This window comes from Capricornis sumatraensis, chromosome 3, assembly GCF_032405125.1.
Source record: "Capricornis sumatraensis isolate serow.1 chromosome 3, serow.2, whole genome shotgun sequence".
NCBI lineage: Eukaryota > Metazoa > Chordata > Mammalia > Artiodactyla > Bovidae > Capricornis > Capricornis sumatraensis.
In genome coordinates, this window is record NC_091071.1 from 23,824,554 (window position 1) to 23,954,250 (window position 129,697).

The 129,697-nt window shown below is 41.1% G+C and overlaps 1 protein-coding gene across 3 annotated transcripts; it reads right to left on the minus strand.

Annotated features, from left to right (window-relative positions):
- Positions 1-54,409: 54,409 nt before the first annotated feature.
- On the minus strand, positions 54,410-112,057 carry ACSM1 (acyl-CoA synthetase medium chain family member 1). Of its 3 annotated transcripts, none has more exons than XM_068968340.1 (14): positions 111,955-112,057; positions 107,497-107,700; positions 75,918-76,128; positions 72,908-73,115; positions 70,733-70,873; positions 69,831-69,990; positions 67,853-67,932; positions 65,470-65,593; positions 63,008-63,088; positions 62,360-62,461; positions 58,373-58,500; positions 57,360-57,459; positions 56,250-56,369; positions 54,410-54,699 (listed from the first exon to the last, which is right to left on the minus strand). In XM_068968340.1, the coding sequence occupies exons 2-14, from the start codon at positions 107,686-107,688 to the stop codon at positions 54,613-54,615; spliced, it is 1,734 nt and encodes a 577-aa protein (XP_068824441.1). In that variant the 5' UTR covers positions 107,689-107,700; positions 111,955-112,057; the 3' UTR covers positions 54,410-54,612. The 3 variants fall into 3 exon arrangements, with proteins under 3 accessions (XP_068824441.1, XP_068824440.1, XP_068824442.1); XM_068968339.1 differs by having other exon boundaries at positions 107,497-107,739; XM_068968341.1 differs by having other exon boundaries at positions 107,497-107,735; positions 111,955-112,050.
- Positions 112,058-129,697: the final 17,640 nt, after the last annotated feature.

The following is a 129,697-nucleotide window of genomic DNA, read 5'->3' on the forward strand; positions in this document are numbered from 1 at the left end:
GCCATGATGGAGGGCAGGGCAGAGGTTCCTTAAGCAATGACACTGAGAACGAGATGGGAGGATTTCCTCACACCCTATACCAAAAGCAACGACAAATAATTAAAAGTGTCAAGTGTAGGCACGGATCCTAGGAAACCTCGGAGGAATATATCACAAAGGATGAGAGTTTCTCTGGTTCCGTTCAATGTAAAGCATATGCCTGCTGATTCGGGAGACATAAGAGACATGGGTTTTATTCCTGGGTGGGGAAAATGCACTGGAGGAGGGCATGGCAACCCACTTCAGTATTCTTCCCTGGAATACTATGGACAGAGAAGCCTGGCAGGCTACAGCACATAGGGTCCCATAGGATTGAACAGGACTGAAGTGACTAGCACGCATGCATGCATATTGGAAGAACAGGCTTTGCCTTAAGTTGCATTAAGCAACTTTTTCATGCACCTGCAAGAATAATGAAACTAAATCAGAAATAAGAAAACGTGACCTAATTACCCTTAAAGGCATTTGCACAGAGAAGGACACCCTAAAAGTAAGACAAAGACAACCCTCAGAATGGGAAAAGTATTAACAGACAAAGACACCCACAAGGGGTTTGTCTCCAATACACACAAACAGCACATGCAGCTACATTTTGGATGTACAAACAACCTCCCCTGGATCAAAACAAAACAGAACAAAACAAAACCAATGGGCCAGAATAGGAAAGGAGATTTCTTTGAGGAGCAAATATAGATTGCATTAGACACAGGAAAAATATTCAGCATCCTTATGAACGGATACAAATGAACTCTTTAGCAAAGAGAAACAGCCTCAGAGAATGAGAAGAAAAAGTTATGTTTACCAAAAAAACAAAGGTGGATGGCAGGGTGAAATGAATTGGTTCAGACTAACATGTGCTCACTAGTATAAAAACAAAACAAAAGAGCAAAGAAACCCAGTATGTCACACAAGAAACCCTACTCAACACTCCCTAGCAACCCATCTGGAAAAAGAAGCCAAGAAGAATGTATGTTTCTATCTACATGTAAATCTTGTTGCTGTAGATGAAAAACAAGAAAAGAGGCAAAAATCAACCAACCAACCAAACAAACAAAAAAGCCCCAGCCATCAAGATTGTGACTAATGTGGCAACCAGTTCCAATCATAGGACAAACAAGGAAAACATTTCAGAATTTCTTTCCCTTGGGCCAGTCTGATGTGAGCGGTGTCACATCCCTGGAGCCTGAGAGGCGAGGGCCCCAAGGCTGGAGTGTGGAATGCTGAGGGAGCCTGCAGCATGCGGATGGCCGTGTGACCCCAGATGGACCTGGAGTGGCTCGTGCTGTCTCCTTGAGCCCACCAAAGTCTGGAGATTGGCTGACCTTCCTCAAGGAAATCCAAGCAAACTGCACCCAAATGCAATGGAACCTCTGATCTGCAAGAGATTTCCAAACACCCTGGGCTCCATGTGTCCCTTGGACTGAGGACTGCAGCACTGGCATCTTTCTTAGTATGACCTCAGCTATGGATTATCGCACCTTTGGCAGTGTGGTTTTGCAGGAGTTAGGATGAGTCTTGGGACTCAAAGCTAAGGGGGAGGAAGTAATAAGATCCAAGCTTTGGTTGTTTCTCCTGGTTCATGGACTCTAATTGGCAGTCCTCACAAAAGGGTCTGCTTGCCCAAGGACCCAGAGTCAGTCACGAAGACATGCCTCCACCTTGCGGTCACTTCCTGTAACAACAACTTGAAGATTCCTGCTCAAGGGGCAAAAGGCTTCAGTTCAGTTCAGTTGCTCAGTCTGTTCAACCCCATGTACTGCAACACACCAGGTTTCCCTGAGTTGGTCCATCACTAACTCCCAGAAGTTGCTCAGACTCATGTCCATGGAGTCAGTGATGCCATCCAACCATCTCAATCTCAGTCATCTTCTTCCTTCTTCCTTCCATCTTTCCCAGCATCAAGTTCTTTTACAATGAGTCAGTTCTCTGCATCAGGTGACAAGAGTATTGGAGCTCAGCTTCAGCATCAGTCCTTCCAATAAATGTTCAGGATTGATTTAATTTACGATTGACTGGTTGGATCTCTTTACTGTCCAAGGGACTCTCAAGAGGGAGGAGGGAGGGGGGTGCAGAATGGGGAACACGTGTATACCTGTGGTGGATTAATGATGATGTATGGCAAAACCAATACAATATTGTAAAGTAATTAACCTCCAATTAAAATAAATAAATTTATATTAAAAAACAAAAGAGTCTTCTCCAACACTACAGTTCAAAAGCATCAGTTCTTTCATGCTCAATTTTCTTTATGGTCCAAATCTCACATCCATATAAGACTAATGGAAATACAATAGCTTTGACTAGATGGACCTTTGTTGGCTGGATAACATCTCTGCTTTTTAATATTCTGTCTAGGTTGGTCATAGCTTTCTTCCAAGGAGCAATCTTTTTTAATTTCATGGCTGCAATCACCATCTGCAGTGATTTTGGAGCCCAGGAAAATAAAGTCAGCCATTGTTTCCACTGTTTCCCCTCTATGTGCCATGAAGTGATGGGACTGGATGCAATGATCTTCATTTTTTGAATGTTGAGCTTTTAGCCAGCTTTTTCAGTCCCCTCTTTCACTTTCAATAAGAGGCTCTTTAGTTTTTCTTCTCTTTCTGCAGTAAGGGAGGTGTCATCTGCCTATTTGAGATTATTGATATTTCTCCCAGAAATCTTGACTCCAACTTGTGCTTCATCCACCCTGGCATTTTGGATGATGTATTCTGCACGTAAGTTAAATAAGCAAGGTGAGAATACACAAGCCTTGACATACTCCTTTCCCAGTTTGCAACCAGTCCATTGTTCCATGTCCAGTTCTAACTGTTGCTCTTTATCGGCATACATTTTACTCAGGAGGCAGGTAAGATGGTCTGGTCTTCCCATCTCTTTAACAATTTTCCACAGATTATTGTGAGTCACACAGTCGAAGGCTTTTGTGTAGCCAATGAAGCAGTAGATGTTACCTAAAATGCTGGCAATTTGATCTGTGGTTCCTCTGCGTTTTCTAAATACAACTTGAACATCTGAAAGTTCTTGATTCATATATTATTGAAGCCCATCTTGGAGAATATTGAGCATTACTTTGCTAGCATGTGAAATGAGAGCAATTTTGTGGCAGTGTGAGCATTCTTTGGGATTGAAATGAAACCTGACCTTTTCTAGTGCTGTGGCCACTCCTGGGTTTTCTAAATTTTCTGGCATATTGAGTACAGCACTTTTGCAGCCTCATATTTTAGGATTTGAAATAGCTTAGCTGGAATTCCATTACCTCCCCTAGCTTTCTTCATGGTGATGCTTCCTAAGGTCCACTTGACTTTGCATTCCAGAATATCTAGCTCTAGGTGATTGATGACACTATCATGGTTTTCTGAGTCATTAAGATCTTTTTTGTATAATTCTTCTGAGTGGACATCATTAGATGATCAATACTGAAATCAGGTTGAAGATGAAGAAACTCTATATAGTCAGTAAAACAAGACTGGGAGCTGACTATGGCTCAGATCATGAACTCTTTATCACAAAATTCATACTTAAATTGAAGAAAGTAGGGAAAACCACTAGGCCATTCAGATATGACCTAAGTCAAATCCCTTATGATTTTACAGTGGAATTGACAAATAGATTTAAGGGATTAGATCTGATAGAGCACCTGAAGTACTATGTTGGAGGTTCTCAACATTGTCCAGAAGGTGGTGACCAAAACTACCCCCAAGAAACTTAAATGCTAGAAGGCAAAATGGTTGTCTTAGGAGGTCTTACAAATAGTTGAGAAAGAAGAGATGTGAAAGGAAAAGGAGAAAGGGAAAATTATACCCAACTGAATGCAGAGTTCCAAAGTATAGCAAAGAGAGACAAGAAAGCTTTCTTAAGTGAAACCTTAATTTCCTCAAAGAAATAGAGGAAAAAAATAGAATGGGAAAGACTAGAGATCTCTTCAAGAAAATTAGAGATACCAAGGGAACATTTCATGAAAAGATGGGCACATTAAATGACAGAAACAGTATGGACCTAACAAGTAGGAGAGATTAAGAAGTTCAGTTCAGCTCAGTTCAGTCACTCAGTCATGTCTGACTCTTTGTGACCCCATGAATTGCAGCACACCAGGCCTCCCTGTCCATCATCAACTCCCAGAGTTCACCCAAACTCATGTCCATCGAGTCGGTGATGCCATCCAACCATCTCATTCTCTGTCATCCCCTTCTCCTCCTGCCCCCAATCCCTCCCAGCATCAGAGTCTTTTCCAATGAGTCAACTCTTCACATGAGTTGGCCAAAGTATTGGAGTTTCAATTTCAGCATTAGTCTTTCCAAAGAACACCCAGGACTGATCTCCTTTAGAATGGACTGGTTGGATCTCCTTGCAGTCCAAGGGACTCTCAAGACTCTTCTCCAACATCACAGTTCAAAAGCATCAATTCTTTGGCGCTCAGCTTTCTTCACAGTCCAACTTTCACATCCATACACGACCACTGACTGGAAAAACCATAGCCTTGACTAGACAGAACTTTGTTGGCAAAGTAATGTTTCTGCTTTCGAATATGCTATCTAGGTTGGTCATAACTTTCCTTCCAAGGTGTAAGCATTTTTTAATTTCATGGCTGCAATCACCATCTGCAGTGATTTTGGAGCCCCCCAAAATAAAGTCTGACACTGTTTCCACTGTTTCTCCATCTATTTCCCATGAAGTGATGGGACCAGATGCCATGATCTTCGTTTTCTGAATGTTGAGCTTTAAGCCAACTTTTTCACTCTCTTCTTTCACTTTCATCAAGAGGCTTTTGAGTTCTTCATTTTCTGCCATAAGGGTGGTGTTATTGATATTTCTGAGGTTATTAATATTTCTCCCGGCCATCCTGATTCCAGCTTGTACTTCTTCCAGCCCGGCGTTTCTCATGATGTACTCTGCGTATAAGTTAAATAAGCAGGGTGACAATATACAGCCTTGACATCCTCCTTTTCCTATTTGGGACCAGTCTGTTATTCCATGTCCAGTTCTAACTGCTGCTTCTTGACCTGCATGTAGGTTTCTCAAAAGGCATGTCAGGTGGTCTGGTATTCCCATCTCTCAGAATTTTCCACAGCTTACTGTGATCCACACAGTCAAAGGCTTTGGCATAGTCAAAAAAGCAGAAGTAGATGTTTTTCTGGAACTCTCTTCCTTTTTCAGTGATCCAGCAGATGTTGGCAATTTGATGTCTGGTTCCTCTGCCTTTTCTAAAACCAGCTTGAACATCAGGAAGTTCACGGACCACGTATTGCTGAAGCCTGGCTTGGAGAATTTGGGGCATTACTTTACTAGCGTGTGAGATGAGTGCAATTGTATGGTAGTTTGAGCATTCTTTGGCATTGCTTTTGAGGTGCCAACAATACACAGAAAAACTAAAAAAAAATTTGTAATTACCCAGATAACCTTGATAGTGTGGTAGCTCACCTAGATCTAGACAGTCTGGAAGTCAAGTGTGCCTTAGGAAGGATTAGAAGGAACAAAGCTAGTGGAGGTGATGGGATTCCACCTGGGATACTTAAAATCCTGAAAGATGATGCTGTGAAACTGCTGCCCTCACTCTCTCAGCAAATTTGAAAAACTCACCAGTGGCCACAGGACTGGAAAAGGTCAGTTTTCATTCCAATCCCAAAGAAGGGCAATCTTAAAGAACATTCAAACTACCACGCAAGTGCTCTCATTTCACATGCTAGCAAGGTAATGCTCAAAATCCTTCATGCTAGGCTTCAAGAGTATATGAACTGAGAACTTCCAGATGTACAAGCTGGAATTAGTTGTACCACTTCCAGATGTACAAGGTAGAAGAACCAGAGATCTAATTGCCAAAATCTGTTGGATCATAGCAAAAGCAAGAGAATTCCAGAAAAACATCTACTTCTGCTTCATTGACTATGCTAAAAACTTTGTGTGGATCACAACAAACTTTGGAAAATTCTTACAGAGATGTGAATACCTGCCTCCTGGGAAACCTATATGCAGGTCAAGAAGCAAAAGTTAGAAACAGACATGGAAAAGTGGACTGGTTCAAAATTGGGAAAGGAGTATGACAAGGCTGTATATTGTCACCTTGCTTATTTAATTTATATGTAGTGTACATGATGTGAAATGCCAGGCTGGTTGAATCACAAGCTGGAATCAAGATTCCTGGGAGAAATATCAATAACCTCTACATGCAAATGATACCACCCTAATGGCAGAAAATGAAGGGAAACTAAAGATCCTCTTGATGAAGCTGAAAGAAGAGAGGGTAAAAGCTGGCTTAAAATGCAACATTCAAAAAACTGATCATAGCATCTGGTCCCAGCACTTTACGGGAAATAGATGGGGAAAAAAAATAGACTGTGACAGACTTTATTTCTTGGGCTTCAAAATCCCTGCAGATGGTGAGTGCAGCCATGAAATGAATAAACATTTTCTCTTTGACATTTGCTCTTTGAAAGCTATGACAAACCTAGACAGCAAATTAAAAAGCAGAGACATAACTTTGCCAGCAAAGATCCAAATAGTCAAAGCTGCGGTTTTTCCAGGAGTCATGTGTGGATGTGACATTTGGACCATAAAGACGGCTGAGTGCCAAAGAACAGTTGCTTTCAAACCGTGGAGCTAGAGAAGACTCTTGAGAGTCCCTAGGACTGGAAGGAGATCAAACCAGTCAATCCTAAAGGAAATCAACCCTGAATATTCATTGGAAGGAATAATGCTGAAGTTGAAGCTCTAATACTTTGGTCACCTGATGTGAAGAGCCATCATAGAAAAGACCCTCATGCTGGGAAAGACTGAGGGCTGGAGGAGAAGAAGGCAGCAGAGGATAAGACGGTTGGATGGCAATACTAAGTAAATGGACATGAGTTGGAGTAAACCCTGGGAGATAGGTAAGGACAAAGAAGCCTGGTGTGCTGCAGTCCATGGGATTGCAGACAGTCAGATATAACTATCGACTGAACAACAACAACACACCTAAGAATACAGCTAATTATGGATGAGTTGTGGCCCTTATTGTGTAATAAAACTCAAAAGGAATATAAAATGCTCCTAGGTAATTATGTTAGACCTGTAACTACTGAGAATGTAACAAGAAAAATACTTCCTCACTTTTAAATTCAATGAACTGACGGAATAGTCTCATGTCTAATATACATATAGCCAATAAATACATAGACACAAAATATCAAATGAAGAAATACACAGTGAGGAAACAAAATCATTGTGCTGCAGTGAGATGTGATTATATATGCACCTTGTCATTACTGGATGATATTTTCAATATAGTGGTGTCAATAAAGATACACAAAAAACAATTCTGATATTATATAAAGCCACATGCTCAGTACAAGGCCTATCTCCTTTCTTACAACAAATGAAATGAGCCTTGAAAGTATAGATAATGAATGTAAGACACAGGAAAACATTTGAATATATCTGAATTAGAAAGTACACAAAAAAGAAAAATACATTGTAAATGTATGAAGGCAGACATCGTTCTGTCATTTTTGAGATTGCATCCAAGTACTGCATTTCGAACTCTTTTGTTGACCATGATGGCTACTCCATTTCTTCTGAGGGATTCCTGCCTGCAGTAGTAGATGTAATGGTCATCTGAGTTAAATTCACCCATTCCAGTCCATTTTAGTTCGCTGATTCCAAGAATGTCGACGTTCACCCTTGCCATCTCTTGTTTGACCACTTCCAATTTGTCTTGATTCATGGACCTGACATTCCAGGTTCCTATGCAATATTGCTCTTTACAGCATTGGATCTTGCTTCTAGCACCAGTCACATCCACAACTGGGTATTGTTTTTGCTTTGGCTCCATCCCTTCATTCTTTCTGGAGTTATTTCTCCACTGATCTCCAGTAGCATATTGGGCACCTAATGACCTGGGGAGTTCCTCTTTTGGTATCCTATCATATTGCCTTTTCATACTGTTCATGGGGTTCTCAAGGCAAGAATACTGAAGTGGCTTGCCATTCCCTTCTCCAGTGGACCATGTTCTGTCAGACCTCTCCACCATGACCCGCCCGACTTGGGTTGCCCCGTAGGCATGGCTTGGTTTCATTGAGTTACACAAGGCTGTGGTCCTAGTGTGATAAGATTGACTAGTTTTCTGTGCGTATGGTTTCAGTGTGTCTGCCCTCTGATGCCCTCTTGCAACACTTACCATCTTACTTGGGTTTCTCTTGTCTTTGGCATGGGGTATCTCTTCATGGCTGCTCCAGCAAAGCACAGCCGCTACTCCTTACCTTGGACAAGGGGTATCTCCTTACCGCCCCTTGATGAAAGTGAAAGAGGAGAGTGAAAAAGTTGGCTTGAAACTCAACATTCAGAAAACGAAGATCATGGCATCTGGTCCCATCACTTCATGGCAAATAGATGGGGAAACAGTAGAAACAGTGTCAGACTTTATTTTTTGGGCTCCAAAATCACTGAAGATGGTGACTGCAGCCATGAAATTAAAAGACGCTTACTCCTTGGAAGAAAAGTTATGACCAACCTAGATAGCATATTCAAAAGCAGAGACATTACTTTGCCACCAAAGGTCTGTCTAGTCAAGGCTATGGTTTTTCCAGTCATCATGTATGGAAGTGAGAGTTGGACTGTGAAGAAGGCTGAGTGCCAAAGAATTGATATGTTTGAACTGTGGTGTTGGAGAAGACTCTTGAGAGTCCGTTGGACTGCAAGGAGATCCAACCAATCCATTCTGAAGGAGATCAACCCTGGGATTTCTTTGAAAGGAATGATGCTAAAGCTGAAGCTCCAGTACTTTGGCCACCTCATGTGAAGAGCTGACTCATTGGAAAAGACTCTGATGCTGCGAGGGATTGGGGGCAGGAGGAGAAGGGCACCACAGAGGATGAGATGGCTGGATGGCATCACGGACTCGATGGACGTGAGTCTGAGTGAACTCCGGGAGTTGGTGATGGACAGGGAGGCCTGGCGTGCTGCGATTCATGGGGTCACAAAGAGTCGGACACTACTGAGCGACTGAACTGAACTGATGAAGGCAAGCGTCAATGTTCATATATGAAAAAAATACCATTGTAAAAAAATTTTTTTTAATTAAAAGATAACACTATTGTGCTGTTGCTTCTAAATCTGATGCATGGGTTCCTGGTGGTCAGTTGTCCTGGTTGGTGAGCAGTAACTGAGCCAAGGTGCTACAGAATTTTCTTGCTCTCCATCAGATTACTAAGAGGACCATAAGTACTGCTTCAGGCAGGCAGTTTGTAAATACGGTTCCAAAGAAACAAAAGCGGTTTCAGGAAGATAATGGAATTCCAGTGCATCTGAAGAGTGGGATAGCTGATGCCCTCCTGTATAGAGCCACCATGATTCTTATAGTTGGTAGAATGGCATATGCCATATATGAGCTGGCTGTGGCTTCATTTCCCAAGAAGCAGGATTGACTTCAGTTTATCCTCCCAGCAATCAGTTGGTTCAATTCCATTCAGCTCTCTGTGGACCAGTAGTCTGATACATAACTGAATTCTTTGGAGATCAGTATTTATTGACTTGTGCTAACTGCCACCAATAAAGCAGTCTTTACCATGGGAAAAAAACCACACACACACACACACACAACAAAAGACAACTCATGCATGAACTTCGCTTACTGCAATCCTAACCAACTCTAATGTGGTCTTAATTTTTATTTAATGATAATAACTACAGTGAGGTCCTTTGAATGAGTTTTTAGTAAGCTGAAACACTCAAAGTTATTTAAAATCATCATAGATCATGACAAATTGTAAACACAGCAAGTCTTTCAGCTGAAAAGGAGATAAGCTAACAAGTAAATTCTTAAAACATTATTAATGACTTTACTTTTATTAAAGGCAGTGAAGTAAAATTATAATAAACTCTGCCTTGGGTATAAATACTGGAGAAGGGAATGGCTACCCACTCCAGTATTCTGGCCTGGAGAATTCCAGGGACTGTATAGTCCATGGGGTTGCCAAGAGTCAGACACGACTGAGCGACTTTCACTTGGGTATAAATGAAATATTTAAGCTTAAAATAATGTAAGTTTTATCATACTTACTTGTCATGTTCTCCATAATTTTCAGCTACTTCAATGCTGTTGGAAAACAGTCATTAAACATTAGTGAAAGAATATTATGCACTAGCATGCATTTTCACTTGTTACCTGGGGTTCTTTTCCCAACATTATTTGGAAAGTGGATCCCCAGTTTATTTTCTTGAAAGATCTCTATATTGATTATTCAGTGTATTTGTTACTGAGTCCAAGCTCACTCTGCTCACTGCACGACAGGCCAATGAATCTGAGAGATGAGGGGTTGAGGCAAGGAAGAGATTATAATTGGGGAGACAGCTGACCGAGAAGATGGCAGGCTAGCACCCCAAAATAACCATCTTATCTGGTCTGGATGCCGGGTTTTTTATAGATCAGAGATATGGCGGGAGGTGAGAAATCAAAGTAAAAAGGCCATTCATCTTGCAAACATCTATAATGGCAAGCCTCAGGCAGAGATGAATTAATTTCTTCCTTCCTGCCATCTACAGGTGAACAGGGTTCTGAACAAGGGCACTTTAGTTTAACAGTCAGACAGAGGGGCAGGATTCTCTGAGGCAGGCCATTCTGTATGATTATAGTAGCAAAAGCAATGAAAAGCAAGTCAAAGAAACCGTTTCCAAAATATAAGAAGAACTGGCATCTTCTGTGCAACAATTCCTCACTGTCAAAGTCCCTTCCACAATCTTGTGGGAAAAGGGGGTGACGATATTTCTGCTTAGTCAGATGGATCTTTCAGGGAGTGTCTGCCCTCATTACCAGTGTTTCAAATGTTGAGATTTGTCTTTTATTACTTTTTTAGAAAGTGTTTATTTTACACTGGTAGACTTAGAAAAACTGAACTTCGAATACATGAGACAGCACCTCAAATTAAGAAATTTAGACCTTTTCTATGTATGAAGTGAAAGTGCAAGTCGCTCAGTTGTGTCCGACTCTTTGCGACCCCATGGACTATACAGTCCATGGAATTTTCCAGCCCAGAATACTGGAGTGGATAGCTGATCCCTTCTCCAGGGGATCTTCCCAATCCAGGGATCGAACCCAGGTCTCCTGCATTGCAGCCGGATTCTTAACCAGCTGAGCCACCAGGGAATACATACATTCTATGTATGGGAGATGCAAAAGTCAGGGCTCATTAAAATTATTTCCTTGGTATGTACCTCACCCATCTGGGGCCTGCAATCCTGCACTCTCAGAGTTTCCTGAGGGTTCACCTTAGGGAGTGGCTGGAATGGTTGCAGTCTAATGACTGATAAGTGGCATGTATTCACCTTCCTTGGGGTTCACTGGCTCACATTGAAGGGCTGCAATTGCTGATTCCATTCTTCAAGTCTTCCCCTCTTGGTCATGAATGAGCATTATCTGGGAAATATTTCATGATCAACTTTTGTCCCACATTACTGGGTGGCTCATCCCAGTTCAGTCACAATTTCTTGATATGCCATTCCAGGTGTTAAGTTTTAGATCAGGCCCCATCAATAATTAAAAATTCTCTGGATTCTAGCTATAATCCAGGAGACATTTTCCCTTGTTGCTTCTTCCCATACCTAGAATCATATTATTTTACACTATAAAATACAAATATTTTATATAACAAGTGTGATTTTCTCAAAATGTTTAGCCATAGAAGTTTTGTTGGAGGCCTGATTACACATTGGTTACTGCAAGAGACAACAATCTTATAAATTAAACTGGATATAAATAATGTAGACAGAGACACAGAGCAGTAGGGGGACACAAAGCACAATATGAAAACAAAGAACAAAATTAAACAATGATTAGATGATTAGTATAACTCGTTGTAACCCAGTTGCAATAATCGAGTGACCAAAGGAGCCATAGCTGATTTAATGAGCTATCTGCAGTTTCATTGCACTGGCCATGCATACTTATGCATAGCCTAATCTTTGAGATGAACATGTGTTACTGGCAGAATTGACCAGGTAGAGAGAACAAGATATATGTTCCAAAAGGTATAATCTACCAAACTACTGGCAGTCATAATCAACTGGAGAAGGTTTTCTATTACCTGGAAAACATAAATTTAAACCAGTAATCCTTTAAATCCATAAAAATTATAACCACATTTACCAGTTTACTTAGGTTTTATATAAATAATCCTTTCTGTTAGCAGCTTTATGAAGTCATCAGGTTTCCCATTAGAATTCCTCAAGTTTTTATTTAGTTCAGTATTATATTTTGAAAGTCAGAAACTTGTAAAGTCTTTTTATAAATCTTGAAGATGAGACATGTTACAAAGGCATTAGAGTAAAACCATAACTGTCTATATTAACAAAAGGCTTAAAAAAGGCATATTTTAATCTGATTACTGCTGTGACACGTAACATTTTCAGACAACTAAAATTATGACTGATAATATTTTACAAAGACATATCAGATTTTTAGGAACTCCCTATAATCTTGAGAATATCTGTACCATTTACCATATTATATAACAAAGTTTATGATTCATTTGACCACACTTCCCTTAAACCAAACATACCAAATAAACATGATTAGTTTAATATCTTCCTTTGGAGTTCTTCAGGGGGAACTTTGAAGCACCCCAAAGTTAGCTAGAGGTCAAAGGAACTTTATTATAGTTTGATTTGGGAAGACTTGTCAAAGGAACACCAAGTAACATTTTAAAATACAACCGACCATGGGTCACTGTGAAATTTAGCCAAAGTGACAATAAAATATTTAAAGGCAAATACAGATTATTTAAAAGGTATCTGTTATCAAAAATGTATTCCAGGAATACTTTTTTTCTAAACAGAAAGTGAAAAAGCCAAATCCAAGTCTTCGGTCAGTCCCATAAGTCATTTACCCAGCAAAATTTAATCCGGTCTTAGGAAATCCTGATCATGTATCACTGTTTTCAGTATATATATATATATTATTTTCTCATATTATCTACTGTAAAATGTGGTGACTAAAGGATGAAAGAGCAGATAAAACCAAGGAGGGTCTTGGAATGCAGGAATGGAAAAACCATTATATCCTTCCCTCCCCTATGTTGTAACTATTAATGGATTTCAGGTCCTCCTGAGCATTTAACTGGCCCCACAGGGAGAAGGTATTTGCCTTACTCTTTCCCCATCCAGTATACGTGCCTCATCCAATCAGCAAATGACCCACAAGACCCCTATCCCACTCCTTGCACCCTGGGTATTCAGTTCAGTTCAGTTCAGTGCTCAGTCGTGTCTGACTCTTTGCGACCCCAAGGACTGCAGCATGCCAGGCCTCCCTGTCCATCACCAGCTCCTGGAGTTTACTCGAACTCATGTTCATTGAGTCGGTGATGCCACCCCACCACCTCATCCTCTGCTGTCCCCTTCTCCTCCCACATTCAATCTTTCCCAGCATCAGGGTATTTTCAAATGAGTCAGTTCTTCACATCAGGTGGCCAAAGTATTGGAGTTCCAGCTTCAGCCTCAGTCCTTCCAATGAACAGTCATGACAGATTTCCTTTAGGATGCACTGGCTCAATCTCCTTGCAGTCCAAGGGACTCTTAAGAGTTTTCTCCAACACCACAGTTACAAAAACATCAATTCTGTGGCACTCAGCTTTCTTTATAGTCCACCTCTCACATCCATACATGACTACTGGAGAAACCACAACCTTGACTAGATGGACCTTTGTTGGCAAAGTAATGTCTCTGCTTTTTAATATGCTGTCTATGTTGGTCATAACTTTTCTTCCAAGTAGTAAGCATCTTTTAATTTCATGGCTGTAGTCACCATCTGCAGTGACCCTGGGTATAAATGTGGACTAGGGACCCCTTGTTCAATGTCAGTTCTCCCGTGAGCTGGCACACTGTTCTAACAAATAATAAACTTTATTTCCTTCTCATTCTGTCTCATGTCTGGAAATTCTTTTCCAACCCGTGTACAGACCATGACAAAAAAAACATATCTTGGTTTTCTTAAAGTTTTAAAAAGTTTTTTCCACATTGAGGTACTTTTTGGGGGGCTGAAAAATTTGTAGCAGACACAATACCTTATTTATGTTAAATTTAGGTGCAATGAAAGTATTATATTTAATATTGTTAGGAGAAGCACACTGACTGAAACTGCCCACTCTGTCCAGGCACTATAGTAACCATTTGCATGAGTTGTGTTATGACAGGAGGTCCTGGTAAGGAACAAGGAACTAATAAGCCACCCCCAACCAGGAGAGTTCAGGAAAGGTCAAAAAGTGACACCACGTGTCTAGCCACCTCCCAGAATCCTTCTCTCTGGCATCCATCTTGGCTGAACAAGGCATACACCCCAGGAAGGACTCTGAGTCAGAATGATTGGCTAAAGACAACCCAGAAACTAAGCCCATCACCATAAAACCAGAGACTGTGAGCCACATGGCAAAGCAATTCTCCTGGGTTCCCTTACCTTACTTCTCTCTGCCCTGGTACCCTTTCCCAATAAAATCTCTTGCTTTGTCAGCACGTGTATCTCCTTGGATGATTCATTTCTGAATATTAGACAAGAGCCCACTTTTGGGCCCTGGAAGGGGTTCCCCTTCCTGCAGCAATATTATTTTTAATATGTTGATGACTCAAGGTATTTATATTATTACGTCAACAATCTTAAATGTTAATGAGTGAGTGAGTGAAGTTGCTCTTTACCAACTGAGTTATCAGGGAAAAGGGGAAATCCCTATCGTATGCGGTTGCATTGTCAAAGGCCACAACACCACATTTCTTCCTCAGGTCTCTTCTTGGGATTGGCAGAGCACTAGGCAGGCAAAGCTCAGGGAGGGAGGACAGAGTCATGAGGATACAGATTCTCCAAAATACCCGAGACATTTGCATTATTCAAAATCCTCAACCAACCAACCAATCAAGAGGGTCCCAGTTCAGACTGGGTGCTCATGAAGAGCAGATCCAGGGTAGCCTCTCCTCCCCAGGGAAAACCACAGAAGCAGCAATGCATGTATGTGTTGTACAGATAAGGAAATGGAGATTTGTAGCGGCATATAAATAAATAAGTTCATGATTTCCTAATTATTTAGATAGCTTTTCTTTTTTTTTCCCCCAATATTTTTCTAGGTTTTTTGTTTGTTTGGGATGTTTTCTACTAACTGTATTAAAGCTTACAAATTAAACCTTCTAGGAGTCCAACCTACCAAAGTTCTCTTTTGAGTTCTTTAGCTCAAATATAATTTAGGATATCTGCTCTCAAATGTTCAATTGATTTTTAATAAATTGACATTCTATACAAAAATTATTTTTTATTTCTAATAATTTTGATTTAAAAAATCTTTATACAGTGTTTGTTTCAAATTCCTTTTAATCTAACTCCAACATGTTAATCTATGTGAGTCTTCTTTTTTAAAAAATTTTTCTTTTATTGATCATAGTTCCTGCACTTTGCACAGGATTGTATTTTTGATTGTGCGTCAAACATTCTGTTATGCTAGTTACTAAGGAAAAAAGATCACAGATACACGGGGTGGTTTGTGGCTGGGCAATTGATATGCCTGTATATGACTGACTGTACCTCGTCTCCATTTTATCCCTCTACCCCATGCCTCCCTCTCTCAACCTGATGTTCTGTGTAGATGCTGAAGTGTCTGATCACAATCGACACCCACACCTGTAGTGTCAGGTGTCTCTTCAGGCTACTATATTGACAGTGTCTGTGTATATCTTGTGATTTGTGTATTTGATATGTTGCTTGGTAATGTGTGCACAGGTTTTTAGCTTTTTTATGATCAGAAGTAGATGATCATTTTAGCATGGGTGTATGTGCTGAGGGACTGGTAATGGAGAAAAGCATTGTAAACTTACTCAGCTTGTTCTAGAGAGTTGCAGTACCTGCATCCCTGCAAACATGACACAGCTGTTTTCACCACTTTTCCATTCAAAACAGCAAGTCATTGTAAGTGTTATGTCTTGCTTGTCATGGAATAAAGCAATGCAGTGCTTTATATTTCATAAAGTTACTTATATATTAAATATTAGTCATATGCATATTGGATTGAGTGGTTTTCCTATTATTTATGATGATATATGACTTAACACTAGTAGGGAGCCAATTTCCTGAGACAATGGTGCCTTACCAAGTCTTCCTTGAAACTTCACAGGAACGTTTATGTTCCAAAGGGACATTAAACTACTAACCTAAATTTCACCAAGATGATGATGTGGAACAGAAACACAGTTGACCTGTGAATATGCAGTTTGTGAGAGAACTAAACCTTCCTGCGGGAAGCCACTGAGAATCTGAATCACAAGTGAACACACTATAACCATATCTGTCCTGAGTGATGCATGACTTAATGTCTTTGGAAGAGAAATTTCCCAATATAGAGTCAACCGTCTTCCTCAGAAGCTCAAGGAGAGGTCACAGGGAGGGGATCGTAAAAGGTAGAATCCTTCTCCAAGGTAGACCTTGGCTCTAGGCAAAGTTATAGTATCCACCTCCCACGAGACCTTGGAAAATTCACATCCCCTCTGTGTTGCCTCATCCACAAAATGGGTTATTGAGAGTGTTATGTAAATGCAACACTGCACTTAATTTGGTCACTTTGCACAGTACACTGCTCAGTGTGAATCCACAATACATTTTATCTGATACTACTCAGTAATTTATTGGTGGTCCCAGCTCCTTAGGGTTGGAAGGAATTGAGGTTGACAGTAAAGTGGAAGTGAAGTCACTCAGTCATGTCTGACCCTTTGCAACCCCATGAACTGTGTAGCCCACCGGGCTCCTCCGTCCATGGAATTTTCCAGGCAAGAATACTGGAGTGGGTTGCCATTTCCTTCTTCAGGGGATATTCCTGACCCAGGGGTTGAACCCGGGTCTGCCGCACTGCAGGCAGACGCTTTCTCTGAGCCACCAGGGAAGCCTGGTTGACAGTAAGAGACCCAGTATCTTTGAAGCCTGATAACTTCAGAAGGGATTCAATTCCGTCTTTGCTAGTTCCAGGCTATGGATAGTGGGGCCAGCACATTGCCTGAAGTCAGGGTTTGAACAATGAAGGCCCAGCTGGTGAGGTGGGAAATGCAGCATGACTGGGTATATGAGGGTCAGGGTCAACTCCCCACAAGCGAGACTCTAGGATTTATTGCCAAAGGGAAGCTCTACTCCTGAAAGCTAATCCTTTGGAAACAGCAATCCCAAACAAAACGGGGGGTACAAATCTTTCCAAGTGCGATGATGCCTGGGAAGCTCAGCTTCAGGAAGGACGCAGCATCAGAACTCCAGGAACTGTGATGCCTAGGAATCTTGCCTTTTCTGCCTCCTCCACTCTGGGTCTTTTCACAGAGTGGCTCCAACTCTGGCCCATCATTCCCCACCACATACACTGGACTGGCCCACTCCTTCCTTTTTGCTTCCTCTCGTCTCTGCTTCTCCCTACAGTTGTTCCCCTCTGTCACTTTCTGTCTCTCTCTGGGACTTGACTCTTACTCCTCTCTCTCAATCACTGTTTCTCTCCCTGCTTCTCCCTTCCTCTGTCTCTCTCTGCAGGCCCTCAGGCACGCTGCTCCAGTGCATCTCTATCGAGGCCCACAGGGCACCAATTCTCCCAGTCCTCCTACCCTCACTGGCAAGATATGGCCCAGGCTCTGCTCATAGTGGGCGAGAATCTGTTTTAGAGACCGCTCACATTGATATTATCTGCTGCCCTAGGGCTTACAGCTATTCCTGGGCAGCCCAGTCACACTTTGGACCTGTTGGTGGCCCAGCCTTGACCCCAGAGCTGCTGGAGGACTGGGTGCCTCTGCCACCTAGAAGGAGGGGGGGACCCTGCAGGCTCCAAGGGCTACTGGGGCAGGATGGGTTGGATTGGGGGACTTGAAGGGAGATAGATATTTCTACCCAACACCTTCTTCTTGACACTGATGGGGGTCTCAACCATCACTGCACATTTCTCAATAAAGAGATTGTGGGAGGATTAAGCGAACTCATGGGACTTAGTAAGGAAACTTTTGCCATTACCCACCCCACTCAGAGCCACCTGGACTTGGGGACAGCTGGCAGGGTGGGGGAAGAAGAGTACAAAGCCTGGATTAAGGCAGGACCCCCACACTGGACTCTCTCAACCACTCCTAGCACTTCCTCCATTCCTCACAATAAGAAATGGCTACTTCGTGGCTACCTGTCTCTCTCATGACCAGACACCCCTGTGACGGACAGGATCCATGTACTCAGTGAGTATTTATAGACTGAATAAACACAACCATCCCTAGGTCTAGACATAGGATGTGTCCAGCACCCTGGAAGGATCTGTTGGGCCCCCTTGCACTCAACAGTACCTCACCGGATGACCCTGCTTCTGCCCCATCACTGTAGGTCCTGTCTGTTTGTGACCTGGGTGTAAATGAATCATACCCTGTGTACACAATGGGTGTGACTCTTGGTCCTCCAGGAAGCAGACACTGACACAGAGATAGAACTGTGGAAGGTTTATTAGGGCTGACAATGGGAGAGACAGTAGCAGAAGGGGCAGGGAAACATTCGGGCCAGAATGTAGATCTGACACCTTCTTTAAATATAATATTATCATAGTCTGCTTGTCATGGCTCAAGATCCTCTTCAAATTTAAACTGGTACTCCTCTAAGGGAAAGACATTCTGATTTATTTCAATGTAATCTGATTTTTCCCTACACGCATTTTGCCTTCTCTAATACATCTGTGATCTCTGATGAACACTTTATTGTGTGGCTACATCTATGACTCTATACGTAATGAAAACCATTCTTGTCAGATCTCTGAATGTATACACTCTCTTATTTTCTTTTTTAACTAGGAGGACATGAATTTTTACAGGGGAAAGAGTGTCTTTGCCTTGTCTTTCAAAGCATAGGTTGCTAAGCTCTAGGCTTCAAGACTTATATCCTTAGGTTAATTTAATGTATTTTCCAGAGTGTCTTTGATGATTCCGTGTGTCGAGATTTTCTTTTAAACTACAAGAGCAGTGAGTGACAAACATGTCTCAGCCAGTCTGCAAAATTCTATATGTATTTGATCTCATCTTTCTCATGATGACATCAGAAATCAATATTATATCTGTTTTAATGAGAAAAAGCTCACACTCTGTCTAGGTCCCACTGAATATTAGGGACTGAACAACAGGTATACAAGCAAAGAATCATGTATAATATACTGTGAGGAAAAGCGGGAGATGCAACGCTGACAGTCAGGAGTGGGGACTAGAGGATGCAAGGATGTGGTGACAAGGGTCCTGCAGGAGTAGCCCTGGCTCAACCTTGAATTCCCTGGGAAGAGCTTGCCTTATGCTGAAGGCCAAGGCAAGTATTCAGCTCATCTAGATCCTGACTGCATTTTCAAATCATTGGACCAAACAAAACAAAACAAAACAAAACAAAAAACCAGCTTCAGCCACACAAAATATTTTGAAAGAACCAAGTTAAACATCCCTGTTTCCCTGATATCCAGAACCTCCTTTCACCCATAATCAGAACTTCAGAAATTCACTGAAAACAATAATCCTTACGAGGCATTATTATCTAAGCGCTTTATGGCAACAATGGCATCTAAAGCGGATAATGCATTGCCAGCACTGTGTCATTTCAACGCACAGCAGCCCTGTGTGCACATCTTACTGCCTTCAGAGTTCCTGCCCAAACTGCTTGCCTTGCTGGGAATGGCCTTCCAGTTCCATCTAAGTGACACCACCTCACTTTTTACTTTTTCTTCTAAAACATCCTATGTATTCCTGTGTGACTCACGATTCCTCTTTTGTACTCTAGGGCCTTGAACTGGTGCTTCTGTTAAGATGATCACTAGTTCTGGGTCACATAATCATTTATCTCTCTCTCTGTTTCTCTTGGGGAATATTTTAATTCTTGCAATTAGGGATATGTCTTATGTTTCACAAAACCCAACAAGTGGTTTCTGTATGAGGTGAATCTGCAAAACTGGTATTTCTCTCATTCTCTACAAAGCCTCTTTTCTTCTCTGCAAGGAACACCTGATGCCCAGCTCAGTTTGGGTGACCAGCCCATCAGTACACGTGAAGACCAGCCCATCAAATGTATGTCCCGAGAAACTTGAGGAATAAATGTTACAATGACCTCAAGTCAGGTTTGTCTTTGTATTACAAAGTCATCGGTATACACATCTGCATTGCCTCTAAAAACTCAAAAGAAAAATAGATGAACATGCTTCACAAGTTAGCATACTCTTCAGATCATCTTACCACCTGAAAGATGTGGAGGCATTGGCTGGGGTCCCAGAGGAAGCCAGGGTGGAGGAGGTGGAAGAGGCCCACAGCCGTTGAGTGGTGATAAAGGGCAGCCCATGGGGTAGGGCATGCAGGGTGGTCCCTGGAAAGGAAAGAGTCCTCTTGCATCCGTAATGACCTGTAGAACAGAAGTTCAAAATATGTTGATATGACAGACAAAAGCCCCAATATTAACAAAAGCCAAGACCCAATGAAGCAGGTGCCAGCACCTGGTACCCTCCCCTCTTCCAGGTTCCAAGAGAGCAGCCTAATGCCAGAGAACTCCACACATCTTTCTGGGTCCTGCTCACAGCATGGGTTAAAAGGGTATAAAACACTGTCAACTCATGTTAATGCCTGCATCTGTTAATGTATAAAGTCAAGGGTGCTGTCTCAGAGGATGAACAGAGGAAATACCAAAGTGATAAAGTAGCATATTCCTGACAGGAAGGCCTCCATGTGCAGAAGAACCTTCCACTGCTCCTTCACTACCACCAAAGAAACTTGATGTTTGTACACTAAGAACAGAGAGAGTGAAAGGAAATGAAAAGCCCATTCTCTGCACATGGAATCATAGCTACTCCTGGGAAAAGCTCTGCCTGCAAGATCATGCCCACATCCTCTGTGCTTCCTTAATGACAAAGGAGACCCAATCTCCTTGGAGGCGCTGTCCATGGGCACAAAGATGTCTAGGGAGATGGGGATTCCTGGAGTCCTGCAGGGGAGCCGTGCACCTGCTTTAAGATTTCAGGGAATCCTAAAGCTATAAACAGACAGGCCCAGTTTCATTTATCTTAATACACAGGAAATTCCGCACTTTACCCTATGGGATGCAGATTAAATGCGTACTATGGAAAAAAAAAGAGTTGAGCACTCTAAATAACAGAACTAAGTCAAATGTGTTTTGATTTCAGGTATATAAACCCTGTGATGTAAGATGAGAGAGGTATCAGCGATAACAGCTTAAATGACACAACACAACCTGCTTACATGAACACAATCTAAGGACTTGTTGGAAATCACCCAAGCAGGTTATTATTGACCTTCTACTCTTCACTACTCTGTTTAGTGTACATGTTCCACTAAAAATATAATATTTCTGAAAATTGAGATTTTTAAAGCTAGGTGTCACTAGAAGGATTTTGTTTAGCATATTTTCCAACAGAGATGGGATAGCAATGAATTACGAAATTTATATTACCCAAGCAAGTTATGACCAACCTGGATAGCATATTAAAAAGCAGAGACATTACTTTGCCAACAAAGTTCCGTCTAGTCAAGGCTATGGTTTTTCCAGTAGTCATGTATGGATGTGAGAGCAAGACGGTGAAGAAAGCTGAGCACCGAAGAATTGATGCTTTTGAACTGTGGTGTTGGAGAAGACTCTTGAGAGTCCCTTGGACTGCAAGAAGATCCAACCAGTCCATCCTAAAGGAGATCAGTCCTGTGTGTTCATTGGAAGGTCTGATGTTGAAGCTGAAACTCCAGTACTTTGGCCACCACATGTGAAGAGTTAACTCATTGGAAAAGACCCTAATGCTGAGAAGGTTGGGGGCAAGAGGAGAAGGGGATGACAGAGGATGAGATGGCTGTATGGCATCATCGACTCGATGGACATGGGTTTGGGTAAACTCCGGGAGTTGGTGATGGACAGGGAGGCCTGGTGTGCTGCGATTCATGTGGTCACAAAGAGTTGGACACGACTGAGTGACTGAACTGAACTGAACTGACGTACATTCAATTTTCACAAAACACACAAAGGTACAAAATAACAATAGTAATACTCACATTTCAGTAATCTAGTAACATTCCCAAATAAAGGAGATCAGGAGGGAGTCAACTGTGCCAGGAGACTTAAGTATGGAGCTATCTGTCATCCTCCTTACATTATTTCCAGGAACACACAGTGGGGAGGCCTCAGGAACACACAGTAGAAAGTTGGGCAGGCCTCAGCCTCTAAGCACTTATGGTTCTGGTTGTTGTTGTTGAGTCCCTCAGTTGTGACTGACACCTTGGGACACCATGGACTGCAGCACACCATGCTTCCCTGTCCTACACTACCCCCCAGAGTTTGCTCAAACTCATGTCTATTGAGTCAATATTGCCATCCAACCATCTCATCCTCTGTCACCCCCTTCTCCTCCCACTGTCAATCTTTCCCACCATCAGGGTCTTTTCCAATGAGTTGACTCTTCTCATCAGGTGGCCAAAGTACTGGAGCTTCATCTTCAGCCTCAGTCCTTCCAATGAATATTCAGAGTTGAGTTCCTTTAAGATTGACTGGTTTGATCTCTTTGCTGTCCAAGGGACTCTCAAAGTCTTCTCTAGCACCACAGTTCAAAAGCATCAATTCTTTGGCAATCAGCTTCCTTTATGTCCAACTTTCACATCCAGTACGTGACTACTGGAAAAACAATACTTTGACTATACGGACCTTTCTTGGCAAAGTAATGTCTCTGCTTTTTAATACACTGTCTAGATTTGTCTTAACTTTTCTTCCAAGGAGCAGGCAGTTTAATTTCACGGCTGCAGCCACCATCTGCAGTGATTCTAGAGCCCACTGGGCCATGCTCAGTAAATCTTTAATCCAATTTTCTGCTGATGGGTGAGGTTGTGCTCCCTCTCTCTAGTTTGGCCTTTAACCACCAGACTGGGTGAGTTTCATCCAGTTTTCACATCTACAACTGGGTGTTGTTTCTGCTTTGGCTCAGCCACTTCATTCCTTCTGGAGCTATTTCTCCACTCTTCTCCAGTAGCATATTGGGCAAATACGCACCTGGGAGGTTCATCTTTCAGTGTCATATATTTTTGCCTTTTTTATACCGTTTATGGGTTTCTCAAGGCAAGAGTGCTGAAGTGGTTTGCCATTCCCTTCTCCAGCGGACCATGTTTTGTCAGAACTCTCCACCATGACCCATCCGTCTTGGATGGCCCTCCACAGCATGATTCATAGTTTCACTGAGTTACACAAGGCTATGATCCATTTGATCATTTTGGTTAGTTTTCTGTGATTGTGGTTTTCATTCTGTCTGCCCTCTGATGGATGTGGATAAGAGACTTGTGCAAGCTTCCTGGTGGGAAGGACTGTCTGTGGGGAAAACTGAGTCTTGTTCTGGTTGGCAGGGCCATGCTCAGTAAACCTTTAACTAATTTTCTGCTCATGGGTGGGGTTGTGCTCTCTCTCTCTATAGTTTGGCCTGAGGAGGCCCAGTCCTATGGTCTGTAGTCTCTAAAGAAGGGCTATAGTCTCTGTGGTAAGCCTAATGGCAACCTCCTCTAGGAGGACTTATGCCAACATGCCATGCTTCTTAGGAATGCTGCTGCCAGTGCCCCTGACCTCATGACAGACCACTGTCAACCCATGCTTATGCTGGTTCTGGGGGTGATACCGAATGTGACTAGCTGAAAACAGAAGCCTGTAGATTCTTGGGAAGGAGTTTGCTTTCCCAAGTAAAAATGACATGGTAGATACAGCACAATCAACCATATAATCTAGAGATGAAGTCAAGAAAGGGTGTTGTATAAAAAGAAGTTTCCAGAAATAGTCACAACTATAAATGACCACAGCATTTACCTGGCCTTTTTGTACATCCATAGTAGGGAAAGAATTGTTGTTTCTCATGGGCGCCATGCCAGGTCCTGTATCTGATAAAGGAGAAGTGATTGGAGGTTTATTCCAATTCGGAAAAATATCCTTCATGCCTTCTTCCACCACCTTATACTCTTTCCCACTCTCAGGTCCATTACCAGAGGCCAAGTGTTTCTCCCATGCTGCAAGTGATCCCCAGGAGCGGAGCAAGACCCTGACTTTTGAGGAAGACCACAGGGCCAGAATTCATGTATTTTCATAAGTCATCAACCAACTGTGGCCAGGTCTCAACTAGCTCGAAATCAACACTGAAGCAACCATTTCCCAATATACGGCAGAGGATATCCCAATTTAATCTTAGTTTAGAAACTGAAATGAGAATATCCTTGGATAGGTAGAATATCAACAAACCCTCAACATGAAGAACAGGAGTTCTTTTTTTGGGCCACAGGGGGAATTTTCAAATTTCCTGTCTCTGTATAAGTTGTCTTCTATTTGTGACCAGGTATTATATAAATATTCATAAAGGCAAATAGACTAATTTTATAGTAATGAGAAAAGGAAAGCTATGGAGATTCATCAGTGAAAGTGTCATGTCATGGCGATGATGTTAGAGGAGCAAAATTACACAGAACTTTAGTTTTTGAGTGGAATACCTAACCCATTGTAAAATAATAAAACAAATAAAGGAATCTCCAAAAACAGTAAATAAATGCCCATTTTGCTAATAAAAATAATAAATTCTCTCCCATATTTTCAAGGTGGAGAAGCAAGCTTGGACCCACTTGCCCTCCAAGGTCTCTCTTTAGTTAGAGGAACCAAGGTTGGGGGCTAAGGGGATGGGGAGGGTCCTCAGTAAGTGGTGGGTCCTGAGCTCTACCAATCACAGGGCACAGGCTCAGAAAGTCATTCTGACTGAGGAATCTGAGGAAAACATCTTCTATCACTCCTTGAGACAACTTCTTGTCTTCAGTAAGCACTGGTTATTGTTCCCAGGCAACACGATCATCATTCACAGGAGAAAGAATGCCATGCTGTGGTTTTGCAGGAGAAGTTAAGTTGTTGCACTTCGCAATGTGCTCCCTACCTCTCCCTGGGGGTTTCTGTGTCTCAGGTCTTCCCAGCACCGGTTTCGGCATCCCGTATTTCTGTTGCAGCCCTTGTTTTTCAATTATTGCCAATCTTGAATATAGAAAAAGAATGGACTTCACTGAGAATTCCAACACTAGTCCTTGACTAGACACTAATGGCTTAGCCCTAATACCTCAAAGACACCCTTAGAAACTGTACAGGAAATCCCATACTTGTGTCTCAAGTAGGCGGCTTCCCTGCTCTGCTCTGCCATCTCTCTCTCCAAAATCCGACCCTTGATCTGTGGGAGGAAAAGCACACCCAAGCTCAGTTGTGGCAATGACAACATGAAGGAGAGAAAGAAAGAAAAACACTTACCCAGTTGTCCTGAGCCTTCTTCTCAAGAAGAGAAATCTGGAAAAGGCAACACATCAATAAACCCCCCAGGACTAGGAATTCTAAGGACCCCTCTTCCGCAGCCTGAGGTGCTCAGTAACTCGGGTGGAGGCAGGTCACCTGGTGTCTGAAGCTGAACTCCTTCTGCTGCAGTTCTTCTCGCATTTGTTCCGTTTGTTGCCTGTGAGTTTTAAGACAATTGCTTTCATCACATAAAGCTTAACACTGAGCATGATTTTAATACTTGCCCAAGTTCCTGTTATCCTCATCTCTATCTCCAAATACGACTGATGAATACATAGAAAGCACTTTTCACATGATTATGAAGTGACAGTAAGAGCAAACCTACTGTTAACATCCTTCTCTTATTTATTAGTTTAAAAAATGCCCACAGGGTTCTGAGTTGATATAATTCCCATACACTGCCAAAATTTCTCTAATTTATTGTGTGATGAGTGACTGATCATAAAGCTTTTATTCTCTTTTTACTTATATTCTTACCATACTTTCCAGGGTTGCAAAAACTAGGTCTATTAGTGACTCTACTATATTAGTGGATGCAGTTCTTAAAACAAGGTTCATTCTCAAGTAACTTCAACTAAGTTTCCATACAGTCTGGCCAGCTTTGGGGATCAGTATATTTTTAGTGACTTAAATTGTTTGTTCTTTGTAATACTTATCTTTTTCCCATACATTCTCTATGTATATTTCTTCTGAACTTTTGGGCTAATTGGTGCCAAACATTGTACACAAGTGAAAATCAAAAACTCAAAAGCAATTTCATGAACCACTGGTATTTAGTATTTAACCTTACTTGTAATTGTGTGTTTCTGCTGAAACTAATTTCAAATTTTACTCTGCAGCTGACAGCTGATTCTCCCTTTCCGTCCACTCACATTGTTTCTTTCTCAGTTTCTTAAGATGGAAAAAGATATATACATTGTCCAGTAGCCAGTGTGAAATTCGGACTTCCTTATCTCCCAGAATTCTGAAGGTCTAGCTTCAAATGTTCCTCCCCACCTCCCCATCTGTGTGTAGACTGACAACATAATCCAACAAATGAACTGAAGTCCCCCATTGAGGATTAAAGAAAAACCAAATTTTGACCTGCTAGCAAGTCTCTCTGCAATCTAAGTTTCTCTTTACTGTTCTTTACTCCTATTCATTCATCATAAAGTCTCATAAAAACCTACTTGGTGCCCTCTCAGGGTCAGTCTTGCATTTGAGATGGTAAAGACTCAATTTGCTTCAATGTGGAAAATGATGCCTGACCCAAGTAAACACATTATCAGGAAGCAGGGGATCATAATTAGTTTTACGCCTCCATGGGGAGCCCTGATTCTTCATCCAGGCTGTATATTGATGCAGACAATCAGCCAAAGAGAGTCTTCCATGATATGGCTTCATTAACACTCTCCAATAACTATCCAAAATTTCTATGGTTCACAAGTGGAACCCCTACCTCTTTTTCTAAGGAAAAAAAAAAATCCAAAAAAAAGATCCAAGAAAAAAAAGCAAATCTTAGTGCTGTGTTAAAATGATGTGGACTGTCACACGGTCAGGGTGTCACCTCCAGGAGACAGATTTTAGATGGAAAACTAACAGCTCCAGGGTATTAACCTACTTTCACAAGACTAAGTCATTGATATTGAGAACAGTAAAGGTCAATGGCTTAACAAAACATGATGTGCTGTGTTTTATCAGATTTTGTTCATGGTTCCAGTTCAAATGGTTTCAATCTGATACTTTTCTATGGGATCATATGCAAAATTCAAAAATTCTAGAAACAAGGATAAAAACACTAAGGAGAAAATGGTACCTGCATTTCTGTCTGGCCTCCCAGGTAATCTTTAAGCAAATGCTTTAGACTGGCTGTACTATAGTGGTTGTATGGTAAGCTATTGAGTGCAGAATAAAGTGTGACTTGACAGAGGGTTGGGAGAACCAGACAATGTGCTGGGACTGAAACTTAAAGGACAGTGTAAATAGAACCAGAACGAATCCAGGTATTAATTTAATTGATACTGGGACAATGCCTCTACTACCCAAGGAAACTATAAGAAGGAATGTGTGATGATCACTTAGAACAGAAAGAAAAATGTGGATTATGGAAATCAAGGTAGGATGAATGTGTTGGATGAATTTGACAAAAATACCCTGGAACCTATTCTAAAAGAAATATGATTATCTACATCGGTTGACACATTCATTTATACAACAGTATTTGGAACATATGAACATCTTACTCTTCGGCAGCCATTTTTCTTTGTTCATAGAATTCAACAAAGAAGGCTTCCTTCCTCTTCAGCAGTTTTAATTCCACTTCCTTCTGTGCTTTCACAGACCTCAGTGCATCACAGATGTCTTTCAGGTTCTTTTCACCTTCTGTAAGGAAGGCATTTTCTTTGGGTGAGAAGTTGTTTGGGGTGGGGAGAAAAGTGAGGAAGAACCCTGAATGCAAGAAGAATTCTCTGCCTTCCCCCAGCAAACTTATTTCCATTATGTGGGGCCTTCCTCCCAAAAAGCAACATATCTACACGTTGACAGTTTTTGTTCCTCAAGGCTTTCAGCTCTGAATCCTCAAATTCAGCATTGGCATGTTGTAACTTTAAACAGACATGAAAAAAGAAAAAAAAAAAACTCAAGAAGTAATGATCCACAACAATGTGAGTATACTTAACACAGGAGGGTTGTGCACTTAAAAGGGTTAACATGGTTCATTTGATTTATGTGCATTATAACACAATCAAAAACTGGTAAGGAAGGTATGGAAGTAAGATGGCAGAAGAGAAGGGCCTTGATGTCACCTCCTCTCACAAAAACATCAGAATCAAAACTAATTGCTGAATAACCATAGACAAAAATGACTGGAACCTAGCAAAAAAAAAAAAGAAAAACAAAAAAACCTATATCCAAAGACAAAGAAGAAGCCACAAGAAGACAGCATCAAGGCTGTAACTGCAAAATAATCAAGTCCCATACCCGCCAGATGCCTGCCCGCCTGCATGCATGCTCAGTCATGTCCGACTCTTTGCAACTCCATGTGTGGTAGCCCACCAAGCCCCTCTGTCCATGGAATTTTCCAGACAAGAAGACAGGAGTGGATTGCTGTTTCCTTCTCTAGGGGATCTTCCTGACCCAGGAATTGAACCTGCATCTCTTGTGTCTCCTGCATTGGCAGGCAGATTCTTTACCAGCTGAGCCACTGGGGTGGGTGACCCTCAATCTGGAAAATAATTATATCACAGATGTTCTCCCACAGCAGTGACAGTTCTGAGACCCACGTCAGTCTCCCCAGCCTGGGGATCTGTCACTGGGATGAGGAACCCCTGGAGCATTTGACTTAGAATGTCAGTGAGGCTTGATCACAGAAATGCCACAGGACTAGGGGAAAGAGACACTCCACACTTGGAAGGTGCAATCAAGGTCTCATGAGTAATAGGACCCAGGGAAGAAGCAATGACTTCATAGGAGCCTGGGCCAGACCTACCTGCTGGTCTTAGAGGGGGCTCCAGAAGGCAGAGGCAGCTGTGGTTCACTATAGGGACAAGGATACTGGTGATGCAAGTACTGTGAAATATTCACTGACATCAGCTCTCCTGGAGGCTGCCCTTTTGTCACCCAGACCTGGCCCCACTCAAGAGACTGTAGGTTCCAGTGTTGGGATGCCTCAGGCCAAACAATCAGCAGGGTAGGAACACAGCCCCAGTCATCAACAGGCAGGCTGCCTAAAACCTTTATGAGCCCACAGCTATCTCTAAACATACTCCTTACCTTGGCACTGCATGCCAAAGGAACAGGACCCAGCTCCACCTACCAGTGGATAGGCACAAGGCACTCCTACCATGAGGCCTGCATAAGCCTCTAGACCAGCCTCACCCAAGAGAAGGCAGATTCCTACAGGAAGAAGCAAGAGGAAGTACAACCCTGCAGCCTGTGGAAAAAAGACCACAAACACAAAATGTCAGATGACAAAACGAGAAGCAGAAGAATATGTTCCAGACAAAGGAATAAGGTAAAACCACAGATGAACAGCTAAGTGAAGTGGAGGTGAGCAGTCTATCCAAAAAAGAATTCAGAGTAATGATAGTAAACATGATCTAAGATCTCAGAAAAATAATGGAAGCACAGACCTAGAAGATACAAGAAATGTTTAACAAAGAGCTAAAAGAAACAAAGAACAGACAAGAGTGTGGGAGGATACAATAACTGAAATGAAAAATACAGTAGACAGAATCAATAGCAGAATAAATAATGCAGTAGGGTGGACAAGTAAGCAGCTAGAAGACAGAATGTTGGAAATTACTACCATGAAACACAGTAAAAGGGCAAAAAAGAAAAGAAATGAATGCAGTCTAAGAGACATCTGGGGCAACATTAAAAGCACCAACATTTGCATTATGGGGAAGAGAGAGAACAGAGAGGGAAAGAGCCTGAGAAAATACTTGAACAGATAATAGCTGAAAACTTTCCTAACATGGGAAAGCAAACAGTCACCCACATTCAGGAAGTTCACAGAGTACCACAGAGGGTAAACTCAAGGAAGAATAAACAGAGGCACATATTAATTAAACTAACTAACCCTAACCCTAGCCCTAACCACCAAACCAGCTTTAACACAGCAATGCCAAAGAATGTTCAAACTACTGCACAATTGCACTCATCTCACATGCTAGTAAAGTAACACTCAAAATCCTCCAAGCCAGGCTTCAGCAATACGTGAACCGTGAACTTCCAGAGGTTCAAACTGGTTTTAAGAAAGGCAGAGGAACCAGAGGTCAAATTGCCAACATCCGCTGGATCATGGAAAAGCAAGAGAGTTCCAGAAAAACATCTGCTGCTGCTGCTGCTGTTGCTAAGTCGCTTCAGTCATGTCCGACTCTATGCGACCCCATAGACGGCAGCCCACCTGCCTCCTCCGTCCATGGGATTTTCCAGGTAAGAGTACTGGAGTGGGGTGCCATTGCCTTCTCCAAGAAAAACATCTATTTCTCCTTTATTCACTATGCCAAAGCCTTTGACTGTGTGGATCACAATAAACTGTGGAAAATTCTGAGAGAGATGGGAATACCAGACCACCTGACATGCCTCTTGAGAAATCTATATGCAGGTCAGGAAGCAAAAGTTAGAACTGGACATGGAACAACAGACTGGTTCCAAATAGGAAAAGGAGTACATCAAGGCTGTATATTGTCACCCTGCTTTTTTAACTTCTACGCAGAGTACATCATGAGAAATGCTGGGCTGGAAGAAGCACAAGCTGGAATCAAGGTTGTTGGGAGAAATATCAATAACCTTTGATATGCAGAGGACACCACCCTTATGGCAGAAAGTGACGAGGAACTCAAAAGCCTCTTGATGAAAGTGAAAGGGCAGAGTGAAAAAGTTGGCTTAAAGCTCAACATTCAGAAAACTAAGATCATGGCACTTGGTCCCATCACTTCATGGGAAATAGATGGGGAAACAGTAGAAACAGTGTCAGATTTTATTTTTCTGGGCTCCACAATCACTGCAGATGGTGAGTGCAGCCATGAAATTAAAAAAAGTTTACTCCTTGGAAGGAAAGTTATGACCAACCTAGATAGCATATTCAAAAGCAGAGACATTACTTTGCCAACAAAGGTCCATCTAACAAGGCTATGGTTTTTCCATTGGTCATGTATGGATGTGAGAATTGGACTGTGAAGAAAGCTGAGAGCTGAAGAATTTATGCTTTTGAACTGTGGTGTTGGAGAAGACTTTGAGAGTCCCTTGGACTGCAAGGAGATCCAACCAGTCCATTCTAAAGGATATCAGTCCTGGTGTTCTTTGGAAGGACTGATGCTAAAGCTGAAACTCCAATACTTTGGCAACCTCATGTGAAGAGTTGACTCATTGGAAAAGACTCTGATGCTGGGAGGGATTAGGGGCAGGAGGAGAAGGGGACGACAGAGGATGAGAAGGCTGGATGGCATCACTGACTCGATGGACATGAGTTTGGGTGAACCCTGGAGTTGGTGATGGACAGGGAGGCCTGGCGTGCTGCAGTTCATGAGGTCACAAAAGTTGGACATGACTGAGTGACTGAACTGACTGAACTAAAGGAGACAAAACAATCGCATTCCAAAAACTGTAAAATGCTGATGAAAGCAATCAAAGATGACAGAAACAAATGGAAAGATATACCACGTTTTCAGATTGGAAGAATCAATATTGTCAAAATGACCATACCACCCAAGAATCAATGCAATCCTTGTCAAATTATCCATGGTATTTTTTTTGAAGACCAGAGGAGAAAGCAAAGAGGAACTAAACCGCCTTTTGATGAAAGTGAAAGAAGCAAGTGAAAAAGCTGGCTTAAAACTCAGCATTCAAAAATCAAAGATCATGCATCCAATCCCATCACTTTCTGGCAACTAGTGGGGAAATAAAGGAAACAGTGACAGAATTTATTTTCTTGGTCTCTAGAATCACTGCAGATGGTGACTGCAGTCATGAAATTAAAAGACGCTTGCTCCTTGGAAGAAAAGCTACAATAAACCTAGACAGCATATTAAAAAGCAGAGACATTATTTTGCCAACAAAGGTTCATCTAGTCAAAGCTGTGGTTTTTCCCATAGTTGTGTATGGATATGAGAGTTGGATGATAAAGAAAGCTCAGTGCCGAAGCATTGATGCTTTTGAACTGTGGTGTTGGAGAAGACTCTTGAGAGTTCCCTGGACTGCAAGGAAATCAAACCAGTCAATCCTAAAGGAAATCAGTCCTGAATATTCATTGGAAGGACTGATGTTGAAGCTGATGCTCCAATGCTCTGGCTACCTGTTGTGAAGAACTGCCTCATTAGAAGAGATGCTGATGCTGGGAAAGATTGAAGGAAGGAGACGGGGACAACAGAGGATGGGATGGTTGGATGGCATCACCGACTCAATGGATATGAGTTTGAGCAAACTCCAGGAGTTGGTGATGGACAGGGAGGCCTGGCATGCTGCAGTCCGTGGGGTTGCAAAGATTCTGACACGACTGAGCGACTGAACTGAATGGAACTGACAGGGTCTAGTGAAATCCTACAGCTCACAAGGAGAAAGAAACAGCATTGTAAAAGTTAAACCAGAGCTGTCTTTTTGCATACAAAGAGATGATGTTATTGTTTTGCTGCCTGGGATTATAAGCTGGAGCCCCAGACTGCAATTTGAAGTCTCAGTCTTGGGGTGGAGCACCTCCTAGGATCATTTCCCAGTGGGGACTTCAGATTGTGGGGCTTCCCAGATGGCATTAGTGGTAAAGAACCCACCTGCCAATAGTAAGTGAGTGAAAGTCGCTCAGTCATGTCTGACTGTTTGTGACCCCATGGACTATACAGTCCATGGAATTCTCCAGGCCAGAATGCTGGAGTGGGTAGCCTTTCCTTTCTCCAGGGGATCTTCCCAATCCAAGGATCAAACCTTTACAGCCAGGTCTCCCACACTGTAGGCAGATTCTTTACCAGCTGAGTCACAAGGAAGATGAAAACATGTGGGTTATATCCCCAGGTTGAGAATCCCTTGGACAGAGGAGCCTGGTAGGCTACAGTCCATGGAATCTCAAAGAGTCGGACATGACTGAAGCAGCTTAGCATGCACACTCACACTTCAAATTGATATTAATGAAGGACTTTCCAGTGCCGTTCAAGTCTGGATGTAGATCAGTCCAATTTGGTGATGTATGTGCTATTACTTTTCTCTGTTGTTTCTATTTATTATCTTTTAATGACTATATTGAAATTAGGTAAACTAATCTTCTACACAAAATTGAAACTTTATTTGTGTATAATGAGTGGTTTATTTTGTTTGAATCCATTGAACTTAAAATGAAAGTAAAAACTTATGGCAAAACATGCCATTTGCAGCAACATGGATGGACCTAGAGATTATCAAACTAAATGAGGTAAGTCAGACAGAGAAAGACAAATCTATGGTATCACTTATATGTAGAATCTCAAAGAATGATACATATAAACTTATTTATAAGCCAGAAACAGATTCACAGACATAGAAAACAAACTTATGGTTACCAAAGAAGAATGGTAGGGGGATTAATTAGGAATTTAAGATTAAATATATACACACTGCTTCATTTCAAATAGATAATGAGCAAGGATCTACTGTATAGCATGGGGAAATATACTCAATATTCTGTAATAACCTATACGGGAAAAAATCTGAAAAAAAGGATACATGTACATGTATAACCAAATCATTCTGCTGTACATCTGGAACTAACACAACATTTTAAGTCAACTAAATTCCAATATAGAATTTTAAAAAAATTGAAAAGACTTTTCAGTTTTCTGAATTAAACAGTCTATGGGAGTAAAATTTGTTACCTGATTCTTCTGTGTTGAGCTGAACATTCTGTTCATGCAGTTGTTCAGGTTTCACTTCCACTTCATTGACACAAGCTTCATTAAAGGCACTTTCAAACTGAAGCAAAACATTCTCATCAGTGACTTAATTCCCAAGAAAAACAATTCCAAGCAGATATCATTTTAATCTTCTAAGACGTGAAAATTTGTTCGTTGTAAAAGCTAACATATACAATGGAAATCCTGCAGCAAATATAGGTAGTTTACCTCTGAAATTCCTGAGGTGTTTGCTAAATTAGCATCTTTCATGTTCTCTGCAAAATTTTCTTTTTCCAGTATCTGCACATAAGATAGAAACAAAAAAGGTACTGAGATTCCAATGGACACACTCAGTGATATGCTGAAAAGTGGTAATGTCAAACAAGCATATCCCAGGGTGATCCCTAAGTTTCATGTGATAGTAGATCCAGAGTGGGCCCAGGAAAAATGTCAAGCCCATAAAGGAATGCAGAACACAAAGAAAGCCATTAAGGCACAAGTATTTCATAGCTTTCTAAAATATCTTGCTCACTGAATAACAATAGAGATGAGTGGATGACAAGGGTGGAAAATTGTCCATTTCAAACAGCTCATCAGTGGGTGTTCTTGATGGAAAATAAAGAAAACTTACCCAAATTCACATTGAAAATTCTTTGTTCAGCATAAAGAAGGGTAGGGCCCATACAACTTGGCTAGATATCTTCCTTCACCTCTCATATATTTCCTGGGACTGTCCATGTGAAGGCAGTGCCAAATAGTGAGAAAACTCAGAAAATAAAAAAAAATTTCCTAGTCGCTGAAACTGGAAAAGTCATGGAGATATGAGTATGTGATATTCCAGATCACTGTTCAGAAGGAGGTTCAGCTCTCAAACACCCACAATCTATGGTGGTGAACAGTAAGAGGAGATGGAGCCCTCAATTCACCCAATGCACAGAAAGCCTCAAAAGTCTAACTGTGATGAAATTAGCATCCAAATTCTTACCAAGTTCTGTGTCTTGACATTCTGACCCCTCACAGATTGCAACCTAGCACAAGAACTTTGAAGGAGGTCATTCAGAAATTCATTAGCCCTCTCAATTGTTTTGATGTTATCCTTTAACAAACCAAATTGAATCAATAATAATAACTCATTACTTTTACTTCTGTTTTCAGAATATAATACCAGGTAGAGACAGGATTTTTACCTTAAATTTCAGTGCTTCTTGAGAACACATCTTATTTTGTCTCCTAGTTTCTTGAAGACGTTTCTTTGAGTCATTGATCTATGCAAATATGTGCAAAAGGAAATCAGCATTACAGATATTGATTACTGTGCCAGCCAAACCTATCTTTGGATTGTGAGTCCTTCTACAAATACAGAAAACAGTGCTTTACATCTATGGAGCTTGCTATGAACCTGGACTGTTTATGGAATATAAGAAATAGGACAGTAGGATGAAAGAAAACACAGAAAAATAACTGAACTCTCAGAGGTGGAAGAAGTTGAAGGTAAAATCATGAAAAATAACAAAATAACAAAAATTAAAAAATAACAAAATGATACCTTCTGTTCCATACTGGCTATATTTTCTGCAAATTGTCTGTTTTCCTTCACAAAATGATTGATTTTCTCTGATATTTGCTCCAAATTAACTAAAGAGAGATAAAACAATTTCTAAGATTTAGTTGAAAAACTCAGTTAAAATTGAATTACCTCAGTGTAAGCAGCAGACTTTTTCTTTTCTCTTTATTTAACTTTTCTCTTTACTATCATGTCTAAAACAAGCAAATTTTAGCTAGCAGAATTTAAAACACAAGAAACATTATTTCAATAAGATTGCTATGTAAAACGCTTTCAAAGATGAATAAAAACATTAAATCGACTTCTAAATTCTCCCCCATCTATAAGTATCATTCTCAGAAAATTCAGTCACTTCAGCTAGCTCTGTCGTCACCAAAGATGAAGTCGGAAAAGCAAACATCCTGTCAACTTAAAATTCTTGCCTCCAATTACTAAGGTGAATATATATGTTGCTATAAGAAAAGGAAACTCCTTACTCCATCCAGATTCAAACCACATCCAGGTCCTATTTTCAGTTCCACAGAAGGCAAGTTCAAAATGTTGACTGACAGGCTCTTGAAAGGCTTCCAGTGTCTTCCTGATGCCCTGTAGATTGCCTTTCCCTTTGGAATTGAACACACTTGCATACAATGTGGGCTTCACTGTCGGGAGCCGCGTTAGGCATTACTGACTAAATGGAGGCTTGGCCCCAACCCCTTCTCATTGTCCCACAGGCACAGATCTGGGATGAAGGAGTTAGGCTTTGTGATTCTGACTTGTTTTTTCCTCTCCTTGGCTGAGTTGACTAAAAAGGAATATTAAGGTTCTTATTGTTCTTGAGAGGAGCATGAGAAGGCACAAAGCCTTCTGCAGCTGTGCTCAGAGAATAATTCATAAAGTTCATCATTGACATTTGTTCAAGGACTTTTACAAGAGAGTGTTCCAGGATGAGCAAATAGGTTGCAGCTTGAGGCCATGGGAGGGATTGCTATCTGAAGCTTATTTGTGAGGAAAATGTTTATGGCAAAGGAGTTTACTGAATTTAGGGCTTAGAAATAATTAAAAGTTAGAAGTTAAAGATTTAAGGAATGTTGTAATGTTAGCATATTTTACTATAGCTTATAGAGGTTAGGAATTTTAGAGATACTAGTAGCTAGAAGCCTTTTTAAGAGATAGTGAGCTCAGGATGTTAGGGGCAAACAAAATTTAGAAAGATAAGACATACACTGAGGAATGTAGCATGAGTTACAATGTAATCACAAGTTAACTATAGGACACATAAGAGGAAGTAGGTAATAGATGGTAAAGCTGATTCTGAGAGAATCGCTGAAGCAGGAACTCTGTATGAAGGGCAACAATGATTTATGGAGATAATAAATCTGGGTGAGGAGAAACTGAAAATGTCCAACCTCTGACCTAATGCTTTTGTAAAAGTATAAAAGAAAATCTTCAGTTCAGTTCAGTCACTCAGTCGTGTCCGACTCTTTGTGACCCTATGAATCGCAGCACGCCAGGCCTCCCTGTCCATCACCAACTCCCAGAGTTCATTCAAACTCACGTCCATTGAGTCAGTGATGCCATCCAGCCATCTCATCCTCTGTCGTCCCCTTCTCCTCCTGCCCCCAATCCCTCCCCGCATCAAATTCTTTTCCAATGAGTCAACTCTTCGCAAACTTTAAATAAATGCTCAGTCCAAGAAAATTGAGAGGCTGCATCGTTACTTGCCGACACCATCCCTCCCTTCAGGTTGAATCCCTGGCTGCTGGAAGCTGGACTCTGGCACTTCACTAACTTGGTGCTAGAGGACCAGGATAACTCATAGTCCCTAAAAAAAATAGCATTTTCATCCCAGGATGGAGAATGTTACCATCACTTTTCAGGAAGACAGAATGCATGAATCACCCAATTACAGATGTATACACATGCATGAAGCCCCCAGTGCCTCAGATGGTGAAGAATCTGCCTGCAATGCAAGAGAGCCAGGTTCCATCCCTGGGTTGGGAAGATCCCCTGGAGAAGGGAATGGCAAACCACTCCAGTATTCTGGCCTGGAAAATCCTATGGATAGAGGAGACTGGGGTGTTAGAGTCCATGGTGTTGCTAAGAGTTGGACACGACTGAGTGACTTTCACATGTATCAAGCTCAAGAACACAGCCTGCAATTCGAGACTTTCCCAACAGACATTTAATTCCCTCATTTGATCACACAGTGCAGACTTCTCTTCTGTTTGCCCAAGGTGAGAGTTCGGATGCTGAGATCACTTTTATTACTGCCTCCATTGCTGCATTCATTGTGATGAACACCAACATTTGAGGGCCTACCAAGTGCCAGCAGCCACCCTGCTCTCAGCAGATAAGCCCACATAATCATCACTATCTATAAAGCCCATACAGAATTCATTATCCCTATTTTGCATCATGTTCATTTCCACCCATTCTCCAGTGGCATGAATGTTTTCCTCCACTTCAGACTCATAACCCATGGCTTCATCCTTTGCTGTGACACACAATGCCTGGCAATATCTGCATTCTTCCTTAAACCTGAAGTTTCTTCAGTATTGTTTTATCATCTTTACCTTTCACCAAGAACCGGGTCATGACAGGTACTCATTCCAAACTTCAGTCTCATCATCCCTTGCTTTCTAAATACTTACATGCAAAATTAAATTAATCCTATTCTCCCCACTCCCCACTTGTGTGATCTTTTCCTCATTATTTTATCTCAATGGATGGCAATTCCCTCTACAATAGCATTAGACTTCAACCCAGGAGAAGGAAGTTTGTCAAGAGTAACCATCACAATATTATAAAGTAATTATCCTCTAATTAAAAACTACAAATAAAAATTACACTTAAAAAAGAAGTCAATTAGACAAATACAAAAAGTCACTGTATTTCCTTCTAGCTGAATTAAAACTAACATCAAACACCAGTACTGAAAAAATATCACAAAGGAGTCTTAAAGTTAAACACTTACCTTGATATACTGGGGGCTTGACCTAGGGAAGGAAGAAACAAAATTAAATTTGATATCAAAACATATTAACAATCTATATCCCCAGTAATTTGGCCACTTGATGCAAAGAGTCGACTCATTAGAAAAGACCCTGATGTTGGGAAAGATTGAAGGCAGGAGGAGAAGGGGATGACAGAGGACAAGATGGTTGGATGGCATAACTCACTCAATGGATGTGAGTTTGAGCAAGAACCAGGAGATAGGGAATGACAGGGAAGCCTGGTGTGCTGCAGTCCATGGGGTCGCAAACAGTTGGGCATGACTGAGTGACTGAACAGCAACAACCAATAGTTCCTGATAAAACATCAAAATAATAATCCTCAAAATTATAATAATCATTTTGATACAGGATAATGATTCATATGATTAAAAATAACAACAAAAAAGAATTTACTATTTAAGTCAGGCTACCTCCTACACAATTTCTGATAAGGAACACAATAGTAAATAACTTATTTTTGACCAAAAGATCTTTTCAGTGAGTAAGTGAGTGAAGTTGCTCAGTCATGTCCAACTCTTTGTGACCCCGTGGACTGTAGCCTACCAGGCTTCTCCATCCATAGGATTCTCCAGGTAAGAATACTGGAGTGGGTTACCATTTCCTTCTCCAGGGGATCTTCCCGACCCAGGGAATGAACCAAGGTCTCCCACACTGGAGGCAGATGCTTTAACCTCTGAGCCACCAGGGAAGATTGGAATGGATAAAAGATCTTTTACATTCTATTAAATGAGCACCTATCTATTTAATTTTGATAACACAATGTATTTTGTTTTGATAATCAATCCATTTAGTTTTAATAAACACAATGTTACAAATATACTAAAGCATCATCATTTATTTCCTTAGATGCAATATGTACATTGCAGTTCAGAACCTGGGATTATTTTAAAAGCTTCCAAAAGGAAAAGGCAAAATCTTTCTGCTGAGATATGCCTCTTTACTCACTAGAAGCTTTTCTGAAATCTTTCAGGGAGGAGTTGGCTGTTTGATGAATTGGTATACACTGAAACATATCATGGTTTGAATTTTCCAGACCAATGAAAACAGAGGGCAATCTATGAGAAAGAAAGTAGGAGATGGCTAGAGGAAAAGCACAAGCAACAAAAGAAAGGACAACAACATTTCAAGAAAGGAGAAATGTGCTTCCCAGATATGAGTTATAACCTGAGGAATTTTAGCTCAATTAAATACAGGCAGAGTTTCATTCTAATATTATGCAAAGATACATTTTCTTCACCTTAAAACACATTTCCTCATTCAAAACCATAAGCAATATTCAGATTGAGACTGAAAGCTTTCTGAGTCTAGTCCCAAGACTTGCCAAGATATCAGAATATCATTAACTTTACACACTGCACAGGAAAACAGTGAGCTTTACTGTCCTTTGTCACCTAATCCCCCAGGCAGGGGCATGTGAAAAGAAGGATGGGGTAAAAAATACCTGATATTTATGTTTTCATCATGAAGAGAATGGTTTATAGATTGTCATTTTTCCACTGAGAATATAGTCATTTGGCTTACTGAGTTCTTTAATAAAAAGATTAGAGTATTTTGCAAGGCATATTCATTTCAAAGCTAATTTCTGTTCAAGTTTATACTCTAAAGGAAATAAAGAGGAGAGTTGGACTCCTGGGTTCTGGCCTAACTTGCAAGGAACTTGGAAATTGTCACTCATCCACAAATAAGACAAAAGCCAAAAAACTGGAAAAAAACCAAAACTCTTTATAGATCACTCTGAGAAATGAAGTCACAAGGCGAACTCTTGCTAGAGAATTAGAGAAACAGACTTGCAGATACAGGCAATCATCACTTACTGGAGCAGAGGCCCAAGGTTAGAATTCTCTACAGAACAGAACATCACGGGAGAGAAATCTATAATCTAATGGGTGAAGTCCTGGGGGCTCTGTGTGGACAAGTGCATGAAACTTAATAATGCCAGATTGCCCAGTGTTAGGGGACACCCTATCTTTCATCAGTTTTATCTTTGGGAATCCTAAAAGATGTGTAGATATTGGGGGGAAATCTCCACATGCTGTTGACATGAGAGAGGGAAAATAGTCATTTAAAAATAAACACTGTATTCTTTTCTATTTTTAAATAGACAAAATATCAAACAAAAAAGGAAATTATAGGCCAATATTTCTGAAGAACAAACATGCAACAATCCTTGACAACATATTCACAAACCAAATCCAACAATATATTAAAAGGATCATACATTGTGATATGGGACTGATTTCAGGGATGCAAGGATGGTTAAATATCCACAAATCAATCAGTGCAATAGAAAATATTCACAAATTGAAGAATGAAATCCATATGATCATATCAATAAATGGAGAAAAATACAGCATATATATATATATATATATATATATATATATATATATATATGACTACCTCAGCACAATAAAGTCCATCCATGACAAACCCACAGCTAATATCATATTCAACAGTGAAACACTGAAAGAATTTCCTCTAAGATCAGGAACAAGACAAGGTCATCCACTCTTCACTTTTATTCAATATAGTTTTGGAAATCAGCAAAAGCAATCAGAGAAGGAAAAGAAAAAAGCAATCCAAATTGGAAAGGAAGAAGTAAAACTGTCACTATTTGCAGATAACATGATACAGTACACAGAAAATCCTGAAGATGCCACACAAAAACAACTTGAGCTCATTAATAAATCTTGTTAATGTGAAGCATGAAAAATTAATCTACAAAAATCTGTTGGTTTTCTATATAATAACAATTAACTATCAAAAAAAGAAATTAAGGAAACAATCTCATTTACAGTTGCATTAAAAAAAAAAATCCATGTTCAGAAACCATTGAGTTTAAAAAAACCTGTTCTCAGAAATATATGAGACTGATGAAAGAAATCAAAGACATATAAAGGTACACTGTGTCCATGGATTGGAAGAATTGATATTGTTAAAATGACCATACTACCCAAGGCAATCTATATAATCAATGCAATCGCTTATCAAAATACCAATGGCATTTCTCACAGAACACGGGACCACCTGAAAGTGATCCCAGTGTCCAAAGCTGGAACTAGTTGAGCAACAAAATGAAAGAGGATAGCATTATTCTAGAAAAAGGAAAATATATTTCAAGAAATCCATATGGAACTATTTTCCTTAGAGGATGAAATCTGCATGATTATGTAGAGGCTCAGTCCTCCAAGATGTGAAATATAACTCCCCACTCCTTGTGATGTGCACACAGTAATTTCATCAGGGAGAATGTACACTGTGGCCAGGGGGGAAACATAAAAAACACTGACTAAAGATCTTTTCTAATAATTTTAATAATACTTATAAATGGAGGAGTATACCATTTAAAAATTGTGAATCACTATGCTATACACTTGACACTTACATAATATTGTACATCAACTATGCTTCAGTAAAGGAAGCCAAGCCCTCAAGAGAAACAATTTTATCAGAGCCTAAATGGGGTTTGGCCCAAAGACGAGGTGACATCGGCAAAGGGAAATGCCCAATTCCAATGCTCTCTCTCTCTCTCTCCTTCCTGTCTCATCTAAGGATAAACTCAGCCTACCCTCTAGCCTGGTAAATATAAAATCTTACATTAAAGGCCTATATATAATACCTCAGTTCCATCACCACAGGGCACAATATGGAGCTAACAACAAATTCTTCCAAGGCATACTAAAAGAAGAAATCACACAGTTTGAACTCAAAGTGCAAATATTTGAATCACATTTAATATGGAAGAGACAATCAAATCATTATCTCTGGGGATTTAAAACCACTGTGATTAACATGGTAATGGATCCAATGGTAAAAAGTGGACAATATGCAAGAATAGATGAGGAAAAGGATCCAAAGGAAAGCTGAGGAATCAAGAACACTATAACAGAAACACGTTTGATGGGTTTATTTACAAACTCAACATAGCTGAGAAAGAATCAATGAACTTAAAGAAATGTCAGTAGAAACTTAAACCGATGCAAAGAAAATAATAATCAAGCACAAATTACTCAAGAAAGTGGGACAATTACAAAGTATCTAACCTAAACATAATAGCAATACCAGCAGAAAAAGCAAAAAAAACACATTTGAAACAATAATGACCAAGAAATTCTAAAATAATGATAATAATGAATAATGATAATCACCGAGCCACAGATACAGGATGCTCACAGATTACCAAGCAGGAATGAATACATACATATATATTTATATGTTGTTTATATATTTATATAACATATAAGAGAAAGAAAAACTTACGTAGAAGCCAGGTGTGGAGGGCATTGGGGTAATAATAACACCTTACCCAGGGAGGACAAAGATAGAAATACATCAGACTTCTATTCAGGAACCATGTGATCAAGAAGAAAGTGGAACGAAATATATTGAAAGTGTTAAAAGGAAAGAATCATCAGCCTAAATTTCTGTAAACACTGAAATTAGCCTTCAAAGCACACTATGGAATAAAGAAAATTGTCAGAGTTAATGGTAAAGAGGTCAATTCTGCAAGAAGACATAACGATCCTTCATATGTATGTATTAACTATAGTGTCAAAAATTGACAGAATTTCTAGGATAAATAGATGAACTCATTATCACAGTCAGAAATCAAAACATTTTATCAGTCATTGACAGATCCAAAATATAAAAATCCAATAAGAATACATTTGAACTGAACAACATTATCAACCAGCTGGGTCTAATGACATCTACAGAAGACTTCATCCAGTGACAGCAGATTACACATTCTTCTCAAAATCATATAGAACATTCCCTAGGACCATAATTCAGAGCCATAAAACACTTAACCAATTGAAAGTAATGGCATAGAAAGGATATTCTCAGACCAAAATGGATCTGAAGTAGAAATCCGTAATAGAAAGATAACTGGAAAATCACACGAAAAATGGAGATTAAACAACATACCTCTCAAGAAAACATGGGTCAAGGAGGACATCTCAACAGAAATTTGAAAATATGTCAATCTAACTGAAAATAAATACATTAAAATTTGTGGGATGCAGTGAAAGCACTGCTTGGAGGGAAATTTGTAGAACTGAACGCAAATAAAATGTCTGTGACTATAAACATTCCCATCATGGATGATTCAAAGTATATCTATAAGGTACTTTAGTAATACTTACAGCAAGGACAGTCCTCCAGAAGAAAATGACAAATGCAGAAATTCCCAAGCAGGCAGTAATCATGGTAAGCTTCTGAAGAATTTCATAAGCATCAGGCCCAAGATGGAAATGGTCAGGCCGAATATGGACCAGCTGAAATAATATTTGAGATGATGAGGAAACTTGAAGACAATTGCAGAATATCCATCACAAAGAATCAACTTTAGAAAACATAAGCCAACCTCCAGGAGGCACCTACATCCCTCTTATATATCCTCATGGAGGAGAAAGGGGACAGAAGGATTCTCAAGGAGCAGGAGGAAATTTTTGGGAGTGTTGTGTTCACAGTCTTAATGCAGTAATGGTTTCATTGCTGCACACACATGTCAAATATCAACAGACTGTACTCATTAAAGAGGTGCTTGCTATCATAGGTAAATTATACCACACTTTAGCTATAGAAAAAAAGTCTGATACACAAACTGTTAGAGATTTTATTTTGCTAATAGACACATTGCAAGTATTTTAAAAACAGTTAGCAGAAATCAGCTTATGATTGTAGAAGACATCTTAAAATTGAAAAATAAGTGAATGCAAACAGAGTGGATGGGAAACCTATGCCTTCTGCTGTATCTTCATGAAGTACCTGGAAAAACTCCTACTGAACGTTTCCTAAAATAACTCCAAAATGTATAGAAGGATGGGGAAAATAACAATAAAAATGTATGTTAAAGATATAAATGAGGATAATAGAGAAATATTTATAGATATGGAAATAAGTGAGAAAGATGGGCAGCTTCTATTATAATAAAACTGATTATTTTTTCAACCAAAATTAATTAAACATTTTCATTTAGCCCAAGTTTCTAAAAACATTGAAGTTTCTTTTCATGTGCACTTTGATTCTGAACCAGAGCACATAATGTCAGACTTCTGAAGTACATAATGATTTGTACAATAGCACCATCTATTATGATTAAAATGATAAGAATTGAATTTAGCTAAAAATACAATTCCAAACAGTCAATAAAAAGGAGTCACTTTCATTTTTCATAGCATTGCACCTAAACAATTAATAGCAACCATGAAAATTAAATTATAAAAAATCAAAGTTTCTGAATAATAAAAACAAGAGGAAAGCATATTTTCTTACAAAATCTAGCAATGTAAGTATTTTAGGAGGAAATAAACTCAATGTGATTCATACTAATCTACATACCAAGTTTCAGTTTTGTAAAAATAAAATCCCTCTACTCTAGAAAGTGGCTTCTGAAATCAACAGCATTTTCATCATCAACCCTCACAACTGAGGTCAGTAAAATGTGTGCTCTTGGGAATCATACACTGTCTTTGAGTGGACACTGTGAGAAACACAGATCAAATACACAAAAAAGACAAACACCATCTGGTCAGTAACTGATAAAACATCTTCAGGCATGGGCACTCTTGTTCTGTATGGCAACTGTCTAAATGCTGCCACCAGTAGCTGACTCCTACCTAGAATTGATCCAGTGGGGTCAATAAACTGAGGTTCTCACAGTCAGTGGCCATGAGCAAGAGTGGAGGTGGCAAATGCAAGACAAGTTGCTTGATCCGAGTGCCCAAAGATGAGATAGGGGAAAGAGAATTTAACTAATCTATGAGAATACAGTCTCAATCCCTTTGAGGGAAAAAAAATTCCGACAGAGATTATCTAGACATTTCTTCCTTTGGAGGCTCAAAAGAAACAGGTGGAGGTATTCATGTGGCATGACTATCTCAATGCAAAGGTTGTCCCAGGCACTGGGCCTTTCCAGATCCCTCAACATCTGGTGCATGCCAAAGGGAACAAATCCATTTATATCTTTGGGGTGTTCTCAGTTTTTATCTTTCTTTCCTGGGTGTGGAAGAACATTTTTATGGGAGTGAAAGCTTTCATGGTTCGGTGAACCTGGCATTTCTGTATATTTGAACCATTCTAAGGACTTGAAGGACCTTTCTGTTTTGGGTAAATCAGCACTCTCTACACAGATACTTCATTAAAGAAAGGACAATGACTCATTCACCTCCAGGTTATGTCACTCCTAAGGATTCCCCCATTATAAATATCCCAGCAGGATGCAGCCACACTGACTGGGCTCTCAGGGCCCCCATCAATCTGGCTGGACAGAGTCCCTGAAGGCAATATTCAAAAACACAAGGAAAGGGATACCTCAGAAGTTGATAAAAGTCAACAAACCAGAAAGCCCAGAGCACAAATGGCATTTCACTTTTTAGCATACCAGTACCAACCCAGAGCTTAAATACCACAGTTCACAGGGCTGCCAAACTTCACAGATATGAAGGGTGTGCTCACAGGAACACACACTCCATAGGGGAAGACCCTGCACTTGCGTAGCTTGAAGCAGGATCTTGACCAATTTTCCAGGAGCCAGTCTAATTTTGAGCCCAAGACTCCTAATAAATAAGAGTTCCTTACTTAAAAAAATAATAATAACACTATTAAGACATAATTCATATATCATACAATTCATTCATTTTTGACATACGACTCAACAGCTTTTGGTACATTTCCACTTCCTTCTTTGATCGAATAAAGTTACTATTTCAGGTTTCATCCTGTAAAGCCTGCTATGTTTTGATACAAGCAGCAGCGACAGGGCCAGGACAATGGTGAGAACAGCTGCGGCAAGAGCTGGTTCAGGCTGGTCAAGAAACCTGCCCTGAGGACCTTGGTCTTCACGAAGGACTGAGTTCCCATTGAGGACGCCATGAAACATGCAGTTATTTAAGTTCAGTATGACAGAGCCCAGTGAAAAGGAAGAAACCACTGGTGTTTGGTGTTTACTCACACGTATTTTTGGGTAAAGTGGAGACCTGAGTAGGAGGAGCCAGAAGAGCAGTCTCTTCACCTCCATACCCTGGTCCTCTCAGGGGCTCCGAGGCTGCCAGCTGAGTAGGGTGGGGAGGGGTGGAGAGTGGTTGGATTTGGAACGGGGGAAGGGGTTGGGGAGGGGGTGTGGCAGGAAGGGGGTGTGGCCTCCTGGGAGGAGTAGAAGGGGCTCCGGAAAAAGTACCAGGGGTCAACCAAGTCCTAAAGGGGAGGAAGGAGGGTTCCCACAGGTCAGTAGGCCAGCAGGTCAGCAGGTCAGCAGGTCAGGAGGCAACAAAAAATAGCTAAAGTGAAATCGCAGGAGCAGTTGAAGGGGACGACGGGCTCCATCTTCCTCCAAGTCTTCTCCAGTTTGGACGATGCCCTAGCAACACGGATGCTTTCTACTTTCTCTCAGCCAATCACTTGCCTTAGCCTCTGATTCGTCATAGTGACATCCCTCGCGACTGCAAGTTTTAGAATGCCCCTCTCCTACCTGCTGACTCCTCAAGCGCCATTTCACCCTGGTCCTCTGGAACCTGTTCCGACCTTATGATTTCTCAACTCTTGAATCCAGGTTCCCTGTCCCCCACTTCTGGGCTTCCTTTGAGAACACCCATGGGCAGTGGCTAAAACTGTATAAATCCATTAATGACAGAAATACAAGAACGATCAAATTCAAAAGCAGAGTGGGAGGTTTTCACACCCCTCCTTCAAAAAGTCATACAATGTGCACACAGGACATCTGAAAGGTGCAGAAGATCTATTAAGATCTTCTATTAAGTAAATCGTTTTAATCAAGATGGTTTCCCTGGTGGCTCAGTGGTAAAGAATCTGCCTGCCAATGCGGGAGACATAGGTTCCATCCCTGGGTTGGGAGGATCTCCTAGAGGAGGAAATAACAACCCACTCCAGTATTCCCACTCCAGTATCTTGCCTGGGAAATCCCATGCACAGAGGAGCCTGGTGGGTTACAGTCCATGGGGTTGCAAAAGAGTTGGATACGACTTAGCAACAAAACATTTAAATCCTACAACTGTACCCATATATCCATCAGTATCATATAACAACTGTAAAGGAAGCATTATTTTTAGGCACATAGAGTATATTTACAGAAGCTAACACTATTTATTTTGGCCACAAAGCAAATTTCAATGTATTTCAGAGGAGCAAAATCACAGAGAGCTTGTTTTTGGTAATGTAATTGTTCCAGAAGAGTCAGGATGAAAGCTAACTAGTATTTCTCATGTTTGGAAATTGAGAAATACCCTTACAACTAAAATATGGGTAAAAAGCAATTCTAAAGGGAAAGATGTTACAGTTGAATTGAACTACATGGTCATGATAACATAGTAATAAAATCTCGTTTCCTTCCGGCCTGCGAATTCCACTTTGTGTGACAAGAGGGTATGGTCTCAAAATCATCCCTAAATAATTCAGACATTTTAATACCTGAAACAGGGTTAGATACATCCCCTGTTAGCATGGGCTTTAGGTTATGAACCTAAACAGGGAGAAAACATCCACTCTAAGTTCATCAACGTCTCTTCTGGGGGGATCTGAGGACAACACCCAAACAGCTTGGCAATACCAGGAGTGCTGGGTGGGGAGAGCCAAGCAGGAGGGCAGGGGCCAAAGGACCCTGGTGGTTAGACAAATGCTCCTGGTGATCATCTATTCTGGGCCATGCCCTGAGGTAAACTCCCTAAAGATACTTTTCTGCATGATCTACACAGTGTTTTCCCAGTTCCTTCAGGCCCATGGCAGCTTTAAAAGAGTTGCTTTAAATCTATAGCTTTTTAGTATTATGGAAATTTATTGTAAACGGGAGGCATTCTATTAATGTTATAATGGAAAATCAATGCATTTTACTATAAATACAAAGAAATGATTTTTTAAAAAGCAAAACCAAAAACAGAGATAACAAAAAATAGTGTTTAATTTTCTTTAGATGCATTTGCCTGCCAACCAAGCTCCACAGTTGGGCTATCTAGTTATAAAAAGGCAGTCTAGGCACAGAAGGGGGTGGAAGTCAGACTAGGCCAGAAGTGAATGGGAGGCCTATAAGGGACTGGGGAGTCACCCTAGTTATAGCTCAAGCAAGGACCATAGAAAGAAGTGAACAGACTTAAGGGGCCTGGAAACTGTGAGACCGTCTGTGCAGCCGAGGAAGCATCTCCAAAGCCCATTCAGCCTCTCACCCAGGAGAGCCCTCATTGGCCCCTGTAGAGAGGGCCAGCAGCATAGGGCTTGAGACCCAGCTGTGCTGCTTACCTGCAGCAGAATCCTGGGTGGGTTTCCTTCCCTAAAATGGGAGTGTCCGCTCCTGCATCCAAAAACTGTCATGAAGATAAATGGGGGCCATGTGCTGAGCACCCGTGCACGTTAGTGTCATCGTCTCCCCAAGGGCAACGTGACAGCTTAGGAGGTATGAAGCCTTTAAAGGCATCTCCTGTTACTAGCCTGTGCTAAGCACTGCACTTTGCAGGCATCTTTTTTATGGTCCATACCATCTGTATCCTCATTGCTCGGATACAAAATCAGATTCAGAGTGGTCAGGGAGATGTGCTTTACCCAGGCTGAGAAAAGGGTCAGAGGGGACTTAGGTCTAGGAGGGAATGTTGGAAGAGGAGGAAACTGAGGCTGGAGTCTCCAGTGAAAGAAGGGGCCAGAAAAAAGCTTTACCTGTAGTCCAACTTTGCTCAGGATCAGCCCTGCTCTGAAGATGAAGCAAACCAGGAGGCCATGGTCATACCTGACTCTTCCACCTCGAGCTGATGGTCAGCCATTGCTGTGGTGATCATAATATTATTATACAATAGTCTTGATGATGTCTTTACTGTTATGGTGTTTTTGTAGAAGAGCACAACCTACTCTGACACATAGCAGAGGTTCTGGGCAGGCTCCCTTCTTTCCCTCGCTTGACCTTGGGATCTGCTAAACTCCATGCAACACCCCTACTTCAAGTGCACATTGTCCCTAGAGTATGTCCTGTCTCCAGAGCCACCCTATGCTGGCCCCTCTTTGGCATCTCAGGATGTAGGCATAGCCCTATGAAAGACTTTGCAATGGGACAGAAGCCTAGCACAGAGTTTGAAGCCAGGAAAACACCTAGTTCTGAGAGGGTAACAGGCAGGAAGGCTAGGGGTCCCCAAGGGGAGGAAATAGATGGCAACTGTCAGACTTTTTAAAAATCTCTCTCTTAAGTGGCAGGAGAAACAAACTACGAGTGCCAGACTTTTTTTTCCCGTCTCTATATGAAATTAAAAGGTTTCTTTTAAAATTATGTGTTGCCATAATGACACCCAGTTCCATTTGAACTTAACATTTCTCAAACTTGAGCTAACCAATGCATTTTTCTTATGGAAAAGTTTTTCTTAAACTATATTAATGAACTATGTATTTGTTTGGAAATTTGCCTTTCTTTAAGATTCATGTCAACTGTTTTATGGCCCAGGATGACTCACGTCATACCAATGCTATCTTAAGAGACATGTGTGGGTAACGGGCCTGGTGCCACTTTCTCAGTTTTGAAGCAATTCCTTTCTCAAATTAACATCAAGAAACTGTGGAAAATTCTGAAAGAGATGGGAATACCAGACCACCTGACCTGGCTCTTGAGAAACCTGTACGCAGGTCAGGAAGCAACAGTTAGAACTGGACATGGAACAACAGACTGGTTCCAAATAGGAAAAGGAGGACGTCAAGGCTGTATATTGTCACCCCGCTTATTTAACTTGTATGAACTTGTATGCAGAGTACATCATGAGAAATGCTGGGCTGGATAAAACACAAACTGGAATTAAGATTGCCGGGAGAAATATCAATAACCTTAGATATGCAGATGACACCACCCTTATGGCAGAAAGTGAAGAAGAACTAAAGAGCCTCTTGATGAAAGTGAAAGGGCAGAGTGAAAAAGTTGGCTTAAAGCTCACCATTCAGAAAACTAAGATCATGGCATCTGGTCCCATCACTTCATGGGAAATAGATGGGGAAACAGTGGAAACAGTGACTGACTTTATTTTTCTGGGCTGCAAAATCACTGCAGATGGTGATTGCAGCCATGAAATTAAAAAACACTTACTCCTTGGAAGGAAAGTTATGATCAACCTAGACAGCATATTAAAAAGCAGAGACATTACTTTGTCCACGAAAGTCCATCTAGTCGAGGCTATGGTTTTTCCAGTAGTCATGTAAGGATGTGAGAGTTGGATGATAAAGAAAGCTAAGCGCCGAAGAATTGATGTTTTTGAACTGTGGTGTTGGAGAAGACTCTTGAGCATCCCATAAACTGCAAGGAGATCCAACCATTCCATCCTAAAGGAGATCAGTCCTGGGTGTTCATTGGAAGGACTGACATTGAAGGTGAAACTCTAATACTTTGGCTACCTGATGGGAAGAACTGACTCATTTGAAAATACCCTGATGCTGGGAAAGATTGGAGAAGGGGATGACAGAGGATGAGATGGTTGGATGGTATCACTGACTCAATGGACATGGGTTTGGGTAGACTGGCAGTTGGTGATGGACAGGGAGGCCTGGCATGCTGTGGTTCATGGGGTCACAAGGAGTTGGATACTACAGAGCGACTGAACTGTACTTCTCAGTTCACTTTAGTTCAGTCGCTCAGTCGTGTCTGACTCTTTGCAACCCCATGAATCGCAGCACGCCAGGCCTCCCTGTCCATCACCAACTCCCGGAGTTCACTCAGACTCACGTCCATCGAGTCAGTGATGCCATCCAGCCATCTCATCCTCGGTCGTCCCCTTCTCCTCCTGCCCCCAATCCCTCCCAGCATCAGAGTCTTTTCCAATGAGTCAACTCTTCGCATGAGGTGGCCAAAGTACTGGAGTTTCAGCTTAGCATCATTCTTTCCAAAGAAATCCCAGGGTTGATCTCCTTCAGAATGGACTGGTTGGATCTCCTTGCAGTCCAAGGGACTCTCAAGAGTCTTCTTCAACAGCATAGTTCCAAAGCATCAATTCTTCAGCACTCAGCCTTCTTCACAGTCCAACTCTCACATCCATACATGACCACTGGAAAAACCATAGCCTTGACTAGACGGACCTTAGTCGGCAAAATAATGTCTCTGCTTTTGAATATGCTATCTAGGTTGGTCATAACTTTTCTTCCAAGGAGTAAGCGTCTTTTAATTTCATGGCTGCAGTCGCCATCTGCAGTGATTTTGGAGCCCCCCAAAATAAACTCTGACACTGTTTCCACTGTTTCCCCATCTATTTCCCAAGAAGTGATGGGACAACTGATAGAAAAATAACTTCTTGCTACAAACTAGCAAGGGGGCACTCTTTCTGCCCCCTTCGCAAGTCTATGTCAGAAGCTTTCTCTATCTCTTTCATGCTTTAATAAAACTTTATTACACAAAAGCTCTGAGCGATCAAGCCTCGTCACTGACCCTGGATCGAATTCCTCGCCTCTGGAGGCCAAGAATCCTAGCACTGTTCACGGCTCATAGGCTCAACCTCTCCCTTCCATGACAGTTTGGATGGTGCAGTTCATGCTGATCTCCTGAGTGCAGTGGCTTGAAGTGGGATCTTAGTTTCTTGACCAAGAATGAAACCCAGGCGGTGGCAGTGAAAGCACTGATACCTACCCACTAGACCACAAGGGCTATTGGGCTTGAAAAAGGAGTTCAGCCTTTGTCTTCTTTGTAGAAAAAATTAGGCAACTACAGAAGGTAGTGAAGCAGGTACAGCTTGTTAGAAGAAAAGTACCTGTGGAAAGCTAGAGTCACGTTTTTGAGGTGGCTTAAATTACCTACATGGGGGCAGTTTTCCAAGTTTTCTCTAGCCAGTCATCTTGCTTTGTTGTGCTTTTTGCCCATATTTGGCCTGACTCAGGGTTCTCCCCAGTGTGCCCACACATCCTTGGATTCCAGCTGTGGCTGTGGTTATACAAATCTGCGTGGATGGACCTGTATGTCTGAGTTTCTGTGTCTATGAGTATATCGATTGTGAATGTGAATTTTCCACTGCACGGCTATTATTGAGTGTCTCTCTGTTTTTCTCTCTATGCACTTGTGTGGTTGCATTTTTGTCACGAATTGAGTGTACATTGGTTGTGTAAATCTGTGTGTGTCTGTGACTCAGGCCTTACATACTAGATATGTGTGTATGTGTCTCAGGGCATATGTGTCCTTGGAGCTGTGTTTGTATTTTATATGTATGGGAGTGTGTTGTATGTGAAGTTGCTGTTCCTTTGGATGTTCCTTTTTGTATCTGTCTGTCTTCTTCTTTGTATCTATTTGCATGTGTCTCTGTTCTGTATTTGCGTGTGTCTCTGCCTTCATGTTTGTTTTGTGCCTCCACAAAATATGTGTGGGTCTGTCCTGTGAGATTGTTTCCCTTGGCCCTGAGTGTGTGCACCTGTGTGTGTGTTCCCCTCAGAGTGTCATTGCTTTGTTGGTCTGCTTGTGAGCCATACATCAGCCCAGCACCTGAGTCCTCAGGGGAGGCTGGGGGGATTCTGTGCCTGAGTGTCTCCATGTCTGTGGTGTCTGTGTATTTCCTTGTGAGTCTGTATATCTGTGCACCTTGAAAGAGGGCAGCTGCAGAGGGGATCTGCCTATTGGCGACCCCCAGGAATGGGTGAGAAGGGTGACAGTGTGTGCTTCTCTCACTCCCAGATTCAACCTCTTCTGCCTCCACTCCTTGTGCCTCCCCCTTGCTCCTTGAAAGAAAAGCTATAAAAAGCAGAGACATCACTTTGCCGACAAAGGTCTGTCTTGTCAAAGCTATGGTTTTTCCAGGAGCCATGTATGGATATGAGAGTTGAACTATAAAGAAAGCTGTGTGTGACGAATTGATGCTTTTGAACTGTGGTGTTGGAGAACTCTTGAGAGTCCTTTGGACTGCAAGGAGACCAAACCTGTCAACCCTAAAGGAAATCACTCCTGGAGCTGAAACTCCAAATGTTTGGCCATCTGATGTGAAGAACTGACTCATTAGAAAAGACCCTGATGCTGGGAAAGATTGAAGGCGGGAGGAGAAGGGGATGACAGAGAATGAGATGGTTGGGTGACATCACTGACTTGATGGAGATGAGTTTGAGCAAGCTCCGGGAGTTGGTGATGGACAGGGAAGCCTAGCGTGCTGCAGTCCATGGGGTCGCAAAGAGTTGGACATTACTGAGCGACTGAACTGAACTGCCTCCACTCCTTCCAGTCTCTGGCGGCTCCATCTCAGTCTTCATGGATGAATGGAGTGAAGGATTAGTTCACAGAATCACAGGCCAAGGCCCTGTGGGCCCTGGATGGCACAATAAGGAGGGGTGTCTGGGGAGGGTTCTGGGCCCCTGGGAAGAGGCTGGGGAACAAAGCTCCTGGGTCCCTTGGCAGAGCTGGTGGAGTCCTGCAGGACTCCTGGCTCCCCAGAGGGTAGGACTTTCACTCACCTGTGCTGACCCCAGCTCAATCTGCAAGCACCAACATCAGCGTTGTTAGTCGGGAGAGGGGCAGTGGACCCACTGGATGGTGGCAGATGAGAAGCGTAGTCACCAAGCTGGGCTGCCCTCCCTCTACTCCATTCCTTAGACACCACAAATGCCTTGCCTCCTGCCTCACTCTCTAGTTGGGCAGAGGCAAGCCAGACCCCTGGGGCCCCACAGATTGTCCTCCTAGACCTCCAGCGCCTAGTCACTGAATGAGTGTGAGCGGCCACCCAGAGTCTCTGGAGTCAGGAGGAAGAATCAGGCCCTGGGGCAATCTTTGATGGGGATTCTGGGAATTACAGAGGGCCAGCACTTAGCTATGGTGTTAGAGAAGACTCTTGTGAGTCCCTTGGACTGCAAGGAGATCAAACCAGTCAATCCTAAAGGAAATCAGTCCTGAATATTCATTGGAAGGACTGATGCTGAGGCTGAAGCCACCTGAATCAAAGAACTGACTCATTGAAAAAGACCCTGATGCTGGGAAAGATCGAAGGCAGGAGAAGAAGGGGATGACAGAGGATAAGATGGTTGGATGGCATCACTGACTTGATAGACATGACTTTGAGCAAGCTCAGGGAGTTGGTGTTGGACAGGGGAGCCGGGCATGCTGCAGTCCATGGGTTGCATAGAGTGGGATATGACTGAGCGACTGAACTGAACTGAGCATTTAGCACCAGATCTCTCAAAATAAACACACAACAGAGTCACTGTTGATGCTAACTCAAATATTTTATTTGCTTTAGCCCCATTCTGAGCGCTCACCTGGGCAATCTTAGAGGAACAAGAAACTTGAAGAAAGGATAGTGACTGATATTAATTTAAAAGTACCAAAATGCTGGAATGTTGGCCTTCCTGGTTCTCTCTCTCAACATTCCTCTCCTCATCCTCACCAGCATGAGGAAATTGAGGCAGTTAGGAATTTGGGCAAGATCACAGGATGACTTCTGAGTTTATTGCCAACTACTTTTGACCAAACTCCTTCTTCCGAAGCTCACTTCTTTTTATCTTGCCAGTGATGGTTTTGGGCAGCTCTGAGACAAACTCCACCTGGATAAAGATAAAGCAAACCCATTCCAATTGAGATCCCCTGACCCCCATCATTTTCTATCAACTCCCAGCAGCTCTCCTCCTTTGCCCCTTCACAGACCCCCAGAGAGGTGGACACCATGGGACAGTCTGGTGCCACCATTTTTGGGGTCCACCATTTTTGTCAAATTCTTTTCCTACCCTCTGAAGTTGGATGCAGCCCTTTGATGTACTTTGACCAATGAAGTATGAGTAGGAGTGAAGTATGCCACCTCTAATAAAAAAGTTGCGAATCATTGAGACAGGCCACCTTCTCTGTCCATCTCTTCTAGTACTCTGGTGGGTACCTACAAGGCAGTTGCTCCTTTATCCTGGTCCCAAGATGAGGAGATGTGGAACAAAGGCCCCAGGAAAGCTATAGTGGACAAGTGGCATGAGCAAGAAAGGCATCTTCCTTGTTACAACCCACTACAAATTTGGGACCATTTGTTACCCACAGTAACATCTAACCCTTCTTAACTGCTGTGCATCCTATATTCTGCTCTTGAAAAAGCATCAGATCCTAATCTTAACAGCATGAACTCTGTTGTCAGGTACACATGATCTTAAATTCCACCTTTTATTTATTCTAATCTCAGGCAATTTTCTTTGAGTGTCTGAGCCTCAGTTTCCTCTGTGTAGACTGGGAAGACTATCTCAGGTTATGGAGAGGATTAAATAAAATAATAATGTGTGTAAAGCATTCAGTCCAGGTTCTGGTATACATAGTAAATGCTCAATAAATGTTAGGTATATAGATTTATAATATGTATGGATTGTAAGCATTCAGACAATGCAGCCAATTATTATTACAAAAGAAGGAAATATTAACTTTTTGTTTTTAAACAAATAGTATAGTATTATATATATTCTTTCATAGCCTGTGTTTTTATCTCAATAATATATTGTCATGATATTTTTATGTTAAAAATAAAAATCACATTTTAAGTTACAGAATAATATTAAATTTCTTGAATAATTTAATCCTTTCTCTATTGTTGAACATTTTTTGTATTTTGTTCAACATTTTTTGTATTTTGTTCATGGTGTTTGAAACAAATGAAGTTGAATAAAAAGTATCAGAATGTATTACATGTTGTTAGAATAAATATCATTTTGCTAATTTTTGTTTGTTATGTATGTATATGTATACTGGATTGCAATATAAAATGTATATCTCAGTACAAATAATGTTTTTCGAAAGTTTTGAAGTTGCTGATTTGGATGTCTTTTTCAAATTTTGAAAGATTATAAATAATTTACATGGATATCTTTGGACAATTGTCTAATATTTTTTCTTTAGGTTGACATGCCAGCAATGGATGAGTTTCTGACACAGGATAGAGGTTCTATCCAATTCAGTGGGCTCCCTCACACCCATAAGCTGAAAAGCTTCCTCTGTAGACAAAACTTTTAGTTCTCTTGGGTACTTATGCTTCACCCCAGCTACACCACATCCTATGAGGCTTGAGGCAGCAGAATCCCCAGAAGCACTCAAAGGGACCAGACCCCACTCATCTGCTCTCACTCACCTTCCTTGGGTACTTGTATGGGGCTGTCACTGACTTCACATGCTGCTGCAGCTCCTTGGTGAGCTCGTCTTGGTCACGGCACGAGAATCCTGGGTTCAGGACAACAAATGCCTTCACTACCTGCAGTAAAGAACCAGCGTGGAGACTCAGGCGAGTTCAAAAACTAAATGCTTGGCACTTCCTGTGGTTAAGACTCTCCTCTGCAGCAGAGGGCACTATTCCATCCCTGGTCAGGGAACTGAGATCCCACATACCATACTGCACTGGGTGGCCAAAAATAAAACAAAGGGTAAATGCTCATTAAATTAATGGAAAAATAAATGGACAGTGGAGCTTTTAGAAATGTGAATACTTCTGATTTCTACTTTTTACCCGGAAAAATCATTTAACTTCTCTTAATCTCAATTTCCTTTCCTGTGAAATGGGGAGAGAAGAGGTTCATTCTTCATCAGGTTTATGTAAAGATTCCATGAGACAATGCATATAAAACTTGAAGCTAGTTTAAATTTATCTGTATTTCTATCATTGTTATCATCACCATTTTCACTAGGTAGGTAGAGTTCTATGGACAGTTAATAATTGTTAAAACTTGGCACTTAATAAATGTTGGTAATCTACTAGTTTCATATTATTACTTATGTCTTCATTTAATTTCACAGGGATTGTACGCAGAAGGTGTTCAATGCACACTTGTTGAATCCATGAATGTATCCTCTGGACCCAGAGTCCTCAGTTTCCCTTTTGACTCTACCACTCATTAGCTGCGTAACCCAGACATGTTATTTAACCTCTTCATGCCTCTGTTTCCTTCTGTGTAAAAAGGTATAAAAAGAGTCTTTAATTCATTGTGCTCTGTGAGGGATAAATAAACTGGTGTATAGAAAGGGTTCATTAACTCCTAGATGGCATCAGCAGCGGCATTCCGAGTGAGCATCATTTCAGTTACAGATGAGGCCACAGTGCCCCCTGCTGCCCATGTAGTGTAAGTGCACATGTACACTAACTGCCCTCCCTCCACGCAAGGCTGGGTAGGTATGGGCCTGGAGCATACATGGACGTGTCTTCCCAGTCCCACACCCAGCCACGATGACCCCATGTCCCCCTCCTCACCTCCCCTCGAATCGGGTCCGGGCTGCTCACCACAGCAGACTCAGCCACCGCTGGGTGCTCTGCCAGGGCATTCTCTACTTCTGCTGGTCCAATGCGGTACCTGCAGGACCAATGGTTCCTTCTGAGCAAATTCCAGGGCTAGGGTGACACAGGCCCTCAGGTCTCACCTTTTGGAGAGACACATCTTCCCCTGGCACAGAGGGAAAGTGTCGCAGGGAGCCAGAGGCCTGTGCAAAGGCCGTGTAAGAGGACTGAAATGTGGATTCCTGAAGTCAGGCAGCTTCCTCTGGCATGAAAACTCTTTATCGTCAACATTTGTTGAAATTTTACATCCTGTTCCTAAACTATGTAATGTGTCATTTTATTTCCTTTATAAATTATTTAAGACTTAGGAACAACAGAATTGGAGTCAGGCCGTTTTTGTTTAAATCTGGGCTGCACCCTCTACTGTCTTTAAAACTTCAGGCAAGTTTTTTTTCCACTGGTCACTGACTCAGTTTCCTCATGTAAAATGAGCATAATCAAGAGAATTCCCTGGTGGTTCAGTGGTTAGGACTCTGTGCTTCCACTGCCGAGGGCACACGTTCAATCCCCACTCAGGAAAATAAGATCCCTCATGCTGCACAGTGTGGGCCTCCTCCCTTAAAATTAAAAAAAAAAAAAATGGGCATAGTCACATCTACCTTCTAGCGCTGAGAAGTGGATTGTATAAAACACTGCACAGAGCACTGTCACATAATACATTTTCCATAAAGGTGAATTTTATTATTGTTGTTGTTATGTTTTTCTGTGGTGTGTGCTTCATCAGAGGAGCACACAGAATAAGCTCCCTCAACAAAGAGGGACCAAAGTAAAGTTTTCCTTCCCAGTCCCTTTAAATTACATGATGTTTTACCATGGTTCAGAACTAGTCTGAGAGTCCACCACCAACGCACGAAGGAATGTCTGGGCAAGCTAGATCCCTCGAGGCATATGAGAGTGATACCTTCTGGCTCAGGGTCAGCTACACCTACCCAGATGCATTGATGACATCATCACTCCTTCCAAGGAACCAGAAGTAGCCCTCTTCATCAATAGTTGCTCTGTCCCCAGTGTTATAAAAGTCCCCACATTCCACTTCAGCTGTTTTCTCTGGGTTATTCTGCGAAGAGAACAGCACTCCTTTGTTGAAAGCAGTGAGTTTAGAGATGATGAGCCTCAACACGGGGTTCAGATACTGGCTTCAAATCCTTCTCTACCTGACTTGGGCAGTTTTTATATCTCTCTATTTTCATTGAATGCAAGCACTCAATGCATGCTACTGGTAAAATAATGAACAATACTAAGCAAATTTTAAGAGCATTAAAAAAATAACAACTCAGTTTTGTGTGGTACTCCAGTAGAATAAAATTTCTACTAGAGTATAATTCCATTTATTTTATTCACTCTTATAAGCTCAGCATTCACACAGTGCCTGGACAGATGGGAGGTGTCAATAAATGTTTGCTGAATGAATTTTCTTCTCAAAAGATTACCTATTTGAGCCTCACACAAAGACTATGAAAATGGTATTTTATTTAAGCTTTTAAGATAATTGTATGTTTGCATGCAGTTAGGAGAAATAATTGGGCTTCTCTGGTGGCTCAGATGGTAAAGAATCCACCTGTGAAGTAAGAAAGGTGGGTTCAATCCCTGGGTTGGGAATATCCCCTGGAGGAAGAAATGGCAACCAACTCCAGTATTCTTGCCTGGATAATTCCCATGGGCAGAGGAGCCTGGTGGCTTACAGTCCATGGGATCACAAAGAGTTGGACACAACTTTTCTTTTTTGCATTTCTTTTCCTTGGGGATGGTCTTGATCCCTGTCTCCTGTACAATGTCACGAACCTCCGTCCATAGTTCATTAGGTACTCTGTCTATCAGATCTAGTCCCTTAAATCTATTTCTCACTTCCACTGTATAATCATAATGGATTTGATTTAGGTCATACCTGAATGGTCTAGTGGTTTTCCCTACTTTCTTCAGTCTAAGTCTGAATTTGGCAATAAGGAGTTCATGATCTGAGCCACAGTCAGCTCCTGGCCTTGTTTGTGCTGACTGTATAGAGCTTCTCCATCTTTGGCTGCAAAGAATATAATCAGTCTGATTTTGGTGTTGACCATCTGGTGATGTCCATGTGTAGAGTCTTCTCTTGTGTTGTTGGAAGAGGGTGTTTTCTATGACCAGTGCATTCTCTTGGCAAAACTCTATTAGCCTTTGCCCTGCTTCATTCTGTACTCCAAGGCCAAATTTGCCTGTTACTCCAGGTGTTTCTTGACTTCCTACTTTTGCATTCCAATCCCCTATAATGAAAAGGACATCTTTTTGGGGTGTTAGTTCTAAAAGGTCTTGTAGGTCTTCCTAAAACTGTTCAACTTTAGCTTCTTCAGCGTTACTGGTTGGGGCATAGGCTTGGATCACCGTGATATTGAATGGATTGCCTTGGAAACGAACAGAGATCATTCTGTCATTTTTGAGATTGCATCCAAGTACTGCATTTCAGACTCTTCTGTTGACCATGATGGCTACTCCATTTCTTCTGAGGGATTCCCGCCCAAGTAGTAGATATAATGGTCATCTGAGTAAATTCACCCATTCCAGTCCATTTTAGTTTGCTGATTCCCAGAATGTTGACATTCACTCTTGCCATCCCTTGTTTCACCACTTCCAATTTGCCTTGATTAATGGACCTAACATTCCAGGTTCCTATGGAATATTGCTGTTTACAGATTCAGACCTTGCTTCTATCACTAGTCACATCCACAACTGGGTATTGTTTTTGCTTTGGCTCCATCCTCTCATTCTTTCTGGATTTATTTCTCCACTGATCTCCTGTAGCATATTGGGCACCTACCAACCTGGGGAGTTCTTCTTTCAGTATCCTATTATTTTGTCTTTTCCTACTGTTCATGGGGTTCTCAAGGCAAGAATACTGAAGTGGTTTGCCATTCCCTTCTCCAGTGGACCACATTCTGTCAAACCTCTCCACCATGACCCAGTCATCTTGGGTGGCCCCACATGGCATGGCTTTGACTGTGTTGATCACAATAAATTGTGGAAAATTCTGAAAGAGACGGGAATACCAGACCATCTGACCTGCCTCTTGAGAAACCTATATGCAGGTCAGGAAGCAACAGTTAGAACTGGACATGGAACAACAGACTGGTTCCAAATAGGAAAAGGAGGATGTTAAGGCTGTATATTGTCACCCTGCTTATTTAACTTATATGCAGAGTACATCATGAGAAACGCTGGGCTGGAAGAAGCACAGGCTGGAATCAAGATTGCTGGGAGAAATATCAATAACCTCAGATATGCCGATGACACCACCCTTCTTCTTTGAGTGAAGAAGAACTCAAAAGCCTCTTGATGAAAGTGAAAGAGGAGAGCGAAAAAGTTGGCTTAAAGCTCAACATTCAGAAAATGAAGATCATGGCATCTGGTCCCATCACTTCATGGGAAATAGATGGTGAAACAGTGGAAACAGTGTCAGACTTTATTTTTGAGGCTCCAAAATCACTGCAAATGTTGATTGCAGCCATGAAATTAAAAGATACTGACTCCTTGAAAGGAAAGTTATGACCAACCTAGATAGCATATTAAAAAGCAGAGACATTACTTTGCCAACAAAAGTCTGTCTAGTCAAGGCTATGGTTTTTCCTGTGCTCATGTATGGATGTGAGAGTTGGACTGTGAAGAAGGCTGAGCACTGAAGAATTGATGCTTTTGAACTGCAGTGCTGGAGAAGACTCTTGAGAGTCTCTTGGACTGCAAGGAGATCCAACCAGTCCATCCTAAAGGAGACCAGTCCTGGTTTCAGCCTCAGCATCAGTCTGAGGCTCAGGCTGAAACTCCAGTACTTTGGCCACCTCATGCGAAGAGTTGACTCATTGGAAAAGATGCTGATGCTGGGAGGGATTGGGAGCAGGAGGAGAAGGAGATGACAGAGGATGAGATGGCTGGATGGCATCACCAACTCGATGCACATGAGTTTGGGTGAACTCCGGGAGTTGGTGATGGACAGGGAGGCCTGGTGTGCTGCGATTCATGGGGTCACAAAAAGTTTGACACGACTGAGTGCCTGAACTGAACTGAACTGAAATGACTAAACACAGCATAAGAAATAATATGGGCTTCTCCAGTGGTTCAGATGGTAATGAATCTGCCTGCAATGCAGGAGACCCAGGTTCGATCCCTGGGTTGGGAAGATTCTCTGGAGAAGGAAATGGCAACCAACTCCAATATTCTTGCCTGAAGAATTCCATGGACAGAGGAGCCTGGTGGGCTATAGTCCATGGGGTCCCCAAGAGTTGGAGTCTGAGATCAGTTTCAGGGCTTGTCTACACTTCCACAGTCAATCTTGGAAGCTGAGAATTTCCTCTCAGTGGCCACTGCTAGCCAGAGTTTGTCTGATGAAGAGTTATAGCAGGTTTCCTTATATTTATTGTAGATTCCTTTACTGTAGATTTCTCTAATCTCTGAATTTCTCATTTAGAGTTTGGGGCCTAAAACACATCACCTTGAACCCTAATCTTGCCATTTATTTTGTATTGGGGAAGACATGTCAAGCTTTCAGTCTGCAGTTTCTTCCTCTGAAATAGGGGATAAAGACACCCCTGGAGGTTCAGCAAGATTTAATAGATTTGTCTGCATCCTATTGGTAGTAGGCTGGTATAAATTGAACCCATTCAAAGCCAACATTCTTAACCATAAGAGATAACTGGACTTCAAGTCTGTTGGTTCTGAAGTTAAGCTGTTTTCTACTCCATTAGTCATCCTGTAAGTGTCAGATGGGTTATGATAGGAAGAGATGTGAGATTAAGAGCTTTGAGATTAATTAGAACAGATTTCATTGACCTGGCATGAATAAAGGAAGATGGAAGATGTTTCAGGATGCAGAGTTGAGTTCAGTCTGTAATCACCTACACAACTCCCTGTGAGGATTCTGGGAGCCTGTTTGGAAGCAGATGGTGTGTTCTTACCTCATAGTACATGAAGAGGCCTATGGGCCTGGTGGGCTTGATCCTGATGCCAATGTTTCCTTCCGTGTTGGGAGGCTGGATATTGCCCTTGTCATCAATGATCTGGAGCAAGAGATCTGTGAATCCCACCCTGCAAGGATCCCCAACATTCCTGCCCCATGCAAATATTGCCTGGCTTGTTCATGTGACACAGTAGTGGTAACTGGGGAAAGGGGTTGTGATAGAGAAGCCCTCTCAGAAAATAATAAAACTGTCAGAAGTCATTGAAGCCAGCAAATGGTGAAATCCAAGTCATGGGTGAATGTATTTGTTTCATAGATATATACACATTCCAAATGTGTCTTCAAGCTAGAAAATATGGATCAGGAAAGGCTAAAAGCACCAGTAGTGGAGAGAGCCTCCAGTGCCAGGATATCTACTCTTTCTGCAGGCTGGGTGAGTGAGGCTTCTGGCCGTTCTGGCAAGCTGCACTCATGCCCAGAACATGGCAGTTCTCAACAGAAACCTCCCCAGGAAATTAGAGGAAATGTAGGCAGACAGTAGAAAGGACAACTGGGATGCATGGCTGGTTCTGTCATCTTATGCCACACAATGGTCTAATCTTAGCCAAACACTAACTTCTCTCTGCCAATATCTTCCCCATCAAACCTGAATGTCAAAGGGTGGGATGGCCTTCCCCATGGAACCTGGCTTGATCTTCATCCCTCGGAGAGTGCCACAAGTTATTCCCTGTTAACAAAGGAAGAGAACTGGGGTTGGCCAAGAGTCTAGGCTGATCACAAAGCCATAAGAATCAAACACAGCATCCATGCTCACAAATGTCATTTAATGCTTGTGGGGAAGCTGGAAGGCATTGACCCAACTCTAGTCAGCAGGTATTCACTGCATCTGACATGAACTGGGACTGAGCCTGATGCTGAGTCTGATTCCAGTGGGAGAGGTCAAGAAGAAGCAGAAGAGTAAGCTCCAGGCTGGGGGCATGTAATGTAGGGTATGGAGTTCACACTGTATGCTGAACATGTGTCAGTGTGCCAGGAGAAGGCCATGAATCCATTTAACAAACATTTACTTGGAGCTGCCTCAACTTTTTCAGAGCTGTGTTGAAATTATTCACACTGTTCATGTGGTTCCCTTTGCACTGCCCCACTGCTCCAGTCTTCCTAATGAAGCTTTTTTCCTTCTTAACAGTTCTCTAAAATATCGTTCGGGCTTCCCTGGTGGCTCAGAGGTTAAAGTGTCTGCCTGCAATGCGGGAGATCTGGGTTTGACCCCTGGGTCAGGAAGATCCCCTGGAGAAGGAAATGGCAACCCACTCCAGTATTCTTGCCTGGAGAATCCCATGGATGGAGTAGCCTGGTGGGCTACAGTCCACGGGGTCGCAAAGAGGTGGACAAGACTGAGCACTTCACTTTCACTTTCAAAATATCGTTCTGCCTACAGTTAAAAGCTTTATATCCAGATAGACGACAGGTTGAATTTTGACTCCACCCTTCACTAGCCATGTACCAATTAATCCCCCTTGATGTCCTCTCTGTCAAAAGAGGATAATTATAACATTTATCACTTTGAGTGCTTTTGAGTGTGTGCCAGGCATATAGCAAGTATTCAATAAACAACTACTTCTAACTATCGTTCAGGTCCCAAGAAAAGTAAGTTGGAAGATTCTCTTTCTGTAGTATTTTCACCTACACTTCCATTGTTACCAATAGGGCATTATATATGTTTTTGTTAGTCTGTTTCCCTCAGTAGATAATGAGCATTCAGAGAATAGAGATGGCCCACCCATCTTTGCACCCCCAGCATCTGAAAACAATAACTACCTAAAAGCCAACAATGAAAACCATAAATGCAGTAAGAGTTGGGCACTGTGCCCAGAGATGTGTATAGTTTCTTTCATTTACCTTATCACAACCTGGCAAGATTGGCATTGCATTTCCATTTTAGAGATGGGAAAGTTCAACTCTGCAAGACTCGGTAATTTGCCTACAGTCTTGAAACCTATACCTGGAAGGCTGAGATCTGGACAGAGGTCTGAGCTTCTGGAAGAAGAAGTATTTTCTCCTCTGCTGTCACTGCTCATACTATAGGCGTGTAGAAAATGCCGCACAGATGTGTGGACAGGTGTGAAAATGTTTGGTGAAATAAAGCACCATCTAGGTATTGGAGAGTATTCTGTTATGAGTCATTGAGAAAAAGGGTCAAGTGTCATGAGTGTAGTGTGTAGTTTTAACCTCATTCTCCTTGTCCGAATATAAACTGTAAACCAGCAAGGACATACCTAGAGTCTTAACATTTCTCGGACCTGGAAGCAGACCCCAAAATTGATTATTTAATTTTTGTTTTGGAAAATAATGTCAGACAAGTGAATTGGGTCTAAAACATCTATTTTGCTACAGGTCCTGAGATGACAGGCATCCCTCGATAGGGAGGTAGGGGGAAATTGCTTGGTCCAGCATGGGAAATGGATGAGAAAGTGTTGGAAGAGAGGTACTTGCTCACACTATCACGGATAAAGTCCTTGAGGTTAAGACACACATGATACTATGAATACCCTTCCCACCTGACTGGTCAGTGATCCTTTTGGGGATTACATTGTGTGTATATGGGGGTGTACATAGAAGTTTCTCCCCATGCTAGTGTCTCACAATCCAAGCTTTATGTTCTTTAAACAGGCAGAAATGAACTAGTGAACTTCTAGTACCAGTTCTGGCCTGCTCCTCTAGTTGCTCCCTAGGAAGGGATGGTGAAGTGGACAGGAGCTGTGGTGGTGGCCTGCATGTTTCTGGAGAATGCCATCTATCCAGCTGCCCCTCGGGGGCTCCCTTAAACCAATTATCACAGGTACAGTGGTACCATGTCCTTAGACTCTTTCCTAAGTTTCCATCCGGTAGTTTTCAGCATATTGGTCTTTTGACAAATGGATGAGCTGCAAATGGTCTGTTCTGTCAATTTGTTTGGGATAAATTAGCTAAGAGCTCTGGAGCCTCCCAGTGGCTTTGAGCAATGCTGTGTACACATTGGTGCCTCTGCACATTCTCAGCATGATTCAGCTTATCTCCTGAGCTCAGTGGATAAGCACATCTTGTATCCAGAAGGGACATTTCACCTACCGTTTCTGACTGTCCATAGGCCTGGTAGAGCAGAACACCTGTGTGTCTTTTCCACTGTTCTTGCTCCTCGGGCAGCAGGGCTTCCCCACCAGTACAGCAGTGTTCGAGAGTGGGGAACCTAAGACTGAGGGGAAGGCAAAGTGTCAACAGAGGCTCAAATTAGGCTTGGGTGCTCTACTTTAGGCCCAGGATGTTAAGAGAGCACTGTCATCTGGATCATTCATCCTTCTACTTCTTCACTTTCTTACTTGCCTTCTGGGCATTTTACTAATGGTCAAATCCAAGTGGAAGGCACTCATTTCCTTTTGGTCCCTGTTAACTCCTCTAGAAGAAGGTAAGTGGTGATAGTCGTGAGTCTAATGGGTTAAATCACAGAGATCAGGATTGAATTTGGATGTTGATCTAATGGGGGTGGGGAGTGTGCTTAGGACTCATTCTAAGCATTCTCTGTAGCTAAAAGGGATATTTTATAAACCATAAGGATTGAGGAATAAGACCCCAAGGTTATGCTAGGATGATAATAAAACTATACTGCCTTCAGTGGACTTATGTGAATTGAAGAGTTTTTGTTTATTCTCTGGCTGAAGAACACGAATTGGGGGTTGGAAATGAATTTCCCAGGACATCAGGAAGATTGAGCTTTCTGTAAGAAAAGAAAAGGATCACAGGTAGCAGCCCTGAAGGAACTCTGGACTGAACAGAAATGTCTGCTGTGAACATTTGCAGTAGTTTGCCAGGTAAGTTGTGTGTGAAAATCCTCTCATCCATTTCTCCATGAAAATGTCCATAAATAACAGAAACTATCACAAAATGATGGATTCCCTGAAGGAAGTGGGTAAATGTGATTGAGGTCTTAGTACCAGTTGGCATGGTGCTGAACTGGGACAACTTCTAGGGATGAGGGAGGTGGCAGACTCCCTTATCACTCTCTCTTGGTACAAACATAGCCAGTAGTAATGGACAGGATGACTGGTTTCATTGAGAGCATGTTTCTCATTCTTACTGAGCTTTATCTGAAATACATAAATGGGCAGAGTGTCCAGTGGAGTCAATAGTTAAGCCCTGGTTGAATTTTAACTAGGTTTGGTCACTTTCTCAGGGTTGTCACAAGAAGAGACTATAATATAAGATTTGAAATAAAGTTGGAAACATATTTCAACCAGATTGAGGGTTTGTGAATAAAATCAAGCTGTATTTCAGTTAACTTAATAAACTGAACTCCTTAATATTTTAACTCTTATGTCTAAAACATATTAGCTCTGATTTTGAAGTAGCCATTTCACTTTTAGAGTTATGTAAGTTATATAAAAGTTATATAAGTGACCATAAGGTTCAAAGAACAGATTTCAAGTTAGTTAAAAAATAATCCACAAACATGTGGAAATGCAAAAACAAAACCAGAGAATACAAACACATTAGGTTGGCAAAATTTAAAACTTTGACAATAACTAATACTACCGAAGATATGAAACAATGGGACTTCTCCTACCCTCCCAGTGGGAGCATACATTGGTTCAATACTTTGGAAAACACAGTAGCAGCATGCGATGTCAGTGTGACCTAACAATTCCTTTCCCAGAGAAGTTCTACAGAAATATGTGTTTATGCATCACTATACATGTGCAAGAATTCGATGTAGCATTAATCAGTAGCCCCCAAAGGAAACATATCCAAATGTCCATTAATAGAATTCATTTAAAATGTGGTACTTTTATAAAATGTGATATTTTACAGTAATGAAAATTGACTCCACTATCAGGTAAAAATGCAGACATATCTTAGAAACATAACTGTGAAAAACTAGGCCAGATACTGTAGAATAATGTATAATTACATGAAGTTCAAAAGCAGGTAAAATAGAACAATTTTTCTGGGGATATTTCCTTAGGAGGTAAACCTAAGGGGAAAATAAGGAAATGAACACCATAAAAGCCAAGATTGTAGATTCCTTTAGGGGAGACAGAGAGGCATGAGAAGGCTTTGGGGTGCTGGCAATGTTCTCTTTTGGTGACTTCAGTGAGTAGTTTCATAGATGTTTTGTTTTCAACAACTCATTAATCTGTAAATGTGTATCTTATGTATTTTTCTGTATGTTTATTTCACAACAAAAATGCTTAAAAAAGAAAAAGAAACAAAATGATGAAGGTTCACTGAATGTTTCATTTGGTTCTCTGAGTCCTGTGTAAAGAACTAAGTAGATTGGCTGCTAATCATCACCACCAACACTTACCATACAAACACACACACACATACACACACACACACACACACACACAAAGAGTATCTGCAAAGAACCATAGTTAAAAACAGACTTCAGTGTATCAGATTACTTAAAATGGTACCCAAATATTCTTGTCACCAGCCACAGCCACTTCTACCTTACCTGGTGAATTTCTGCTGCAAAATCATTCGATATACAGAGGGTGCAGCAAGGCATTGGGTAATTGGATATTTGAAAAGTGTCTAGAAAGTGAGGAGAGAAGAAACTTTATTTTCACAATTAAGATTTAAAATACAAATCTGTTATTAGCATTTTAATTCTGATCTTTCCTCTAGGGGAGCCTATTTATTCATTTGTTAATTCTTTCAATATATAAATTGAGCATGAATTTCATACATAGCACGTATCAGGTACTACTGGGGGAACACAAGAAAGCCTAAGTTGAGGTGTTGGTGAGAGAATTGATGGAGGGAAAGTTCTGTTTTGTGAATTTGAATAGTAATTTTTAAATTTCATATCTTTCATTTTAGTCACGATCTCCCATCTTCAATAAGAGAGATTGAAACTATTAATAAGTAAATTCAAAAGCTTATTGTTAAACATTCATGAAAGTAACAAGTATAAAATATAGTAAACAAACTTTCAAATGCAGTTTGGAGTAAATTTGTACAATTAATACTTTGAAATAATTCAAGTCTAAAATACACTGAGACTTTAGGGACACCCCTTGTAGGGAAAGGAGAATTGGACCTGGTGGGGGAAGAGGAAAGGTCATAGATTTAGGTCGTTTGTGGAGATTTATGCCTCAGAGACTGGTAGAATGAAGGCAGAAAATAATGAGGGAGAGGCAGATATTGATATAGGATCAGGGAAGGAGAAGTGCAAGGTGCCATTTCAGGTGCTGAAGGGATGATCAGATAGACCTAACCAACCAGCAGAAAGATGTGGCAAAACTCCCTGGGAGAGAAAAGACGAGGTAATTTCAAGAGCCACCTGAGTAGATGCGCCTGCTGGAGAAACTGAAGTGAAGGAAATTACTTGGAAGGGAGGGAAAGCTGAGGGCAGAGTCTTGGAAGAGTGCAATGTTCAGGAGTAAGCTGGGTAAAGAGGCTGTGGCTGTCGCAAGTGGAGAATGTTCCATGGAACAACTTGACATTAAGGAAGGAAAGACAGGGTTGGTCCAAGGTGTACCAAGGTAAAGGGAAGATATTTTTAGGATGAGGCACTTTGAATATGTTTATTGACTGAGGGAGTAGCGTCAATGAAAAGCAAAAGATTGAAAATACAGGATAAAAGGTTCAGTGAGTTTAAGATTAATCGAGAGGGGCTCCAAATAGAGGGCAGGGAAAAGAACAAGACCGGCAGCAGGTGTCAAGTGGGAGCTGGACTTTGAGAGGTGAAGAGGCATGTCTGCCTCTGAGATATAAAGCACGGGAGTGAGTGGAGACCCAATTTTCAGGTGAAGAGAAATACAGCGAAGGTGTTCATGCAGGTGACCTTGATTACTGTCATAATGTACACTGAACAGCAACTGCTACCATTTATTGAGTATTTTCTATGTGCTACTTTCAGGGCTAAGCACACATAATCTCAATATTCCCAACAATTTTGGAGATAGCAACCACTAAAACTCCCATTTTACAGATAAGAAACTGAAGCTCAGAGTGCCACTAATAAAAGTCAAACATGGGATAAGTAACTGTATCTGCCACATTCCAAGACCTCTGTTTCTAAACACGTCATTAAATTGAGTATACACACACACACACACACACACACACACGCACACATGCACACACATATATTCACACTCCAGCTACCTGGCCCTGGTAGAGCCAGGGTCTATGAAACCTGAGCTTGCTTTCATTTCTCAGAAATTATATTCTGGTTCTCAAGTCTATAAAGTCTGATCCATAGGTCTAGGGAAAGGTTTGGAATGTGTGTTTTCTTCAAAGTTACATCTTGATGTAATTCTGATACAATGATTGATTTAGTGCTTCACACTTTAAGAAACCCAGAGCCAGGGCTGTGTTAAGAGACTTCTTTGCTAAATAAAATATTTCTCAATTGGGTCCAACTTTTGAGCTTGAAATGACTTTCTTCTGGGAGTTTGTTCATGTTGAAAGGTTAATTTTCTTACCTCTATAATGACCTTTGAGTCAAACTGAGGCAGATGATGAACAAAGACTGTAGACCCCGCTGTCCATGGTTCAAGCAGGGACCCCATGGTAGCCAGAATCCAGCCTGTGTCTGACAGGCACCAGAAGACATCAGAAGTCTTCAGCTGCAACAATTTCCTGCTATCTCCAAAATACAGTTGGCCTCAGATACTATTGTGACTACTATCCTCCCCTTCTTTCCACCCTCGTTTCTCAGGGTTTTGCTACTCAGTTTTTATCATTAGTACAGACATCAACTGTCTCCAAAAAGCCTCCTCTTCCCCTGGTTTGGTTGAAAAGTTAGAAAATATATAGAACATGGTTTGGTTTGAATATTGTTAGTTGGAGGAGGGGAAGAAGAGGGAGAAGAGTTTGGTTTAACATTGATTAAATAGTTATCCCAGCTTCAGCTCTGTGTTTGTTCCACAGTAGGAAAGTGGCTTAGTGTGGCTTAGTTTCAGATATTATTTTCCCTAAGAGCTCATGATTGGGCTCCATGCTCAGTTTGTCCACAGTTGAGGATGGAAAGGATCTGTCCCATAAGGTCACACTGCTGGAGCATTTTATCTTTCCCACCAAACCCTGGAGCCACTGACAGGGACACAGAGGCTTGTCATTTGTGGGGTTTTCAGAATGCTTTCTGTTTCCACTCACTCCTTTACATCTCCTCTGAAGGTGCTTAGGTAGGACCCAAAGGTTCCTCTTTTGACATTCAGAGATCTCTGTCAGCAAACACTCATACCTAGCCTATACTCACACCCTCAGGGGTCTGAACCAAAGACAGCAAAAAGAATCCACCTAGAGTTCCTTTCCCAGTACATACACATGCACACTCCACCCCACATCTGTGGCCCAGCTTATAAGTTGGTGCCCTCTTTCTTACCATGCAGGGAAATAGGATCGTAAAGAGAACCCATGGTTGTGCTTTGCCATCTTGGGGAAGCCCGTGGTCCCACTAGTGAAGAAGATGACCATTGGGTCCAGGGTCTTTGACTTAATACAGACGTGATCTGGGGAGGCTGATCTGCAAAGGAATTCAATACAAAAGGACAGAAGTCATGTTTCTTACTTTTTCATTCTCTGGGGAAGCAAAAGAAACAATATGAGGCTTTGAGTTAGAAAAATGGGGTTTGTAACTCCCAGTATTAGGCATCAAACAGTTTATGGGAGGCTCAGATAGGTGACCTGACATTTCTTCATTTAAAAAAATGGGGAAAATATGATGGATTATTTCTTAACTTAACAAACATTGAAATAGTATTGCCTGTGATTCTGGACAAGGCTCTATATGATTTACAGGTAAGAATTCATTCACTATTCAGAGCAACCCTAAGAGGTAAGTAATGCTTTGATGCACCTTTTGCAGATGAGGAAATGGAGGCTCAGAATGATTAGGTAACTTACCTAAAGACATATAGCCAGCAAGTTGCAGAGCCAGGGTTCACTCAGTCTGATCCATACACTGTGCTTTCAGTTGCATTGCTAACCTTGTTTTTTACACAGACTAGCTTTGTTGCTGTTTAGTCGCTAAGTCCCATGTGTGCTCAGTCGTGTCTAACTCTTTGTGACCCCATGGACTACAGTCCACCAGGCTTCTCTGTCCATGGGATTTCCCAGGCAAGAATATTGAAGTCAGTTGCCATTTCCTTCTCCAAGGGATCTTCCTGACCTAGGAATCTAACCCACGTCTCCTGCATCTCCTACTTGGCAGGTGATTTCTTTACCACTGAGCCACCTGAAAAGCCCCACAGACTACCTTTATAGGAATTTAACCTCATAAACTTGGTGTTGAGGGGTGGGGAAGAAAAAGCTAGGGAGAATGGAAGTGAGATATATATATATATATATATGACCTAGCATGAGTTTGAGGTGGTTGGGGTTAGGGCTAGGTTTAGGGTAGGCAGAATCTGTGCTGTGTGCTTAGTTGCCCAGTAATGTCCGACTCTTTACAATCTTATGGACTGTAGTCTGCCAGGCTCCTCTGTCCATGGGGATTCTCCAGGCAAGAATACTGGAGTGGGTTGCCATGTCCTCCTCCAGGGGATCTTTCTGACCCAGGAATCAAAGTGGGGTCTCCTGCATTGCAGGTGATTCTTTACCAGCTGAGCTACCAGGTTCCTTCACATCCCACGTATCACTGCTTTGATATGTGGGAGCTTCTCCTAGACTGAGAAGTCTCTTTCTTGAGCCTATTATGATAGTAAATGAAAGTTTCCTTGCAAGTATTCAATCAGAGAGACTGCAAGTAATCCCACTGCTGGCGGAAGCACTGGCTCTTGTGGAGAAATGATACCATACTGACTTTGGGCAATTTAGGGGAGTTCAAATGAATATTCTTTGTTTAAGCTATTTTCATCTAATTTTCTTTATAATCTAGCATAAGATGTGATTTCACTAGTATATTTGCCTTGTGTGGTTGAAGTAAAGAGCTTTAAAAACTGTAGAGTTACTTTAAGAAAATAAATCCAGCATGATTTGTGTGTGATATGAAAAATGCCTGAAGGCTTGCAGAATCAGTTTTGAGGGAGTCTTTGTTACCTCCAACACTTCCCTAACTTTTCCCTCAAGGTGTCCCTATTGGCACCTACCCTAAGAGATGGAAAGTGTTTGCTCCCAAAGCTGCCTGTCAACCACAGCCTCAACCACAGCCTCATTCTTCACTGTCTCAAGTTTCATCTTAACTTTTCGTTCAACTCCTGTAAATGTTAATTTTTATATAAAAATAATGTTTCAGATTCTCCACCTATAAAGGAAAATTAAACACAATAACCCTCTGACTCTATGTATCTCTTTTGCACAAAGGTATATATTATTAGTATATATATATTGGTGAGAGAGGCATAGAAACTCAATTTCCCTATGTTATAGATAAAAACACTTGCAGCTAAGAGAGGCAAATGAGCTAACTGAGGGCTGCTTAGCAAATCAGTGACATAGCTGGGGAGAGAAGCTCAGACCTGGTGAGTTTCCTCCCACTGGCTGATTCTCTACCAGCACTTGGGAGTGAGTGGCCTTCCGCCGTTCTTCAGAAAGTACATTTGTCAGAACAGAAACTTACTTAATCAGTGATCGGAAGTCCAGCCACCCTTCACGGCTGTGGTCAGACACCAGGAGCTTGGTTTTCAGAGAAGGACACTCAGGTGCCACAGACTCCACCTCTGGGGCAAGAGTATCTGTGGTCACGATGGCTTTGGCTCCAGACATTTGTAGTCGATAAAGAATGTCCTTGGCCTTCATCTGGGTGGTCCCTGGCATGAAGATGATCCCTAGGTATGAGAAGGAAACTGCTTGTTTTTGTTCCGCTTTCACAGCTTCACAACCATGGACTTCAGGCCTGGTTTATCTGCATAGAAATCCGCTAGCCTCTGTTATGCAAAGTGTGGTCTAGAGCATCAATACCACCTAGGACACAGAATCTGACACCCACCCCAAACTTACTGACTCGGAATCTGCATTTTAACAACATCTCCAAGTGGTTTCTATGCACATTAAAAATTTGAAAAGCCTATCCTAAACTTTTCTACTGTAGATGGATCTAGCCAGTAGAGTCCTTCTTTACACAACTATCCATGGGATCTAGGAAAGATACGAGTGGATGGTGTCCCTGGTGCTGCATCTCTGCCCCCATTTTTTTCTCCTTTCCTTTCCTTCTCTGTCCATCTCTTGTGTCATCTTGAATTTCTTCTGTTTCCTTCATTCCTCATACCCTAAGTTAACCGCACTGTCCTTTAAACTTTCCTACCTTCCTTCTCCCATCACCAACAATTAATTCAAGTTTTGTGTGCTTCTATTGGATTCTAATTTTTCCACCAGGGTCCCTTTTCTGAGTCTTCCTACTACTCACCTTCCATATTACTAGCCTGTTTATGTTCCACTGACTTTTTCTCCTTCACAATTCTTCTCTTTGCTAACACCTGTGCCCTCTCTCCAGGAAGACCCTTTTCTCGTCATCCTGACATTGGAGTGAGCACTGCTCACTCTTCATCTTTCTCTCACACAACTCTATTCTCTATTTCAAAAGGACAATTCTTCATCTAGGCTACTCCTGACTCTTCAGTATTTTCATCTACTATGCCTCTTAGAACTTTCATCCTTTACTTCTAATCTTCTTTAATTCTTTTTATCCCAGAGGTCTCAACTCATGTCTTGGATTTCTCGTGTGTGGGGAGAGAACAAATTAGCCAAGACGGTGTGTTCAGGCTCTCTCGCCCCATGTTTTGTAAATAATGACTGTGCAGCAGCTGAGATCATTTATAGCGTGGCGCATGTGCGTCACAAGGTACCCTCTTGGTCAGGGGTTCAGTGCTGTATGCAGATAGGAGTTCCACCTAAAAAGCAGTAGCATTACTGCTGGATCACAGCTGTGTCCAGCTGGGTCAGCCATGAGAGGAGAGAAAATACATGTCTGCTGCTACAGCTGCTGTGCCAGGCAGGAGAGAGATTGTGTTGTGTTAGGCTATGCTATGGCTGCTGCGTCAGCCAGGAAAGAATAAATGTGTCTGCAGTTCCTATGGCTCCTCGAGTCTCCTTCCAGCCTCAGCTCGTGCCTTGCCTACCCTAGGTTCATGGAACAGTGTGGACAGTGTGAACAGGATCAGATATAAATCGTGGAACATCTCTTAACGATACAGATGGCATGGCATCTCCAGACTTACTCAGCCATTGCTGTTAATTCTTGATTTTGATGGATTAAACAACTATTTGTGAGGAAATACGAGAGAGAATATATGAACAAGAGCATGACATACTGTATGAGCATGCATGACAGAACTGAAGTTGATTCAAAAAAGAATCCATGAGTCTCATACTAATTATATAGGTCAATGCATAGACAAGCATTAAAGGGAAAGGAAAATCTCTACAGAAGAGTGTTGGCTAATAAGTGTAAAGGGTATGATGTAAATAGAAATACCTAATATAAAACCACCATTAAAATATTTAATTCAGTCAAAACTCATCAATGAATTTTCAAAGCATAAACTGAAAGACAGTTGGGGAAAGGATAGTCCCATAATATTACATGACAGATTACTTACTAACTACAAAGGGAAAATGCACCTTTACAAAGGTGGATGCTACCTTTCTAAAGTAATAAAACAATGTCATTGATGTTAGGACAAACCAACTGTATCTATCCCCAATGTGGTGCACCAAGAAAGACACAAGTCCTTCTAGTATTTGTGCTAAGAATGTTCATCCTGAATATAATCATAAAGAAGGAAACAGAAATACAAAATCTGAGGGATATTCTGCAACAATCTGGCTTAGGCACTTCAAACTGTCATTGCATTGTCACATAGACAATATAGTATGTAGAGAAACATCCTATATTAAAGAAGGCTGCGGAGAAACAAAAACTAAATGCAACACATGACCCTCAATTGGATTTTATACAGTTGTCTAAAAAAAAAAAAAAACAGTTGGCTGTGCAGTGTGGCTCATGGGATCTTGGTTCCTTGAAGCCATGACCCCTGCATTGGAAACATGGGGTCTTAACCATTGGACTTCCAGGAGAAATCCTGGGTTTTTGATTGAAGCACAAAAATAATCCTATAAAGGACATTATTGGGATAACGGAGGAATTTTGACTCTGGATGTACATCAGGTAACTATATTGAATCAGAGTGAGACTTCTTGTGTGGTTATGTGAAAGAAATGTCTCGAATCTTAGCAGATACATATTTCAGTATTTATCTCGTGTTTGTGGGTGTCACAGTATCTGCAACTGATTCTTTAATGACTCCCTGGGAGAGAGGGGATCCAATAAGGCAAAGTGTTAATAACTGATGAATCTTATAAGGAGGTAAGAATGTCTGAGACTGTGTAAAAGAAAGTGTGTGTGTATGTGTGTGAGAGAGAGAGAGAGAGGAAGGGAGAATTATGACATTGTGCTTGATAAAGTGTGAGTATAAGGGAAACAGTGAATGAGAAGGATTAAACTAGTATTTAAAGGAATTTGACAGAAGGAAAGACTATTAAAAAGAAAAAAGTTAGGGGAAGAGGAAGCACCTAATATTTCAGGACCCATTAGCTTTAGGCCTATCCTAAGGTCTCTTTGGGTCACTAACCTGTTCGGATGCAGCCCACAGACACAAGCCACCACTCAGGCACTCGAGGCAAAATCAAGGCTAGACGGTCTCCCGTTTGAAGGCCGCAGGTCTGTGTGAAGACGTTGGCTGTGCGACAGGTTAAGTCTGTCATCTCTCTGAAGCTCCACTTCACTTCATCCCCTTGATCATTCACCCACCACAGGGCTGGATTTGGACTTCTCTTGCCCTCCTGGTTAAGATCATATACCACATGTTAGTTCCTGCTTCAAAGGAAAGGGACACTAATTTGGTCAATCCACTACCATAGTCATATTCCCGTGTGAGTGTAGCTCAAGGTCTGAGATCCCATGTTAAAACATTTATAGAGCCAGGAGAAGTTGGGGGGACGTGTGATCCAGCCAACTCCTGGTCTACTGTAACCTTCTCCTCTTAAATCACATAAACCCATGAATAACCTTCATGTCACCTATTGAAGACTTAAAATTTTTCTCCCATGTGTCTGCCTTTGTTCCACATGAACAGTAGGTTACTTTCTGTGCCTCAGTTTTCTCTTCTGTGGAAAGGGTAGAATGATACTACCCAGAATATAGTAAAGTTTAAATTAATTATTTTAAAAGGAAAAGTGCCTGGCTCATAGTATGTGCTCAATAAAATTTGTTGTTGTTGTTTAATCACTAAGTTATGTCCAACTCTTTGTGACCCCATGGACTGCAGGGTGTCAGGCCTCCCTGTCCTTCACTATCTCCTAGAGTTTGCTCAAGTTCATGTCCATTGAATTGATGAGGCCATCCAACTAACCCTTAACTTCATTAGCCCTAGATTTTCCCTATAAGAAATGCTAAGAGGAATTTGAGTTGAGATGGAAGAACTTTAGAGAGTAACTTAAGTACAAAAATATAAAATTGTTTAATAGAAATAGATATACAGACAAATATAAAAGAAGTATTGTTATAATTTTGATTCATAGCATCACTTTTTATTTTTTACCATATATAAAACACAAAAGCATAAACAATAATTATAAATTATGTTAATGGGTACACAATATGTAAAGATGTCTTTTGTGAAATCAGTAACATAATATGGGAAAGTGCAAGGAAACTGGAAAAGAGTAGGGTTTTGGATGTGAATGAAGTTAAGTTGCTATTAGTTTAAAATAAATTGTTATAATTTAGAATGTTATATACAATCTCTATGGTAACCAGAAATAAATTATCTACAGAATATATACAAAAGGAAATGAAAATCAAAACATATCACTACAAAAAATCAACTAATTCATCTTTATCTATAATTATTTTAAATGTAATGAATGAAGTGCCCTAGTCAAAAGATCTAGGTTGGTAAACTGGATAAAAAACCAGAATTCAACTGAATACTGTTGACAAAATTGTTATTTCTATGTAATGGCATATGATAAAACCAATCAAATTGCTTTCAGAATGTTTCTGCAGTAAAAATCATACAATACAATATCAATTTAGAGAAGTAAAATCATATTTACATTGAGTCTAAAGTTCTATAATAGTATCCATCCATCCATTCATTCATTTACTATATATCTGCTAAGTTCTTATTGTTTCTTGGGCACTATTCTTAAACCAACATGATACAATGGTGTACAAGACATCCATCTGCACATGTAAATGAATGGATTTAAGTGTTTATGGATAATTTTCATTTTCTTGTTTAAGTAAAATCTTAAATTTAACCTAAGTAAAATGATTTTTTAAGTTTTTTAAAATTCCTCAAAGAAAACATGTTCAGAGTAGAAGTTCAGGCAACACATAATTTTACTAACAGAAAAATTTCTTCAAATTCCTCATCACAATTTCAGTTCCTGAATGTCAACACTGAAAACTGCTTGATGTATAATCTTCCAGCAATTCTTCCCACATAAGTGCAAACCTGATCATATCAGCTTTGGCTCATATACTTGGAACAATAGAGTGTGGCTCATTTGATATAAGATTTATATACATACATGCATACACACATACCTATACAAATTTATATGTGTATATATATATATATATATATATGCACACACCCCATGTGTTTTTCAGATTCATCTATATTGCTTTGTGTATTTCTTCTTCGTTAATTTTTATTGCTGAGTTAGTAGGTTTCTTAAAAATCGATTTCTCAATTTCCCTTGGCTTCAAATCTTACTGCATAAAGCTTTAAATCTCATATAAAGTTTAAAGGCTGTGTTTTATCTTCTTGATAACATGCTAATCTTAATATCATATTATCACATTAATTCTGAGCGCAAAACCCCACAACTGCTTAATCAAGATCTTCAAGTTGCTAGAATTTAGTCTGAATTTCTGTCTGAACTAAAGCAACTATTGTTTTCACTTTGATACCCCAGAATTTCTATTATTTTATAAAATCTTACAGAAATGTTACATACTCTGTTCCCATTACACAGAGAATGCACAACTAGTCATTTATATTTGCTGCTGCTGCTGCTAAGTCACTTCAGTCGTGCCCGACTCTGTGTGACCCCATAGATGGCAGCCTACCAGGCTCCTCCGTCCCTGGGGTTCTCCAGGCAAGAACACTGGAGTGGGTTGCCATTTCCTTCTCCAATACATGAAAGTGACAAGTGAAAGTGAAGTCGCTCAGTCGTGTCCAACTCTTCGCGACCCCATGGACTGCAGCCCACCAGGCTTTCCGTGGGATTTTCCGGGCAAGAGTACTGGAGTGGGGTGCCATTGCCTTCTCCAAGTGATCGCAAATCAGTGGCTACCTGGGGCTCCAGGTAGAGGCAGGTGGGTATTGATTAGAAAAGGACAAAAGGAAATGGTGGTGATAGAAATGTTCTAAAACTTATTAAAATCTCATTTAAAATGTTTGAATTATATTATAGGCAAATAATAGATTAAAAGAGTTGATTTAAATAAATAAAAACTTACTCCTTGTTAATCTCTAACTAGAATGTAATTTGAATAAGAAAATTGGAAAAGTAGACCAATTACTCATGTGATTGATGAATGATATGATTCTTTCTGAATGTTAAAACACATGAGTTTACTGACTATAAAAAGGCTTGCCTCAGTTTTAATTAGAATAAAATAAAAGTAGAATTTCTATAAATTAATGATAGACTGTGATAGATTTCATAGAATTTGAATCCTAATTCATATAGATAATACATTTCCCCAACAATGATATAGTTTACATTTTCTTCCATTGCCTTTGGAATGTTGACTAACAACCAGAAATTTCAAAAGTTTGAGTATGTGGTTTGACCACAATGGAATTAAGCTAAAAATCATTACCAAGAGGAGTAGCTCATCTCAACTATCAGGAAACTAGCCACTAAAAAGGCAAATAAAAATAGTCTGACCTAATGGTAATGAAATATGCCATATCAAAATTTGTATAATGTACCCCAAAAGAGTGTGATTAGTGGGAAATTTATATTTTTAATGTATATATTAGAAAAGAGGAAAGCTGAAAGGTAAGGACATAATCTTCCAATTCAATAAGCTAAAAAATTTAAAAAAGGAATAGAAAATTAAATCAAGGGAATGTACATGAAAGGAAATAGTAAAGACAAGTGTAAGTATCAATGGAAAGGAAATACACAATACAGAATACCAGTAAAACAAAACCTGGCTTTGAAAAGATTAATAAAATTGGTAGATTCTTAGGAAGACTTGTCAAGGAAAAAAAAAACATAAAAATATTTAAAATAACTAGGAATAAAAAGTGTACATTATTATAATACTTATAAGACATTAATATTAATATTTATAACCTCACATCTATTTTAAAAGTTAAATACATTACCAAAAGCTTTCTTACAATGAAAATTCCAGAGTTTGTATCAAAATATTTTGCTATGCATATTAGTGTGTTAAGATTTTGACTTGAAAAACTGCTGCTTTTTGTTTTTTTAAAGAAGACAGTGATTATTATATTTCAATCTTATCTCAATAAAACAACAAAAAATAGTGATAAGTTAAATTCTTTATCAAAGCACTTAGAAGAGCATCTGGTATAAAGCAAATGTATTGAATGAATAAATTAAATAAAGTTCTGGAATATAAATAAAGAATAAAGAGGAATTCCAGGGTTAAATTAAATCTAAAGATGACCACAGTCAACAGTAGGCCAACACCAACTCCAGGTACTCCCTGTTGGGCACTTGAAGCTATCCCAGGATCCAAGTTGACCCACCAGTGTGCCAAGATCAGCCCTGGAACATATTAGGTCACATGGCTAACAACACCAGGAACCAGCTTTGCCCACCAGCTGGCAATGTCAGCCACATGTTACAGGCAATGTCAGCCAACAGGTAATGTCACATGTTACAGGCAATGTTACATGTTACAGGCAATGTCAGCCAACAAGTCTAGGGGCCAACCTTGCCTACCAGCATACCTACAGTAGTTTGCCATGTCTTAACAGAAGAGCCCACATGGCCCACAGAGGGGGAAACCACACAACATATAACTCTAGTGACCAGAGGGGAGTGTGCTGCTGAGGCCATAGGAAGTTTCTTACATTAGGTCACCAAGAGCAGAAACCATTTGTAAAGCTAGGCAGAAGGTTAAAATTCCATCACCTCCACTAGCTGTGTTCAAAGTAATGCTTCCTAAAGCATAGTTGACTTTACACTCCAGGATATCTGGCTCTAGTTGAGTGACCACAACCATCATGGTTATCCAGGTCATTAAGATCTTTTTTGTATAGTTCTTCTGTGTATTTTTGCCACCTCTTCTTAATCTTTTATGCTTCTGTTAGGTCCATACTGTTTCTCTCCTTTATCATGTCTATCCTTGCATGAAATGTTTCCTTCATATCTCCAATTTTCTTGAAGAAATAGATCTCTAGTCTTTCCCATTCTATTATTTTCCTTTAATTATTGGCATTGTTCATCCAAGAAGACCTTCTTATCTCTCCATGTTATTCTCTGGAACTCTACTTTCAGTTGGGTATATCTTTCCCTTTCTGCTTTGCCTGTCACTTCTCTTCTCAGCTACTTGTAAGGCTTCCTTGGACTACCACTTTGCTTTCTTGCATTTCTTTTTCTTTGGGATGGTTTTGTGACGGCCTCTATACAATGTTGCAAACCTCCATCCATAGCTCTTCAAGCCCTCTGTCTACCATATCTAATTCCTTGATTCTATTCATCACCACCACTGTGTAATCCTAAGGGATTTGACTTAGGTCATACCTAAATGGCCTAATGGTTTTCAATACTTTCTTCAATTTAAGCCTGAATTTTGAAATAAAGAGCCATGGTCTGTGCCACAGTCAGCTCCAGGTCTTGTTTTTACTGACTGTATAGAGTTTCTCCATCTTTGGATGCAAAGAATATAATCATTCTGATTTTGGTATTGGCCATCTGGTGATGTCCACGTGTAGAATAGTCTTTTGGGTTGTTTTGAAAACAGTGCTTGCTCGATTGTAGCATGTTTTCCTAACAAAATTCTGTTTAACTTTGTCTAGCTTCATTTTGTACTACAAGGCCAAACTTGCCTGTTATTCTGGGATACACACACACACACACACACACTCACACATGGAATACTTGCAGAGTTCCAAAGAATAGCAAGAAGAGATAAGAAAGCCTTCTTCAGTGATCAATGCAAAGAAATCAAGGAAAGCAACAGAATGGGAAAGACTAGAGATCTCTTCAAGAAAATTAGGGATACCAAGGGAACATTTCATGCAAAGATGGGCTCGATAAAGGACAGAAATGGTATGGACCTAACAGAGGCAGAAAATATTAAGAAGAGGTGGCAAGAATACAGGGAAGAACTGCACAAAAAAGATCTTCACAACCAAGATAATCATGATGATGTGATCACTCATCTAGAGCCAGACATCCTGGAATGTGAAGTCAAGTGGGCCTTAGAAAGCATCACTACAAACAAAGCTAGTGGAGGTGATGGAATTCCAGTGGAGCTATTTCAAATCCTGAAAGATGATGCTGTGAAAGTGCTGCACTCAATATGCCAGCAAGTTTGGAAAACTCAGCAGTGGCCACAGGGCTGGAAAAGGTCAATTTTCATTCCAATCCCAAAGAAAGGCAATGCCAAAGAATGCTCAAACTACCGCACAATTGCACTCATCTCACATGCTAGTGAAGTAATGCTCAAAATTCTCCAAGCCAGGCTCCAGCAATACGTGAACCGTGAACTTCCTGATGTTCAAGCTAGTTTTAGAAAAGGCAGAGGAACCAGAGATCAAATTGCCAACATCCGTTGGATCGTGGAAAAAGCAAGAGAATTCCAGAGAAACATCTATTTCTGCTTTATTGACTATGCCAAAGCCTTTGACTGTGTGGATCACAAGAAACTGTGGAAAATTCTGAAAGAGATGGGAATACCAGACCACCTGACCTGCCTCTTGAGAAATCTGTATGCAGGTCAGGAAGCAACAGTTAGAACTGGACATGGAACAACAGACTTGTTCCAAATAGGAAAAGGAGTATGTCAAGGCTGTATATTGTCACCCTGCTTATTTAACTTCTATGCAGAGTACATCATGAGAAATGCTGGACTGGAAGAAACACAAGCTGGAATCAAGATTGGCGGGAGAAATATCAATAACCTCAGATATGCAGATGACACCACCCTTATGGCAGAAAGTGAAGAGGAGCTAAAAAGCCTCTTGATGAAAGTGAAAGAGGAGAGTGAAAAAGTTGGCTTAAAGCTCAACATTCAGAAAATGAAGATCATGGCATCCGGTCCCATCACTTCATGGGAAATAGATGGGGAAACAGTGGAAACAGTGTCAGACTTTATTTTTTGGGGCTCCAAAATCACTGCAGATGGTGACTGCAGCCATGAAATTAAAAGACACTTACTCCTTGGAAGAGAATTTATGACCAAACTAGATAGCATATTCAAAAGCAGGGACATTACTTTGCTGACTAAGGTCCGTCTAGTCAAGGCTATGGTTTTTCCTGTGGTCATGTATGGATGTTGGAGTTGGACTGTGAAGAAGGCTGAGCGCAGGATAATTGATGCTTTTGAACTGTGGTGTTGGAGAAGACTCTTGAGGGTCCCTTGGACTGCAAGGAGATCCAACCAGTCCATTCTGAAGGAGATCAACCCTGGGATTTCTCTGGAGGGAATGATGCTAAAGCTGAAACTCCAGTACTTTGGCCACCTCATGCGAAGTGTTGACTCATTGGAAAAGACTCCGATGCTGGGAGGGATTGGGGGCAGGAGGAGAAGGGGACGACAGAGGATGAGATGGCTGGATGGCATCACTGACTCGATGGACATGAGTCTGAGTGAACTCCGGGGGTTGGTGATGGACAGGGAGGCCTGGCGTGCTGCGATTCATGGGGTCGCAAAGAGTTGGAGACGACTGAGCAGCTGAACTGAACTGATAAAAATAATAAAATCTTGACATTTTGACAAATAGATGTCTAGGGTATCTTACCATAGTCAAAGAATGTAAATACCATATGGTTTCTCTTACTTGTGAAATCTTAAATAAAAAACAACAACAAGTAAATGGCAAAAAAATAACAAACATAAAAAAACTCACTGATGAAGAAAACAGATAGTTGCCAGTAGGGGTGGGGACGAATGAAATACTTGAAGGGGATTAAGAGGCACAAACTTCTAACTATAAGATAAATGAGTCACAGGGATGAAATGTGCCGCATAGAGAATATAGTCTATAACATTGTAATAGCTATGTATTGTGACAGGTTGTAACTAGTCTTATCATGGAGATCATTTTGTAATGTATGAAAATGTTAAATCACCTATGTTGTACAGCTGAAACTAATATAGTATTGTAAGTCATCTATACTTCAACATAATATCTAAATATAAGATTAGACTTATTTCTTTATATAAAACATAATTTATTTTTTAAAATTTCACAGATATTAAATTTTCTGTAGGTAGATTATGGCAAACTTTATTTTAAATATTGTTACATATCAGATTGATTGTAATTTAATACACAAAGAAGGTGGCTTAAGTATAATTTAAAATCATAAGTGCCATGTTATACTTTTGTAAATTGTTGTTGACAATAAGTATGCAATGAGTATGGTCCTTACAGACTCATCAAATGATCAATATATGATGTGATATGTCACACTGGAGACACAGTCATGGAGTATCAATTTTACATGCATTAACAAATTGATTGATATACAGACTTTAAACAAATTTATAAAAGAAGATTAAAGTTTTGGAAGTTAAACTTTTTGTATTATTTAATTTGGAAATAATATGTATTACACCAGTAATATTTGGATAAACTGAGACAATCATGTTTTTATCCCAGAAGTTGTAAACTCAGAGCCTATAGAAACTAAACAAATTATAAATGAGATAAGTCTGCCAGATTCCTCTGGGGCAAACTGGAGAGCCATGTGTCTCCCAAGAAGGCAGTAACCATTAGTTCTATGATTGCTGCCATATAGGAATGAAGGCTTTGTATTGTTAAAAAACAACAACAACAACAACAACAACAACAACAAACCCAGAACTTCAATTAAATAGAGTTAAGAAACCAGCTCTTTTGGGCTTCCAAGGTGGCACTAGTGGTAAAGAACCCACCTGCCAATGTAGGAGACGTGAGATGCAGGTTCCATCCCTGGGTCAAGAAGATACCCCGGCAGGAGGGCATGGCAACCTACTCCAGTATTCTTGCCCAGAGAATCTCTGGACAGAGGAGCCTGGTGAGCTACAGTCCACAGGGTTACAAAGAATCGGACATGACTGAAGTGATTTAGCATACACACAGGTAGGAGACGAGACAGGGGAGCTCTCACATGCTGCAATGATAAGAGAGTCCAAAAGGGAAAAGACAGACTCTTCTTTCTTCACAAGGACTCAGCTGAAGCCATGGACTCTTTCTTGCTATAACCCTATAAATCCTTTTCCTCTCTTAAAAAGAATTATCTTCCCTTGCTGTATGGGGGCTTGCACACAGAATTAAAGTCAAGAGCCAGAAAACATAGACTTATTGGCTCAAAAAAAAAAAGAAAAAAAAGAAACAAACAAAAAAAACACCCAAAAAACCAACTAGGCAAACATGACCATGGTATATTAAGAAATTTAGAAATTTCTTCAACTCTTAATTTATTTGGGGAGATATTATAGGACAAAGAGCCAGACATTATGTGGCAATAACATTCAGCTGTTGCTTTCTTAAGCTTTGTGGTTAATAGATATTTGAGTATATTTCTTGAGCAATGTGCTTAGTCACTCAGTCATGTCTTTGCATCAGGAGTTAGTAGGAAGAATTTGCTCCTGTCATGATTTTGCCCAAACAAACACAAGTCAGTGTTGTAGATGTTGTATTCATCTCTCCTGAGACATGATGTGGAGAGTCATACTATCATAACAGGAATGATGGAGAGGTGTATGCTGTTTACTTTTCTATCTGAATACATGATTTTGGACATAAATGTGATCTCTCATGAATAGACTGGGAGGCTGCTCCAGCAATCAACTGGAGTGTAATATCCTAGGACCCTAGAGAAAGATAGTAATATAAGGTTTAATTTCCAAGGATAGTCAGCAGTTATAAATGGTCTGAATGTGACTATATTCCATTAATGGACCTATGTTGCCTGACTTAAGCTAAAAAAAATTACATTAAAATGTTGTATTTTTTAAAAATTTAAATTTATTTATTTTAATTGGTGGCTTATTACTTTACAATATTGTATTGGTTTTGCCATACATCAACATGAATCCACCACGGGTGTGCACGTGTTCCCAATCCTGAACCCCCCTCCCATGTCCCTCCCCATAAAGAAAATACCAATACAGTATACTAACGATAAAATGTTGGATTTCTAACAACACTTTTGTAAATAAAATGTGTTGAAAATTGAGTCAAGTTTTGCTGAAGAATTGGTACTTTTGAACTGTGGTGTTGGAGAAGACTCTTCAGAGTCCCTTGGACTGCAAGGAAATCCAACCAGCCCATCCTAAAGGAGATCAGTCCTGAGTGTTCATCGGAAGGACTGATGCTGAAGCTGAAACTCCAATACTTTGGCCACCTGATGGGAAGAGCTGACTCATTTGAAAAGATCCTGATGCCAGGAAAGATTGAGGGCAGGAAAAGGGGATGACAGAGGATGAGATGGTTGGATGGCATCACTGACTCAATGGACATGAGTTTGGGTAAACTCCGGGAGTTGGTGATGGACAGGGAGGCCTGAGTCAGACATGACTGAGCAACTGAACTGAACTGAAGTTCTGTCAATTTGTTGTGGTTTGGGTTGTGTTGTTGATTAGGCTATGGATCAGATTCTGAGTGATGTCTGTTAAGTTGTAAAGGGAGGTCCAGGAAGACAGAGTGAACTGTAGTGACATGAAAGAGACTGAAAGAGATGGGAATACCAGACCAACTGACCTGCCTCTTGAGAAATCTGTATGCAGGTCAATAAGCAACAGTTCGAACTGGACGTGGAACAATGGACTGGTTCCAAATTGGGAAAGGAGTACATCAAGGCTGTATACTGTCACCTTGCTTATTTAGCTTATATGCAGAGTACATCATGAGAAATGCCAGGCTGGATGAAGCTCAAGCTGGAAACAAGTTTGCCAGGAGAAATGTCAATAATCTCAGATATGCAGATGACACCAGCCTAATGGCAGAAAGTGAAGAACTAAAGAGCCTCTTGATGAAAGTGAAAGAGAAGAGTGAAAAAATTGGCTTATAGCTCAACATTCAGAAAATTAAGATCATGGCATCTGGTCCCATCACTTCATGGCAAATAGATGGGGAAACGATGCAAACAATGACAGACTTTATTTTTTGGGGCTCCAAAATCACTGCAGATGGCGACTGCAGCCATGAAATTAAAAGATGCTTGCTCCTTGAAAGAAAAGCTATGACCAATCTAGATAGCATATTAAAAAGCAGAGACATTACTTTGCCAACAAAGGTTTGTCTAGTCAAAGCTGCGGTTTTCCCAGTAGTCATGTATAGATCCAAGAGTTGGACTATAAAGAAAGCTGAGTGCTGAAAAATTGATGCTTTTGAACTGTGGTGTTGGAGAAGACTCTTGAGAGTCCCTTGGACTGCAATGAGATCAAACCAGTCAATCCTAAAGGAAGTAAGTCCTAAATATTCATTGGAAGGACTGATGCTGAAGCTGAAGCTCCAATACTTTGGTTACCTGATGCGAAGAACTGACTCCTTAGAAAAGACCCTGATTCTGGGAAAGATTGAAGGCAGGAGAAGGGAATGACAGAGGATAAGATGGTTGGATGGCATCACCCACTCGATGGACATGAGTTTAAGTTCTGGATGTTGGTGATGGACACAGAAGCCTATCGTGCTGCAGCCCATGGGGTCACAAAGAATTGGGCATGACTGAGTGACTGAACTGAACTGAAGAATATCAACAAAAAACTTGAAAAATATCTAACTATTATTTAAATGAGGTAAAAAATTTTTTTAAAGTAGTTACTTCAAACGAATAAAAAAAATTCTTTGGATGGTTGTTTAAAATGGGATAAATAAAATAAACATTAATGTGATTAAACAAGATTTGATATTACTACACTACCTAATTGAGCCAAGAGTGACCGCCTACTGATCCCCAACATTAAAAGCCAAACAAGTCTGTTATGTTTAAAGTTCAAAGTTATGTATTTAAGGGTTAGAAAAATTTAACCTGGGATATCTGACCAACAGTTATATTTGGACTGTTAGGTCAAAGGCCCTGACTTCCTCAATTCTACTCAAATCTGGGGATCTCAGAGCACTTTATATAAAAGTAGGTAAAACAAACAGGGAACAAAAAGCAAAAGCTTTCTAAACTCTTGAAGGAGTCTTTGGGCCTCGAAAAGAAAACAACAGTCTCAAAGGCCCTTGCTGAATCATCTAACTTCAGAGAAAACAAAACCTGAAATTTAGGTACTGCCCTGATGCTCCAGGCCGGTTGTATCTATCTGGGACTTATCACCCCCTGCCCAGAAGGCTTATCACCCACTGCCCAACTACAAATGCCATCTCAGCTACAGAATACCCAAAACATCCCGCCTGACTTATCTCTTATCGCTTCCATAAACCTCCCTTTAAATTTGAAGCCTCCCTGATCCCTCTTGTACTCAGCCTGGTCATTAGGCTGACTGCCGCCCCTCCTTGCCTAAATAAAGGTAACCTACTTCCGTTGACGTCATCTCTCCTTCTTTTCTGCCTCAGCCCGAACTATAACAACTCTCCCATAAGATCAAAAGTTGTTGATTGGATCCTTAGGAAAACTAAAGTTTAATTTGGTGGAATTTAGATAAAGGTATATCAATTGATATTTTTAAATGGGTTTTCTTTAAGGTGGTTACAATTCTTATTTAATTATACTGTGGGATAAACAAGTGCTTAGATTGCCACTAAGGAAATATTAACTAAATGTACTGAGGAAACCAATAGTTACCTGAGTCACACAAAATAAGTAAACGGGGAACTAACATACAAAGATTAATTTAAAAAATAGTGATTTTGCTTTGGTTTAATTTATAAACTCAGAAAGGTCTTTGCTAAATGCCTTGTACAAATCTTTGAAAACATGATAGATTAAAACTCTAAAGTTACAAAACATAGAACTTTGTAAATTAAATTTCAGTTTGATTAAAAATCTTGCCACTGATTTTAGTAACTTTAAGTGACAAAACTGTTTTTTGAAAAACTTAGCAACTGCCTTTGTCTCACAAATGTATAAACCAGAATATGAATACAGGCCTTTAGGAGCTGAGACTAAGCCCAATTAAACAGGCAAGACCTGGGAAACCTAAAAAAGAGAGGGGGGGAAAGTGGCAGTTTTAAATCAAAACTGCTGAGAATGTTCCCTCAGCCAGAATTTACAGACAGTAAGCCATAATCATCTGAACAAGCAACTTTATGGTATTCCAACTGTTTGTTAACTAGCGACTTTACATCAATATTGTACTTCCTGGTTCATATCTAGTGAGTGAAAGTTGCTCAGTCGTGTCTAACTCTTTGCGACCCCATGGACCACACAGTCCATGGAATTCTCCAGGCCAGAATAATGGAGTGTGTAGCCCTTCCTTTCTCCAGGGGATCTTGCCAACCCAAGGACAGAATCCAGGACTCCTGTATTACAGGTGGACTCCTTACCAGCTGAGCCACGTGGGAAGCCCAAGAATACTGCAGTGGGTAGCCTATCCCTTCTCCACCAGATCTTGCAGGCCCAGGAATCAAAATGGGTTCTCAGGTTCATATTTAAGCTTTTAGTAAAGCTGTTAAGGGAAGCACACTGATTAAAACCACCCATCCTAGCCAGGCACTATAGTAACCATTTGCATGAGTTGTTTTGTGACAGGAGGTCCTAGTAAGGAACACAGAACTAATAAGCCTCAACCAACCAGAAGAGTTTGGAAAAGGTCAAAAGGAGATACCACTTGTCTGACCACCTCCCAGAATCCTTCTCTCTGGCATCCATCTTGACTGAACAATGCGAGCACCGTTGGGAATGACTCTGAGTCAGAATGATTGGCTAAATATTACCCGGAAACTAATCCCATCACCATAAAACCCGAGACTGCAAGCCATGTGACAGAGCTGTTCTCCTGGGTTCCCTTACCTTACTGCTCGCCACGCAGGTGCCCTTTCCCAATAAAATTTTTTGCTTTGTCAGCACATGTGTCTCCTTGGACAATTCATTTTCGAGTGTTAGACAAGAGCCCAGTTTCAGGCCCTGGAAGGTGTCCCCCTTCCTGCAACAAAGCCATGAGATCTCCAATTTGCTTATGTTTGTATACACATTATACATATGAGATATCTCTACTTCTAAAAAGTATCATTAGAATTGAATTTATAAAGAACTCTACTTAATTTTAATAAAAATCACTACATTTAAAGAAAACTGGCCAAGATGACTTTCAGGTTCAGGTGAACTGGAAAATATTCATTGTTAAGCTGATACCTGATATTAATGTTTAAGTTTGTGGATCTAAATTAATATAGATGTCATGGCCTTCCCTTATAGCTCAGTCAGTAAAGAATCTGCAACCCATTCCAATGTTCTTGCCTGGAGAATTCCATGGACAGAGGAGCCTGGCAGGCTACAGTCCATGGGGTCACAAGAGTTGGACAAGACTTAGTGACTAAATCACCAGGAGTCATCAAAATTAAATATAATACTCTATGTTACCTAGGTTTAATAAAGACCTTACTAATTTCTTGCCAGAAAATAACTGGACATGATGAAGATTCAAGGTAAACATAAATGAGATTAAAAACTTTGGGATAAAAGTTTTAAAGTAATCATATTTTAGAAATGTTTACTTAAAATGATCTTTCCAGTTGTTTGGTAACAAGATTCTAAATCTGTGCTGATTTAAGCCATGTGATGAAATTTTATTTAAAAAATACTGAGACATTAGTTACTAGATAGAAAAATTAAAGGTATTTGAAAATATGAATGAAAATGGTATTACCTAAGATGTTTTCTATGAAAAGAAATATTTTAAAAATTATTATTGATGTTTAAGCTCACCAACTTATAAAATGCCAATGTAAAGACAGTGCATAATTGCTTACTTCTTAGTTTTACTAAAATTAAGGTTTTAAGAGTTGAGCATTCTAATTTAAATTTGAAATTAAGGCTATTGGAAATAATACTGTAACTTTTCAGAATACAGTAGGAAAGATAAGTTTTCAATAAAGAAGATATGAAAAGTGGAATTACAATTTAGTGAGGAAAAAGGAAAATTGAGCTGGTTAATTTTACTTGGATGAAAAAGAAGAGACAAGCTGGATACGAAAAGGGATGAGAGATTATGAAGAGAGCCCTGAGAAAAAAGCTTTACACATAGTCTAGAATTAATGAAATTTAGATTGATGTTAACTGTTAGGTAGTTAGAATAGCAAAAATGAGTCCAGAATGGTGGTGGCTAAAAGACAAGGAAGGGAAAAGCCCAAGAAAATGGAACAAAAGAAGGTCCAAAGACCAGAGTGAGGACCTCAGGTAGAACAAAAAGCAGTCCTGGCTGGCCCAGTTTACATAGGGCAGACCCAAGGGGGAGGAAAAAACATAAAAAGAGGAGTCAAAAGGCAGGGGGTCTCTCTCCTGTGCTCACACGCCCTCTCTGTCTCTCTTTCTCCCTCTCTCTCTCTTCTCTTCACGTTTGGTTCGGCATGCCCTCACACCTTGAAGATGTATTTTCATTTTATTTTCTAAATAAAACTGAGCTGTTACACGGAGCTGTAACACGGATCTATCCGGGAGCTATAATACGGTCTGTCCAAGAGCTGAGCGCTGTAACGTGAACTGTCCAAGAACTGTGATGTGCTGAGGGCTTTAACATCCATCACTTCAAATTTTTGTTGTGATGAGACAGAACTGAGGAAATTACATGCTCCCCACACATTTATGTTGCCTTGACTCTGATTTAACCTGGCTGAAACAACCTCTGCATGGCCCCGGCAAGGAGGAGGCCAAGCACAGCAGGAGCCCGACTCAGCAAAAGCTCCCACGGTGGAAGCAGATGCGAAGAAAACCCAGCTCAGGGAAAGTGACAAGAAGCCCATCGTGCTGGAAACTGGGACAGTGAAAAACTAACTCAGCAGAAAGCTCACGCGGCTCAGTCTCAGATTTGAGAAGACCTCCGGTTTAGTTAGGAGGTCCTCGCTCTTATGGGTGGAGGGACATAAGCCTAATGAAATTTTAATTCCTTTGCAATCTCTCATTTCTTGTTTCCTTGAATGCCTGGCAAACAGGAGCACGGCCATGGGCAAAACTGAGGGACTCTGGAGAGGTTACTTCTCGGTATGTCCCAAAGGCACTATCTGCCGAGCCCCAGTAGCTGTTGCCCAAACTGGTGGGGGTGCTTCTGTTCTTAATCTTTGTGCCAAGGACCAGGCCAATGAAAACTCTGAGCACAGGTCAGGTATTTAGCAGATTTTCTGGCAGGCTATGAAGAGGATTCCTTGGCACATTTTGCCCACTGCTTTTTCCTCCTGTCCTTCAGCTCCTCTCTCCTGGGACTTGAGCCCAGCCAAAACCCATGATGCCTGGCTTCAGGACCTAGTGAAGCTCAGGTTCTGATGTCTCATTGCAAGAATTAAGTGCGAGACACAGTGATAGGTAAGAGGTGGATTTGCTAGGATTCAGAGAGAAGCACATTCTGCAGGGTGTCATGGAATGCGGTCTGGCTAGGTTTTGCGAGTGGGGTGGTGAATTCATATGCTAAGGAGTGGGAGGATCATTTCAACCATTGGGGAACCACCTACTCTGTCTCTTTGACAGTGCCTTGGGGCAGTCCTGTCATATCTGGGTGAATCATTTAGCTTACAGATCAGAGATTAAGGTTTTCTGGAATCAAACTTGTCATCTTGGACCCAACTGATTTTAATTGGTTTATGTTATGCCTTTGTGTGGGAGAAGGCAATGGCACCCCACTCCAGTACTCTTGCCTAGAAAATCCCATGGACAGAGGAGCTGGATAGGCTGCGGTCTGTGGGGTCACAAAGAGTTGGACACGACTGAGCAACTTCCCTTTCACTTTTCACTTTCATGCGTTGGAGAAGGAAATGGCAACCCACTCCATTGTTCTTGCCTGAAGAATCCCAGGGATGGGGGAGCCTGGTGGGCTTCCATCGATGGGATCGCACAGAGTCGGACACGACTGAAGCGACTTAACAGCAACAGCAACAGCATGCCTTTGTGCTGTGTTATTCTTTCAAAAGTTGTGCTCTGCCCCCTTCCCTCCTGTTTCACATTCTCTTCCTGAGCCCCGTCCAGGCCCCTAGTGTTGCCTCTACAGTCTTCCGGGGGGACAATCAGAAAATAGCTGGCCCTTGGGAGGGAAATACTGTGGAATAGCCAATCCCTTTAGATATTCAGGCCTTCATCTTCCATGTTTCCTACAACATGTGCAACATCAGCATCTCTCAGTGAACCCACTAGGGCAGACGACAGGCACACAATGTCTGCCAGAAGTCTATCAGTTGGCATCCCTTCGAAGGCAATTGGTTTCTGGGGATAATATTTGGCACTTTGGGAGTTGGCCCTGCAGGCCGCTTGGGCCAAAACCCTTAGAACCCTTAGATTCTGGGATCAAATCTCCACTCCACTTTTACAGAACATCTAATCTGTTGTCTCTTACCAATTTGTTCTTGAGACACTTACTAACTCCTACAACCAGGACCCTGCCCCCTTGTAGGCAACATTGCTCCATCCAGCCTGTTATTAAAACACTTTAATGCCCCTAATAGGGCCAGATAACCCACTCCTTTGTCATTGCTTCTGTTATTACCTAAAGTGGGCCTATGACAATGAAATGTTTACCATTGGAGTCACCCTAACCTGATCTTATGGAGAACTAGGGGAGGAAATCAGTGACTTACAATCCCTTAGAGCAGTAAAAGGATAAGGCTTATGACTGCTTTACCAGGTTCCCAGTCTCAGGGCACAGGCTTGGATTGCTTTACATCATGATATCTGTTCCCATCTGCGGTGAACAAACTGGCAATGAGTTAAAATTACAACCCCTTAATGGCATCACTGACTCGATGGACGTGAGTCTGAGTGAACTCCGGGAGTTGGTGATGGACAGGGAGACCTAGCGTGCTGCAATTCATGGGGTTGCAGAGTCGGACACGACTGAGCAACTGAACTGAACTGAACTGAACTGAATCCTACCCACCACTGGCCACGCAGGAGACTTTGGGGACGCCCAACTCCAGTCATGGACTACCTTGACCTCCATTGACCTGCCTAGGGATCTGGTCCTTGAAAGTTTGTCATGCCTCAACCTGCTCAGGGATCCGGCCAGGCCAGGGGTCCCAGAAGGTCATCACACCTCGACCTGCCCAGGGACCCAATTCTCGGGAATTGGGCTGACCTACCTCAACCTGCCCGGAGATTCGATCTCCATGAGGCTGTCACGCCTCAGCCTGCCTGGGGATCTGCACCCTGACCTGGGGATGCCTGATTCTCAGGTTGCAGCAGTACTGGGTAGGATAAGCTTCAGAAAGACTCACCTCTAAGGAAGTCCACATGGAAATAGAAGGAAGCCTATTACTTGTGGGACTGTGCCCCTTCTCAGCAGTAACTCAGGAGCCCAATGAGAACCCCGTTGCCTTTCTGGAAAGGCTGAAATAGGCCCTCCGAAATTTTGCCAATCTGGACTTAGACTCTTAGGAGGGACAGGTGGTTTTAAAGGACAATTTCCTGTCCCAATGTGCATCAGATATCAGAATAAAGTTACAACAACTACAGCAGCAGGACCCTACTTCCTCTTTAGATGAGATGGTCCAGACAACTCCTAATACCTTTTATAACAGAGAACAGGAGAAGGAGGCCAAGGCCCAGGAGAGGGAGAAAAGGAAAGAGACAAGGCATGCCCAGATGCTGGCCATCTTCCAGGGAAGCCGTATGGCAAACCCCGAGTCCTTGAAGGGCAAGGCACGAGCAAATGCCTAATCTGTAGACAGGTGGGACATTGGGCCAAAGATTGTCCAAACTGTGACAAGTCTCCTAAAACAGCTTGCTATAATTGCCATCAACTGGGACATCAGGCAGCACTCTGCCCTCAGGATCCAAGAGCCTCAAGGTCAAGCGCCAAGCTTACCCTCACGATGGTTCAAGAGGACTGAACCAGCCCGCTCCAGCCAGCCCACCTGTCACAGATAACCATCATGGGGCTGGAGCCAAGGGTGCAACTGGATGTGGCAGGTAGGTCTGAGAATTTCTTTGTTGACACAGGGGCTACCTACTTTGTCTTGATCACCTACTCTGGAGCCTTCTCCTCCCAAACCTGTACCATTTTGGGTGCTATAGGAAAAACAAAAACTAAAAGATTGACCCGAGTGCTTCTTTGTTACTGGGACGGACAGCTATTTCCCCACCAGTTTTCTGGCGGTCCCCAGGTGTCCTACTCCCTAACTGGGAAGAGATATACTCACTAAATTGGGGACCACCCTTGTGATGGGAAGCTTTTCAGCTCCTAGAGCCCTACAGCTTCTGGTTACTACTGAAGAACCCATTACACCCTCTCCAATAGAGAGGGACTAAAAACTCTGGGAGGACAAAATTAACCCCAAGGTGTGGGACCATGAGATTCCTGGACAAGCCCACCAAGCTGAACCTGTCATCATTGTCCTCCAAGATCCCACTCGGTTTCCTAACCAGAAACAATATCCCCTCAGAAGAGAGGCTCAGGAGGGACTACAGCCTTTAATAAATACATTCCTTGCTTGTGAGCTATTGGTCCTCACCAATTTGCTGTGTAACGCCCCAATCCTCTCAGTAAAGAAAAAGGATGGAATCTGGTGAATGGTTCATGATCTCTGGATCATAAGTGAAGCTGTAGTCCCCCTCCATCCCACAGTACCCAATACCTGTGTAATCTTGGGGGAAAAGCCCACCCAGTGCCAAGTGGTTTACAGTCTTGGATTTCAAAGATGCATTCTTTTGCATACCACTGGCTAAAGGATCCCAATATCTTTTTGTCTTTGAGTGGGAGGCCCCAGAAGAAAGAAAGCAACAGATAACTTGGACAGTATTACCTCAGGGGTTTAGAGATAGCCCCCACCTGTTTGGACAGGCCCTTAGCCGGGATCTCCTAGATCTGGACATGGGATCTAATGGGAAAATAGTACAACATGTAGTTCAGTTCAGTTCAGTTCAGTAGGTCAGTCGTGTCCAACTGTTTGTGACCCCAGCACGCCAGGCCTCCCTGTCCATCACCAACTGCCAGAGTCTACCCAAACCCATGTCCATTGAGTCGGTGATGCCATCTAACCAGCTCATCCTCTGTTGTTCCCTTCTCAATATATAGATGACCTACTAATCTGCTCTCCAGATGAGAAAAATGCCCAACAATGTGCAATTCAGGTGCTAAGCTTTTTGGCAGAGAGGTGATATAAAGTCTCCCGTGCTAAGGCACAGATGGTCGAGACAAAGATCACTTACCTGGGAGTTCAGATTACACATGGGTCCAGGGGGTTGTTCTCTGATCCGGTACAAGGAATCCTCCAGTTGCCCTCCCACACGACTCGAAAACAATTGGGAGCTTTCCTGGGGCTAACAGGGTATTGTAGAATCTGGACACCCAATGTATGGTCCAATTGCCCAGCCCTTATATGAAAGCTTAACGCGACAGGATGATTCAATCCCACTCATGTGGGGAACTCAAAAGAAGGCAGAGGTTACACTAAGTTCAGTTCAGTTCAGACACTCAGTCATGTCCCACTCTTTGCCACCCCATGAATTGCAGCACGCCAGACCTCCCTGTCCATCATCATCTCCCGGAGTTCACTCAGACTCATGTCCATCGAGTCAATGATGCCATCCAGCCATCTCATCCTCGGTCATCCCCTTCTCCTCCTGCCCCCAATCCCTCCCAGCATCAAATTCTTTTCCAATGAGTCAATTCTTCGCATGAGGTGACCAAAGTACTGGAGTTTCAGCTTTAGCATCACTCCTTCCAAAGAAATCCCAGGGCTGATCTCCTTCAGAATGGACTGGTTGGATCTCCTTGCAGTTCAAGGAACCCTCAAGAGTCTTCTCCAACACCACAATTCAAAAGCATCAATTCTTCGGCACTTAGCCTTCTTCACAGTCCAACTCTCACATCCATACATGACTACTGGAAAAATCATAGCCTTGACTAGACGGACCTTAGTCGGCAAAGTAATGTCTCTGCTTTTGAATATGCTATCTAGGTTGGTCATAACTTTTCTTCCAAGGAGTAAGCGTCTTTTAATTTCATGGTGCAGTCACCATCTGCAGGGATTTTGGAGCCCCAAAAAATAAAGTCTGACACTGTTTCCCCATCAATTTCCCATGAAGTGATGGAACCGGATGCCATGGTCTTAGTTTTCTGAATGTTGAGATTTAAGCCAACTTTTTCACTCTCCTCTTTCACTTTCATCAAGAGGCTCTTTAGTTCCTCTTCACTTTCTGCCATAAGGGTGGTGTCATCTGCATATCTGAGGTTATTGATATTTCTCCCGCCAATCTTGATTCCAGCATATGTTTCTTCCAGTCCAGCATTTCTCATGATGTACTCTGCATAGAAGTTAAATAAACAGGGTGACAATATACAGCCTTGATGTACTCCTTTTCCTATTTGGAACCAGTCTGTTGTTCCATGTCCAGTTCTAACTGTTGCTTCCTGGCCTGCATACAGATTTCTCAAGAGGCAGGTCAGGTGGTCTGGTATTCCCATCTCTCTCCGAATTTTCCACAGTTCGTTATGATCCACACAGTCAAAGACTTTGGCATAGTCAATAAAGCAGAAATAGATGTTTTTCTGGAACTCTCTTGCTTTTTCCATGATCCAACGGGTGTTGGCAATTTGATCTCTGGTCCCTCTGCTTTTTCTAAAACTAGCTTGAACATCAGGAAGTTCACGGTTCACGTATTGTTGAAGCCTGGCTTGGAGAATTTTGAGCATTACTTTACTAGCATGTGAGATGAGTGCAATTGTGCGGTAGTTTGAGCATTCTTTGGCATTGCCTTTCTTTGGGATTGGAATGAAAACTGACCTTTTCCAGTCCTGTGGCCACTGCTGAGTTTTCCAAATTTGCTGGCATATTGAATGCAGCACTTTCACAGCATCATCTTTCAGGATTTGAAATAGCGCCACTGGAATTCCATCACCTCCACTAGCTTTGTTCGTAGTGATGCTTTCTAAGGCCCACTTGACTTCACATTCCAGGATGTCTGGCTCTAGATGAGTGATCACACCATCGTGATTATCTGGGTCATGAAGATCTATTTTGTACAGTTCTTCTGTGTATTCTTGCCACCTCTTCTTAATATCTTCTGCTTCTGTTAGGTCCATATCATTTCTGTCCATTATCGAGCCCATCTTTGCATGAAATGTTCCCTTAGTATCTCTAATTTTCTTGAAGAAAATCTCTTGTCTTTCCCATTCTGTTCTTTTCCTCGATTTCTTTGCATTGATCGCTGGAGAAGGCTTTCTTATCTCTTCTTGCTATCCTTTGGAACTCTGCATTCAGATGCTTATATCTTTCCTTTTCTCCTTTGCTGTTTACTTCTCTTCTTTTCACAGCTATCAAGCACCAGCCTTGATATTGCCAGACCCAGAAAGAGCATTCCAACTTTCTGTCCATGAAAGAGAGGGAATAGCCTTGGGTGTGTTAACTCAAAGGTTGTGATCTGAGCCCCAGGCTGTAGCTCACTTATCCAAGAGACTCAGCCCAACCACCTGAGGCTGGCCTCCCTGCCTTCGAAATCTTGCAGCTATTAGAATCCTGATAGAAGATGCTTTAAAACTCTCTTTTGGGTTCAAACTAATTTTTTACCAGCCACCAAGTGAAACAACTCCTAAATGGGAGAGGCCATTTATGGATGTCTGATCAAAGAATCCTCAAGTATCAAGTAGTGCTGATGGAAAAATCCAGGCTTCACTATATCCGCTTGTGAGGTTCTTAACCCAGCCACCCTCCTGCCTACCCTTGAGGGCTCTCTCCCCTTTCATTCTTGCCTAGAAACCTTGGACCACTGGAAAAAACCCCGAGAAGGATTGTTGGAAGATCCTCTGACCAATCCTGAGGAAATCTGGTACACTGATGGAAGCAGCTTTGTCTTGGATGGAAAAAGAAGAGCAGAATATGCAGTAGTCTCCAATTTTGAGACCACAGAGGCTAAACATTTGCCACCAGGTACTTCAGCCCAATTAGCTGAGCTCGTAGCCCTGACTCAAGCTTTAGAGCTGGGAAAAGGAAAGAGAGTACATTTACACTGACTCCAAGTCTGCCTTTCTGGTGCTACATGCACATGCTGCTATTTGGAAAGAAAGGGGCCACTTGACCACCCAAGGGTCCCCAGTGAAATATGGTGATCAAATCCTTAGACTCTTGGAGGCAGTCCATCTGCCCGCTGAGGTTTCAGTCTCCCACTGTTAAGGACACCAAAAAGGGAGCACAGAAGTGGCACGAGGGAACCAAGCAGCTGATCAGGCAGCTAAGAGAGCAGCATTACAGAACAGTGACTTAATAGGGATTGCCACCTTAGTTCTACAGACTAATTTGCCAGAAACTCCTTCATATACTGAAGGTGAGACTCTTAAAGCTAAGAATGAGGGCTTTCAAGAAGATCATATGGGGTGGTTCCAAAAGGAGGGACTCCTTTTTCTGCCTGGGAACCTCCAGTGGAAGTTGGTTAACTTCTTACATGCCCCCACTCATTTAGGGGAAAAGGCCCTCCAGAGATTACTAGAGAGCTCCTTCAGAGGAATAGGCCTCCAAACGACTATAAGACAAGTGGTCACCTCTTGTACCACTTGCCGTTTAAACAACCCCCAAGGAGCTCAAAGACCCCAGCTGGCCCAGCCTGTCCAATGATGTGGGACTTACCCAGGAAAGGACTGGCAGATGGACTTCACCCAGATGCCAGTTTCTCAAGGGTATAAATACCTATTAGTCATGATAGATACATTCACAGGATGGATTGAAGTCTTTCCCACCCAGACCAAGAAGGCTGAGGAAGTGGTTAAAAACAAAAACAAAAACAAAAAAAACTGCTCCATGAAGTCATTCCGAGATTTGGTCTACTCAGGTCATTACAAAGTGACAATGGGACATCATTTACTTCTAAGGTCACCCAGTTCAGTTCAGTTCAGTTCAGTCGCTCAGTCTTGTCTGACTCTGTGACCCCATGAATCACAGCATGCCAGGCCTCCCTGTCCACCCCAACTCCCGGAGTTCACTCAAACTCATTTCCATAGAGTCGGTGATGCCATCCAGCCATCTCATCCTCCATCATCCCCTTCTCCTCCTGCCCCCAATCCCTCCCAGCATCAGAGTCTTTTCCAATGAGTCAACTCTTTGCATGAGGTGGGCAAAGTATTGGAGATTCAGCTTCAGCATCAGTCCTTCCAATGAACACCCAGGATTGATCTCCTTTAGAATGGACTGGTTGGATCTCCTTCCAGTCCAGGGGACTCTCAAGAGTCTTCTCCAACACCACAGTTCAAAAGCACGTTAGGGTCTCTAAAGCATTGGATATTACTTATTATCTCCATTCTGCGTGGAGGCCTCAGTCTTCAGGAAAAGTAGAAAGAGCCACCCAATTCTTAAAATCAGGGATAAAACAGATAACTCAGGAGACCTCCCTGGGGTGGAAGGAGGCTTTACCAATAGCTCTCCTCTGCACCTGTATTGCCCCTAAAGAACAGGTTGGTCTTAGTCCTTATGAGATGCTATATGGGAGACCTTTTGTTTATGTCAATGACCTCTTCCTAGATCCAGAGGCTCAGACCCTCCAGTTTCATACATGGCCATTGGGCAATTCCAACAGGATATATGCTTGTGGGGTGTGAACCAGTACCCAAAAGATTCTAAGGGGTCACCACTATATGCTCCAGGGACTCAAGCCCTAATGAAAGTCTGGAAAGATGGGTCCCCAAAGGCTCAACTCCAGCCCATGTTGGAGGGCCCCTACCCTGTTAATACTTTCTATCCTCACACCAGTTAAGGTACCAGGACATGACCCCTGGATTCACTACTCATAAGTCAAGCTGTGGAAGAAAACAGAGGAAGACACTCAATACACCTATGAGCCCTGGGAGATCTCAGATGCCTATTCAGGACAACAAATGAGTGCCATTCCAATGAACACCCCCAAAATCTAGTTTCTGTGACTATTTCTCAGGGTAACTCTAAAGAGCCAACACAGCTTGGCAGGGGTTGTACTCCAAAACAGACAGGAGATAGATCTTCTGATCCCTGAACAAGGAGGGACTTGAGCCATCCTGGCAAAGGGAATTTGGAGTTGGCTAATGCCCCTACTAGTCCTTGTTATGCCATATTGATGCTGCTTATGATTGCTCCATATATTATCAATTGTCTAACCCGTTTGTCTCTGCCCAGGTCAACAAACTACAACATGCAGTGCCAGTTCAAGCAAGGATACATAAAAGTGACCATAGAAAATAACACTCATCCATAGATGGACACCACTATAAGGACTCTGCGGCCTGAGACTAGCAAGAGGGGGAGGCCCAATGCCCCTCGCTGTCCCCTTTCAGTAAGAAGTAGCCAGAAAGACCTCAAAGCCCCTATTCCCAAAGAATTGGGCCTCCCATCTCTTGAGGGGGGAACGTTAGGTAGTTAGAATAGGAAAAAGGAGTCCAGAATGGTGGTGGCTAAAAGACAAGGAAGGGAAAAGCCCGCGAAAATAGAACAAGGGAAGGTCCAAGGACCAGAGTGAGGACCTCAGGTAGAACAAACAGCACTTCTGCTAGCTCAGTTTACACAGGTCAGGCCCAGGGGGAGGAAAAAATACATAAAAAGAGGAGCCAAAGAGCCGGAGGTCTTTCCCCCTCGCTCATGCAGGCTCTCTATCTCTTTTTCTCCCTCCCTCCCTCTTTCTCTCTCTCTCCTCTTCACGTCTTTTGGGTCGGCATGCCCTCACGCCTCGAGGATGTATTTTCCTTTTATTTTCTAAATAAAACTGAGCTGTTACATGGAGCTGTAACACTGATCTGTCCGAGAGCTATAATAGTGTCTGTCTGAGAACCAAGAGGTATAATATGGTCTGTCTGAGAGCCGAGAGCTGTCACAAGGACTGTCCGAGAGCTGTGATGCGCCGAGGGATATAACGTCTGTCATTTCAAATTTTTGTTGTGACAAGACAAAACTGAGGAAATTACCCATTCCCCTGACAAAAGTAAATTGTCTTGTTAAGTGAGTTAATGCAAGACTGGAAATTTTATCCCTGTTATAAATGTTCCTTTTGATAACAGGTTGTGTGAGTTTCTGTCCCCTTAAATGTTCTATATTTATTTTCTTTGTGACCTTCGTTAAATGAATAGGTATTGTTTCAGTGATCTGTGATCCTGTGTTTTAAAATATTTTTTATATTTCTAACAAATTTCCCCAAATCAAAATATAACTATGCTTTTTAGCCTCTAGCTGACTCTGGGATGGATTCTTCAAAGAAATTTCTCTGAGGAACCTCAGAGACAAATCTTAAGCTAGCTTCTTTGGTATTTTTGATTGAAAAACATTGTCAAGTGATTAAAAATGAACTTTAGGCTACAGTGTATATATAAATGTCACTAATATGGATATTCCAAAAATTTTATGGACTCCCTTACATCTGATATGTCCTGATATAATGTTATCAGTCATAATTCTAGTGATTATACTAAAATGTTATATGTTACAGAAATACCCAGTGGTGTTGGAGAAGACTCTTGAGAGTCCCTTGGGCTGCAAGGAGATCCAACCAGTCCATTCTGAAGGAGATCAGCCCTGGGATTTCTTTGGAAGGAATGATGCTAAAGCTGAAACTCCAGTACTTTGGCCACCTCATGCGAAGAGTTGACTCATTGGAAAAGACTCTGATGCTGGGAGGGATTGGGGGCAGGAGGAGAAGGGGACGACAGAGGATGAGATGGCTGGATGGCATCACGGACTCGATGGACATGAGTCTGAGTGAATTCCGGGAGTTGGTGATGGACAGGGAGGTCTGGCGTGCTGCGATTCATGGGGTAGCAAAGAGTCAGACACGACTGAGCGACTGCACTGAACTGAAGTTTCCTAATTATGCTGTACTCAAATCTTTAACCATGCAGAAGGGCCATGGCACAATCAGTAGCGAAATTTAGAAACAGTGATTTTAGAATGAGTGATTCTCTTCTGGATAATACCTTTTAAACTGCATAGTGACAGAAGGACCAGTTTTACTGGACAAATTGTTAAGGAAATTTGGCTGATTATGCAGAATTCCATTGAGCTTATCACCCCTAGTTTTCTGGGTTAGTGGAAAAAACAAATGGAACAATTAAAACTCAATTGGCTAAAATAACAGATGCTTCTTCCTTGGCCTAAGGTTCTTCCATTGGTTTTTCTCAGCATCAGATCCACTTCTTTTGGCAAACATCATTGTCTCCCTTACAGGGAGACCAATGAGACTGGATAAAGGATTATATGATCCTGTATTGCTTAAAGGAGACATATTATTGCAAGTGTTTAACCAAAGTATTGACAAGACATTCTAAACTTGTTTCTGAAACTTAACTTAGTATGGAACAGATTGGGTCAGAGACCAGAAATATACTGGCTGGCACCTAATGGGACTCAATGGCTTTGCGGGTCCAGTCTATGGCCTTGGCTTCTGCTGAGATGGCTAGGAAGGTGAACTTTAGGATTCCCTTGGGCTCAAGGCTAGTTTTGTACAAACAAACTTAGATGTGACTCCAGCAAATTTACCATCAATATGAGTCTGATGGACCAAGAGATACGTACTTCACTGATATGATAACTTAGCAGCTACTTTTGGGCCTTCAATAAGATTGGAAAATATTATTTCTCACATTAAAGCCTTGACAAAATTCACTCAAAAGGCCTAACTGATAGCAACCAGGCTAATTCTGAGGTCTTTATGATATGAAAAGCTGAATTGCAATAACATATGGCCCTTGATATCCTTACAGCATCTCAAGGGGGCAACTGTGCCATAATTCAAACTAACTGTTGTGTTTATATACCACAGTCCTCTAATGTTACGCATTTAATAACTCAAATGAAAAATCAGATTGCTGCCTTAGATGATCCACTTCCTAGATTTGTGATCTTTTAGGAAGATAATTTGGTTCTGAAAGGGTAACAGGCAGGAAGTCTAGAGGCCCCAAATGGAAGAAATAGGCTGTAAGTGTCAGATATTTTTTAATCTCTCTCTTAAGTGGCAGGAAGAAACAAACAACAAATGTCAGATTTTTTTCCCTTCTCTCTACAAATTTAGAAGGAGGTTTCTTTTAAAATTCTGTGTTGCCATGATGACACCTGGTTCCACCTGAACTTAACTTCTCTCAAAGTTAACCTAAGGTTTCGCAAACCTGTAGCTAACCAATGCATTTTTCTTATGGATAAGTTTTTCTTAAGCTATGTTAATGAACTATGTGTTTACCCTAGACTCTGTCTTTCTTCAAGTTGGTTCCACCTAAGACTCAAACAAATGTGTATGTTTTACTCATGCAAATAATCTCTTAAACTATGTTAATGAGACTATGTCTTTGCTTAGAAATCCGCCTTTCTTCAAGATTCATGTCAATTGTTTTATGGCCTGGGACAACTCACCTTGTGCCAATGTTAGGTCAAAAAGCATGTTGTGGGTGAGGGGCCTGGTGCCAGTCTTTGAGTTCTGAGACATTTCCTTTCTCTAATTAGCAGACTTCTAGTAGCTATATAACATCCGGCTAAAGACCAGCAGGGGGCACCCTTTCTGCCCCCTTCTGATGTCTATGTTGGAAGCTTTCTCTATTGCTTTTATACATTAATAAAACTTTATTACACAAAAGCTCTGAGTGATCAAGCCTCATCACTGGCCCTGGATTGAATTCCTCTCCTTTGGAGGCCAAGAATCCCGGTGTCTTTTATGGCTTAACAGCAACATTTCAGTTCTGGAAGCTTATGGTTTAACTCTCTACAGGTAACTAACATTATTAGCTGTATTACTTGTAATTTGTTTATTTGATAAGATTGTTGTCTCTTGTGTTACACGATGTATATATAACCAAGCCCCTGGCCAAATTAAAGACAGATAAATATCTTGAAGAAATAGACCACATTTATAACTTAAAATAATTGTAATAGTATGAGTCTAGGTATAAGAAGAAGCAACAAGGGAAATATCTCCTGGATCCTACTAGGTTAGAAGATAGACAATCCAGATCCATTTATTATCCATCAATGGGCCTAGTCTGGAAATTAACACCTGGAGTGACATATAGATAAAGAACTTTCATCTGATCTGAGATGAGCCTCCAAGCACCATGGGACAACAAGAAACAATGGTCACGAAATGTCTCCCAATGAGGTTTAACTTCTGACCACAGGGAGGGACTGTAAAATGAATTATTTTCTTCTCTGTGGTCTTCTAGTAAACAAGCCTTTTTCAAATGCAAATTTAGGAGCCCCAGTGAAACAAAGCCATCTTTTTGGAAGCCATCAGATACTTCCTTCCTGGTAAGCGCCGAGGAGCTGGGGGATGTGAGAGACAGCCATCTGTCACGTTCACCATCTCTTGTGGTAAACAAGAAATTTGTATGTTAACAATAAAGAAAATAGGATTGGCCCTAGAGAGCTAGATGCATATAAAAGAAATGATTCCAGCAAGCCTGGACACATAGAAGATTGCTAAATCTGTTCATGTGAGAGATTTAGTTTTTTCTTAATTAACAGTGTTTTTCATATTCAAACTCATGCAAATTTATTCAGACATATGCAAACTTGTATATAGCTTGGCTCCTCCCCTGCCTCCTTGAAGCCAGCTCTTTCAGGGTCACCTGAGATACTGTCTCCTGGGCTTGAGTCCTAACATTCCCACCAAATAAAACCTAACTCCCAACTTTTAGGTTGTGTGTATTTTTTTAGTTGACAATATGCTGCTGCTGCTGCTAAATCGCTTCAGTCGTGTCCGACTCTGTGCGACCCCATAAACGGCAGCCCACCAGGCTCCCCCATACCTGGGATTCTCCAGGCAAGAATACTGGAGTGGGTTGCTATTTCCTTCTCCAATGCAGGAAAGTGAAAAGTGAAAGTGAAGTCGCTCAGTCGTGTCCTACTCTTCGCGACCCCATGGACTGCAGCCTACCAGGCTCCTCCATCCATGGGATTTTCCAGGCAAGAGTACTGGAGTGGGGTGCCATTGCCTTCTCCGAGTTGACAATATAAAACCCAACAAAGGTGGGGCATTCTCTGGGCAAATATTTACATGGTGATAATCTCCATGGGTTGATGTGTGAACTAACAAGGAATTTATGAAGATAAATGTAGAATAAAAACTATGACATTTCCAGCCCATCTTGTGATTCAAAAGATCTTAACCAGATTTTTGATCTGGGCAGTGATGAAAGTGTTTGTAGTCTGAAAGCAGAGATGTTTTGACATCATCATCTCATGAGACCAGGTTAAAGAGTGGCTTATAGATTCAGAGAGTCTGAACTCAAATCCTGATCCTCCACTTATTAGATAAGCAAATTCTGTAGGTTTTTGAACAATTGCAACCTCAGTTTCCTCATCTCAAAAATGGGGATGATTAAAGTGTCCATTTTATCAGAATAATAAGCACAAAGTACTTGGCATAGCACATAAACAAAAGGGCTCTCCAAAAGTGAGGGCTCTATTTTCCTTGGAGTTTTTTGGAAATTCAGAAAAAGGAAAAAGATGGAGGTAGGATAAAAGTCCCCATAAAAGGCATATAAGTTCTGAATATTAACATATTGAGAGGTTTAACAGTCAGGTAGAAAGGCCAGAGCTCCCCGAGCAACAGGAGGAAATAAACTGCAAGTTGCAGACTTTTCTTCTCTTCTAATCCTGTGTTGTCATGAGCGCACTTAGCTCTGTCTGAAGGTAACCTTGAGTTGCTAATGGCTCAGCAAACCAATGCATTTTTCTTATGGAAATGGTTTTCTTAAGCTACATTAATGAAACTATGTATTTGCTTGGAAATCTGCCTTTCTTCAAGATTCATGTCAATTGTTTTATGGCTGGAGATGACTCCCCTTTTGCCATTCTATCTCAGAATGCATGTTGTGGGAGAGGGGCCTTATCTCTCTCAGTAAGTCTCTCAGTAACCATAACTCTCAGTCTTGAGGCATTTCTTTTATTAGGTTAGCAGCTTGCTAACAGGTATATAATGCCTTGTAAAAACTAGCAAGGGGTTATCTTTTCTGACCCCTTCTGATATCGACGCCAGAAGCTTTCTTTATCTCTTTTACACTTTAATAAAACTTTGCTGCACAGAAAGTTCTGAGTGATCAAGCCTCATCTCCAGCCCTGGATCGAAATCCTCTCCTCCAGAGATCACAAGTCCCAGCATCACTCACAGTAGCCTTAACCTTTGCAGGCTTAACCTTTCAGTATGAATGTATGCTCACAGTAAATTAAAAATACATCAACTCTTTAACTCCATATCCTGTGAATTCTTCTGAACAAATACAGTGTTGAGTGGGCTTTCACAATGTGGAAAATGCCAGCTGGAACTTTGTAGCTGAAACACCCCCCATTGTCTACCCAAATCCTAGTGTCACCACTGTGCCTCTCTTGGGAAAAGAGAAACCAAGAATGTGCATTTTTTTGCAGAGACCACTGGGATGGATTTCTCTGGATATACCCTAAAGCCACGTTCAAATAGATAGTTGATAGGGAGGACTCCAGCTATACCTGCCATCCTCATAGGAAGATAGACAACATGATTTAGTTACATGTGTCAGATGGTCATGTGCACAATCAAGGTTACACCTTCCCTCTGGGTGTAACCTAAAGTCAAGCCCACGCTTTATGAGATGGATTCTACTTAGACTCACAGTCTCATTAGTTGAAGATGAAAATTCAGACCAACATCAACTTGCTGACTTGTGATTAGAACTTGACATTTGGTCATGATTACCTGACTGAGTACCAGATACTTTCACCTGCTATCTTGTTTCTTAAATGAGATTATCCTCATTTCACAGATAAAGCCACTGGGGCTTAGAGAATAGAGGAAGTGTCCAGGCTGAGAACTGAAACCCCAAACATAAGCTTTTCCCATGAAAATTGTAAACTTAGTCAGAAGCCCTTTTAGTTCTGTGCCCCTCTTCCTATTAGGAGAAGGAGGTGAATCCTTTTCTCGCACCCAACACAGAGGCCTCCTTACCTTCTCCATTTGAGTCCAGTGGTCCAGTACATCACTTGCAAAGTTAAATTCCTCAGGTCTGTCGTATTCATTCCATCTTAGGGTTCCAGCTCCTGATAATAGTTGGCAGCGCAGGTGCTGAGGGGCATGGTGGAAGCCAGGGCAGGACATGTGGATGCCCCACAGGACTCGAAACTTTATCAGCCTTTGCATAGTGGAGCAGTCCTCAGGAAACAGACACAGAATTCTCAGGTCACTACCTGCCTTGAGAAGAGATGGCTAATATGTTGGTCATTGGAGCAGAAATTCATTCCACAAAATGAAGGCATGTTGCTGGCTAATTACTAGAGTAATAGCTTTGTTTCAGTTCACTGGAATTTGGAAGACACAACTAACAGCTCACTGAAATTTGAAGGTATAGCTAAACTGACTTAGCTGGGAATTTCTCTTCCTGAATGAAGAGTCACAAGGCAAAAATTATGAGGAGGGGTTATAGCTACTAGATGAGATAGGCACATATTCCTGAGGGTCTTCTCCTTCTCTTTTAAATCCCAGGAATGGAGGCCATGTGGCCACCCTTTTTTGGTAGAAACAGTATTTTCAAAGTTCTGTATGTCATGCTATCCTTCCTAGGGAAAAATCTCTTCCTACTGAGCCCAAATATGTGGTTCTCATGAAAACTGTCATAGTTTTAGATGATCCCACCACATCCAAATTTGATTGGTCGATCATTTCCTATGATATATATATTTTTAAATACAAACTGGGCTAATCATAATCCCTCTCCAAAATTATGTGTGTGTGTGTGTGTGTGTGTGTGTGTGTGTGTGTGTGTGTGTTACCAAAGCCTTAGTGGAAGCCATGAAAATACACACTTTGGAAATTATCAGTGGCTATAATTCCTGTAATGTGGAGATAACTGCTCTGCATAAGAGAAGAAAACTTGAAAAATTTCAGGGATATGAAAATAAGGGGTAGAGAGACTCTTAGAGGTATGCAAGTCTCTGGTTCATAACTATTGCTCCTGAGGCATGTCTGCATCTCTACCCTTCTCTTGTTAATATCCTGTCCTGAATTCTATGGAACAACAATTTTTCCTGTCTGAGAATGTGTTTCTGTCACTTGATATTATAAGAATATTGACAAATATGCACCACCATACTCAGACAGAGGAGGCTAATATCACAGCATTCTCCTTACTAAACAGGGATCTGGCCTCAAGGTCTTCCCCAGGACAGCATTCAGGTACTTATTACCAATCCATCATTTGGCCTATGAAATAAAAATTTTTTGCCACTCCAGTTCCAACAAATGCTTCTGACATGGGGATAGAATGCTCATTTACTAGGATGCTTTTTGAAGTTTGATGGTGGAAATTGGCTTAAGCAAGAACTTCTGACTATGAGCAGAAGGCCACTTCACAAATAGCTTTGAGGTTTAAGCAGTTTATCCCTGCAAATAATTAAGCCCTCTCCCCCTCAGTTACAGCAACAAGATAATACTGTTTGATGATAGATCCATGAAAGAAATCAATAAAACATGATTCCATATTCCACTTGTAATAACCTAGCCCCAATTAATTTTGGTGCTGCCCTCAGAACCCTGCTACTGTCTGCAGAGAAGAGTATTGACTTAAAAAATAGTCACAAACTAAAAGTTGAGAGTTATGTTTTATTCAGTGGGAATTTTTAGGACTTCAGTCCCAGGAGACAGCATCTCAAGTGACTCTGAGAGAACTGCTCCAAGGAAGTGAGAGGAGGAAACAGGTTAAAGTTTTGCAACAAAGGATAGATAGACTGAACATTAGAAGATTATTGTTAATTAAAGGAAGCAAGGTAAAGTTCACTTTCAATCACTTGCCAAATCTTCTGAATGCCAAATAAACTTAGTTTAACATTCCTCTCTGAGATGTCTCAGAGGTTTTTCTTCAAAGCATCCCAGAGTCAGCAGGAGGCTAAAGAGCTTTAGTTAGATTTTGATATTTGAGATGTTTGTTAGAAATGTCAACAAATATTTAAAACACAACAGGATCATAGGTCACTGAAACAATGCTTATTTGCTTAACCAAAGTAAAAGAGAAATCAAATTCCAGTTTCTTATTAGCTTACTTAGCCAAATCCATTTATTTAACTTCAATCTAAATTTAGTGAACCTTGACTATGCATAAAACTTTTTCCTCCTCAGAATTCCTTTTCACAGTCTCTCATCACTTTCTGTATCTAGTCTCATTTTTTTATACAAATAAAATCAACAAGCTCATTCCTTCTTTTTTCTCAATAAAATGCAATTTTATTCCTCATACCTTCTTTACTGAAAACACACATTTTATTTCCTACTGTATACTAAAATGTTACTGTATTATTTCTAATAGCTTTAACTACATATGTAAATTATAAATTTCAACTCTTAAAAGCTTAATTTTTAGTAAAAGATAAGAAGTAAGTAATTATGAACTGTTTTTTACATTGGAATTCTATAGATTGGTGAGTATAAACAGCAGTGATAATTTCTAAAAGCATTTGTTTTCTTATAGAAAACATCTTGGAGTGACATCAAGCATTCTCATTAATATTCCTAAATACTTTTAGTTTTTCTCTTTAGTAATTTATATCTCAATATCTCATTAATGAAATTATCTACTCAATAAACTTTTATCATTTAACTTAAATTAGCCCAACTTTAGAATTTTAAGTTACCAAATATCTGGAAAGATTATTTTAAATAGATTTTTCTAAAATAGAAAAGAGTTTACCTCAAAGCTGTTATCTCATTTACATTTATTTTAAAGTTTCATTGTATCAGTAAAATATAAATCAATGGTGGTGGTTTAGTCGCTCAGTCATGTTCGCCTCTTGCGACCCCATGGGCTGTAGCCCAGCAGGCTCCTCTGTCCATGTGATTCTCCAGGCCAGAATACTGGAGTGGGTTGCCAATTCATTCTCCAAGGGATCTTCCTAACCTAAGAATCTAACCGAGGTCTCCTGCATTGCAGGCAGATTCCTTACAAACTGAGATAGCAGGAAAGCCCAAATCTGCCTGTGAATCTGCCTGCAATGCAGGAGACCTGGGTTCAATCCCTCGATTGGGACAATCCCCTGGAGAAGGGAAAGGCTACCCATTCCAGTATTCCGGCCTGGAGAATTCCATGGGTCCATGGTGTCACAAAGAGTCGGACACGACTGAGCGACTGAACTGAACTGAACTGAGCTTAAAATCTTTGCCATAGGGACAGATTCCGAGATGGATAGGGATTTCCGCAAAGTTGCAAGGCAAATTTAGTGGCAGAGATAGTTCTAAAATCCTGCTCTTCCTTCCATTTTTTTCCCAACACATACCTCTTTTCGCACGCATGAACCCACTGGAGCAAGAACACCAGACTCAGTTGCTAATTTTATACACAGGTGTTTACATGGCCACAGGATTGTCCTTAAAATACTCAAGGACAATCCATACAACCCCTTAATAAGTGGTTAAAATCAAGACAACAGAAAGAGAAATAATGAGGAAATTAACTCTTTAATATGGGCTGAATTGTGCCCCCTCAAAATTTATGTGTTCAAGTCCTAACACTCAGTGCCTCAGTATGTGACTGTATTTAAGACAGAATCTTAAAAGAGGTAATTCAGTTAAAATGAGGTCTTTAAAGAGGTAATTCAGTTAAAATGAAACTTAACCTCATATGACTTGTTCAGAGTGCCTTGATGAGTTCTTACACCAGAACTTTGATTTCACAAGCATTTGGACTGAAAAAGCTATTCATTTTATGAGGCAACATTTTTAGTGCATTATAGAGGATCCCAGCATTACAGAGCCAGGTTTGGCTCCATTTGGTACCAGGTGAATGATCTTGGCCATCATTTATGTCTCCAGACTTGGAGGGCATAGTAATAATACTCACTATGTACACTGAATAAAAATACTCACTATGCTTTCATAAGGATTAGTGAGATAATCAATATAGTCAATTTCCCAGTGCTATGTCTGACACAGAATAAGGGCTTAATAAGTGTTGAGGTGTCTTCTAACTCCCAGAAAATACTGAAGCCAATCCCTACCAAGTTAGATATTGAAAAAATATGCTGTTAATAAAAGGCATTCACCTTAAGTGATTTGAACAAACTTTCACATAATGGAGCTTTTTTCTCAATGTTTTAACTTCTAGGTCTTTTTTACTCCTGTCAGCACCCTCCTCCCACAGCCTACCACATTCAAATATCTAATATTAAGTCAGTCATCTGTATACCAGTCATGGTGCTGGGCATACCATGTATTCCCTCTGATCCCCTTCTCTCAGTTTTACCATCCTCACTTTGCAACAGAGGAAATGAAGTGTCAGAGAAGAGACTTGCCCCAGGTCTGTAAGTGGCATTGCTAGAATTTGAAACTGGGGCTTTAGATTTCATGTTCCGGGCTCTATATATACTTTACTGCCTCGTGGCAGACAAACACACACAGACACACAAAGAAGCGGTCCCTTACCTGTACTGTCTAGGAAACACTTGGGTTATGTCTTGGATGGGGACTTTGCAAGTTCAGTTCTTTTCTGATTAGAAGTTCAGTCCTCTCTGTGTTTATACAGCAGAACTTGGTTCCTGACTACAGCTGGGGTGGAGAACTTGGCAGGAATGGAACGATTCAAAAGGGGGAGGAGATTCTCACGTGTAACAGGGCAGAAAGCAATCATAAGCCCTCATAGAGAGAAAGCCAGTTAGAAAAACAAAGTATATTATGTAATTTCCAATTATTGTGGGCCTGCCTTGTAGTTTGAATGAACAAATAAAGCCAAATGGAGCACTTTCACAAGTTCTCTGTGGATAACAGGCCCCCCCTTCCCGGTCTTATGTCCCCAGTGTTCTCATTTAAGTGAGAGCCAGGTGGCAGCATCACCTAGTAGTCAAACCTGTGCTTGGTTAGGGGCAGGGAGAGTAAGGCTCAAGATGGAAGGGATATACATGATATAATTGTGACTGACTCACGTTGAAGTATGGCAGAAACCACCACAACATTGTAAGGTAATTATCCTCCAATAAAACTGCAAGGAGATCCAACCAGTCTATTCTGAAGGAGATCAGCCCTGGGATTTCTTTGGAAGGAATGATGCTAATGCTGAAACTTCAGTACTTTGGCCACCTCATGAGAAGAGTTGACTCATTGGAAAAGACTCTGATGCTGGGAGGGATTGGGGGCAGAAGGAGAAGGGCACCACAGAGGATGAGATGGCTGGATGGCATCACTGACTCAATGGACATGAGTCTGAGTGAACTCCGGGAGTTGGTGATGGACAGGGAGGCCTGGTGTGCTGCGATTCATGGGGTCGGAAAGAGTCGGACATGACTGAGCGACTGACCTGAACTGAAAAGACAAATACATTTTAAGAAAGCCTGTGCTTGGAGGCAGAGAGATTTGGGCTTAAGGGTCAGGCCTGCCTCTTATCCTTTCTCTGACCTTTTTGGACATCCTTTTCCTACACTTCAGTTTCCTTATCTATGAAATGGGAGTGCTAATGGTGACGCCTCTCTCCTATGGTTTCTCCTTGTGGTTGTCAGTGTTAGTATTAGATGAAATAATTCATGAAATATACATAGCACAGTGCTTGCCATAATCAATGTTGGCTGCTTTTATTAACTTAGGATTCTGAGAGAAATAACTTAGTGTGCTAGCAAGATGTAAGGTCTTTGGAACCTCAAAGTCTTGAGCTTAAATCCTGGTACAGCTGCTTATAAGATGGTCCGTGGCAGCAATTTATCTCTTCTAACATCTCGAAGATAGAGGAGTCAGTGGTTGTCAGTAAGATTTGTCCCACGAAATCTTTGAAAGTTTTGCACAATGTAAAGTGTGTAGAGTGCCTGGTCCAGGGATGTAGACTCTGGTTTGATACTGGTGTTGTACTGAATAAGCACGATTGTCACAGGTAGTGTCTTGTTCTGTTAGTTTTCCTCTAGAGCCATTTTGCGGGGTCATTAGGGAACAAGGAATGTCTAGTATCCTGGCCCAAATTTCCCAGCACTTTTCCCCTCCCAACCTCCATTGAACCAGGGGGGAAAAATACCGCTGCTCTAAGCCACAGCCAAGACTGCCAGAGACAGCTAGAACACTCTGATAGGCTGGAGGGGAAAGCCTGGCTTCTGTGAGGTGGGTCTTGCTCTTCCTGGCAGATGCACTGATGATGAATCCTTGCTCAGGATTAACTCTTATTATATGGAGATGAGGAAATAAGACTGGCCATAGTAAGCTAAATATTATGAAGTAAAAAATACCCTGTTACTCAAGCAGAAGAGGCAGTTACTTTTGAGGATAGAATGGGGACAGGAGGATCAGTGCACAAGGCAATCTCTGGATCTCAGTATATCTCCCATGTGGAACTATAACACTAGTGTTGTGGTCAAAAAGACAGGTGCTGGGGCCAGGCAGTCTCAGTTTGAGTCTAGCTTTTACCAGTTACCAGCTCTGGGACACTGAGTGGGTTTATTAATCCCTTTGTACCTCAGTTTTCTCATCCTAACTATGGGTGAGTGGCAGAGACAGTAGAATTCTCAAAAGGTTCCATGTGCACATTTCTCCTTCTCAAGTTTCTTCTGTAGTTAGGGTGAGGCAATTGAATTCCACTTTAGGACAATGAACTCCAAGTGGAAGTGACAAAAGTCACTTCTGGTCTAGGGCATTTAAGAAGTGGTTTGAGTCCTCTGTAAGCTTCTCCTGACTCAGTAGTCCTGGGAACCATGTGGGAGATAGTATTAACAGCATCAAAATATGGCAGAAATTCTATCAGCCATTTCTCTGTAAGGTTCTTTCTGCATTACAGGTTTCAGATATCACATTCTTTCATAGCTTCTGTGGGGCTTTTTCTGGGATATCTGGACCTCCCAAATCAATTGTGGGGCAGGCTCTAGATCCAGCTCACAGCCTCAGGGTCTGCCACTTACCCTCTTACTTACTTGCCTATTTCTCTTCTCTCAGGACCCTCTTACTTTCAGAGTACCTGGGCCCTGGACGGACATGGACAATATAATAGTACTCATGAGGAGGTAGAGAGAAATGACTGAAAAAAATCATGACTTCATCAAAAAGCTAGATATTAGATTCTGAAAATAGTCTTGCTTTTCTGAGCAAATGCCCTTTCTTTGCTCTTTTCTTCCCTCTATCTCTTCAACTGTAGGCAGACTGGTTCTTTTGGTGGACTGAAGATTTAGTTGCTCTTTAGTTGTGAAATCATGTCTGAATCTGTGTCCCCATGGGGTCACTAGGCTTCTCTGTCCATGGGATTGTCCTGGCAAGAATACTGCAATGCATTGACATTTTCTCTAGGGCATCTTTCTGACCCAGAGATCAAACTCATGTCTCCTGCATTGCAGACTGATTCTTTACCACTGAGTCACCTGGGAAGCCCAAAGACTTAGTTAAAGATAGTTAAAATTAAACACTAATGCTAATCTGCTCTTGCATTACTCTTTTCTACCTTTCTGTTATCACATCCTACCTTTTCTGAGTCTTCTTTCTCAATATTGATCATCGGATTTTCTCTCTTTTCTTCACTTAATATATTATTGTTCTCCAAGGACTCATCCACAGCTAATAGCTCTTCTTATTATATTTATTCTCTCTCTCTCACTGTCTCTCAATAATTCCCTAAACACATTAAAAATATTTACTTCCCTCTAGTTCAAATTTCGGAGAAGGCAATGGCACCCCACTCCAGTACTCTTACTTGGAAAATCCCATGGAAGGAGGAGCCTGGTAGGCTGCAGTCCATGGGGTTGCTTGGAGTCAGACACAACTGAGCCACTTCACTTTCACTGTTCACTTTCATGCACAGATCCAGCTGATTACTAAAATATGTCCTAACCTCAGTATTTCATAGATAACATGGATAAATTAATATGACCACAACTGAATTCTGTGTCCCCACCTTCAAACCATTCCTCTCAGAAAACCTACAACCACCTACCCCAGTTGACTTAATCAAAAGCTTAGACATCCTTCTGTGCTCCCTTACCCTTAACCTGATCTGCCTTATTTAGTCACTAAGTTACCAAGTTCCGTGAAGAAGGAACTTTTCTTCTAAGCATTTCTCAAATTCTCCTTTGATACATTTACCATTCAGCTACCAAGGTAATCATTTAGAAATAAATTGCTGACTGAGTTCATTACTAGCAAGATAAAGTCCAAACTTTTTATCATGTGATATAGTGACCATCCCTTCTAATATTTTGCAACCTGAACCTGATGTTGAAATAATATTGAATTTAAGTGATATGACCCTGTCCTTTTTCAGGTAAGTTCTTCCTTCTATCCACAGAACAGATAATTGCTGCAATCTGGGGGCAACTTATGCCATCAACACAAACGCAAGACTACTCTGTGTATTCTCTTAAGCTAATGATTGTCCAGGAAAGTTATGCACAATCTGTACTGGGTCACACGGACTTGATAGCCATTACTTCTTGGTTCTGAGGGTTACTGGGGCATCTTAAGGACTTTGACTAGACAAAGACATGAAGGATGAGGTAGTATATTTTCATCTCATCTTGAACAAAACAAGAGACAGTGATGTCCTTGTGCAGGCACATCTTGAAGATATTGCAAGTTCAGTTCCAGACTACTGCAATAAAGTAAATATTGAGATAAAGTGAGTCACACAAATTTTTCTTGGTTTCCCAGTCCATATAAAAGTTACCTTTATACTATACTGTTAGCTATTGTGTGCAGTAGCAATATGTCTAAAAAAGGTACATAATTTATAAAAATGTGTGTGTGTGTGTGTTTGTGTTCAGCCGTGTCCAGCTGTTTGCAACCCCATGGACTGTTGCCCACTAGGCTCTTCTGCTCATGGAATTTTCCAGGCAAGAGTACTAGAGTGGATTACCATTTCCTCTTCCAGGGGATCATCCCAACTCAGGGATCAAACCTGCATCTTTTATGTCTCCTCCATTGACAGGTGGATTCTTTACCACTGTGCCACCAAGGAAGATCCAATTTAAAAATACTTTATTGCTAAAACAGCTAACCATCATCTGACAATTCAGAGTTGCCCAATCCCCTCAATTTTAAAAAGCACAATATCTGTGAAGCACAGTGAAGTGAAACAATAAAATGAGATATGGTTGTAGTTACAGTGAGCCAATCTGAAAGTACTGGCTTAATATTGTGATTTCTATATACAAGCCAAATGGATAAGGAGATGATGTGGAAGGAGGAGAGGCAGATTCTGTACTTTGGATAAGTCGTAGATTTTCCCTAAAAGTATGAGATCTCAACGTCACTTATTCCAGAGCCTGGAGAAGCATGGGACATGCACTGAGTAAGGAGATATGATCAAAATCATTCTCACAATAGGATAAAGAACAGCAAAAGTGTTGGAATTATCAATCTACTGGATTTAAAATTTTTGGAAGCTAAATGATAAACATAAAACTGGTGAATTTTAGGGCACTCTAGGAAAGGAGTAAGTCAAAGTATATTCACATTCTGGTGAATATTTTATTATAGAGTTGTAATTAAAATATAATATATTAGTTTCAGGGGTACAGTAGTGAATTGATATTTTTATACATTATATAATCAACAGAATAAGACTAGTTAACATCATCAACAATACCACACTGTTACAATATAGTGACTTTGTTTCCTATATGTACATTACATCCTTGTGACTTATTTATTTTATACCTGGAAGTTTGTACCTATAATTCTCTTCACCTGTTTTGTTCATCCCCCACCAATCTCCATCCACTCTGGCAACCATCAGTTTCTTCTCTGTATGTATGAATCTGTTTCTGCTTTGCTTTGTTTGTTCATTTGTTTTGTTTTCTAGATTCCACATATAAGTGAGATCATGTGGAGTCTGTTTTTTCTCTAATTTATTTCACTTAGCATAATACCCTCTAGATCCATCCACGTTGCCACAAATGGCATGCTTTTGTGCTTTTTATGGTGAGTAATATTCCATTGTAAAAAAAAAATTCCATTGTGTGTGTGTGTATATATATATATATATATACCACATCCACTTTATCTATTCATCTATCAGTGGATATTTAGGTTGCTTCCATATCTTGGCTATTGTAGATAATGCTTCAAAGAACATAGGGAATACATATATCTTTAAAAAAATTAATTAATGTACTTTAATTGGAAGATACAGACTTCCCTTAAAGTGTCTGACTACAATGTGGAAGACTGGGGTATATTTAACAACATTGTGATGGTTTTTTGCCATACATCAACATGAGTTAGTCACAGGTATACATGTGTCCCTCACATCCTGAACTCCCTTTCCACTTCCCTCCAGACCCTATCCCTCTGGGTTGTCCCAAAGCATGGGCTTTGGGTGCTCTGCTTCATGCATTGAACTTGCACTGGTCATCTATTTTATATGTGGTAATGCACATGTTTCAATGCTATTCTCTCAAATCATCCCACCCTTGCATTCTCCTGATGAGTCCAAAAGTCTGTTCTTTACATCTGTGTCTCCTTTGCTGCCCTGTATGTAGTATCATCAGTACCATCTTTCTAAATTCCATATATATGGAGTTAATATACAGTATTTGTCTTTCTCTTTTTGACTTACTTCAGTCTGTATAAGAGGCTCCAGATTCATCCACCTCATTAGAACTGACTCAAATGCATTCCTTTTTATAGCTGAGTAATAAATAGTCTATTGTGTCAACATCCTTGTCTATTCATCTGCTGGTGGACATCTAGGTTGCTTCCATGTCTTAGCTATTGTAAATAGTGTTGCAATGAATACTGCGGTACCTGTGTCTTTCAGTTCTGGTTTCTTCTGGGTGTATGCCCAACATTGGAGTTGCTGGGTCATATGGCAGTTCTATTTCCAGTTTCTTAAGGAATCACCACATTGTTCTCCATAGTGGCTGTACAAGTTTGCTTTCCAACCAACAGTGTAAAACAGGGTTCCCTTTTCTCCACAACCTCTCCAGCATTTATTGTTTGTAGACTTTTTGATGCTGGCCATCTGACTGGTGTGAGATGATACCTCATCATGGTTTTGATTTCCATTTCCCTAGTAATGAGTGATGTTAAGAATCTTTTTATGAGTTTATTAGCCATCTGTATGTCTTCTTTGGAGAAACATCTGTTTAAGTCTTTTACTTACTTTTGGATTGGGTTTGTTTTCTGATATTGAGTTGCATGAGCTGCTTGTATATTTTGGAGATTAAGTCTTTGTCAGTTGTTTCATTTGCTATAATTTTTTTTTCTATTCTGAGAGGTGTCTTTTCACCTTGCTTCTAGTTTCCTTCATTGTGCAAAAGCTTTTACATTTAATTAGGTCTCATTTGTTTATTTTTTGTTTTTATTTCCAATCCTCTGGGAGTTAAGTCATAGAGGATCTTGCTGTGATTTATGTCAGAGATTTTTCTGCCTGTATTTTCCTCTAAGAGTTTTATAGTTTCTGGTCTTACATGTAGATCTTTAATCCATTTTGAGTTTATTTTTGTGTATGGTGTTAGAAAATGTTCTGATTTCATTCTTTTACATGTAGTTGGCCAGTTTTCCCAGCACCACTTGTTGAAGACACTATCTTTTCTCCATTGTATATTTTTACTTCCTTTATCAAAGATAAGGTGTCCATAGGTGCAAGGATTTATCTGTAGACATTCTGTTTTGTTCCATTGATCTATATTTCTGTCTTTGTGCCAGCACAATACTCTTGATGACTGTGGCTTTGTAGTATAGTCAGAAATCAGGAAGTTTGATTCCTCCCATTCCATTCTTCTTTCTCAAAATTGCTTTGGCTATTTGGAGTCTTTTGTGTTTTCATACAAATTGTGAAATTATTTGTTCTAGTTATGTGAAAAATACCTTTTGTTGTTTGGAAGGGATTGCATTGATTCTATAGATTGCTTTGGTTAGTATACTCATTTGCATTATATTGATTCTTCCAATCCAAGAACATATTTGTGTTCTCCATCATTTCTCTATCTATTTGTGTCATTTTTTATTTCTTTCATCAGTGTTTTATAGTTTTCTGTATACAGTTTTTTTGTTTCTTTAGGCAAATTTATTCCTAAGTATCTTATTCTTTTCATTGCCATGGTGAATGGGATTGTTTCTTTAATTTTGCTTTCTGATTTTTTATTGTTAATGTATAGGAATGCAAGGAATTTCTGTGTATTAATTTTTATATCCTTCAACGTTGCTATATTTATTGATTGATGAATATTCATTGATTAGTCCCAGTAATTTTCTGGTAGCATCTTTAGGGTTTTCTATATAGAGGATCATGTCATTGCAGTGAGAGTGTTACATCTTCTTTTCCAATCTGGATTCCTTTTTTTCTTTATCTTCTCTGATTGCTGTGGCTAGGATTTCCAAAACTATGTTGAATAATAGTGATGGGAGTGGGCATCCTTGTCTTGTTCTTGATTTTAGAGGAAATGCTTTCAATTTTTCACCATTGTGGATAATGTTTGTGTGGGATTGTTGTATATGGCTTTTACTATGTTGAGGCATGTTCCTTCTATGCCTACTTTCTGGAATTTTTATCATAAATGGGTGTTGAAATTTGTCAATGTCTTTCTCTGCATCTACTGAAATAATCATATGGTTTTTATCTTTCAATTTGTTAATATGGTATATCACATGGACTGATTTGCAAATATTGAGGAATCCTTGCATCCCTGGAATAAAGGTCACTTGATCATGATGTATCTTTTTAATATGTTGTTGGATTCTGTTTGCTAGAATTTTGTTGAGGATTTTTGTATCTGTCTTCTTGAATCAGTGTTGTTTTCTTCAGATAAATACCCAGAAGTGGAATTGTTGGGTTGCATGGTCATTCTCCTGGAAATCTTGATTCTGGCTTGTGATTCACCCAGCCCAGCATTTTGCATGATGTACTCTGCATATAAGTTAAATAAGTAGGGTGACAATATACAGCCTTGATGTGCTCCTTTCCCAATTTTAAACAAGTCATTTGTTCTACAGTCAGTTCTAATTGTTGCTTCTTGACCTGCATACAGGTTTCTCAAGAAGCAGGTAAGGTGGTCTGGTATTCTCATCTCTTTAAGAATTTTCTACAGTTTTTTGTGATTCACACAGTCAAAGGCCTTAGCATAGTCAATGAAGCAGAAGTAATTTTTTCTGGAATTCCCCTGCTTTTTCTATGACCCAACAAATGTTGGATGCCAGGCTGGATGAATCACAAGCTAGAATCAAGATTGCCAGGAGAAATTTCAATAACTTCCGATATGTAAATGATACCACCCTTATGGCAGAAAGTGAACAGGAACTAAAGAGCCTCTTCATGAGGGTGAAAGAGAAGAGTTAAAAGGCTGGCTTAAAATTCAACATTCAAAAAACGAGGGTCATGGCCTCTTGTCTCATCACTTTCTGGCAAATAGACAGGAAAACAATGGAAACAGTGATAAACTTTATTTTCTTGGGCTCCAAAATCACTGTGAATGGTGGGTGCAGCCATGAAATTAAACGTCCTTGCTCCTTGGGGAAAAATTTATGATCAACCTAGACAGCATCTTAAAAAGCAGAGACATTACTTTGTTGACAAAGGTCCATCTAGTCAAAGCTATGGTTTTTCCAGAAGTCAGGTATGGATGAGAGAGTCGGACCATAAAGAAGGCTGAGTGCCAAAGAATTGATGCTTTCAAACTGCGGTGCTGGAGGAGACCTTTAAGAGTCCCTTGGACTGCAAGGAGATTCTACCAGTCCATCCTAAAGGAAATCAGTCCTGAATATTCATTGGAAGGACTTATGCTGAAGCTGAAGCTCCAGTACTTTGGCCACCTGATTCAAAGAGCTGACTCATTAGAAAAAACCCTGAAACTGGAAAAGATTGAAGCAGGAGAAAAGGGGGATGACAGCAGATGAGGTGGTTGGACGACATCACCAACTCAATGGACATGAGTTTGAGCAAGCTCTGAGAGACAGTGAAGCACAGGGAAACCTAGCAGGCTTCAGTCCACAGGGTCCCAAAGATTCAGACATAACTGAGCCACTGAACAATATCAACAACAATGGTCTTTCTATTTTTAGCTCTTTGGGGAACCACCATGTTGCTTTTCTGTAGTGGCTCTACCAATTTACATTCCCACCAGCAGTTCCTGAACGTACCCTTTTCTCCACATTTTTGCCTGTTTCTTCTTTATTTGAAAATAGCCATTCTGACAGGTGTTGGTGATATTTCATTGGAGAATTGATATTCATTTCCGTGAAGATTAGTGATACTGAGTACCTATTCATGTGACTGTTGAATATTTTAAAGTCTTCTTTAAAAAGATATTTGTTAAAGTCTTCATCCCATTTAAAAATCAGGTTTAAACTTTTTTATATTGAGTTTTATGAATTCTTTATATATTTTGTTTGTTAACCCTTTACTGCATATATCATTTGCAAATATTTTCTCCCATTCAGTAAATTGCCTTTCTAATTTTGCTGGTGGTTTCCTTTCCTGTGCAGAAGTTTTATAGTTTGATGTAGTCCCAATTGTTTGTTTTTGCTTCTATTGCACTTGCCTGAGGAGAGAGGTGCTAAAATTATTGCTAAGGCCAAAGTCAAAAAGGCTATTGCCTATGTTTTCTTCTAAGAGTTTTATGGTTTCTCATCTTACATTTGAGTCTTCAATATATTCTGAGTATATTTTTCTATTATGGTGTAGGAAAGCTATTGAGTTTATTCTTTTGTTCTGTCCAGCTTTCTCAATGTCATTTATTGAAGATTGTCTTTTCCTATATTGTATATTCTTGCCTCCTTTATCATAGATTAATTGTCCACATGAGAGTGGCTTTATTTCTTGACTCTATGTCTCTTCCATCGACCTCTCTTTTTGTGCCAATATCATACTATCTTGATTACTGTAGCTTTGCAATAAAATTTCAAGTCTTGGAGTATAATATCTGTAGCAACTTTTTTTCCTCAAGATTGCTCTGGCTAGTTGGGGTCTTTTGTGTTTCCATAAACATTTTAAATTATTTATTCTAGTTCTGTGAAAAATGCCATTGGTATTTTGATAAGGATTGTTTTGAATCTGTAGGTTGCTCTGGATAGTATAGACTTTTTAACAACACTGATACTTTCAATCAATGAGCACAGCATATCTTTCTATTTTTTTCAGACATCTTTAATTTCTTTGTCAAATATCATAGTTTTCAGAAAACAGGCATTTCACCTCCTTTATTAAATTTTTTAAGTAAATTTAATATAACTCAATGAATTTATTATATTTATAAATACACAATAAATATTGTATTATAATATAAATTCATGAAATTATAAGCAAGATTGCTTTTTTTTTTGCTGAAACTTTGTTATTAGTGTATACAAAATCAAGAGATTTTGGTGTATTGTTTGTGTGTTGCAAATTTACTGAATTCATTTATTAGTTCTAATAGTGTTTTGATGGCATCTTTGAAGTTTTCTACATTCAGTTTCATCATCCACAAGTGGTTAAGTTTTATTTCTCCCTTTCCAGTTTGGATATTTTTATTCCTTTTATTTTCCTAATTGTTACAGCTAGGACTTCCAATACTATGTTGAATACAAGTGGTGGGTATATGTATGTTTGTCTTGTTCCTGACCTTAAGCTTTTCCTTTAAAGGAAACACTTTCAGATTTTCACCATTGCATCCTATATAGCTGTGAATCGCATATGGCCTTTATTATGTTAAGGTATGCTCCTTCTGTTAGGTAGGAAGTTAGGCATGAGCAATGAGGGGTACCCTAGCTGAAAAGAATGCAACTGCTGCTGCTACTAAGTCGCTTCAGTCATGTCCGACTCTGTGTGACCCCATAGACGGCAGCCCACCAGGCTCTGCCATCCCTGGGATTCTCCAGGCAAGAACACTGGAGTCGGTTGCCATTTCCTTCTCCAATGCAGGAAAGTGAAAAGTGAAAGTGAAGTCACTGAGTCGTGTCCAACTCTCAGCGACCCCATGGACTGCAGCCCACCAGGCTCCTCTGTCCATGGGATTTTCCAGGCAAGAGTACTGGAGTGGGGTGCCATTGCAAACTGATCTCTAAAACCCATTCCAGACACACCTGGGAGAGATCACAGATATGCTACAAAATAACCACAGAGACTTTTCCAAATCCTGCACATGCGCCCTGGGCACACAGTGGATACAAAATAACCACAGGGCCTTCTTCAAGTAACTTTAGGCATCTAGGAGCCCATTTCAATTCCGTTCAGTTCAGTCGCTCAGTTGTGTCTGACTCTGCAACCTCATGGAACGCAGCACGCCAGGCCTCCCTATCCATCACCAGCTCCCAGGGTTTACTCAAACTCATGTCCATTGAGTCAGTGATGCCATCCAACCATCTCATCTTCTGTTGTCCTCTTCTCCTGCCTTCAATATTTCCCAGCAGCAGGGTCTTTACCAGTGAGTCAGTTCTTCGCATCAGGTGGCCAAAGTACTGGAGTTTCAACTTCAGCATCAGCCCTTTCAAAGAATATTCAGGACTGATTTCCTTTAGGATGGACTGATTGGCTCTCCTTGCTGTCCAAGGGACTCTCAAGAGTCTTCTCCAACACTACAGTTCAAAGGCATCAATTCTTCAGCACTCAGCTTTCTTTACAGTCCAACTCTCACATCCATACATGACTCCTGGAAAAACCATAGCTTTGATTAGATGGACCTTTGTTGTAATGTCTCTGTTTTTTAAGATGCTGTCTAAGTTGGTCATAGCCTTTTCCCAAGGAGCAAGGACCTTTAATTTCATGGCTGCATTCACCATTCACAGTGATTTTGGAGCCCCCCAAAATAAAGGCTGTCACTGTTTCTACTGTTTCCCCATCTATTTGCCATGAAGTGATGGGACCAGATGCCATGATTTTAGTTTTCTGAACGTTGAGCTTAAGTCAACTTTTTCACTCTCCTCTTTCACTTTCATCACGAGGCTCTTTAGTTCTTCTTCATTTTCTGCCATAAGGGTGGTGTCACCTACATAGCTGAGGTTATTGATATAATTTCTCCTGGAAGTCTAGATTCCAGTTTGTGCTTCATCCAGCCCAGCATTTCTCATGATGTACTCTGCATAAAAGTTAAATAGGCAGGGTGACAATATACAGCCTTAATGTACTCCTTTCCTTATTCGGAACCAGGTCTGTTGTTCCATGTCCAGTTCTATCTATTGCTTCCTGATCTGCATACAGATTTCTCAGGAAACAAGTCAGGTGTTCTGGTATTCCCATCTCTTTCAGAATTTTTCAGTTTGTTGTGATCCACACAGTCAAAGGCTTTGGCATAGTCAATAAGCAAAAGTAGATGTTTTTGCTTTTTTGATGATCCAACGGATGTTGGCAATTTGATCTCTGGCTCCTCTGCCTTTTCAAAATCCATCTCAAACATCTGGAAGTTCACAGTTCACATACTGTTGAGGCCTCGCTTGGAGAATATTGAGCATTACTTTGCTAGCCTGTGAGATGTGTGCAATTGTGTGGTAGTTTGAGCATTCTTTGGCATTGCCTTTCATAGGGATTAGGACTTTCCTGGTGGCTCAAATGGTAAAGCATCTGCTTGCATTGTGGGAGACCTGGGTTCGATCCTTGGGTCGGGAAGATCCCCTGGAGAAGGAAATGGCAATCCACTCCAGTACTATTGCCTGGAAAACCCCATGGACACAGGAGCCTAGTAGGCTACAGTCCATGGGGTAGCAAAGAGTCGGACACGACTGAGCGACTTCACTTCACTTCATCTATCACCTACAGAAAATTGAATTAGAGATTTACTGATCATAGCCCCGCCCATCAGAACAAGACCCAGTTTCCCCATCAGTCAGTCTCTCCCATCTGGAAGCTTCCATAAGCCTCTTATCCTTCTCCATCAGAGGACAGACAGACTGAAAAACCATTATCACAGGAGCCCATTCATTTCAGTTCAGTCACTCAGTCGTGTCCGACTCTTTGCCACCCCATGAATCGCAGCACGCCAGGCCTCCCTGTCCATCACCAACTCCTGGAGTTCACTAGGAGTCACGTCCATCAAGTCAGTGATGCCATCCAGACATCTCATCCTTGGTCGTCCCCTTCTCCTCCTGCCCCCAATCCCTCCCAGCATCAGAGTCTTTTCCAATGAGTCAACTCTTCTCATGAGGTGGCCAAAGTACCGGAGTTTCAGCTTTAGGATCATTCCTTCCAAAGAAATCCCAGAGTTGATCTCCTTCAGAATGGACTGGTTGGATCTCCTTGCAGTCCAAGGGACTCTCAAGAGTCTTCTCCAACACCACAGATCAAAAGCATCAATTCTTTGGCGCTCTGCCTTCTTCACAGTCCAACTCTCACATCCATACATGACTACTGGAAAAACCATAGCCTTGACTAGACGGACCTTAGTTGGCAAAGTAATGTCTCTGCTTTTGAATATGCTATCTAGGTTGGTCATAACTTTTCTTCCAAGGAGTAAGTGTCTTTTAATTTCATGACTGCAATCACCATCTGCAGTGATTTTGGAGCCCAAGAAAATAAAGTCTGACACTGTTTCCACTGTTTCTCCATCTACTGCCCATGGAATGATGGGACCAGATGCCATGATCTTCGTTTTCTGAATGTTGAGCTTGAAGCCAACTTTTTCACTCTCCTCTTTCACTTTCATCAAGAGGCTTTTTAGTTCCTCTTCACTTTCTGCCATAAGGGTGGTGTCATCTGCATATCTGAGGTTATTGATATTTCTCCTGGCAATCTTGATTCCAGCCTGTGTTTCTTCCAGTCCAGCATTTCTCATGATGTACTCTGCATAGAAGTTAAATAAGCAGGGTGACAATATACAGCCTTGACGTACTCCTTTTCCTATTTGGAACCAGTCTGTTGTTCCATGTCCAGTTCTAACTGTTGCTTCCTGACCTGCATACAGATTTCTCAAGAGGCAGATCAGGTGCTCTGGTATTCCCATCTCTTTCAGAATTTTCCACAGTTTCTTGTGATCCACACAGTCAAAGGCTTTGGCATAGTCAATAAAGCAGAAATAGATGTTTTTCTGGAACTCTCTTGCTTTTTCCGTGATCCAGCGGATGTTGGCAATTTGATCTCTGGTTCCTCTGCCTTTTCTAAAACCAGCTTGAACATCTGGAAGTTCACAGTTCATGTATTGCTGAAGCCTGGCTTGGAGAATTTTGAGCATTACTTTACTAGTGCGTGAGATGAGTGCAATTGTGCGGTAGTTTGAGCATTCTTTGGCATTGCCTTTCTTTGGGATTGGAATGAAAACTGACCTTTTCCAGTCCTGTGGCCAGTGCTGAGTTTTCCAAACTTGCTGGCATATTGAGTGCAGCACTTTCACAGCATCATCTTTCAGGACTTGAAATAGCTCTACTGGAATTTCATCACCTCCACTAGCTTTGTTCGTAGTGATGCTTTCTAAGGCCCACTTGACTTCACATTCCAGGATGTCTGGCTCTAGGTGAATGATCACACCATCGTGATTATCCGGGTCGTTTAGATCCTTTTTGTACAGTTCTTCTGTGTATTCTTGCCATCTCTTCTTAATATCTTCTGCTTCTGTTAGGTCCATACCATTTCTGTCCTTTATCGAGCCCATCTTTGCATGAAATCTTCTCTTGGTATCTCTAATTTTCTTGAAGAGATCTCTAGTCTTTCCCATTCTGTTGTTTTCCTCTGTTTCTTTGCATTGATCACTGAAGAAGACTTTCTTATCTCTTCTTGCTATTCTCTGGAACTCTGCATTCAGATGCTTATATCTTTCCTTTTCTCCTTTGCTTTTCACTTCTCTTCTTTTCACAGCTATTTGTAAGGCCTCCCCAGACAGCCATTTTGCTTTTTTGCATTTCTTTTCCATGGGGATGGTCTTGATCCCTGTCTCCTGTACAATGTCATGAACCTCATTCCATAATTCATCAGGCACTCTATCTATCAGATCTAGGCCCTTAAATCTATTTCTCACTTCCACTGTATAATCATAAGGGATTTCATTTAGATCATACCTGAATGGTCTAGCGGTTTTCCCTACTTTCTTCAATTTGAGTCTGAATTTGGCAATAAGGAGTTCATGGTCTGAGCCACAGTCAGCTCCTGGTCTTGTTTTTGTTGACTGTATAGAGTTTCTCCATCTTTTGCTGCAGAGAATATAATCAATCTGATTTCAGTGTTGACCATCTGGTAATGTCCATGTGTAGAGTCTTCTCTTGTGTTGTTGGAAGAGGGTGTTTTCTATGACCAGTGCACTTTCTTGGGAAAACTCTATTAGTCTTTGCTCTGCTTCATTTCATATTCCAAGGCCAAATTTGCCTGTTACTCCAGGCATTTCTTGACTTCCTACTTTTGCATTCCAGTCCCCTATAATGAAAAGGACATCTTTTTTGGGTGTTAGTTCTAAAAGGTCTTGTAAGTCTTCATAGCACCGTTCAACTTCAGCTTCTTCAGCATTACTGGTTGGGGCATAGACTTGGATAACTGTGATATTGAGTGGTTTGCCTTGGAAAAGAACAGAGATCATTCTGTTGTTTTTGAGACTGCATCCAAGTACTGCATTTCGGACTCTTTTGTTGACCATGATGGCTACTCCATTTCTTCTGAGGGATTCCTGACCACAGTAGTAGATATAATGGTCATCTGAGGTAAATTCACCCATTCCAGTCCATTTTAGTTTGCTGATTCCTAGAATGTCGACGTTCACCCTTGCCATCTCTTGTTTGACCACTTCCAATTTGCCTTGATTCATGGACCTGACATTCCAGGTTCCTATGCAATATTGCTCTTTACAGCATCGGACCTTACTTCTATCACCAGTCACATCCACAGCTGGCTATTTTTTTTGCTTTGGCTCCAACCTTTCATTCTTTCTGGAGTTACTTCTCCACTGACCTCCAGTAGCATATTGGGCATCTACTGACCTGGGGAGTACCTCTTTCAGTATCCTATCATTTTGCCTTTTCATACTGTTCATGGGGTTCTCAAGGCAAGAATACTGAAGTGGTTTGCCATTGCCTTCTCCAGTGGACCACATTCTGTCAGACCTCTCCACTATGACCCACCCATCTTGGGTTGCCCCGCGGGCATGGCTTAGTTTCATTGAGTTAGACAAAGCTGTGGTCCTAGTGTGATTAGATTGACTAGTTTTCTGTGCGTATGGTTTCAGTGTGTCTGCCCTCTGATGCCCTCTTGCAACACTTACCATCTTACTTGGGTTTCTCTTACCTTGGACATGAGGTATCTCTTCACGGCTGCTCCAGCAAAGCACAGCCTCTGCTCTTTACCTTGTATGAGGGGTATCTCCTCCCACTGCCCTTCTTGACCTTCAACATTGGATGGCTCCTCTAGGCCCTCCTGCGCCCACACAGCCACCACCCCTTGGCCGTGGGGTTGCCCCTTCCGGCTGCTGCCCCTAGCCTTGGGCGTGTGGTTTCTGCTCCCGGTCACTGACCTGGCCACGGGCATGGGTTTGCTTCTTCCTGCTGCCACCCTTGGCCTCAGGCGCCATCCCTGGCCTCGGACATGGGATGGCTCCTCTCGGCCTTCACCCCTGACCTCGGATGTCAGGTGGCTCCTCCTGGCCATTCCTTCACCGTCACAGCCTGGCACTCTAGGCTGCTGCCCCTGACCTCGGATGTGGGTAGCTCTCAGCCGTGCTTAGTGTGCCGGGGAGCCCATTAGGGGTTCACAATTATTTTACATCTGATTATAACAGACTGAATTATGAGAAGACAAAAACAACACAGCCTGCTGTTATATAATTTGTTGATCAGCCTTGAGCCTATGCACATTTGCATTCTTTTTCATTGATTGGTGGGTGGGTACAAGCCCTGTTTTGCACAGGACATAACCAAAAGGAGGAGACTGGAAATGTATAAAGGTGGAAGGCAAGAGAGAGAGGGAGAACTTCTTTGGGATCAGCGTGCTCCCATGTCTTGGAGGTATCAGTCTAATAAAAGATCTATCTTCTCGAGCTGAGTTGAGCTGAGCTGAGCTGTATCTTGTCTGTTGTTTTAAACCCTTTATTCCGTCACTCCAAATTTTTATTGTGATGAGACAAGAACTGAGGAAGAGAAATAAACCAACCTGAGATTTCTATACCCACTTTCTGAAAAGTTTTTTTGTTATAAATGAATGTTGAGTTTTGTTGGATGCCTTTTTCACATCTTTTGAGATAATTATATAATCTTTATTCTCAATTCATTAACATGTTTTATCATATGGATGGACTTATGCATGTTAAACTACCTGTGCATTATGGAATGAATCTCACTTGATCATGGCATATGATCCTTATGATGGGCTGTTGAATTTTACTCACTAATA

Coding starts and splice junctions, on each gene's coding strand:
- ACSM1 (XM_068968340.1), bottom strand. CDS start 107,688: ATGCAAAGGCTGATAAAGTTTCGAGTCCTGTGGGGCATCCACATGTCC. Junction 57,460..58,372: donor GATGTCATCAATGCATCTGG/GTAGGTGTAGCT, acceptor TTGGTCCTGCAG/GTACCGCATTGGACCAGCAG. Junction 54,700..56,249: donor CATACAAGTACCCAAGGAAG/GTGAGTGAGAGC, acceptor ATCTTTATCCAG/GTGGAGTTTGTCTCAGAGCT.